We start from the raw sequence: 144,179 nt of genomic DNA on the forward strand, positions 1-144,179 counted from the left end.
CTACAGGCTGAACTCCCATGATGCATGGCTCTCTGGAAGCAAGTCATTGGCAGATTTATGAATGCAGCTTTGGATGTGAGTGGAGGGCTGGGGGCAAATTTAAGATCTTTTATTGCAAATATTTCTTTATATGTCAAAATATAGAAGGCAAAAATAAATAAATAAAAGTGATTATCGCGATTGTGGAAAGTTTCTGTCACCTGACCGAGTCTCTGGAACAATTCTCTCACTGTTTTCAGCTTTTGCTGAGAAAAAAAAACATGATAAGATCTGAACTGGGTCAAATCAGAAAAGCATGTGATCTAAAAGCATCTGAACGAGGTGGAAAAAAACCCAACCCCCCAATACTGGATCTACTGGTGACCTGGACAGATCTCCTCCACTGTGTGCCGCCGATGACAATGCCTGTACTCTGCTGCCACCTGCTGGACAAAACATAGAATACAACCTGCCCTTAAAATGGCCCTGTGACCTAAATAAACGGGGATTTTTTTTTTTATTGCAATAAAATTTTGGGGAGCTCCTCGGACTCCCTAATAATAATAATAATAATAATATTTTTTTTAGTAAATGCTTTCTTTGACACCTTGCACATTACTAGTGACAGCGCCACACAGAGGCGTGTGTTGATGCCTACAAATCAAGGCTCTGACCTGTCACATGCAGCCCTGTCCTCACTGCCATCAGGTTACTGCCTCCCATAGGATCAGCGCATCTCTCTCCTGAAATACTATGTGCTGCTGTGAAACAAGGTGCATGGTCTTTCCTTGCTGAAGAAAAGGATACAGACACGGGAAGGAGGAAGAACGAGACACGGGAATTTGTTTTTACGTACGCGCCATACACGCCAAATGATTCATGCCGTATTTTGTACACAGCTACCTGCCCTGTTTCAGCTGCGGAAACATAAACGTGAGATACCGACACGTCATACGCCCACGAGCATCTCCTATAATAGATCTCGTGCTGGAAATGCATATCAACAATCGTCTAAAGTCGTGTTACACGCAAAGTACAAGTGCGGCGTGTGGAAAATACGAGAAATAAACTTCACCACCTGGTGGCGAAATGTACAAAAGCATCTTATATACAGGTGTGGATGTGATCATGGATTGCATGAAAAGAGGGTGGAATGGCTGATAACAGGGAGCAATATACTGTTGTAGCAGCGGCTGCTGTGCGCCGCTGTTCTGCTTGCCGCCGCGGTTCCGGGCGCCGTGTTCAGCGGTGATCTGCAGCCAGTGCTTCCCATTTCACAAGTGCAAGTCTTAAGTGCACAGACTGAATTATACCAGAATTGGACCAGAAGGGGACCACAGGTGATTACAGACATAGTTAATGCAAACAATGTTTAAATTTTCCATCTTACTCTTCCCACTTGTCAACAACCTCCTGAAATACCCCCACGTTCATTCACCCAGCAAGGAACTATTCATCTCTCCCTCCATCTTACCTTCTCATCTGACAGCTTGCACAAACCTGCTTGGCAACATAAAACACTTCCTTCCCAAACACACACAGATACCTCCTGCCCTCTCCTGCCCTCTCCTATTAACACTTTCTCTGCTTCTCCTTACTGCTGGTGATATCTCTCCAAATCCAGGCCCCCCTCAGCAAATCCCCACTATCACCTCTACGTCCCAATACAAATCTCCTTCTACAAATTTCTGCAACCCATTAAACCTAATAACCATCCCTGTGACCCCTGCTCCTTTGGTTCCTCTTGCAGGAGCATTATGGAACGCGCGCTCTGTCTGTAACAAACTGTCCTACATTCATGAACTTTTCATCTCTCAAAACCTTTCCTTTCTGGGTCTCACAGAAACATGGCTGACATCCTCAGACACCTCCTCTCCTGCTGCACGCTCATATAGTGGATTTCAATTCACTCACACCCCCCGCCCCGGCTGCAAACATGGTGGAGGAGTTGGTCTTCTCCTATCAGACACCTGCTCCTACAGCCCAACTCCACTGCCACCCTCCATTACGCTCACCTCATTTGAAGTACACTCTGTGCGCATCTACTCTCCCTCCAACCTCCAAGTAGCCGTCATTTACCGCCCTCCGGGCCCAGCCACCATCTTTCTTGACCACTTTAACACCTGGCTACTACACTTTCTTTCTGCCGACATCCCCACTATCATCATGGGTGACTTCAACATCCCTATTGACACCTGCCACTCAGCCGCCTCTAAACTCCTGTCACTCTGTTCCTTCTTCGGCCTATCACGGTGGTCTTCAGCTCCCACCCACAGAGATGGTCCCACTCTGGATCTTATCTTTACCCGCCTCTGCTCCCTATCTAACCTTTCTAACTCTCCTCTCCCCCTATCCGACCACAACCTACTCACCTTCTCTTCATTGGTCTCTTCTGCTGCTCCCCCTGTCCACACACTAACACACCCCCGCAGGAACCTTAAACATCTAGACCAGTGGTGGCGAACCTATGGCACGTGTGCCAGAGGCGGCACTCAAAGCCCTCTCTGTGGGCACCCGCGGCCTGGAAAAAGTCTATGGTGTACCAATATGCCTTACACTTTTCCTGACATTCATCAGCGCAGGGTGCACTATGAACGACACAGGCAGCGCATTGAATGCAGGCAGGCTATTATAGCTAAATGATTAAGTACATGGAAGAAATACTATACTGGAATTCAGGGTAAATTGTCGTGTTGGCACTTTGCGATAAATAAGTGGGTTGTAGGGTTGCAGTTTGAGCACTTGGTCTCTAAAAGGTTCGCCACCACTTATCTAGACTTTCGCTTGCTCTCTGACTCTCTTCTCCCACTCTCTACCATCTGTTCCCTCCAAGACCCAGGTGCTGCCACCACCCTATATAACACCACAATAAGTATAGCTCTGGACACTGTTGCCCCCCTCCACATAACAAAACCAGAAAAATTAACAGACAACCCTGGCACACCATCCTGACCAAAAAACTCAGACAAGCTTCCAGGGCTGCTGAGCGGCGATGGAAGAAATCCCATTCAAAAGATCATTTCACCGCATACAAGCAATCCCTCCTCATATTCAAATCCTCACTCGCTGATGCAAAACAGGCGACTTCTCATCCCTCATATCTTCCCTGGCCCACAGCCCTAAACAACTTTTTAACACTTTTAACTCCCTTCTCCGTTCCCCAGCGCCCCCACCCTCTCCTCTCTTCTCAGCTGAGGACTTTGCCAAATATTTCAAACAAAAGATAGTCAACATCAGAGAAAGCTTCAGCGCACAGTCCCCACAGACCCTCTACACAACTGCCCGATCCTCTTCTCCCCCATTACAGAAGAAAAACTCTCCACTCTACTCTCCAGATCACATCTCACCACCTGTGCACTTGACCCAATCCCATCCCACACTTCACCACAGTGTTTATCCCAGCCCTAACTCATCTCTTCAACCTTCAACCATTACACCCATCCTCAAAAAGCCTTCACTTGACCCATCTTCTTTGTCCAGTTATCGCCCCATATCGCTTCTTCCGTGTGCCTCAAAGCTACTTAAACAACATGTTCATTCTGAACTGTCCTCTCACCTTTCCTCCTGCTCCCTCTTTGACCGCCTACAATCTGGCTTCCGACCCCACCATTCGACCGAGACTGCCCTCACCAAAGTCACCAATGGCCTACTGACAGCCAAAACCAAGAAACAATACTCTGTCCTCCTTCTCCTTGACCTGTCCTCTGCCTTCTCCATTACTCTGTCCTCCTTCTCCTTGACCTGTCCTCTGCCTTTGACACTATCGACCACTCCCTTCTGTTGCAAACTCTCTCATCTCTTGGCATCACTGACCTGGCCCTCTCCTGGATCACATCATACCTCACAGACCGGACGTTTAGCGTCTCCCACTCTCACACCACCTCCTCGTCTCATTCCCTCTCTGTTGGTGTCCCACAAGGCTCTGTCCTAGGACCTTTGCTCTTCTCTAGCTACACTTTTGGCCTGGGACAGCTCATAGAGTCCCATGGCTTTCAGTATCACTCCTACGCTGATGACACACAAATCTACCTCTCTGGTCCAGACATCACCACCCTACTATCCAGAATCCCACAATGTCTATCTTCTATATCATCCATCTTCTCCTCTCGCTTTCTAAAACTTAACATGGATAAAACAGAATTCATCCTCTTTCCCCCATCTTGCTCAACCCCCCCAACAGACCTATCTATCATGATCAATGGCTGCGCACTCTCCCCGATCAGCCAAGTCCGCTGCCTTGGAGTGACCTTGGATTCTGCCCTCTCCTTCCGACCGCACATCCAAGCCCTTTCCACCACCTGCCGCCTCCAACTCAAAAACATCTCCCGCATCCACGCTTTCCTTAACTTTGAATCTGCGAAAATGCTTGTACATGCCCTCATCATCTCCCACCTAGACTACTGCAACATCCTCCTCTGTGGCCTCCCATCTAGCACTCTCGCACCCCTCCAATCTATCCTCAACTCTGCTGCCCGACTGATCCACCTCTCACCCTATTACACCTCTGCCAATCCTTTCACTGGCTCCCCATTGCCCAACGAATTCACTTCAAAATACTAACAAACACATACAAGGCCGTCCACAACCTGTCCGCTCCTTACATCTCTGAGCTACTGTCCCGATACATTCCCACACGCACTCTCCGATCCTCACAAGACCTCCTTCTCTCCTCTCCTCTTATCACAATCACCTCCAGGATTTCTCCCGTGCATCCCCCATACTCTGGAACTCGCTGCCCCAACATATCAGACTCTCCCCTACAGTAGAATCCTTCAAAAGAAACCTGAAAACCACCTCTTCAGACAAGCCTACAACCAGTGACCCTGCTGCCTCAATACCGCCACGACCAGCTTCACCCGCACCTACTGTGTCCTTCTCCCATACCATGTAGATTGTGTAGACCTAGCCTTAAGGAAATGCTTACAATGAAATTTTTTCGCACCAATGTCGCGCAACAATTTTTAAAATGATAGTCTATGGTGTCGCACTGCGACGGGACGGTCGCAAAAACCATTCAAGATGGATTTTTCTGCGACTGTCGCGTTGCAGTCCCAGCATGTCGCATTGCGACACCATAGACTATCATTATAAAAATTGTTGCGCTACATTGGTTCGACAAATGTTGCAGTGTAGTTGTTCCCTATCTGCCGCGCAATACATGTCGTCGTGTAGACCTAGCCTAAGGGCCGGCAGTGTTACTCCCTGGGCTTTGTGGCTTAGGTCATGTGACCTCGCTGACCTATCCTAGCCCTCCTGTGCATATATAAGTGGCTCAGCCCCTTCCCAGATGCCTCAGTCTCAAGGTCCTCATGTCCTGCTAAGGTCCCTGATATCTGCTTCCCGTCTGCTTGCCTTGACTCTCCTGTTGCTGATCCGGATTGCCTGACCTGTACCTGTGCCGCCTATCCTGACCTATTACCAGTCTGACTTCGCTTCTGCCTCATCCTTCGCTCCTGCACTGTTGCTCCTGGTAACGACCCCGCCTGCTGACATTGCTTGTACTTCCGGTACCTCCTGATCCGCCTGGACCAGCTGCCTTGTGTGCCTACAGCTGCCTCGTGTGCCTATCCTCCTCAAGAGGTAGCGACCTAGTGTTCCCCTTGGTAAAGTCTATCCCCACCATAAGGGGTACTGTGAAGAATCGAGGGGTTCACTTAGACAACGCCCTTAGAGGAGGTGGGACTCGTGGCACAGTGGGTTCACACCCGCTGATTTGTGACAACTGTATTCTCCTGTCCTACAGTCATCCTCTCCCCTGAAATGGCTGATAACAGGGGCAATAGATTGTGTGCAACAGAATAACCAATAGAGGGAAGAAAGACTGAAGGATTAGTTTACATTTAAAATAATTGTACCTGATTTTCTCTTTCATCGCCGTCGTTCTCTTCGAGGGATCAGAGGTTTGTTTTTCTGATATATGGCCCCAAATCTAGAAATTTCCTTCCAGCAGCCAACAGTCATAGAATAAGATTTTGCCCCTCAGTCACCACTAGGGGGAGCTCACTGCATAGAGATTTATACAGCTCCTATTGAAGTCAATACCAGCTCAATCTTTGTGGCACTCCCTCTAGTGGTGGCTGCAGGCAGCCAGAATTTCATCAGTCTACTGTACGCGGGACGTTGTTGAAGTTGGCTTTTTTTAGGCTCTGTTCACATCTGCATTGGAGGCTCTGTCCCAGCCGGGACTAAAACAGAATGCAGGGCAGGGCATCCCACTCCGTGACCCAAATTAATTTAACCCTTTGTTACTTCAAATTGGCAAAACGTGTTCCTTTTGATGCCAGTTTTTATGCCCAGAACCACGTTGGTTTAAACTGTTTTCGCGTTCAGGGCGTGTCACGGAAATGTCATTTACTACTAACACAAGTTCTTCTCAAAAAATGATATATATATATAAAAAAAAAAAGAAGAAGATGCGACTAAAAAACTGCAACAGGTAACAATGCAAATGTGTAGTGCAATACACAATGTGGCCACAAGGTGTCAGAGCAACCGTAGAAGAATATGATTTACAGGAAGAGGCTAATTATACAGGGAGGAAGTTGGCCGCCGGAGGCTGGGATTTGGCGGGGTAATCACTTTTTTGAGCGTCCCAGATAATAAACGTGTCCACTGACGTCGCTTGACGTTGTAGCTACAGTCAGCCATTTGGGAGACTATGGAGAACTGCCTCTGGTCACCCAGCTGCTCCTCGTGGGCCGCCCCTTGAAATATGAGCCCCCTCATTGTCCCTCGGACTCCCCACCTTGCACCCTTCTCCGTTAGTACAATATATTTGGTGGGTTGTCAGTGACAAGTGGTGGGTGACTCCTGGGGCCCCTAAATTGCACTCATTTACCGGGGCCCCTGATAGCAGCACGTCACCCCTGGAATGAAGATTGGGGTGCGCCCTGCAATGTCTTTCTTTTAGGGTTGTCATGCTTTTCTATGAAGGACACGACCCGGGCGGAGTGTCATGGCGGTCAGGCGTGTGCATGCCGATCATCTTGACGGTATTTACAGCGACATTCCTGCTCAGATCTCGGTGATAATCTCTCCAGTGTTGAACGGCGTCCGGCTTTTTATCTCCCCAAGGACACTCTAGTCCTTTCCTAAAAATACCTGGCGGTCGCCTCGCCCTACACGTACTCCGACGTGCCCCATGCCCATCTGCCCCCACACACATAACGTGGCGAGGAGCTGTAATAAGCCTATAAATCCTGCAGCAGTGTTCATTATAACCTTATTACGGACTAATTATATCGGCGTCTGGGGCGGCCGCTAAATACAGCCATCAATAAGGGGGGGGGGGGCGTCACAGTATAAAGGGCGTGCCATTCAGGGGTCTGGGACAGCTGAGTGATGACCCCCTGAGGATGCCCCCCATCTCCGGAGACAATTTAAAGAGACACACGCCACAAAGGTCATCAGAGCAAAGCATTTTAATGTCGCAATGACAAACACATCCGGGAAATTCCTTCCATCTGGAACCTGGTGGTGTCCAACGCTGAGCGGTCCGAAGACTATAAGGTTTCATACACTGTCCAATAATCCAGTAATCCGCCCCCTCGATAAGTCCTGTGGGTGCCGGATTAAGAGGAATTTGACCAAATTTATAATTTGTCTGGAATTTATATATTTTTTTTAATATTTTGGTTTTTTAACATTTTTCTGAAATGTTTTCTGCCACAAAATCGACTGGTATACAGATGATAATATGCTTCAGGTAAATACTATTGTTTAATCAGGTAAATACTATTGTTTAATCGGGTAAGCCGCCCCGCATACGCCCGCGTTCCCACACTACAATGCCAACATACAAAAAATAATCTTATATTTAAAAAAATATATATAATTGTATAAAGCCTTAAAGTAATGTAAATCTCTGTTCATCGCCATGCCTTTGTGCTGTGATTAGGGCTAATATTTTGTGGGTTTCAGTGGGTTAAATCTGACTAACGTGCTTTTAAAGGGGTTGTCCAAGCTTAGGAAAGGTTGGCCGCTTTCACCCCGATACAGCGCCACTTGAGCCCGCAGGTGTTGTCTGGAATTGCAGTTTAGCGCCATTCACTGCAATACCACGCCCAACCTGAGGATAGGTGTGGCGCTGTTATTTGGAAGAAAGCAGCCATGTTTTTCTGACCCTGGACAACCCCCTTAAGTTTTAGGAAGCGCATAAATATTACATTTCTACATTTACTGTACCCACAAGCAAATGTATAAAGACAGCTCTGTGTACAGATGTAGCAGAGCTGAGTTTAGGACCTCTATAGTGTGTATGGTATAGTATGACTATGTGATCGTGTCATATACCAACATACAGGGGCAGGAAGAAGCCTGTCTTTGTTGCCCACAGCAGCCAATCACAGCACCGCTTTCATTTTCCAAGAGCAGAGTATGAAATGAAAGCTGCGCTGTGATTGGTTGCTATGGGGAACAAAGGCAGTTTTGTTTTCAGTTTCAAAAATCCCATATGTTCGTATCTGTGGGCCCTTAAGAGTCGGGGCCCAGCCTGGGACAACAACCTCTATTGTTCCAGTGATTTCTATGGTTCTGTGTGTCCACCTTCAGAAGGTTTAACAACAGATTCAGCTCTGCTACATCAGTGTACACACATGATCTTATTAGCGTCTGTCGTCTTCCCCGCCCTTAGACTAGGACGTCCATGTTCTTAGGTCTCTCTGTAATTCTGGAGTCTAGGCTTGGACCGTAAAGAAAACCATCCTGCAGGAATACGCCAAGTCCACGACATACGCCAAAAAGTTAATGCAGGTCAGGACCGTGATGCCAATTCCATTGTCCCGTGCAGGCCCGTTTAAAATCAACTTGAAATAATACAGCGGCCATATAACCACCACGGTGAGGTACATCGCCACCGCCAAAATGTTGAAACCAATGAGGACCTTCTCAATATTCACAGGCAACATTGCCAAGAGGCGACCAATGGTGAGCAAAATGATGAGCGCCGTGATGATGAAGCAGATGGAGTAGACCGCCACGGACCACTGGAGCCCAGGATACGGGTAAAATCCCGGAAGAAGGGAGAAGATGATGCAGGCCACGTAGGTCTCAAAGACCTTCAAGAGTCCCGGCACGGTGGACAGAAATCCACTTATCTCCCCAGGTTTCGCACGTGTGAGGCCCACCTCAATGGCATAAGCAAAGAAACACAGGATAGACATGGCAGTGGCGGCCCCGCGACAAGCGCAGATGTGTCCACTGCACCCGCCATGTAGGAAGACTGAAGGATACATGATGGAGGTGGTGAAGAGCATCAACGAGGCCAACATGGAGAAAGCAGAGGTGAAGTCCTCCCAAGATATGGGGATGGCGTTGTAGAATCCAGTCAACTCCAGAACAACTATTAAGATGGTCATGATGAAGGCCAAGATCCACGTGAACATACTCCAGACACCATATTGGGTATGGTATGAGTCTACACTGGCCACCAAACTGAATGCCGTGCAGGAAAGGAAGATCTGGAAGAAACGTATGATGATCAGTGGAGATATCAGGTTGCGGAAATTCATCCTGGAGACGGGTGGAGCAATCCGTGGAAATGGAGGATTGATTTGAAGGGATAGTTCTTGGAGGATGTGGTTCTAGGCACAGTCCTTAGAGATGGAGAGTGTGCTTCTAGAGATAGTTCTTGGAGATGGAGGATGTGGTTCTAGGCACAGTCCTTAGAGATGGAGAGTGTGCTTCTAGAGATAGTTCTTGGAGATGGAAGATGTGGTTCCGGGGACAGTCCTTGGAGATGGAGGATGTGGTTGTAGAGGCAGTGCTTGGAGATGCTAGATCTAGATTTAAGGAAAGTCCTGGAGGAGGTTGTGGTTGAAGGAACTATAGGTGGAGATGGAGAATGTGGTTCTAAAGATAGTCCTTGGAGATGGAGGTTGTGGCTGAAGGAACTATTGTAGAAGTTGATGTAGAGACAGTCGGTGAAGATGGAGGAGGCAGTTGATTCGGTCAGTAATCCTGCAGAAGCTTCTCCATCGACCGGTGGTACCTGAAGAAATCGTAGACATGTATCAACTATTCAAAACCAACACTGAATCCTTACGAGGGACACATCATCTACACACAGGACGGGGGAGGGCGCAGTACGTTTTGATCTCTCTTGTGCCGATAGGACGGTCGTGTATTTTGGTGGCATTGTGGGAGATGCCCTCAGACTGCAGAGGAGCACGCTCTGGACGGTCACAGCAGAGGGCACTAGTGAGATGCCAGGTACTGCAGGCCTATGCCAGAGCTGCCAGCTTGGCTTCCTGGTGCCCCACCCTTGCTGCGGTTGACTCACATTTCACACCCCCTCTCCCGGTCTGCATTTGGCCGGGACACTTTGCATTTTTTTGGGAGTCTTATTTGCCCAGGAGGCCACTTCACTGTAGGTACAGAGATAAGTCTGGTGCCCACTCTTCACCCTGACATTCTGTCCATTTATTTCTGCAGATATGACTATTGGCGCAATATCTGCTTGTTAACACTTTCTGAGTTTTTATTTTTATACTATGCAGCTCTTAAAGGGGAACTCCAACTTTTTAGGTGTTAGAGCCCCGAATATGCCCGGCTCTCCTCTTAGTAACAGCAGCCAATGGGTGACTACTTTGGTTCTCGCTTATTTATGGAGAATGGGGTATTCAGACATAAATAGCAGATTTCATTTCAGTTTTAATGATTTAAAGGGTAGGGGTCTATTGTTTCTAGACATTTGAATGGGTATAAAAGGTCTAAAACGTTATCATATCTGACCACCTGTGACCCCTCCAGCTATCCCGGCGGAGTCCCTCCCTCAGTCGAGAGACAGCAGCTAGGAGGCGTTTGAATGGAGTCGAATATGTGCCCTGCAACTCTAGTCAGCAAACTTACTTACAGGAGGCTAAAATGGAGGTGTTGCCCATAGTAACCAATCAGATTACAGCTTCCATTTTTGATAGATCGATTTGAAAATGAAAGCAGCAAGCTGATTGGTTGCTATGGGCAGCTCCCCTCCCCGATCACTGATCTCTAGGGGGATTGATTGGTCATGTCTGTTCTGTATGTATTGACGGGTGTCATGTACCTACTCTAGCAGAGCAGGCATGACCAATCGATCCAGCAGACAGACATCCCAACCTGCAAAAACTCATTTCAGGGAGGTTTTCTTTTTTTTTCTTTCACAAACTTTTTATTACATTTTCCAGACATCTGCAGTATCCGCACACTGTGCTCTATGGTGTGGAGGACGGGGCTCATTACCCTGCCCCAAATTATCCTATTTATGTATATGATTAAAGGGGTTCTGTCACCACCTATAAGTCCTGTGAGCTAAACATCTGCTCATGTCCAGGTGGCATTCTGATTTCTAAGGTGGCCTTATAAAAGCTATTTGTGGCTTTATTCTGCGGAAAATCAGGGTTTACTAACCTGTCAATCACTGAATTAAGGTGCCCAAGCAGGGGAGGTCTGTGGAGGCATGGTGCCCGGCCGCACGCATCGCCGTTCGTGCCCAGCGCCGCCTTCTACTCCTCAGTGTCGCCTCTCCCCCCCTCCTCCCGCTTTGAGATCCCGCGCGTGCGCACAGGCTCAGCCTGATGCGCCGTTGCGGACTGCTGGCATCGGCTTCTTCTCGCACTGTGCGCACGCGCCGAGAAGGGGACGGTGCTACAGGTCGCCGGAAAGGTTTACTGCGATTAAACTAGAGATGGGAAGTTCGGATCTTTCACATGAATCGGTTCATTCGCTGAGCTGACAAGAAGCAAGTGAACCGAAGCTTAGGTTGCGCAATGCGCATGCGCGGATGCTTCCATTCACTTGCTGACTCGCTGAGTCGGCTCTTGGTCTGAGTCAGGAAGTTTATTCTTTAAAACCCTGTGTGTAATTATCTACCCCACTGTAAGAAAAACACAAGCATCCGGGGGGGTGAATTTAACACTGGGGTAAATAATAGAATTAAAATGGAGGGTTAAATGTGTAAATGTATTTTAAAAAATCCATCTCTCTCAATAGTTCTATAGCTACTGAATGAGACAGAAGGAGAGATGCCTTTAACATATAGATCTCCTTGAGAAGCCAGTTTGATCCTAAAGGGTTAATTCAGCCTGTAATGTAAACTCTGTGTCTTCTCTTATCTCTCTGCTCTGCTATCAGTGAACCTTTCCGGAGCCGCTATCTAATAGCAGGAGACTCCCTGAACCTCCGGGAGAGTTGAGATCCAGCTGCAGATCACATGTGAACTTGACCCCTAGACCCTGAACTTTAACCTCATGTAACGAAACAAAATGACCACGGGCGGCCGCAGAATGCAGAGCAGGGCCTCGGGCTGCGGCGGCTCTCACCTGCGGCACTTGGTGGGTGGCCCCGCTGGTTGATCCTGGGCATTGCTCGCTGGACCTCGCCGCGTGGTTCTGAAGACCTTCCCCGGGCGGCGGCCGCTGCTGCTGTCTGTCTGTGCCCGCCCTCTAGGACTACAGGTGATACTTTGTATCCAGCATCATCACACCCGGCTCGCCCCGGACGCTCCCCTCCCCCACTGTACACCAAACCTGAAGAATTCCTCTGATCACATTCCTCCAGTAACACTCCAGTCAGAGAGCTGCAGCCTGTCTCCAGTCACATCCAGAGCTGCAGTCACAAATGGTCTACTACTCCAGTCACATCCAGAGCTGCAGACACAAATGGTCTACTACTCCAGTCACATCCAGAGCTGCAGTCACAAATGGTCTACTACTCCAGTCACATCCAGAGCTGCAGTCACAAATTGTCTGCTGCAGTCACAAATTGTCTACTACTCCAGTCACATCCAGAGCTGTATTCCTTCAACAATTGTCTAATACTCCAGTCACATCCGGAGCTGCAGCCACAGACTGTCAACTACTCCAGTCACATCCACAGCTGCAGCCACAAACTGTCTACTACTCCAGTCACATCCAGAGCTGCAGTCACAAATTGTCTATTACTCCAGTCACATCCACAGCTGCAGTCATAAATGGTCTACTACTCCAGTCACATCCAGAACTGCAGTCACAAATTGTCTACTACTCCAGTCACATCCATAGCTGCAGCCACAAATTGTCTACTACTCCAGTCACATCCATAGCTGCAGCCACAAATTGTCTACTACTCGTCACATCCAGAGCTGCAGTCACACATTGTCTAGTACTTCAGTCACATATTGTCTAATACTCCAGTCACATCCAGAGCTGCAGTCACAAATTGTCTACTACTCCAGTCGCCTCCAGAGCTGCAGCCACATATTGTCTACTACTCCCATCATATCCAGAGCTGCAGTCACAAATGGCCTACTAACACTCCAGTCACATCCACAGCTGCAGCAAAAATTGTCCCACTACTCCAGTCACATCCATAGCTACAGCCACAAATTGTCTACTACTCCAGTCACATCCAAAGCTGCAGTCACAAATAGTCTACTACTATTCCAGTCACATCCACAGCTGCAGCCACAAATTGTCTACTACTCCAGTCACATCCAAAGCTGCAGTCACAAATAGTCTACTACTATTCCAGTCACATCCACAGCTGCAGCCACAAATTGTCTAACACTCCAGTCACATCCACAAATTGTCCATTACTCCAGTCAGATCCAAAGCTGCAGCAACAAATTGTCTAATACTCCAGTCACATTCAGAGCTGCAGCCACATATTGTCTACTACTCCAGTCACATCCAGAGCTGCATTCATCATTTGTCTAATACTCCAGTCATAGTCAGAGCTATGTCAGCACAGGGGAGTCTAGATGAGGGTCTGGCGGACCCCCGGGCTCAGGCCGGCCTGCTCCTCGCCGTCAGTTTTCTGCTCCACCTGAGAGGCATTCAAGATAAATGATGAGCGAAACAAACACAACTCAACACCGCGGCCGAGGCGGAGCGTCCTGTAACAGGCGGAACTGGATGAACAGATGTTACCAGCAGAGACCAAATATAGACACATGACAGGATTAGATACACAGCGCTGCAGACAGTATCACACAGGATAGGATTAGATACACAGCTCAGCAGACAGTATCACACAGGATAGGATTAGATACACAGCTCAGCAGACAGTATCACACAGGAGAGGATTAGATACACAGCTCAGCAGACAGTATCACACAGGATAGGATTAGATACACAGCTCAGCAGACAGTATCACACAGGATAGGATTAGATACACAGCTCAGCAGACAGTATCACACAGGATAGGATTAGATACACAGCTCAGCAGACAGTATCGCACAGGATAGGATTAGATACACAGCTCAGCAGACAGTATCACACAGGATAGGATTAGATACACAGCTCAGCAGACAGTATCACACAGGATAGGATTAGATACACAGCTCAGCAAACAGTATCACACAGGATAGGATTAGATACACAGCTTAGCAGACAGTATCACACAGGAGAGGATTAGATACACAGCTCAGCAGGGAGTATCACACAGGATAGGATTAGATACACAGCTCAGCAGACAGTATCACACAGGATAGGATTAGATACACAGCTCAGCAGACAGTATCACACAGGATAGGATTAGATACACAGCTCAGCAGACAGAATTACACAGGATAGGATTCAGTGGTGTACACACAATCCATGGGGCCCTGGTGCGAAACTGATCCATGGGGCCCCCTCCCCGTCGACGCCCCCCCCTGCCGCCCGCGTGTGTATGTATGTGTGTGTGTGTATATATAATAATATACAGAACACACTAGTAACTCTTACCTGACCTGGCTCAGGCTGAACGCTGCTGAATCGACCCGCTGAAAGTCTGCAGCAACTGGCAAGGCTGAAGGCTGGAGGCTGGCTGGGCTCAGTGTTGGCTCTGGCTGAGCGCTGCTCCGGGGCCTGGCTCAGGCTGGCAGAGAGAGAGAGGACGAGGTGGGGTGAGTGACTGTAGTATAGAGTCAGACTACTGGGCAAGTGGGCAGTGGCAGACCAGCAGTGGCAGACTAGCAGTGGCTCCCGCAGCCCTGATAACATTGTGACGTCACGTAAGCGCGCGCAACTGCGACCCCTGTATGTACGCCCCAACTACAACTCCCAGCATCACCAGACAGCAGTATGCCTAAATTTGTATTTTCGCCAGGTCTAGAGAGCCACAGGCTGAAGACTAATGCAAGAACGAGAAGGTATTCCCCAATGTGCGCAGTCTGCTCATCCCTTTATAAGCAGATGTAGCAGAGTTAACAAATGGCCTCAACCAGAACTATGTACTTTTACCCAGAACTGCAGGTGTCAGCATCAGGTACCAGCAATGCATTTCCCACGTAAAACCAGCTCTGCTACATTATGTAGCAGAGCTGGTTTTGTCATGCATTTCTTTTGCCTTCATATGGTAAAATGCTTTATAACTAAGGCTACTTTCGCACTAGCGTTTTGAATTCCGTTTCAGGGATCTCACAAACGGTTCAAAACGGATCAGTTCAGCCCTAATGCATTCTGAATGGATAAGGATCCGCTCAGAACGCATCCGTTTGGTTCCGTTCTGCCTCCATTCCGCTCTGGATGCGGACACCAAACGGATCCGTCCTGACACACAATGTAAGTCAATGGGGACGGGTCAGTTATCACTGACACAGTATGGTGCAATTGAAAACTGATCCGTACCCCATTGATTTTCAATGTAAGTCAGGACGGATCCGTTTTGACTTAGAATTTTTTTAAAAAGAATAATGCAAACGGATCCTTTCTGAAAGGATACAAGCGTTTGCATTATCGGTGCGGATCCGTCTGTGCAGATACCAGACGGATCCGCACCGAACGCAGGTGTGAAAGTAGCCTAACTCTGCTACATTTCTGTAGCCTGCAACCTCTGACTGCCCAGTTGGGCTGAAACTACTACACCCAGCATGTTCTGGCAGTAATAGTAAATGGATATTGGTGCAATTCTGAGCTTCTAGTCTAGAATTTTAAAATGACAGTGAAGACTGACACACAGGCAGTAAACTAGACGCTGTGAGGCAGGAGGACTGAATCTCGGTCCGTGTACCGTCAGCATCACTAACGATCCTGAGCCCCCTCCCCCAATCGCACCTCCTCGGATGAAGGTGAATTTGGAGAGCTTGCGCAGGTGGAGCGTTCCTCTGAAGCACACGAGTCCTTATCTCATCAGCCACCTCCTTTATGGCAGCTGCAGGGCGGGGAATGGACCTTTGCACGATGTCGCCGGCATTTATGGAAGCTCCATCCTCACCGCTGGGGAGGTCACCTGACACGGTGCAGGGTGATCAGGCGGTGTGGTACTACAAGTCCCAGCATGTCTTGCTCTCCTTGTCGGAATGATGGGAGACCTATGTGTATATGGAGAGGGGAGGGAGGGGGCATTAGGTGGAAACGTAGGCCCCATTGATGGCGGCACATATGCCAGATCACTTGTATGGACTCTTTCTACAATTTTCCTGCACTGGTCCCAGAGCCCTGCTCCTTCCTGGATCATGAATAGAATTCCAGAATGACAGTGAAGACTGACACAGGGAAATGAAAAGGATCAGGTGTAATTCTGTAAGGTAATGGATCTCTACAGGTCGTCTCAGGAAGCCAGGAGCAGCGGCGTGGTGGCGGCACATCGGCAAGATGTTCCAGCGTCGGGATCGCCCCACCCTGAGCGCTTGCACAATGGCTCTGTGTAATCCTGTTAACTATTCCCCTGCCCGAGCACAGCACCAAAGTGGGATCTGGGAAAGCTGGCCACTGACGTCATGACCCAGCTTTCCCCTGGAGCAGATGACTTAATGCAGCGGCCTCGCTTCCCAGCTCTGTCACTTCTGCCCAAAACTTTCTCAACTTCTTCAATAGAGTCATCACAGGTGAGAATGGTGTGGTGGTCACCGCCATCTGGTGGGTGAAACCTGAACTGCACTGAAATAAAGCTCCAATTACCATGCCTCTGGAGGTAAACAAGAATGTATCTATTCACTGACCGCAAACAGAGATGGTGGGGAGAAAAAACAAATAAACATTTTTTTCCTCCTTTTTTTTACTACACTTTTTCCTTTAAAAAATGTCAGGACGTCGGGCAACGCGCTCAGCGTACACCAAAGTGCATGCTCCAAATACCTGTCCCATCAAGGAAGGAGGAGCGGAATCACATGTTCACATGAAGAAAGTGTAACACCCATCATAACTGCTCCAACTACAACCCTCATCATGATTCTGAGCACACAGGATACTGTTGTATGACCACACGATCAAGTGACAGGAGCGGCTGCACATACAGGGAACCAGGGAGGGAAGCCGATAAATCACTGCAGATATATATCCCTGTACATAGGGGGCAGAATTATAGTAGTTATATCCCTGTACATAGGAGCAGTATTATAGTAGTTATATCCCTGTACATAGGAGCAGTATTATAGTAGTTATATCCCTGTACATAGGAGCAGTATTATAGTAGTTATATTCTTGTACATAGGAGCGGTATTATAGTAGTTATATCCCTGTACATAGGAGGCAGTATTATAGTAGTTATATTATTGTATATAGGAGGCAGTATTATAGTAGTTATATTCTTGTACATAGGAGGCAGTATTATAGTAGTTATATTCTTGTACATAGGAGCAGTATTATAGTAGTTATATTCTTGTACATAGGGGCAGTATTATAGTAGTTATATTCTTGTACATAGGAGCAGTATTATAGTAGTTATATTCTTATACATAGGAGCAGTATTATAGTAGTTATATTCTTGTACATAGGAGCAGTATTATAGTAGTTATATTCCTGTACATAGGAGGCAGTATTATAGTAGTTATATTCTTGTACATAGGAGCAGTATTATAGTAGTTATATTCTTATACATAGGAGCAGTATTATAGTAGTTATATTCTTATACATAGGAGCAGTATTATAGTAGTTATATTCTTATACATAGGAGCAGTATTATAGTAGTTATATCCCTGTACATAGGAGCAGTATTATAGTAGTTATATTCTTGTACATAGGAGGCAGTATTATTGTAGTTATATTCTTGTACATAGGAGCAGTATTATAGTAGTTATATTCTTGTACATAGGAGAAGTATTATAGTAGTTATATTCTTGTACATAGGAGCAGTATTATAGTAGTTATATTCTTGTACATAGTGTGGCAGTATTATAGTAGTTATATTCCTGTACATAGGAGCAGTATTATAGTAGTTATATTCCTGTACATAGGAGGCAGTATTATAGTAGTTATATTCTTGTACATAGGAGCAGTATTATAGTAGTTATATTCTTATACATAGGAGCAGTATTATAGTAGTTATATTCTTGTACATAGGAGAAGTATTATAGTAGTTATATTCTTGTACATAGGAGCAGTATTATAGTAGTTATATTCTAGTACATAGGAGCAGTATTATAGTAGTTATATTCATGTACATAGGAGGCAGTATTATAGTAGTTATATTCTTGTACATAGGAGCAGTATTATAGTAGTTATATTCTTATACATAGGAGCAGTATTATAGTAGTTATATCCCTGTACATAGGAGCAGTATTATAGTAGTTATATTCCTGTACATAGGAGGCAGTATTATAGTAGTTATATTCTTGTACATAGGAGCAGTATTATAGTAGTTATATTCTTGTACATAGGAGCAGTATTATAGTAGTTATATTCTTGTACATAGGAGCAGTATTATAGTAGTTATATCCCTGTACATAGGAGCAGTATTATAGTAGTTATATTCTTATACATAGGAGCAGTATTATAGTAGTTATATCCCTGTACATAGGAGCAGTATTATAGTAGTTATATTCCTGTACATAGGAGGCAGTATTATAGTAGTTATATTCTTGTACATAGGAGGCAGTATTATAGTAGTTATATCCTTGTACATAGGAGCAGTATTATAGTAGTTATATTCTTATACATAGGAGCAGTATTATAGTAGTTATATTCTTGTACATAGGAGCAGTATTATAGTAGTTATATCCTTGTACATAGGAGCAGTATTATAGTAGTTATATTCTTGTACATAGGAGGCAGTATTATAGTAGTTATATTCTTGTACATAGGAGGCAGTATTATAGTAGTTATATTCTTGTACATAGGAGCAGTATTATAGTAGTTATATTCTTGTACATAGGAGGCAGTATTATAGTAGTTATATTCTTGTACATAGGAGCAGTATTATAGTAGTTATATTCTTGTACATAGGAGCAGTATTATAGTAGTTATATTCTTGTACATAGGAGCAGAATTATAGTAGTTATATTCTTGTACATAGGAGGCAGTATTATAGTAGTTATATTCTTGTACATAGGAGGCAGTATTATAGTAGTTCTATCCCTGTACATAGGGGGCAGTATTATAGTAGTTATATTCTTGTACATAGGAGCAGTATTATAGTAGTTCTATCCCTGTACATAGGGGGCAGTATTATAGTAGTTATATTCTTGTACATAGTAGGCAGTATTATAGTAGTTATATTCCTGTACATAGGAGGCAGTATTATAGTAGTTATATTCTTGTACATAGGAGGCAGTATTATAGTAGTTATATTCTTGTACATAGGAGCAGTATTATAGTAGTTATATTCTTGTACATATGAGCAGTATTATAGTAGTTATATTCTTGTACATAGGAGGCAGTATTATAGTAGTTATATTCTTGTACATAGGAGCAGTATTATAGTAGGTATATTCTTGTACATAGGAGCAGTATTATAGTAGTTATATTCTTGTACATAGGAGGCAGTATTATAGTAGTTACAGTGGGGGAAATAATTATTTGACCCCTCGCTGATTTTGTAAGTTTGTCCAATGACAAAGAAATGAAAAGTCTCAGAACAGTATCATTTCAATGGTAGGTTTATTGTAACAGTGGCAGATAGCACATCAAAAGGAAAATCGAAAAAATAACTTTAAATAAAAGATAGCAACTGATTTGCATTTCATTGAGTGAAATAAGTATTTGAACCCCTACCAACCATTAAGAGTTCTGGCTCCCACAGAGTGGTTAGACACTTCTACTCAATTAGTCACCCTCATTAAGGACACCTGTCTTAACTAGTCACCTGTATAAAAGACACCTGTCCACAGAATCAATCAATCAAGCAGACTCCAAACTCTCCAACATGGGAAAGACCAAAGAGCTGTCCAAGGATGTCAGAGACAAAATTGTAGACCTGCACAAGGCTGGAATGGGCTACAAAACCATTAGCAAGAAGCTGGGAGAGAAGGTGACAACTGTTGGTGCGATTGTTCGAAAATGGAAGGAGCACAAAATGACCATCAATCGACCTCGCTCTGGGGCTCCACGCAAGATCTCACCTCGTGGGGTGTCAATGGTTCTGAGAAAGGTGAAAAAGCATCCTAGAACTACACGGGAGGAGTTAGTTAATGACCTCAAATTAGCAGGGACCACAGTCACCAAGAAAACCATTGGAAACACATTACACCGCAATGGATTAAAATCCTGCAGGGCTCGCAAGGTCCCCCTGCTCAGGAAGGCACATGTGCAGGCCCGTCTGAAGTTTGCCAATGAACACCTGAATGATTCAGAGAGTGACTGGGAGAAGGTGCTGTGGTCTGATGAGACCAAAATAGAGCTCTTTGGCATTAACTCAACTCGCTGTGTTTGGAGGAAGAAAAATGCTGCCTATGACCCCCAAAACACCGTCCCCACCGTCAAGCATGGGGGTGGAAACATTTTGCTTTGGGGGTGTTTTTCTGCTAAGGGCACAGGACAACTTATTCGCATAAACGGGAAAATGGACGGAGCCATGTATCGTGAAATCCTGAGCGACAACCTCCTTCCCTCTGCCAGGAAACTGAAAATGGGTCGTGGATGGGTGTTCCAGCACGACAATGACCCAAAACATACAGCAAAGGCAACAAAGGAGTGGCTCAAGAAGAAGCACATTAAGGTCATGGAGTGGCCTAGTCAGTCTCCGGACCTTAATCCAATCGAAAACCTATGGAGGGAGCTCAAGCTCAGAGTTGCACAGAGACAGCCTCGAAACCTTAGGGATTTAGAGATGATCTGCAAAGAGGAGTGGACCAACATTCCTCCTAAAATGTGCGCAAACTTGGTCATCAATTACAAGAAACGTTTGACCTCTGTGCTTGCAAACAAGGGTTTTTCCACCAAGTATTAAGTCTTTTTTTGTTAGAGGGTTCAAATACTTATTTCACTCAATGAAATGCAAATCAGTTGCTATCTTTTATTTAAAGTTATTTTTTCGATTTTCCTTTTGATGTGCTATCTGCCACTGTTACAATAAACCTACCATTGAAATGATACTGTTCTGAGACTTTTCATTTCTTTGTCATTGGACAAACTTACAAAATCAGTGAGGGGTCAAATAATTATTTCCCCCACTGTATATTCTTGTACATAGGAGCAGTACTATAGTAGTTATACTCTTGTACAGAGTAGTAGTAGTAGTAGTAGTAGTATTATAGTAATTATAGTCTTGTATGTAGGGGTCAGCATATTTCCCAGTCATACATACATTATGGAGAGACGTAATTTCTGGTCTGAACTCATTTTTATTTATGGAGAATCTCAGACTCAGGGAACAGTTATAGAAAATAATAGCAGATAAGATATGGACCCGATTTTGTTTTACATAGAAAACAGACAAGATGAAAGATTCTTATATTGTAAATAAATTGTTAAAAAAAATCTGGAGAAAAAAAACTTCTGTGACATAACATTATATATAAATGTGTATTTCTCTTTCTTTCACTTTACATTCTGGTATCTCTATAGAAGAATCTCTCCACCGTCTCGTTGTCGCTCGGCCCGGGGGGCACCGTACAGACCTCGCCTCCTCCTGGTTGCTGACAGTCTTGGTCCTTTATATAGAAACATATACAAATCATCTTAGGAAAATAGAAATGTCGCAGGTCACGCGCCAGGCCGTCTCCTTTAACTGTATTTTTGGTCGATTCTTCAGTTGTATATTGCTGCTGTTGTCAAGGCTCATTCAATGGGCACAAACTGGTATAATTACGCGTGTACATTCCGCCCACAGGGGACAAATATGCTCGGGACATGGCGGGTTCAGTCAATTATACTCCACTGGTAATGAACTGGTGTACCTGTCATACAAACTGGATGTATTGAATGTTTGCCAGAGAGGTGGCGTACCTGGGCATGGGTAGCATTCCTAGACCTAATTTGGGGTGTTGCTTTGATACCCCAGAACCGATAGATTGATATGAAGACATTCAACTTGGCCTTGGTTCCATAAAATGGAGTTTAGAACAGAACTTCAAACACCATCGATGGTCCTCTACTTGGCAAAACAGCATTATGGTGTCCACCAGATCTAAAACTTCGATGTTATTTCAAGAATCTTGGGGTATCAGACATCGAGGCACTCATGTGGCAGTCAACCAGTTTGGGTTAGTGGACCTTTGCTTTTACTTGTACCCACTGGTTTGGACTGACATATGGTTGACAAGTGGCTTTACGAGTCATTGAAGTTGACCATCACCAAGGTGTGGTGTGGCACGGGCAGTGACTGGCATCTCCGGCACAGATGTCAATGAGTTGTGGTGTGCCTGGGAGACGTCCGGCACAGTGTACAAGTGGTTGTGACATAGGTCGGCAGTGTTGGCGTACATCGGAGGTTGACGTGGTGAGTCCACCATTTTATTGGCTGTCTCTGTGGTGAAGTGAGACCGGCGGTGAGCCGATATGTCCATTAGACAGGCACTATTTTGGAGGCGTTGCCCGTGACTCATAAGCCGGAAGGCTCCTTCAGCTGTGACGGAGTGCCGTTCATCTTCTCGTTCAGCCGGCTGACCCGATAGGACTCGTAGTGGATGTTGTGGGTTATGTCCTTCAGGTCCTGAAGGTTGGATCTATGGGAGAAGGTCAAAACATTACAGCACTCCATCTTATTAACAATCACCTACTTCTAGGTTAAGATGTGGGCCCAAAGCCCGAGGCTGCACTACTGATACGTATACTCATTCTGACATCAATTTTTACATATACTATATTCAGTCTACTTAGGATGTAGTTAGTGATTTTAATCCACTAAGCTCTACTAGGATGTTGGTCCGGGCTGAGTAGGTTAAAGGGGTTTTCCATTATAAGTCATCAGCATCTGATTGGTGGGGGTCCGACTCCCAGAACCCCCGACGATCAGCTGTTTGAAGAGGCTGCAATGCTGTGGTGAGTGCTGCAGCCTCCTCATAGCATACCAAGGTCAGTGCCATAGATTGTATAGTGGCGGTACTTGGTATTGCAGCCCAGGTCCATTCACTTGAATGGGACTGAGCTGCACACGGCGTAGAAAGAGGCTGTGGCACTTACGGGAGCACCGTGGCCTCTCCAAACAGGAATCAATTACCTGTCCTGAGGATAGGCCATCCATATCAAAATCCCTTTAACCCTTGACATACAACTCCTACACTATAGAGATGGTGGTGAATACTGTAGCCTCGCTGTCGGCCATGTTTTCTGCTCTTTACCTCTAGGACACTCGGCTCCTGTTCCGTCCACATCATTTTTTTATAAATTCAGAAAAAATAATTAAATTTTTTTTTCCTTTCTTTTTAGCTCACCTGATCAGCAAATCTCTCAGATCGGCGAATTCACAGTGCGATGTGTTCTCCACTGCAATGAAGAGACAGAAATGTTACCTGTAGGGTGCACAGGTCATGGGGTGCAGGACGCTCGGGGAGTCCGGCTAGGCATGTATTTACATTCCACTGCGATCTACAGGACTACAACTTCAAAGGGTCTCCCACCTTTACATGACAAATGACCCCCTCCCCCCCATAATAAAAGCCCTTTTGTGGGCGTCCCTCCTGACACAGCTGCTCTATGGGGCTCTTCTAAATCCTCCCGGCTGATTCTCCCCCCCCCCCCCCCCCCCTCAAGAACAATGGAGGGCGGTCGGGGTCCTGGCCGTAAATGAATGCCGCCCCTCCTCTCATTATTAGTAAGTAAGGAATTAATCTGGTAATGAGTTAAAGAAAAAGTTTTCGGGTTTTGACCTTCAGATGACTTTTGTGTTACTCATTCGCACATGTCAAATGGAACAGGGAAGAATTAAAATGTCACTGCACCAAATTTAAAGCGCCTCCCCTTATGAGTACCGGCCCTTTAAGATGGCTGTCGACATTCACATTAGGTCAGACTCCCGTGGGTGATGAATGCTTTTGGCTGGAATAACCCTTTAATTAGACGTGGTTCCCCTCCGTCTCTGGATTATGAGGATTTCCGGATTATAGGATGCCAGATTACAGGAACGTCACTATGTCGGCTGCTTATGAATGGTAATCTCTATAGGTTTTGGCTCTGGGGTTTTATTCAGGGAGATGTCTCCCCCCAGCACTGCGTGCTCATGTCAGGCGGCAGCTGGAAAGCCTCCATCATCGCTTGCTCTCTTCATGACCTGCCTGCACACATCCCCCTGTGATGGAGAACAGATGCAGCAGGCAGCCACCAGAGAGGGGGAGCGGGATGGACTATGGGGGGGGGGGGGGGATCAGGCATCCGCAGCCATTAATCCATAGGTGTGAGGAGGAAAGAAGCAGCTTCCATATTGAATGTGCGCTAAGCTACTATCATACTGGTCATACTGGTGCCTGGAGAACATGATTATTTAACATCAGATTAGCTGTGGAATGATCGAGGAGGAGGAAGATTGACGGGGTGTCTTAGGACGCCTCACCTTCTATGATGCCCCACTTGGTCTTTCGTCCTAGGATCCTCCTGCCGTTGACCTGATGTTCCTCGTCCGTCCCTACCACGGCAAAAGGTATCTTCTCCTGCCAGAGCGAAACGCAGATCCGATTATATTACATAGTAGGCTGGGGTTTTGTTACAGTGTATCAGTGCAGATAACCGCTATCAGCCCAGCAGAGAGATTTTCCTAGGACTGACTACACTGATACTTTGAAACAAACTCTGAACTATGTAAAAAAAAAATTTTTAAAGGATGTTTCTATTTACTGACAGCAAGCAGAGAGTGGCTATGAAGAGCTCTCTCCCTGTTCAGGCTCTGCTATAAGTCACTGTATAGGCATACGCGTGGGTGCACCACCAATGAGGCCAGGTGAGGCAGCACCAGGTTGGGGCAAGAGATGGGCAGCCGAAGGGCCATGGAAGGGGTTAGGTTTAGAAGTTTTCGCCTCAGGCAGCAGAAAGGCTAGGTGCACCCCTGGGCATAGGCTCCCTTGTATACCGATAAATGGTGTATCCATACCCGGATTTTGCTGTTTAGTAAAGCCTCTGTGGGGTCTTCGTCCAGCTCTGCTTGGGGGTACACACTGATTCCATGGGTCTGCAGGTCCTTCCTTATCTGTAGGAGACATGTAACAGTGTTAAGGGGGCCTCTTCTTCTCACTTATAAGCCGCAGGTCATTGCTGTACAGCCAGGGGGCAGCACAGTTCAATCCACCCTAATGGACCCATACCTCAGGAGATATCTTCTATCCATTAGGCTATATTAGTGGAGGAGAAGACATATAGACTGCAGGTTCCCCACACTGGGCGCATACGGTAAGTATCCGGGTCATTCTGCATCTGACACTTACCCTCTGTTTGAACTCTTCCCTCTCTTCCAATGTGAGTGTGTCCGCTTTCGCAATGATGGGAACTACATTCACAATACGGCCTAGGCGTTTCATGAATTCGAGGTCCAGCGGTCTCAGCCTGAAGATGGGAGCAATGTAATTGAAGGAATGTTCTTAAAGTGATAATATTACCAATCTCAGAAACCAGACTGACTGTACAGTTCTTGATACTGACTGAAACAGAGTACCTGCCATTTATGGGAAACTCTGCAGTCTATAGTTATTACATGTCAAAGGACAAAGTTTTGACTGCAATGGAACCCACACCTGGGGGCGCTGTTGCATTAATGTCTATGTAAAGTAGAGCTTTTTAATGCGCTGGTGAAAAGCGGTACTGCAGGTGAGAAAATCGAGATTATATTTCACAGTGGGATTGATGACATGGCTGACAATCAGGGATGTACCACGTCTCGTTCTGTGGCTTCATGAGGTTATAGGTACAGCCTGCCCTTCTTTTACTATATAATAATGCTCACCAGTGGCCTGTGGGGGGGATGAAGTAGATGCAGCTGTGAATACGTGAGTCTGGAATTCTGCGTTTCCGGTTGACCAGGATCTCCTCTCTCAAGTATTTCTCATATTGCTCATGGATGTATTTAATAATTGGTTCCCAGCTAGAACATTATAGGAAATAAAAATACAATGAGATAAATGCACATCTAATACCGGTTAAGATTGAGCAAAAATATAAACACAACACTTTCGGTTTTGCTCCCATTTTGCATGAGCTGAACTCAAAGATCTGAAACATTTTCTACAGACACAAAAGACCCATTACTCTCAAATATTGTTCACAAATCTGTCTAAATCTGTGTTAGTAAGCACTTCTCCTTTGCCGAGATAATCCATCCCACCTCACAGGTGTGGCATATCGAAGTGCTGATTAGACAGCATGAATATTGCACAGGTGCGCCTTAGACTGCCCACAATAAAAGGCCACTCTGAAATGTGCAGTTTGATCACACAGCACAATGCCACAGATGTCGCAACGTTTGAGGGAGCGTGCAATTGGCATGCTGACTGCAGGAATGTCTACCAGAGCTGTTGCCCGTGCAATGAATGTTCATTTCTCTACCATAAGCCGCCTCCAAAGGCGTTTCAGAGAATTTGGCAGTACATCCAACCGGCCTCACAACCGCAGACCACGTGTAACCACACCAGCCCAGGACCTCCACATCCAGCATGTCCACCTCCATGATCTTCTGAGACCAGCCATCCGGACAGCTGCAGCAACAATCGGTTTGCATAACCAAAGAATTTCTGCACAAACCGTCAGAAACCGTCTCAGGGAAGCTCATCTGCTCGTCGTCCTCATCGGGGTCTGGACCTGACTGCAGTTCGTCGTCGTAACCGACTTGAGTGGGAAATGCTCACATTCGATGGTGTCTGGCACGGTGGAGAGGCGTTCTGTTCACGGAGGAGCCCCGGTTTTTCACTGTTCAGGGCAGATGGCAGACAGCGTGTGTGGCGTCGTGTGGGTGAGCGGTTTGCTGACGTCAACGTTGTGGATTGAGTGGCCCAGGTGGCGGTGGGGTTATGGTATGGGCAGGCGTATGTTATGGACAACGAACACAGGTCCATTTTATTGATGGCATTTTGAATGCACAGAGATCCCGTGAGGAGATCCTGGGGCCCATTGTTGTGCCCTTCATCCACGACCATCTCCTCATGTTGCAGCATGATAATGCACAGCCCCATATTGCAGGGATCTGTACACAATTCCTGGAAGCTGAAAACATCCCAGTCCTTGCATGGCCAGCATACTCACCGGACATGTCGCCCATTGAGCATGTTTGGGATGCTCTGGATCGGCGTATACGACAGCGTGTTCCAGTTCCTGCCAATATTCTGCAACTTCGCAGCTATTGGAGAGGAGTGGACCAACAATCCACAGGCCACAATCAACAACCTGATCAACTCTATACCACGGAGGCAAATGGTGGCCACACCAGATACTGACTGGTTTTCTGACTCCCCCCAGTAAGGCAAAACTGTGCACATTTTAGAGTGGCCTTTTATTGTGGGCAGTCTAAGGCACACCTGTGCAATATTCATGCTGTCTAATCAGCACCTTGATATGATACACCTGTGAGGTGGGATGGATTATTTCGGCAAAGGAGAAGTGCTCACTAACACAGATTTAGACAGATTTGTGAACAAAATATTTGAGAGTAATGGGTCTTTTGTGTATGTAGAAAATGTTTCAGATCTTTGAGTTCAGCTCATGCAAACTGAGAGCAAAACCGAAAGTGTTGCGTTTATATTTTTGCTCAGTGTAGATGCATCTAGAACCATGTGTCTTAATACCTTATATCTAGAACATAGCTAACAAAGAACAAAAAAGTTCCAGACCTTTGTAGAGACCAGACCATAATAAAGTCCCTTGGTATAAATAGACTAGATCAAGATACAGGGTCAATAGCTTTTAGATAGATCTAGAACCCAAGCATCATCACTGTTACTCAAAGGTTACCCAAGACAGATCTGAGACACAGAATAACCCTTCTAGGTCAATTTACAAGCAATATAACAGCAATCCTAAAGTACAAGATTATCACGAAGAGTAGAGAACAGGTCCCATGTAGATTTGGAACCCAGACTAATTTGCTCTAGTGCCCTAACTGCCAATCCAGAACATGTGACCTATCTTTTAACATAGTGCTAGAGCAGGTTATAGGAATCTATGGGTAAACTGTCCTCCTGATGAAGGGGTTTAACAACAGGTTTTTTTTAGGTAGCTAAAGATTCAAGGATTGTTCTAGAGCTCTGAGTAGACTCAGACTAAAAAAGGTGATGTCTAGAACCCTTGTGATAGTAGTAGTCATGGATTACATAGTTTATGGTTTTGCACTAATCTCATATTGTATTTGACTAAAATATAGTAGATATAGAACCTATGGTTTGTGTGGGTCTTGATGGATCTAGAACAGAATGCCGTAATGTTAACCTTACAGTAGATGTCTAGAACACAGGCTTTAAGAGTCCTAGATGAATCTAGAACAGGCTCCAGTAACATCAGTCTCAGAGACTATTCTAAAGCTGTAGGTTGAACATTAATCCCAAAGTATATGAACATATTGTTCTAGAGTAGATGGAAAGTTCAGCATACAGTACAGTATGTTATCCATGACTAATCTAGAACCAGCTAGAATGACATCAGTCTCTCTGCAGCTGTAGGACCCAGGACATGCTGATTCCCGATGTGTTTAGAGTAGACCTATCTAGAACAGTCTACAGTATTGTGTTTACCAGTTTTGATTGTTGATCTGATCTCCAAATCCTGGCGTGTCGATCACCGTGAGCCTCATTTCCATCCCTCTCTCCTCGATCACTGCAGGTGGACAAAGTAAAGATGGTCAAAGGGATGTTTAATCTCTGAACGCGCAACCCTGTTATATCACATCTCCATGAGGTTCCAGATCTGTATGTCCAGCACCTGATTAAAGAAGACACCTCACCTTGACTGACGGCTTTCATTTCCAAAGTTTTAGGAATCCCGGCCCCGGGAGCTTTGCGGATCACTTTTGACTTGAACAAAGTATTCACAAGTGTGGATTTGCCCAAACCGCTCTGACCTACAAACAACATGGAGAACATAAAGAGCAGCTCCGCTGATATACGGGAGGAGAACATTCTCCAAAGTATGCCCTGAAAGTTTTGACCATGATGCTTCGTGATAAAGTTCTACAGGGGGTCTTGGGCTAGGAGAGCTTCTATCTCCTCCACTAGTGAATGAGGGAAAGGAAGGGAGTTACATGACAGATTCTTCTCCATTCACAGCCAAAGATGGTTTCAGAATTCCTAAGAGCAGAGCATTGTGGGAGCTTTGGGAGCAGTCACACAGACAGAGCTGAGCCCGGTCACAGGTCTGCCAGGGGTGGAGCCAACACCGCTGTCTGTTTCCAATAGTAACCAGCAGAATTGTGAAAGCAGCTTTGGATGTGAATGGAGAAAAAAAAAGCAATAGATGACTAAAATCTGTGGAGAATCAGTAAAGTATTTGAGAAGTTCAACTTTTTCTGTAGATTATAGCAAGTGAAGTCTTATGGTGGAGTTATCCGAAGACATGGACCGTTTTGTAGAGAATGTGGCCCTGCTTGTCAAGTACCACTACTTCCTTTTTTTCTAGTCATTTCAGACCATAAAATACCACCATATAGTGTCAAAATAAAGCTACGTATACAGCCAGTATAGTACCGCCATATAGCACCCAAATGATATGTAATATATGAAAAAACGAATATAAAGAGACCACATAATACCATCATATAATGCGAAGACAACATATATAATACTGCCATATAGTGGACAAATTATATGTGCAGAGGCTGTGGGCTGCTTGCTGGTTAGGCCTCTTGTCATTTGATCGTAGGGAACATGCACCCCTGTAGGAAGTTGCCTGAGCAACTGGTTCCTTAGCTTGCTAGTTCCTGCGAAAGTATGCTGTATTCATTTGTCTGCCTGTGTACCGACCACTGCCTGTTTACTTGACTCTGGCCCTCTACTGCCTTACCTGACCTGTGTCTGACCTCCGCATTGATCCGTTGCTGGCCGCTTTGACCTTGGATTGTTTACCTTGTACTCTGCGCCTTCCCTGACCTCTGGCCTGTCCCTGACTATGATTCTAAAACTGGTCCTGCCCATAGAGTTCCATCATGTTGTGTGAACTGGGGCCTGTCGCTCATTGCATGATGATGTGAAGCTAAGTGCTGATCACCATGATGAACACCACCATAGCATCCAATCCATTACACCTGTTGTCTTTCTAGTCAGTACACACTGGTAAAAAAAATGAAAGTTAGTGGATGCAGATGGCAGCGTCTCCACTTTCCCTGAGCTCTGCTCTACATAACTGTGTGGCGGTATGTTGTGTAGGCGGTATAGAGATGTGGATAATGATGACTCAAAGGAAAGGAGTTCACACCATCCAGTTTTTGGATTTGTAGTGAAAGGCTGCACTCAATTAAGGTTTGAGTTTATATAGCAGGTCAGTCTCTGGATGATGATGTCATAATGAGGGCAGCGAGGTCACACAGCCCATGTAGAAGGTAAGTCTGTGACTGGATAATGATGTCATAACGAGGGCAGCGAGGTCACACAGCCCATATAGCAGGTAAGTCTGTGATTGGATGGTGATGTCATAACAAGGGCAGCAAGGTCACACAGTCCATGTAGAAGGTAAATCTGTGATTGGATGGTGATGTCATAACGAGGGCAATGAGGTCACACAGCCCATGTAGCAGGTAAGTCTGTGACTGGATGATGATGTCATAACGAGAGCAGCAAGGTCACACAGTCCATGTAGCAGGTAAGTCTGTGACTGGATGATGATGTCATAACGAGGGCAGTGAGGTTACACAGCCCATGTAGCAGGTAAATCTGTGACTGGATGATGATGTCATAACGAGGGCAGTGAGGTCACACAGCCCATGTAGCAGGTATGTCTGTGATTGGATGGTGATGTCATAATGAGGGCAGTGAGGTCACACAGCCCATGTAGCAGGTAAGTCTGTGATTGGATGGTGATGTCATAATGAGGGCAGTGAGGTCACACAGCCCATGTAGCAGGTAAGTCTGTGATTGGATGGTGATGTCATAATGAGGGCAGTGAGGTCACACAGCCCATGTAGCAGGTATGTCTGTGATTGGATGGTGATGTCATAATGAGGGCAGTGAGGTCACACAGCCCATGTAGCAGGTAAGTCTGTGATTGGATGGTGATGTCATAATGAGGGCAGTGAGGTCACACAGCCCATGTAGCAGGTAAGTCTGTGATTGGATGGTGATGTCATAATGAGGGCAGTGAGGTCACACAGCCCATGTAGCAGGTAAGTCTGTGATTGGATGGTGATGTCATAATGAGGGCAGTGAGGTCACACAGCCCATGTAGCAGGTAAGTCTGTGATTGGATGGTGATGTCATAATGAGGGCAGTGAGGTCACACAATCCACATTACAGGTCAGAAGAAGTGAAATAAAAAGGGATTCGTGAGGCGCTGCACTGGATACTGAATAATGTATTAAAAATAATAAATAAATAAAAATATATAAAAAAGATCCAAAGATAAAAACAGACAACACAAACCGCCGCATTTGTCAGGTATAACATTCTCAGTTATAAATACTGGTAATCCGGAAATGCGGTCCCAAGTTTTCCATGCTATACCTAGTCACCGGTATTCATGCCACCGAAATAGTATATATATTATTTGTAATATAAATTATTTAGTATCCAGAGCAACTTCCCACGAATCCCTTTTATTTCATTCTTCACATTTAAAGTCTACCACTCCTTTGGATGATCTGGCGGGAGGGAGCAGCAGCCTGGTCCCCTCTGGTGGTTTTGTCTTCTTCCGGTGTTGTGCCAGGCTTTGCACAACTATCTCTAGTAAGGAACTGAGTATATGGGTGTGAGCTATTATACATCTGAGGTGTTACACTACGGGGTGCCCCATATCGTATTTTCACAGATATGTAGCAGGTCAGTGTGTGAATGGATGATGATGTCATAATGAGGGCAGTGAGGTCACAGAGTCTATGTAGCAGGTCAGCCTATGAATGGATGATGATGTCATAATGAGGGCAGTGACATCACAGAGTCTATGTAGCAGGTCAGTGTGTGAATGGATGATGATGTCATAATGAGGGCAGTGAGGTCACAGAGTCTATGTAGCAGGTCAGCCTATGAATGGATGATGATGTCATAATGAGGGCAGTGACATCACACCATTTATCCATTTATGTAGCAGGTCAGTGTGTGAATGGATGATGATATCATAATGAGGGAAGTTAGGTCACAGGGTCTATGTAGTAGAATAGTCTGTGATTGGATGGCAGTCAGCGCAGTGACGTCACACAGATGATGCGGCAGGTTAGTCTGTGACTGGATAAGGATCTTATAAGAGCAGTGATGTCATACAGTCTCTGTAACAGCTTAGTCTTTAGATGATGATGTCATCATTAGATCAGTGAGGTGACACAGTGTATGCAGCAGGTTAATCAATGGATGATGATGTCATCATTAGAGCAGTGAGGTCACACAGTCTATATTAGCAGTTTAGTCTGTGATTAAATGATGATGTCATCATTAGAAGAGTGATACCATTCTAGAACAATCAAATATGCCGTCACCCTAATCTTCACTGATAGTAACATAATGCTCAATGGTAAAATCGCTTCAATTTTGGAATAAAAAAAATGGTGTCTCTAAGAGAGAAGCAGAACATGAGAAGAGGCAGTGAGCGCTCGCCTGTCCTCATGTCTCTACTCACCCACCACCATGATGTTAAACTCAAAGCCGTATTTCATGGCCTTGCGCTTCATCTGGTCCAGCACGGAGTCGATGCCTACGTAGCCGAAGGGCTCCCGGCCCAGATCCTCGCACATCTTAGCGTCTTCTGCTGGTCTGGCCAGGCTCGGCTCCTCCATCCTGCTGCTGCCGCTGCTCGCTCGCTCTGATTTGGGGCTGTAATCTGAACGTATAGCAAAGAGGAAGACGCCGTTAGGAGAAAACCATCAGCAGGAAAAGGAGAAATGGTGAAGACGTCTTGCTGTGATTTAACCCCTTACTTATTGCAGCCAAACCAACAGCACAAATGAAAATCAGAACAGAAATCAAAGAACTGAAGGCAGACCCAAACCATTAACCCATCCAGTGCCATGGAGGCCAGATCAATTTTTGGATATTAAGAGGAATTTATTTATTTTTTTTAAATGAAGAGCTTGACTTTCTTTACATATTGTTAGTGATTGAAGAAGCACAAAGGACAATGAGAACAGTTGCACATGATAACACCCATCATCCAAAAATGAATTATCCTGTACTGATCCTGAGTTACATCCTGTATTTTACTCCACAGCTGCACTCACTATTCTGCTGGTGCAGTCACTGTGTACATACATTACTTATCCTGCACTGATCCTGAGTTACATCCTGTATTTTACTCCAGAGCTGCACTCACTATTCTGCTGGTGCAGTCACTGTGTACATACATTATTTATCCTGTACTGATCCTGAGTTACATCCTGTATTATACTCCAGAGCTGCACTTACTATTCTGCTGGTGCAGTCACTGTGTACATACATTACTGATCCTGTACTGATCCTGAGTTACATCCTGTATTATACTCCAGAGCTGCACTTACTATTCTGCTGGTGCAGTCACTGAGTACATACATTACTTATCCTATACTGATCCTGAGTTACATCCTGTATTATACTCCAGAGCTGCACTCACTATTCTGCTGGTGCAGTCACTGTGTACATACATTACTTATCCTGTACTGATCCTGAGTTACATCCTGTATTATACTCCAGAGCTGCACTCACTATTCTGCAGGTGCAGTCACTGTGTACATACATTACATTACTTATCCTGTACTTATCCTGAGTTACATCCTGTGTTATACTCCAGAGCTGCACTCACTATTCTGCTTGTGGAGTCACTGTGTACATACATTACTTATCCTGTACTGATCCTGAGTTACATCCTGTATTATACTCCAGAGCTGCACTCACTATTCTGCTGGTGCAGTCACTGTGTACATACATTACTTATCCTGTACTGATCCTGAGTTACATCCTGTATTATACTCCAGAGCTGCACTCACTATTCTGCTGGTGCAGTCACTGTGTACATACATTACCTATCCTGTACTGATCCTGAGTTACATCCTGTATTATACTCCAGAGCTGCACTCACTATTCTGCTGGTGCAGTCACTGTGTACATACATTACTTATCCTGTACTGATCCTGAGTTACATCCTGTATTATACTCCAGAGCTGCACTCACTATTCTGCAGGTGCAGTCACTGTGTACATACATTACATTACTTATCCTGTACTTATCCTGAGTTACATCCTGTGTTATACTCCAGAGCTGCACTCACTATTCTGCTTGTGGAGTCACTGTGTACATACATTACATTACCTATCCTGTACTGATCCTGAGTTACATCCTGTATTATACTCCAGAGCTGCACTCACTATTCTGCAGGTGCAGTCACTGTGTACATACATTACATTACTTATCCTGTACTGATCCTGAGTTACATCCTGTATTATACTCCAGAGCTGCACTCACTATTCTGCATATGCATTACATTAAATATCCTGGACTATATAATGAAGAAGACAGTTTATAATCCAGTAAACATGGGGTCTTGCTGAGGTTTCTGTCCCTCTTATGTCTGGAGGTACTGAGGGAGTGACAGATAACATCCTGCTGAGTATCAATTCTTCATACCTGTTGCTAATGTCTCAGTCATGAATTTTACATAACACTGTGACACGGCTGGAAGACGTCTCGGCTTATAGGGAAAGGTCGCTGTGGAACACAGTCCAACTACTGTCCCTAGAGTCACCCCATAGATCAACATGGCTGGGGCTCTATGTGGGTTCTACCTGAGCCTCTGAATACAAATGGTCCTGCTGCTGTTCTACGGAGCTGAACATCCTATATGGCGATACATTATTATTCACGCCTCGGAGCCCCATCTAGAAATCAAAGGGTTAAGGAGCTAGGAGATACATTAGAGAAGAAGTAAGTGACTGCTCCTCGGACGCCTGCCCCAGATCAATACAACAAAACTCAACACACAAACCAGCAAGGCCACACAGTCTGATCAGGAGCAAGTAGCTGCGCTGCAGGCACTGGCTCCAGATGGAGAAAACTTCACAAACCAATGGATGCCGTTACCTTAAATGACCCCACCATTCCTCAAATTCACCAGTTTGGTGGCCCAGTCCACCCTTTGCAATCTGGACTGTTCTATACTCTGTCTATGGAGTGCACATGGTGGACAATGATGGAAATGTAGTACCAGTGGGCGGATCTTTAGACTTGACTGGTTAAGATGCTGGTCAGTGAGGTAACCAGCTCCCTCTCCTGCGCGTTTCGTCCCCTGCCATGTAAGCCTGCTTCTCTACAGCATGGTCTGGATGTGGTGCACCGCCTCCAGCGCGCAGCACATTGCACAGTGGTGGATATTATGCGAGCTGACGATTTACCGTGCTCAATTAACCCCTTCTGTCCCCCAGTGGATGCTACTGGTGTCCCCCAGAATGCATCCCGTACCAAACACACACACCTACCTCTTTTCTAATCGCACTGAGAAATAGGGGAGCCCGCCAGACTCCTCTTCAGCCGCATGAAGACCCCAGAATCTCCCGCAGCCGTCTCCCAGGAATTGGAAATATCCAGGATTTTTTTTACGTTTTGTGGAAGGGGATGCGGGGTGGCTGTACCTTATGGAAGGCAAACCGGTCTCTCTCTGCCTCTCATCCCCTCTCTATAGAAGCCCCCCCACTGGGATGAGACAACAAAGACCCTGCGTTATAGGCACACGTGACTGGAATGGCAAATAATAACCCTTTAAGAGCCAATGGGGTTTGTGAGGCTCAGCAGCAGGTGCCCTCCCCTCGCAGGGACCCCACTCGCTGCCACAACTTCCCAATTAACGGCCGGAGAATCAGCTCCAATTATATAAATGGGAAGTAATGGCCTGAGAGCTGCAGACGGTGACGCCACTTCAGACTGGTGTATCTGGATAAAATCTGCAGATATCTACAATGCTACACATATTAACATTGTATCCGTATTATATCTGTATTGTATCCGTATTGTATCTGTATTGTATCTGTATTATATCTGTATTGTATCCGTATTGTATCTGTATTATATCTGTATTATATCTGTATTATATCTGTATTGTATCTGTATTGTATCTGTATTATATCTGTATTGTATCCGTATTGTATCTGTATTGTATCTGTATTATATCTGTATTGTATCCGTATTGTATCCGTATTATATCTGTATTGTATCCGTATTGTATCTGTATTGTATCTGTGCTGTATCTGTATTGTATCCGTATTGTATCCGTATTATATCTGTATTATATCTGTATTGTATCTGTATTATATCTGTATTGTATCTGTATTATATCTGTATTGTATCCGTATTGTATCTGTATTGTATCTGTATTATATCTGTATTGTATCCGTATTGTATCTGTATTATATCTGTATTGTATCCGTATTGTATCCGTATTGTATCCGTATTATATCTGTATTGTATCCGTATTGTATCTGTATTGTATCTGTATTATATCTGTATTGTATCCGTATTGTATCCGTATTATATCTGTATTATATCTGTATTGTATCTGTATTGTATCCGTATTGTATCCGTATTGTATCCGTATTGTATCTGTATTGTATCTGTATTGACTCCTAGTGTTTCAGTTGCATATTAGCCAGTTACTTTTCTTTTGTACATGAACCCTATGGATTTGTAAAGCGCTGCGGAATATGGTGGCGCTATATACATTTTATTATTATTTATTATTATTATTTTTGTATCTGTATTATATCTGCATTGTATTTGTATTGTATCCGCGTTCTATCCAGGGCTGTGCAGTAATCTACATACAGGGACAAGTGTAAGGAAATTCTTCTGTAAATTTCTAAGTCTTTGTGTTTCACTTCCTAATTGTTTTCAAGATCTCTGCTTGCCTTCAGAGAATGGGAACATTTTTGTTTGTAAGACCTTAGGCCCCTTTCACACGGGCGAGTATTCCGCACGCATGCGATGCGTGAGGTGAACGCATTGCACCCGCACTGAATCCGGACCCATTCATTTCTATGGGGCTGTTCACATGAGCGGTGATTTTCACGCATCACTTGTGTGTTGCGTGAAAATCGCAGCATGCTCCTCTTTGTGCGTTTTTCACGTAACGCAGGCCCCATAGAAATGAATGGGGTTGCGTGAAAATCGCAAGCATCCGCAAGCAAGTGCGGATGCGGTGCGATTTTCACGCACGGTTGCTAGAAGACGATCGGGATGGGGACCCGATCATTATTATTTTCCCTTATAACATGGTTATAAGGGAAAATAATAGCATTCTGAATACAGAATGCATAGTACAATAGGGCTGGAGGGGTTAAAAAAAATAAAAAATATTTAAACTCACCTTAATCCACTTGCTCGCGCAGCCGGCATCTCCTTCTGTCTTTTTTGCTGTGTGCAGGAAAAGGACCTGTGGTGACGTCACTCCGGTCATCACATGGTCCGTCACATGATCTTTTACCATGGTGATGGATCATGTGATGACCGGAGTGACGTCACCACAGGTCCTTTTCCTGCACACAGCAAAAAAGAAGACAGAAGAGATGCCGGCTGTGCGAGCAAGTGGATTAAGGTGGGTTTAATTATTTATTTATTTTTTTAACCCCTCCAGCCCTATTGTACTATGCATTCTGTATTCAAAATGCTATTATTTTCCCTTATAACCATGTTATAAGGGAAAATAATACAATCTACCCAGCACCTAACCCAAACCCGAACTTCTGTGAAGAAGTTCGGGTCTGGGTACCAAACATGCCGATTTTTCTCACGCGCGTGCAAAACGCATTACAATGTTTTGCACTCGCGCGGAAAAATCTCGCATGTTCCCGCAACGCACCTGCACCTTTTCCCGCAACGCCCGTGTGAAAGATGCCCAAGTCTTTTTTTTTTTACGCATTTTTTTTGATCCTGTCTATTTCACTAGGGAGTATGGATGTGAGTTTGACGCGGAGTCAGCACGGTGAATGAATACGCCACTTCTTAGTTCAATGCCGTGGCTTTTAAAACAGCAAGCCGGGAAAAAAAAAAAAGTTTTTCCGTTTAATTCACGCAGAGTGTTGCAAGTGTTTTTGGTGCGGTTTTCGGGTGTGAAATCCAAGATGAAAGATCTCTGTGGGAACACACTTTTTTAGCTTGTAAATCCGCGGCAGAAATCAGCTGTCTGAACGCGCCCTAAGAGAGAACATCTCTCTCCCGTCCTGATAGTTTGTTGCAATGTATCAGTGCAGGTAAAATGTCTAAGATAGAGGCTTGTCTGGATACAACTGTAACAAACCCTCAGCTGTGAGCACAGTGATACCACCCATACATGACCACCCAGCTTTCCCAGATACAGATATCCGGGCTGAATGGACAGAAAAGGACGACCTATTGTTACTGGGGGATCCGTTATAGAGGCAATATCCTAAGTGCATGGCAGGGACTGGGCAGTAAGTGACCCCCCACTGTGCCCACTTACCTAGCAGCCCTCGTGGAGGAGCAGGGAAGACAATGAACTTCGCACCCTCTTTATGTCACATGACAGTTATTACCTATATGATATTAGGCGTTAACCCTTGAGCTCCCCCAGTGCTGCTCAGGCCTCCTTGCAGGGCGCGGGCAGGGGGCTCTGTGTGTCTGATCCCTGCCAGCTGTGATTGAAGACGCATTTAAACACACAGTGACGTCCTATCCCGGCAACCCCTGATCATGGAGAATGGAGGCTATTCAGAGACAGCAAGACAAAGGAGCGAGCGGGGTCTGAAGCCGGGGGCCCAAATCCCAGGACAATGGGGGGAATCCTAACAGAAGGCAAACTGGGAAACAGAAGAAAGGGGGCAGCGGTGGAGACTGGGAGATTACAGGGCTGCTGAGCGGATGTATCTAAGCCTATAGTGTGTGATACCACTCATCATGTAGTGTTCATTATAAAATAATCTCCACTGCTGTATCTAAGCCTATCATGGATGATACTGTCTACTGAGCCATGTATCTAAGCCTATCCTACATAACACTGTCTATTAGGTCATGTATCTAAGCCTGTTAGTGTGATACTGTCTGTTGATCCATGTATCTATCCTTATCATGTGTGATACTGTCTCTTGAACTGCTCCTAAGCCTATCGTGTGATACTATCTGCTGAGCTGTGTATCTAAGCTTATCAAGTGTGATACTGTCTGTTGAGCTGTGTATCTAAATCTATCATTTTCAGAAACTACTGTGTGGTAGTCCAAGATAATACCATGATACACGATAGGTTTAGATACATGGTTCAGCAGGCAGTATCACACATGATAGGTTTAGATACACTGGCTCAGCAGGCAGTATGAAACACGACAGGCTTAGATACATTTGCTCAGCAGACAGTATCATACATGACAGGCTTAGATACACAGTTCATCAGAAAATATTACACATGATGGGCTTAGATACACAGCTCAGTAGATAGTATCACACAAAATAGGCTTAGATACTTGGTTCAGCAGACAGTATTACACATGACGGGCTTAGATACATTGGTTCAGCCTGATAGGCTTAGATACCTGCTCTGGCTGTTGGATGTCTGTTCTCGCTTCCTCCTTCTTCGCCGCTCTCTCTCTTTATCTGACCTGTAGCTTTCTGTTTTCCCACTCGCTGCCGTCGTATCTCCAGAACCGCAAATTTCCCAGAAAAACAGAAATAGTCGCAGTTTCATCTGCAACCAAGAGGCTCTGCCATGTTCCTGACACCTAGAGCTGCTGTGAGGTTGTCAGTGACACTTCGTGCGGCGCGGCTGACACCTCCGCTCATCAGCTGCACAAAGGAACATCTCCCTAAAATCAGTCCCGGGGTCCCTCCCAGGTTACTGTACATCAGTCATAAAAGTAAAGAGAAAAGCTGGGTGACAACCACCATGACCACCATTACAGCACCCACAAGGGTTGTCACCCAGCATTCCCTGTCTCTACAGTGACTCAGGAGTCTGGAAAATCTGGGTGCCGGCATGTGTGGGAGGTAGTGGCTGATAACAGGGGGCAATAGACTGCAATCCCCCTGCCCCGGCCTATGCAGATGATAACAGGGGGCAATAGACTGCAATCCCCCTGCCCCGGCCTATCCGGATGATAACAGGGGGCAATAGACTGCAATCCCCTGCCCCAGCCTATCCGGATGATAACAGGGGGTAATAGACTGCAATCCCCTGCCCCAGCCTATCCGGATGATAACAGGGGGCAATAGACTGCAATCCCCTGCCCCAGCCTATCCGGATGATAACAGGGGGTAATAGACTGCAATCCCCTGCCCCAGCCTATCCGGATGATAACAGGGGGTAATAGACTGCAATCCCCTGCCCCAGCCTATCCGGATGATAACAGGGGGTAATAGACTGCAATCCCCTGCCCCAGCCTATCTGGATGATAACAGGGGGCAATAGACTGCAATCCCCTGCCCCAGCCTATCCGGATGATAACAGGGGGCAATAGACTGCAATCCCCTGCCCCAGCCTATCCGGATGATAACAGGGGGCAATAGACTGCAATCCCCTGCCCCAGCCTATTCGGATGATAACAGGGGGCAATAGACTGCAATCCCCTGCCCCGGCCTATCCGGATGATAACAGGGGGCAATAGACTGCAATCCCCTGCCCCAGCCTATCCGGATGATAACAGGGGGTAATAGACTGCAATCCCCTGCCCCAGCCTATCCGGATGATAACAGGGGCAATAGACTGCAATCCCCTGCCCCAGCCTATGCAGATGATAACAGGGGGCAATAGACTGCAATCCCCTGCCCCAGCCTATGCAGATGATAACAGGGGGTAATAGACTGCAATCCCCTGCCCCGGCCTATCCGGATGATAACAGGGGGCAATAGACTGCAATCCCCTGCCCCAGCCTATGCAGATGATAACAGGGGGCAATAGACTGCAATCCCCTGCCCCGGCCTATCCAGATGATAACAGGGGGCAATAGACTGCAATCCCCTGCCCCAGCCTATCCGGATGATAACAGGGGGCAATAGATGAGGTCCCTACTCAGAATATGCTCAGCCCTGCATCTGCCACCTCTACGGGTGGGCGAGGCATGAGGTGTGAGGCTCATCGTCACCTCTCCTAGGAGCAGATGTCTGCTCTATTTTTGTGTCTTGTGGTCATGTAGAACATCACCGGATCCCATCAACATTCAGACAGCCCCCCAACACCTGCAGGGGGCGACACAAGGACCTCACAGGGGGATTACTGGAGATACGGTCTGCCGATCCGTGTATCTAATCCTATCATGTGTGATACTGTCTGCTGAGCTGTTTATCTAATCCTATCATGTGTGATACTGTCTGCTGAGCTGTCTATCTAATCCTATCATATGTGACACTGTCTGCTGAGCTGTGTATCTAATCCTATCATGTGTGATACTGTCTGCTGAGCTGTGTATCTAATCCTATCATGTGTGATACTGTCTGCTGAGCTGTGTATCTAATCCTATCATGTGTGATACTGTCTGCTGAGCTGTGTATCTAATCCTATCATGTGTGATACTGTCTGCTGAGCTGTGTATCTAATCCCATCATGTGTAATACTGTCTGCTGAGCGATGTATCTAATCCTATCCTGTTTGATAGTCTGCTGAGCTGTGTATCCATTCCTATTATGTGTGATACTGTCTGCTGATCTGTGTATCTAATCCTATCATATGTGATACTGTCTGCTGATCTGTGTATCTAATCCTATCATGTGTGATACTGTCTGCTGAGCGATGTATCTAATCCTATCATGTTTGATACTGTCTGCTGAGCGATGTATCTAATCCTATCATGTTTGATACTGTCTGCTGAGCTGTGTATCCAATCCTATTATGTGTGATACTGTCTGCTGATCTGTGCATCTAATCCTATCATATGTGATACTGTCTGCTGAGCTGTGTATCTAATCCTATCATATGTGATACTGTCTGCTGAGCTGTGTATCTAATCCTATCATGTGTGATACTGTCTGCTGATCTGTGCATCTAATCCTATCATATGTGATACTGTCTGCTGAGCTGTGTATCTAATCCTATCATATGTGATACTGTCTGCTGAGCCTCTATCCAATCCTATCATGTGAGATTCTGTCTGCTGATCTGTGTATCTAATCCTATCATGTGTGATACAGTCTACGGAGCTGTGTATCTAATCCCATCACGCTCTTGATTACGCTGCAGGTACTGTCATGTCCAGCAGAGGGAGCTGTTTCCCATGTTCTGCTCATATACTTCAATGTGTCAGCTAGAAAGAGATACTTAAAGGAGACACACCCAAATGAAGTGGCTTCTAGTAGTGGGGGCTTCCACTGGGGGGGAGGGGAGGGGGGGCAAATTTCTAACAAACTTTATGTTCTCATTCTTCACCATTTTAAACATCTCTGCTTACTGTCAGTGAACAGGGACATCCTTGTTTATAGCCAGAAGCTGCACAAACCTAATACTTCTCATAGCTGAGGGTTTGCTACAAATGTATAGTTTCTAGACAGTTCTCTGTGAGCTACACAAGTCAGCAGAACCAATCTCTCCCCTGTCCTGATAGTTTGTTACAATGTATCAGCGCTGGTAACATGTGTCATGTACTTACCTCTTTGCACAGGCTTAATAAAATTCTTATAGAAGTATTAGACCAGGAAGAATGTTCCCATTCACTGAAAGCAAGCAGGAGTTTTGTCTATGGTAAGGAACTGATGCACAAGGCATATTAAACGGGGCAGTGTATCCCCCGCTGGAGTGTGCAGTGGTCCCATAAAGAGATGGGGATACAGCGCCACCTGCTGGAAATGCCAGGTAATGCAGCTTTAGATAAAATCATTTGTGCTGTTGCCCGTAGCAACCAACGCGACGATTTTAAAATGTCAGTGGGCCTATGATGGACGTATAGAGGTAAGGCCTAAGGGCAGGGATGGCCAACCTGCGGCCCTCCAGCTGTTTTAAAACTACAACTCCCACCATGCCCTGCTGTAGACTGATATCTATAGGCATGATGGGAGTTGTAGTTTTGCAACAGCTGGGGAGCCGCATGTTGGCCATCCCTGCCTAAGGCCATGCTGCCAAGATGGAGGTGGATACTGGCAACATTGGCGCAGTCTTTAAATTGGATTTTTAATGCCCCAGAACTACACGGCCATTAGCAATCAATAAGAAAACCGCACCAATTCGCATTAAAATCACACGTCGGCTCGCTTTCTGGACGCAATGCACTCTGTAAGGTTCTGCGGTGGTGCTGTCCTTGGTATGGTCGGCTGGCATCGAGGTCATGCGATCTCCAGCGGCCGCCATGTGTTTAGCTGGGCCCGGCAGCCATGACGCTCAGTGATGAGGACCAGGGCTCCATACATTAAACACTGCGCAGCATTGTTATTTTACTACAATACTCCCTGCGATGCCAGATGGCGGCCATGTTTAAAAGTGTCTGACAGGAAAATATACAGCGAGGGCGCGGGCAGGAGGGGCGAGGGGAGACAAGGCCTCTTTATATCAGACTCTTCTCAGCCTCCGTTCCCACAGGCGTGAGCAAACACAGCTCCTCCATGACAAAGGCCCCGTCCTGTCTGCTGCCGCACTATCCAGACACCTCACCGCCATCGCTGGATAATGCCTCGTCCACAATGTCCTGTGTGAATGGGTGACGCTGAGGTAAACATGGCTGCCCTGAGGTGACCTACATCATGTGTGGACGCAGTGGTGTCAGAAAATGGCGCACACAGGGTTAATAAAATTTGTAAAAATAACATGTTAGGAACATAATATGTACCCCTATAAGTGCCTCAATCATAGGTACCCCAATAATTGCCTCAGCTATGTGTACCCCCATAAGTGCCTCATCCGCATGTACCCCTATAAGTGCCTCAACCATAGGTACCCCCATAAGTGCCTCAGCTATGTGTACCCCATAAGTGCATCATCCATCTGTACCCCCATAGGTGCCTCAGCCACATGTACCCCCATAAGTGCCTCAGCTATAGGTACCCCGTAAGTGCCTCAGCTGTGTGTACCCCTATAAGTGCATTATCCGTATGTACCCAATAAGTGCTTCAGCCATATGTACTCCTATAAATGCCTCAGCTGTGTGTACCCCCATAAATGCCTCAAACGTGTGTACCCCCATAAGTTCCTCAGCTGCATGTACCCCCATAAGTGCCTCAGCCATAGGTTCCCCCATAAGTGCCTAAGCTGTCTGTACCCCCATAAATGCCTCACCCATATGTACCCCTATAACTGTATCAGCCGTAGGTCCCCCTATAAATGTCTCAGCTGTGTGTACTCCAATAAGTGCCTCAGCCATAGGTGCCCCATAAATGTCTCATCTGTAGGTACCCCCATAAGTGCCTCAGCCGCATGTGCCCGCATGAGTGCCTCAGCTGTAGGTACCCCCATAAATGCCTCAGAGCCTCGTGTACCCCCATAAGTGCCTCTTCCATAGTTACGCCCATTACTCAGCTATAAGGACCCCATCAGCCACATCACTGTATAACCAGGCTGACGGGAAAGCTGGGTGACCCTGTTGGAGCTGTAATGCCGGCTGTATGTGTTGTCACCCACCGGGAGTAATGACCGCCACTTCGGCTTAGTCACACGGTCACCCCCCCTCCCCACGGAAATGCCGCACAGATCTCGACATTGGAAGATTTTCCATTCAGGAGTCTGGGAAAGCTGGGTGAGTCTCGCATGGAAGGCCAAATGGCAGCCATATTGATTGTGCAGAGAGAAGAGACAAGGATAATTTCAAGCTGTGAACCCCGCAGGCGCGGACAAATCCTTGTAAGGTCTCTTTAAGAAGCGCAGCTCCGGAGGCACGGAGACGTGGTGTAGACGACCTGCTCAGACAATCCGCGCCTTCCGCAGGGAATCCTCGCCTTACAGCCATGACATAAGCCAGAAGCTTAGTGACACTTCAGACACCGGGACGAGGGCGTCAGAAGAAGGGGAAATGCTCCCATTAACCCCGAATTGTCTGGGCCAGGCCCTGCAGAGATTTTATACAGAGACCCACAGTCTGCTCTCCATACAGCGTCCGCCATGATGACGGCAGAATATCTATGTGCCAGTTTTGAAAAATCAGACGGTCTCAGCAGATGTTGGGGATTTGCATCCTGGTGCACGCATACAACCGCCTGAACGCCAACAATATATGTTAAAATAAATGGTAATATGTAGAAAAATGGCGCAAACTTTGTAAATGTGAGGAGAAAAACTGCCAAAAATGGCGACCAGAGCTTTATCAAGATGGCACCGGTGGACAATGATGAGTCCTCTTCCTCCTCACCTTTCGGTATGATCACCTTTGTACGTCTTCTTATGGCGGATGTTGAGGAGACCAGACTAAGATGGCCGCCACGTCACAGAGCTGAGGGGAATGGAGCAGTTGCCATAGCAACCAATCAGATTCCAGCTCTCATATTTCAAAGGTGCTGTGGGAAATGAAAGCAGCGACCTGATTGGTTTCCCTCAGATCTCCTTGGGCGCCATCCATGGCAGGTTTAGTAGGATCCCGCCTGATGTGGGGTCCGGCGACCATGATGTCAGGTTCTCAGGTGCAGAAGGACCTGTCCACATGTCCACATTTCCTCACAACCTGATGACGCCATTACCCTGACCTGACAATTATCAGTTATTACAGGCGGGCAGCTGCCTCCTTGGAGTGATCACCCAGATGTCGCCCATCTGTTCTGGCGGCCCATGACCTTGACCCTTGTCTTGTCCCGTCGTGGTCTCTAGAGTTTGGGGTCACTTTAATGTCCGCCCTGAACAGCGTCTGGTGCCTCCGATGGGAGTGGACGGGAAAGTCTCCTGGGATGACGCCATTTACAGACGGGGTGATAACGGGCTTAGTCCAGGCCGCAGTCACACACGTGATGTCTACACGTCAGGAGGCCGTGTAGACCCACAATATCGGACGTCCAACCGCCATGGGAGAGGCTTCTGCCGCATGTGGATACAGAGGGACGTCTTCATACCGACTGTCCCGTCCACCATCATCTCATCTCCTACAAATCATATCCATTAGGCCTCATGCACACGACCGTTGTGTGCATCTGCGGCCGTGTTCCGTTTTCCGTTTTTTTTCGCGGACCCATTGACTTTCAATGGGTCCGTGGAAAAATTCGGAAAATGCACCGTTTGGCTTCCGTGTCCGTGATCCGTTTTTCCAGTCCGTGAAAAAAATAGGACCTGTCCTATTTTTTTCACGGACAACGGTTCACGGACCCATTCAAGTAAATGGGTCCGTGAAAAATCACGGATGCACACAACATAGTCATCCGTGTCCGTGATCCGTGTCCGTGATCCGTGTCCGTTTTTTCTATCATTTTCAATGCAAACTTGACTTAGTTTTTTCTTTCACTTTTCATGTCCGTGGATCCTCCAAAAATCAAGGAAGACCCACGGATGAAAAAACGGACACGGATCACGGAAAAACAGAACCCGTTTTTGAAGACAGCAAAAAAATACGGTCGTGTGCATGAGGCCTTAGGCCTCATGCACATAGACGGGTTTTTTTTGCGGTCCGCAAAAACGGTTTCCGTTGTTTTGTGATCCGTGTCCGTTTTTTCATCCGTGGGTCTTCCTATCATTTTCAAGTTTGCATTGAAAATGATAGGAAAAACGGACACGGATCACGGATCGCGGACGACTATCTTGTGTGCATCCGTGATTTTTCACGGACCCATTTACTTGAATGGGTCCGTGAACTGTTGTCCGTGAAAAAAATAGGACAGGTCATATTTCTTTCACAGACTGGAAAAACTGATCCTGGACGCGAAAACCAAACGGTGCATTTTCCGATTTTTCCACGGACCCATTGAAAGTCAATGGGTCCGCGGTAAAAAACAGAAAACGGAACAACGGCCGCGGATGCACACAACGGTCGTGTGCATGAGGCCTAAGGCTTCTTGCCCTCTTGCACACGTTTTTTGCGTTCCCTATATGGAACCATTCATTTCAATGGATCTGCAAAAAAAACGGGAGGTACTCCGTATGCCTCCCGTTTCCGTATTCATGTCCTATTATTGTCCGCATAACGGACAAGGATAGTACTGTTCTATCAGGGCGCAGCTGTTCCATTCTGCAAAAAACTGAATGCAAACAGATCCGTTTTTTGCGGACCGCAAAATTCTGAAAAAGCCATACAGTCGTGTGCAAGAGGCCTTACACAACACGGCCAGCCTGATGGACGCGTATATCGAAGGCTACTTTCACACTTGCGGCAGAGTGATCCGGCAAGCAGTTCTGTCGCCAGAACTGCCTGCCAGATCCGGCAATCTGCATGCAAACGGACAGCATTTGTAGACGGATCGGTTTCTATTTGTTTTCACATTTTTACCGGTCTGCGAAGGACGGATCCGGCATTGTGGTATTGTGGCACTAATACATTCCAATGTAAATGGAATTTTGGACGGAGATAATACCGTAGCATGCTGCGGTACCTCCTCCATCCAAAACGCCGTTCAGTGACTGGACTGATGACATCCTGATGCATCCTGAACGGATATCTCTCCTTTCAGAATGCATAGGGATGAAACTGATCAGTTATTTTCCGGTATTGAGACGCTAGGACGGAACTCAGCGTCGGAAAAGAATAACACTAGTGTGAAAGTACCCTAATCCTATCATGTGTGATACTGTCTGCAGAGCGATGTATCTAATCCTATCATGTGTGATACTGTCTGCAGAGCGATGTATCTAATCCTATCATGTGTGATACTGTCTGCAGAGCGATGTATCTAATCCTATCATGTGTGATACTGTCTGCAGAGCGATGTATCTAATCCTATCATGTGTGATACTGTCTGCAGAGCGATGTATCTAATCCTATCATGTGTGATACTGTCTGCAGAGCGATGTATCTAATCCTATCATGTGTGATACTGTCTGCAGAGCTGTGTATCTAATCCTATCATGTGTGATACTGTCTGCAGAGCTGTGTATCTAATCTTATCCTGTGTGATATAGTCTACTGAGCTGTGTATCTAATCCTATCCTGTGTGATACTGTCTACTGAGCTGTGTATCTAATCCTATCATGTGTGATACTGTCTGCAGAGCGATGTATCTAATCCTATCATGTGTGATACTGTCTGCAGAGCGATGTATCTAATCCTATCATGTGTGATACTGTCTGCAGAGCGATGTATCTAATCCTATCCTGTGTGATACTGTCTGCAGAGCGATGTATCTAATCCTATCATGTGTGATACTGTCTGCAGAGCGATGTATCTAATCCTACCCTGTGTGATACTGTCTGCAGAGCGATGTATCTAATCCTATCATGTGTGATACTGTCTGCAGAGCGATGTATCTAATCCTATCATGTGTGATACTGTCTGCTGAGCTGTGTATCTAATCCTAGCCTGTGTGATACTGTCTGCTGAGCTGTGTATCTAATCCTATAAAGTGTGATACTGTCTGCAGAGCTGTGTATCTAATCCTAGCCTGTGTGATACTGTCTGCTGAGCTGTGTATCTAATCCTATCATGTGTGATACTGTCTGCTGAGCTGTGTATCTAATCCTATCCTGTGTGATACTGCCTGCTGAGCTGTGTATCTAATCCTATCCTGTGTGATACTGTCTGTTGAGCTGTGTATCTAATCCTATCCTGTGTGATACTGTCTGCAGAGCGATGTATCTAATCCTATCATGTGTGATACTGTCTGCTGAGCTGTGTATCTAATCCTATCCTGTGTGATACTGTCTGCTGAGCTGTGTATCTAATCCTATCCTGTGTGATACTGTCTGCTGAGCTGTGTATCTAATCCTATCCTGTGTGATACTGTCTGCTGAGCTGTGTATCTAATCCTATCCTGTGTGATACTGTCTACTGAGCTGTGTATCTAATCCTATCCTGTGTGATACTGTCTGCTGAGCTGTGTATCTAATCCTATCCTGTGTGATACGGTCTGCTGAGCTGTGTATCTAATCCTATCCAGTGTGATACTGTCTGCTGAGCTGTTTATCTAATCCTATCATGTGCGATACTGTCTGCTGAGCTGTGTATCTAATCCTATCATGTGTGATACTGTCTGCTGAGCTGTGTATCTAATCCTATCCTGTGTGATACTGTCTGCTGAGCTGTGTATCTAATCCTATCATGTGTGATACTGTCTGCTGAGCTGTGTATCTAATCCTATCCTGTGTGATACTGTCTGCTGAGCTGTGTATCTAATCCTATCCTGTGTGATACAGTCTGCTGAGCTGTGTATCTAATCCTATCATGTGTGATACAGTCTGCTGAGCTGTGTATCTAATCCTATCCTGTGTGATACAGTCTGCTGAGCTGTGTATCTAATCCTATCCTGTGTGATACTGTCTGCTGAGCTGTGTATCTAATCCTATCCTGTGTGATACTGTCTGCTGAGCTGTGTATCTAATCCTCTCCTGTGTGATACTGTCTGCTGAGCTGTGTATCTAATCCTATCCTGTGTGATACTGTCTGCTGATCTGTGTATCTAATCCTATCATGAGCTGTGTATCTAATCCTATCCTGTGTGATACTGTCTGCTAAGCTGTGTATCTAATCCTATCCTGTGTGATACTGTCTGCTGCGCTGTGTATCTAATCCTATCCTGTGTGATACTGTCTGCTGAGCTGTGTATCTAATCCTATGGTGTGATACTGTCTGCTGAGATGTGTATCTAATCCTATCCTGTGTGATACTGTCTGCTGAGCTGTGTATCTAATCCTATCCTGTGTGATAGTCTGCTGAGCTGTGTATCTAATCCTATCATGTGTGATACAGTCTGCTGAGCTGTGTATCTAATCCTATCCTGTGTGATACTGTCTGCTGAGCTGTGTATCTAATCCTATCATGTGTGATACTGTCTGCTGAGCTGTGTATCTAATCCTATCCTGTGTGATACTGTCTGCTGAGCTGTGTATCTAATCCTATCCTGTGTGATACTGTCTGCTGAGCTGTGTATCTAATCCTATCCTGTGTGATACTGTCTGCTGATCTGTGTATCTAATCCTATCATGAGCTGTGTATCTAATCCTATCCTGTGTGATACTGTCTGCTAAGCTGTGTATCTAATCCTCTCCTGTGTGATACTGTCTGCTGAGCTGTGTATCTAATCCTATCCTGTGTGATACTGTCTGCTGATCTGTGTATCTAATCCTATCATGAGCTGTGTATCTAATCCTATCCTGTCTGATACTGTCTGCTGCGCTGTGTATCTAATCCTACAGTGTGATACTGTCTGCTGCGCTGTGTATCTAATCCTATGGTGTGATACTGTCTGCTGAGCTGTGTATCTAATCCTATGGTGTGATACTGTCTGCTGAGCTGTGTATCTAATCCTATGGTGTGATACTGTCTGCTGAGCTGTGTATCTAATCCTATGGTGTGATACTATCTGATGATTTTACAAGTTTTGGGGATTTTTCTTGAAAAGGGTTAATGAGCAGCGGGGAGGACGTTCCATTCTCCACATGGGGGGGGGGTCTGATGTCATCGGAGCGTTCCACTTTGCCTATCATCTGATTTCTGATGGCTCTCTCACCACTTCCAGATGTTCTCCTGACTCACTCTCTTGGCCCTTCTCCCAAAAGCAGTTAAATACGTGAGGGGCTGGAGCCTCCTCCTAATCCCGAATACAGCCCATGGAGCGCACACGATGGTCCACATTATGTCACCTTCCAGGCTCGGGTGCAGGTCCCATTTCCAGCACCAGGTGGCAGCATGTCCTCAGGATCTCAGCACACAATGGTTGTCGGGGGTGTCAGGTATTGTGAAAGGAGATGCTATATGAGGGGTCCACCGTGCACCAAGTGGTTAATGGATCCCTCCGTAGATTACGTTTAGCAGTCAGCCGCTTCTTCTGGATATGGCAGTTTTTTGGAGGAGCCATCCATCCTATGCAGGACCTACCCTATACATCTGCGCAGCACTACTGCTCCCATCATTTCTGGCTTCGGAAAAATTCTCTTAGTCCAAATTTGGATTGCCTGTAACATATGCGCTATAGATATAATCCAGGATCATCCGCCATGTCTGCAGCTTCCTCACAATTTGCAGCGAATACACTTTCTGACCAAAGCCTGTTTTACAATTTTTGCTTGCTGTCAGTGAATTGAAACCTGTGGGCTTTCAGCTTTGCCCTGCTTACACAGCTGCAGTTTGTTTCAATGTATCTGTGCACGTAAGAGGGCGCAATTTCTACCGCTGCAGGGGGTCAGCGACCTCCGGAGCTCCTGCTGTTGGTGAACTACAACTCCCAGCATGCTCCATTCCTTTCTGTGAGGGTTCTAAGAACAGCTGGAGTGCCGGAGGTTGCTGACCCAGGCGTTTTTAAAGCCATAGCTCGCGGTTTTCACCGCGCCATTGACAGATGTAATACAATACTCGCAGCTTCGATCGTTCCCACGGCGGGTGACAGCCCCAGGTGAACGCGCTCGCCTCCGATAGATTTTGTGTCACTCATTAGTTGAGTCGCTGAGGTTTTCCCAGTGAGCGGCTTACTCTTCTATAGATCACGGGTGTGAACGCCCCGTCCGAGCTCCCCAGGGTGCGGGTCTCAGCGAGGCCATGCCCCCACCTCCAGGGGTAATGGGCTCCTTTAGGTGGATGTGACGGCGCTAAGTGACAAATAAAGCCGGGAGATTGGTTTGTAAGACCTGTAAAATCTATTTACTTTAGGACGGTGAATGATAGGAGTGTTTACTTACAGCAGAACGAGGGGATGATGGGAGTGCTAACTCTGAGGAGCAGCACAGACGTCCCTGGGGACGAGAACCAGCGAAAGAGTGTGAATGCGACGGAAAATACGTAGATGTACGGATGTGTATATACTGCATACTGGGCCTGGAGGCTGTATCTGCACCGGATGTATCTAAGCCTGTCATCATGTGTGATACTGTCTGCTGAGCTGTGTATCTAATCATATCATGTGTGATACTGTCTGCTGAGCTGTGTATCTAATCATATCATGTGTGATACTGTCTGCTGAGCTGTGTATCTAATCCTCTCCTGTGTGATACTGTCTGCTGAGCTGTGTATCTAATCCTATCATGTGTGATACTGTCTGCAGAGCGATGTATCTAATCCTATCCTGTGTGATACTGTCTGCTGAGCTGTGTATCTAATCCGCGTTTCCCGTCCGCAAAAAAAGTATTGCATGTCCTATTCTTGTCCGCAATAAACGTTTTGCGGACCCATTGAAGTCAATGGATCCGCAAAAAAATGCGGATGACCAACGGAAGCCATCTGTATGTCATCCGCTTCCGTTCTTTTTTGCGGATGGTTGCTGGGAAACCTGCATATATAAAATTTAAAGAATTACAGCCTTCGGGGTTTTTTTGGCGCTGTGAAGACACACGGAAACACAACCCACAGAATTTGCGGACTAACAGAACAGATGTGGATGTAAAAAAAAAACCAGGAACACGGATTTGCTATTTGCGGACCGTAAAAAACAACTGTCGTGTGCATGTAGCCTTAGGCCTCATGCACACGAATGTATTTTGTTTCCGTGTCCGTTCCGTTTTTTTTGCGGATAGGATGCAGACCCATTCATTTCAATAGCACACCGTGTGCTGTCCGCATCCGTATGTCCATTCCGTAGCCCCGCAAAAAAAATATAACATTAGTCCGTTTTAGGCATTGTTACAATGGATCCGCAAAAAAATACAAAAACGGATGGCATACGGATGGCATACGGATGGCATCCGTTTCTTTTTGCGGACCGCAAAACACATACGGTCGTGTGCATGAGGCCTTAGTGTAAAAGATGGTGAAAATCGACTCCACTTCACTTGGCTGATCTTTGTGAATGACCCCCACTATGAGATACTGTCGGCTGAGCCTCTGTATCTAATCCTCTCACGTGTGATACAGTCTGTGAAACCCAACACTACATTCCCCATCATCTGCTACTGATCCATCCATTTACGCGGTGGCAGACGGCGCTCTGTATATAAATCTGCGGCTTTGTTACTGTATAAAATATCGCCCTGCGCTGTCAGCGTAAATCTTCCTCCTCTAGGGAGAGGACATGATGGATGGCGGTGGAAGCTGCCGCCATGATCCCTGCAGCCAGCTGCTGACGTCTAAACGAGCATCAATCTCAATAAATCGCCCCCGAACATCTCCCATCATTTTCTGCGGCCGCCATACGGCCATCTTTATTTCTAATCTTGGGATCGTCCCATACGTAGCATTCCTCCGGGAGGCCGCTCGCATCCCACCGCACGCCGTCTCCTCATTATCTGACCTCATCGTTCGGCGCCCGTCTTTCGCCACGTGACGTGATCGGCTGTCACTCTCGCTCTTCCACCAAGTCGTGCGCTCTCTCACTTTCCTCTGGCTGTCTCTCATCTGTCTGACCCTGCTTGTACCGCTGTCATCCCCGCAAATGGTCTCTTATCCCCCGGGGTGCGAGGGTTAGCGCTCATGGCGGCTGTCAGCGCAGACTTCTAGGTATTTTCAAATTAACAAGTCATTGACTGACATGCTTCTGTCAGCGAGCTCCGCAGAGGAAAATGGATGGACATGTAAAGTGCCTGGAATCCGGCCCGCCATCGCCCTCCGTACTGTAATCATGGAGCCTGCACCTGTTTCTACATGTACGGCTGGAAATACCTAGAGCCGCCAAGCCGCATTCTTCCAAGACCGTGTGCGAGGAGCAGATGAAGTCTGACGGGGTAGAAGTTGGGGACCGGTACCGGGGACTTACATGGACACCTAAGAAAAAGGGAATAACTTCTGACGTGCCTCCTTATAAACATCGCTTAAATCCAAAGTCGCACAATGAAGGACTCGAGGTTTATAGTGTTATAATCCACGACTTCTACTAGGCCCTCACTAGCCAGAACATTGTGATGATGCCTGCGCAGGCTAAGACTGGCCCACAGGGGCACAGGGGAATCCCCCGGTGGGCCCCTGAGCAAGATGGGCACTACTCTCCCACCCCCTGCACAAGTGGCACATAACACATTTGATTTACTGCACTACATACATATATTCAATGTACAGCACCTCAACCAGCCTATGTTCATATAAAAAACTTGTTAGATTATTTATTATATTTGAATGTATCTGTACGGTGGGCCCCCAAAATAAATTTTACTGGTGGGCCCTAGGTACCCCAGTCCGATACTGTGCCTGCGCCTCACCATCTGTGGTCAAAGACCATGCCAGGGTAGAAAAAAGCATAAAAGGAATAAATTAAATCATTGCTAAATGAGAGAGGATAGAATATCTCACCATCAAACAGCCTCCTGGGCTCAGCCTCACCCGCCACTAGGGGGCGCCTCATAGAAAGACAACCACTAGTTATAATGCTCACCATCCTGCTTAATAAAGATGAAATTTACATCATTATAGCAGGAATCAGCTGCTCGCAGGACATTCCTCCTGCACAAAGTGGGGTTTATGTTTAGAAATTGCCCTGAAAAACCAATTATAAAAATAATACCATGTATATTCCATGTATACAAGAGTATAATTACTATAATACTGCTCCTATGTACAAAAATATAACTACCATAATATTTCTCCTATATACAAGAATATAACTACTATAATACTGCTCCTATGTACAAGAATATAACTACTATAATACTGCCTCCTATGTACAAGAATATAACTACTATAATACTGCTCCTATGTACAAGAATATAACTACTATAATACTACTCCTATGTACAAGAATATAACTACTATAATACTGCCTCCTATGTACAAGAATATAACTACTATAATACTTCTCCTATGTACAAGAATATAACTACTATAATACTGCTCCTATGTACAAGAATATAACTACTATAATACTGCTCCTATGTACAAGAATATAACTACTATAATACTGCCTCCTATGTACAAGAATATAACTACTATAATACTGCCTATGTACAAGAATATAACTACTATAATACTGCTCCTATGTACAAGAATATAACTACTATAATACTGCCTCCTATGTACAAGAATATAACTACTATAATACTGCTCCTATGTACAAGAATATAACTACTATAATACTGCCTATGTACAAGAATATAACTACTATATAACTGCTCCTATGTACAAGAATATAACTACTATAATACTGCCTCCTATGTACAAGAATATAACTACTATAATACTGCTCCTATGTACAAGAATATAACTACTATAATACTGCTCCTATGTACAAGAATATAACTACTATAATACTGCCTCCTATGTACAAGAATATAACTACTATAATACTGCTCCTATGTACAAGAATATAACTACTATAATACTACTCCTATGTACAAGAATATAACTACTATAATACTGCCTCCTATGTACAAGAATATAACTACTATAATACTTCTCCTATGTACAAGAATATAACTACTATAATACTGCTCCTATGTACAAGAATATAACTACTATAATACTGCTCCTATGTACAAGAATATGACTACTATAATACTGCCTCCTATGTACAAGAATATAACTACTATAATACTGCCTATGTACAAGAATATAACTACTATAATACTGCTCCTATGTACAAGAATATAACTACTATAATACTGCCTATGTACAAGAATATAACTACTATATAACTGCTCCTATGTACAAGAATATAACTACTATAATACTGCCTCCTATGTACAAGAATATAACTACTATAATACTGCCTCCTATGTACAAGAATATAAGAACTATAATACTGCCTCCTATGTACAAGAATATAACTACTATAATACTGCCTCCTATGTACAAGAATATAACTACTATAATACTGCTCCTATGTACAAGAATATAACTACTATAATACTGCCTCCTATGTACAAGAATATAACTACTATAATACTGCCTCCTATGTACAAGAATATAACTACTATAATACTGCCTCCTATGTACAAGAATATAACTACTATAATACTGCCTCCTATGTACAAGAATATAACTACTATAATACTGCTCCTATGTACAGGAATATAACTACTATAATACTGCTCCTATGTACAATAATATAACTACTATAATACTGCCTCCTATGTACAGAATTATAACTACTATAATACTGCTCCTATGTACAAGAATATAACTACTATAATACTGCCCCCTATGTACAAGAATATAACTACTATAATACTGCTCCTATGTACAAGAATATAACTACTATAATACTGCCTCCTATGTACAGGAATATAACTACTATAATACTGCTCCTATGTACAAGAATATAACTACTATAATACTACCTCCTATGTATAAGAATATAACTGCTATAATACTGCCTCCTATGTAAAAGAATATAACTACTATAATACTGCTCCTATGTACAAGAATATAACTACTATAATACTGCCTCCTGTGTACAAGAATATAACTACTATAATACTGCCTCCTATGTACAGGAATATAACTACTATAATACTGCTCCTATGTACAAGAATATAACTCCTTTAATACTGCTCTTATGTACAAGAATATAACTACTATAATACTGCTCCTATGTACAAGAATATAACTACTATAATACTGCCTCCTATGTACAAGAATATAACTACTATAATACTGCTCCTATGTACAAGGATATAACTACTATAATACTGCCTCCTATGTACAAGAATATAACTACTATAATACTGCTCCTATGTATAAGAATATAACTACTATAATACTGCTCCTATGTACAAGGATATAACTACTATAATACTGCTCCCTATGTACAAGAATATAACTACTATAATACTGCTCCAATGTACAGGAATATAACTACTATAATACTGCTACTATGTACAAGAATATAACTACTATAATACTGCTCCTATGTACAATAATATAACTACTATAATACTGCCTCCTATGTACAAGAATATAACTCCTTTAATACTGCTCTTATGTACAAGAATATAACTACTATAATACTGCTCCTATGTACAAGAATATAACTACTATAATACTGCCTCCTATGTACAAGAATATAACTACTATAATACTGCTCCTATGTACAAGGATATAACTACTATAATACTGCCTCCTATGTACAAGAATATAACTACTATAATACTGCTCCTATGTATAAGAATATAACTACTATAATACTGCTCCTATGTACAAGGATATAACTACTATAATACTGCTCCCTATGTACAAGAATATAACTACTATAATACTGCTCCAATGTACAGGAATATAACTACTATAATACTGCTACTATGTACAAGAATATAACTACTATAATACTGCTCCTATGTACAATAATATAACTACTATAATACTGCCTCCTATGTACAAGAATATAACTACTATAATACTGCCCCTATGTACAAGAATATAACTACTATAATACTGCTCCTATGTACAATAATATAACTACTATAATACTGCCTCCTATGTACAAGAATATAACTACTATAATACTGCTCCTATGTACAGGAATATAACTACTATAATACTGCTCCTATGTACAAGAATATAACTACTATAATACTGCTCCTATGTACAAGAATATAACTACTATGAAGATCCAAGAGCACTCATATAAGGTCCTCACACAGTGGTACCTCACCCCTAAACAACTATTTCTTAGTGGTCTGAGTGATCATGACAGGTGTTGGAGGTGTGGGGAAGAGAGTGGCACTCTTCTACACATTTTTTGGTCCTGTTCTAAAATAAGAGGATACTGGGATGACGTCTCTCGGACCATTAATGAAATTCTAAACACTAACCTGACATTAACCCCAGAGTTGGTTCTTTTATGGCTTCCAACAAAAGAACTATCGCCATCAAGGAACAAACTTGTTATACACTTGATTCAAGCTGCCCGTCTACTTATCCCCCAAAAGTGGCTGAGTAAAGAACCCCCCACCACCTCTCAGTGGTTAAGCAAACTAGATCACGTTCATCGTATGGAAGAGCTAGCGGGCTGGGAACTTAGGGCACATGAGAAGCACAAAAAGCTATGGGCCCCATGGATTACATATAGATATGCGAATGGTACACCAACATCTTAAACAATTTTCAACAGACAAACAACTTTGAAAATGTCCCCCCAGACAGGAACGACACATTAGTGAGAATGGAGGGTGCTAAACCTTCTTCCTCCCTTTGGAATCATCAAAGGTTATCTTAACAGCCTCAGACCGTATCTGTCCAGTTCTAAGGACACCCCCCCCCCATCCCCCATCCTCCCCCCCCTTTTTTATATGTTTGTTTGACCTACCTACATCAGGTCACACACCAAATGTCAATTAGTTGGTTCTAGATGACCTTGCTCTGAAGACATGCACTTTATATATGTCATATGTATACTATGCACTATACTGTCAAAGTACGCTTTAGACTTGTCTGTAATAACTCTGATTTGTGCATCAATGTATGTAAACATCTCTTTTGATATGCTTTTCAATAAAAAGACAATTGACAAAGAATATAACTACTATAATACTGCCTCCTATGTACAAGAATATAACTACTATAATACTGCTCCTATGTACAAGAATATAACTACTATAATACTGCTCCTATGTACAAGAATATAACTACTATAATACTGCCTCCTATGTACAAGAATATAACTACTATAATACTGCACCTATGTACAAGAATATAACTACTATAATACTGCTCCTATGTACAAGAATATAACTACTATAATACTGCTCCTATGTACAAGAATATAACTACTATAATACTGCTCCTATGTACAGGAATATAACTACTATAATTCTTCCTTCTTTTTTCAAATTTTTTTGCTCCTTTTTATGTATTGATCGCCTTTAACTTTTTACTTGCTGGTACCATTTGATATATTTTATTTTGGGGAGGAGCAGGAATGACTGGAATGAATCGGTCAGGGGTGACGTTTGCAGATGTCGTTTTTCTAGCGTGCAGTAGATGTCCCAGAATGCTCTGCAGCAGGGACAATACCTGGGTGCTGTAATTGTGTGTCATACAATAAGTGGGGGTTGTTTGTACAGCTGCAGTAGGTGTCAGGTCTTTCTCACTCACAGATAAGTCCTCTGTAATAATAAACATGGGGCTTTGTATAATGACCGCTACGCTCTCACTGATGTATGGGGCCGTCACCAATATATTGATCACCTATTGACACATAAACGGGGACAAGCTTCAAGGTGATCCTAAGATCCTAAGATACTATACATGCACCCAGAGAAGGACTGACACTACTTAAAGGGTTTGATCATTTTGATTTGCTACTACCCAAAGGTCACATAAGTGGTTAGACTCCACTCCTGGGACCATCCCATCAGCAAGACAGTACACTGATACTAACTGGTGTCTATGGGGGGCCTCATGAGGGCACTGCCACTGGGTCAGCCAGAGAGATGGGAGCCTGAGGGGTCCAAGGTAGACAACCTCTCTAGTGTCATGGAGATGGAGAATGGGTGGGTTAATACGACAATGGTCCTTAGCTGGTGTGGAGCTGGATTCTTTAGACCTGGCATCTGTGATGCCTACAGGTCTATCCCACCCATTGCATCTGAAAGAACCCAACTACCATGATGCCCTTTGGTGGACATCCCCTTCAACTAGTTCATAGGTTTTGATTCCCAGCTAGATTAGCTGAGTGTTTATTTTTGATGGCCCTCTGCCCATGCCCCTGCTTTTAGTTATATTCAGGTACTATAGGCCTCATGAGTCAACCTAGAAATGCAAAAGAGTCAGTGCCCTACATGGACTGGTCATCTTCCTATGGAGACCCTGATGTCCTCACTCCAGCTTCCATAGAACATTTGTCAGCTAGGTGAAGTTTGGAGCACGTAGCTGCCCCCTCTTCTTCTGCTCACTTTTCCCCTTTCCCCTCATAGGCCCAGGAGACAATCTGAAGCAAGAGATGCCGTCCTGTGCCAAGCCAGAAGAGGAGGGGGGCTAGATAGATGAGCAGGAGTAATACCTCACCCTCCCTTCCCCAAAACTGGGAGAGTCGCCAGCAGTTGTTCTCTAAATAAGCAGGTCTGGGCTTGCCCCCCTTTGACTCACCACGACCCCCCCCCCCCCCCCCCCTCGTTCCTTTCCTTCTTGTCAATTTTTAAAGGAACCTTCCAAGCTCATTTTAAGCACACTTTGGAGGGGTCACTCGAGTTTATTCCTACAGCCAAGATTTTTAGAGGGTACTTGGAACATTTCTGTTGCCCAACAGATACTATAATGTCCCTGGGGTCTACATTCATTGGTTGGTCGGTCATAATTTGAGGTGTTGATGGGCGATGAGGTCACCTCTGAGTGCCGTGACTCACTCCTGTAATTATTTTCTGCTTAACAGTGAAAACCATGTTGTGTGTTATACAATACAAGAGCCAGATACAAGTCTGTATACATCGCCACATGACATTATTACTATTCATCGAGAATGTTGGAGATCTCAAGACCACCCCGAGCTGCACCATTACCATACTATACATAGGTTTCTTACCTTCCAATATGGAATCTGTGACCTGTAATTTTTCTTCCACCAAGTTCTGTGAAACATCTTCTTCCTTACACGACACCATCAAGGGGACTTCTGGCGGTACCTTCAGCTTGGGTTCACTGCGAAGGCAATGATTGAGTGAGGGAACACTATTCCCAGATCCTTCCAATAGCTTCTGCTTTTGCTGGTCATCATGTACATTAGATATGGAGGTCATATGTCCATTTCCTTGTAATCTGCTTGAGGAGGAGGACTTTTCATTGGTGGCCGTTTCTTGTACACTCTTTATAAGATCAGCTACACGACCTGCTGACTTTTCAATGACTGTGTCTTCTCGAACAGACTGACCTTGTAAAATATCATTATCGGCTTTATTAAAGGAGTTGGCCCTCTGCATCATGGAACGGAGCTTCTCTGTTGATGAATTTATTTCTGAAGGCTTCACATTATTGACATGGTTTGATTCTTGCCCAAATTCTTCATGTTGGTGTGCTTGCATCAAAATGCCTGAAAAGGGTGGAACTTGGTTGATAAAGTTATTGGCACTTGATGTCCTCCCTCCTGATATGATATGAGGTTGACTTTTGAAGGACACTTCTGTCTTCTCCTTGGCTGAATGAGAAGATACAGTAGGTATGGAGTGGAGGTTGACTCTTAGTTGTGTCCGTGGCAATGGTCTGTTAAGCTGCTCTGGACCAGAACCATTAGATCTTCCAACAGAGCTTTGCAGAGACACTGGGAACTTCTGAAGAGTGGCTGGTTGGACAGGTCCAAAAACTGGAGAAGGAGAAGGTGAGGAAGTCAAGCTGCAGTTGAGAGGTGTACATTCAGTAGGTGGTGACGAAGATGAAGAAGAGGAAAATGAAGGCTCGCGACTAATCGATGTGGTGTTCCTAGACAGAGGACGTTTGTAATCTGGTGATGGCGAACTCCATCCCTCTGATGGTGGATATCCAGCATCTGGAGAAGGAACCAGGTCAGGAATCTGGTCTTCAGCAATATGTAGATCTAAAGATGGCAAAGAACCATGGTTATTGGAAGGCATTGGCACCAGACGGACTCCGGGGCGCTCAATCTCAGAATGAAATACACTTCCATGGGAGGAAAATTTTTTCAGGACTGGGCTGGGTACATTTGGGACTGTGATACCAGAGCCAACAGATGTCTGAGTAGGACGGAGTGATTGGAAAGGTTTCGTTGGAAGAGTACACTCTAGGCTGGATGAGGAGCTGTGGAGACTTTCACTGTCACTGCCTTGTGCAGAAGACGAAAAGCCACTGGGGTGAAGTCGAGTTTGGAATGAAGAAACACGGGTGAGGCCTGCTGTTCCATTGGCTTTAGCCATTTGCATGGTCCCACGGTTAAAGGACAAGCTGCTGGTGATCCTGGATTTTAGAACAGGACTCTGGGATGGACTACAGCTGGAACTAATGCGGATACGGGACTGATAGAGTGGCTGGTGGGATCCTGTGGATATCTGGCTGTCCCCATTGCTTGTTCGTGTCACAGAAGGTTGACTTGGACTGAAGGGAGACGTAAGCGGAGAAGTTGAGGAAAACACAGGGGTGTCATCAATGTCCTCCATGTCAAAAGATCTTTTCAAAGCTGTAGAGAAAATAAAAGATTGGTTAAAGTACCATCAAAATAATTATATGTGGAGCTGTACATATTATATTGAAATTTACGCCTGTTTTTGGTGTAGAAAATGACTTAAATCTACGCCAGCAAGGGAGCTGGCGTAGATTTAATCTTCTTGAGAAGCAGCCAGATAATGCGCTTAGGTTATGTAGAGGCCCGAGCCTCAACATAACATAGGCGTATCAAACTGCAGTGTTTATAACAGGGACCCTCATGGAGAACCATACTAAGACTATGGGTGTACATGTCTACAGATTACACATGGCAACCAGCAGCATTGTGAATTCAGCTGTAGATATGAAGTAAAAGCTGATAGAAAGTTATTGAACATTTTAGGTTCAGATTTAGGAGGGACAAACCCCAGATACAAGGTTGACTTATCCAGATCATCATAGTTGGGTATCTCATATGGTCCCCATCTTATTCCATTTCTAGTTGACTTCACATTAGACATCCTCTAGTGTCCATCACATGGACTTATATTTATTTTTGATACTTTAGACTAACATCAGCAGAACCTGGATTGGGCATGTTGAATTCACCATGCCCAAGTCTTTGTTCTTATTGGATTTCTAAGGTTTCTTCTTAGATTTTAGATCAAGATGATGGTCCTACATATACTTTCTATTCTCCTGCTTTTCGATACATTGGCCATTCTTAGTGGCTCGTTTTGGTCAATTGAAGCAATTGATTTGCCTATTGTATTCCAATTCCGAATCAGTTTGTCTTTGTGACCTTCCTCGTGACCTTATTTGGAGAACACCAATGTAGAAACTTCCGGATACAGTACAACACGAACACCTTCGTAGACCACGTCTATGACACTTACAAGATTTATTATCATCAGACAGAAGACTCAAAGAACAGAACTGCAATTATGAAGACAGGAAAAGAAGCACTTCAACTTGGAGAAGAACATCAGGCTCTACATGGACCATACCAAGTCACTCCATATACGGACTTATCATAAATGGGGACAGCAGCCAAAAACCTGACTTAATAACATTGTAACTCTGAACTCCCAGAAAACCCACAATATCCTTTATCCATTAAAGGTAGGAACAATGAGGGTCTGTGTCGGAGGAATGTAGGAAGCCGCCGCACAGCTGTACTGCACACGTCTGTCAGCTCCCTAGTCACAGCCCCTTCACTGAGATGTTGGGTCCTCTGTATAAATTTGTGTTCAGGGCTTGTAATGCATCCAGAAAGAAGGGGGGGGGGGGGTTTAGTTTACTTTAGGACATAGCTCCTGGGTAAAACAAATATGATTAAGGCCTCCTGCACACGACCATAAGTGTCCTGTTGCCGCATTTGCGGATCCGCAATACACGGGCACCGTTCATCATGGATGCGGACCCATTCACTTTAATGGGTCAGCAAATCCGGAGATGCGGAATGGTGTGGTATGGAAGAACGGAACCCTACGGAAGCACTACGGAGTGCTTCCATGGGGTTTCGTCCCGTATTTCTGTTCCGCACAAAGATAGAACATGTCCTATCTTTTTGCGGAATGGCCGGATCGCGGACCCATTAAAGTGAATGGGTCCGCGATCCGCTGCGGGGATCGCGGCTGCCTCACGGTCGGTGTTCGTTGCATTGCGGGCCGCAGCACAGCCCACGGGGCGCACACGTTTGAGTGCAGGAGACCTAAGAGAGAGATAGATAGATAAACTTTCTTATATACTTTGGTCTCCAATTCCTCTGAATCTTCAAGATTTCTGCTTGCTGTAATTGAATGAGAAGACCGATTATACTGTATTTAGAGAATGAAAACTCTTTATGACTTAATCCTTCTCAGAGCTGAGGGTTTGTTACAATGCATCTGGGCATTGAGTATAATGCACACTGTGTATCTCAGGGTGGTGAGGGTGGATTGATGGCCGTATGAAGGATTCGTGATGGGAGGCGACAGCGAGCGCCTCCTGGTGCTGCCTCTCCGTGGGTCACTATCTGATGCCATATATTTTACTAAACATTGCCCCCCCTCCCAGCAGATGATGGAAAAGGTCACGTACAAACACGTGAGCACGCGGAGCCCCATCATCTTCACTGCTCTCATCCATAGGATGTACAGTCTCTGCCATCTCACCTGACTCCTCTGTGCTGCTGTGGGACTCTGTGATCTCCCACTTATCCCCATTCTTTTCCTCACTTCATGACATGGTCCCTGGCCTCCCACAGGATTAGCACACCTCTCCTGACATACTCTGCGCTGCTGAGGACTCAGTTTCGTCCACTATGTAACCCCCAACTCCAACATGACACCCCCCCCCCCCCCAAAAAAAATAAAGAAAATCAATATACCGCTCTCCTGAAATACTCTGTGCTGCTGTCAATGCAATATACAGCAATAATGTACAAGCAACAAACTTACCCTAAAAAGATGCTGAAAGTTAAATATCTGTAGACCAGGCATGCTTAACCTGCGGCTCTCCAGCTGTTGCAAAACTACAACTCCCATCATTCCCTGACAGCCTACAGCTATCATCCTATAGAAGGGCATCGTGGAAGTTGTAGTTTTACAACAGCTGGAAGGCCGCAGGTTGAGCATGCCTGCTGTAGACGACACAAGGATATGTGATATACACAGATACCTTATTGCAGCTTATATGGGGGGCACTGTTGCATTGTGGTCTATGGAAAGTACTGGTGTGGCAGTGGTGACAGGTGGTACTGCAAGAAAAGTTTCATGCCAGTTAGAAACTTAAAAAACTTGAGGTAGCACATGAAGCCAGCAGGATCAAATCCCATAACTACTACAGCTACCTGAGAAGTGAGCATTCAGCTTCGGCAGATTAATACCCCGATTAAAAAAAAAAGGTGCCCTGGACACCCAATAACTCGCCCTCCATGGCCATTATAGATGCATATTTGTGGGTATGAATGTCAAGGGTTAAAGGAAATCTCTCTAACTCTAGATGGCGGAACAGATGCCCAGAAGAAAATAAACTTTATCACAGACTTCCATTTGCCTCCAGACATAAAAGGAACAAAAAAGAAAAGAGGAACTAAACAATTACAACAATTGTGCCCAAAACTGTCTACCCCTGGGGCACTCAGACATATGGCTGCCAGGTCCCACCACCTCCAAATTTAGACCGCCATCCTATGGAGTGAACATTAGGAATGTGCGTGGAATTAACCCCTTCATCTCTCAGTAGTTGGGAAGAAGAGAAGAAAAAAAAAAGTCGCCAATATACCGAACTCAACTCCCATACACCACATTGTTTCCTTATGTATCAATGTTATCTAGACTCTTCACCCACCAAAAGGTTCACCAAGTAGGACCTCAGAGGGGATCTCAAAAAGTATTTTTGAAATCTCTCTGAATGATAGTTGTATCACAAGGTTTTGGGTATCTTATGGGTTGCCAATGGTGATGCCATCTCGCCCTGACAGGGTCAGTGTGGTGGAACGCTCAACATGGGTTTATCTGAGGTGCTCAAAATTCCCATTAAAGTCCTAAAACAAAGAAGCTTCCTATGAATCTGACCTAAAGGCTGGCCATGGACTGTAATAAATATATATTATGATGGCCTCCTCCTCCACGAACATTGTCCCCCAATAAATTCGACCCATTCGGGCTTAGGCCGTACATGGCCCCAGGAGCAGGACATATGGTCTTCTCCTCATCCACCATGGTTAATGACACAAGAGAGGAGCAGAGGTCCCAGGATGACCCTTTTAGCCCCACTTATGGCTTGTGAGGAAGTGAATTAAGGCCGTCTGGGCAGGATCACTTTCTAGCAAGGAGAAACTCCAGAGCTGACATTCGACTTATCCTCTACTTCCTGAGAGGAGATGGTGGTGGAGGCTCCAGACGAGACCTCCTGTCAGTGGGGAGCCATGCTTTACATTACACTCAGCGGGCGAGGATGATGGGTGATCATCCCTGATCATCTCTCGAATTTCAAATAACAGGAAGTGGAGCTGCTGGAATTCAGGAAAAAAAGGAAGAGGACCCGACGCGTTTTGGTTCCATTATGAACTGACAGGAAACGGATCAGACAGATGGAAAATGGACACGGCTCACATTGGTTATAGAGCACAATGTAGGAGAACTGTATAGGGTTGCCTTGGACGCTCAGCTCGTCTCAATCACTAGGCCCACATTCTACGAAGCGATCTTCCAGGTAGATGAAGGTGAACCCTGGGATAATCATTAGGATCCCGTTACTTTAAATGGCCCTGGTTGTCATATGGGATCTCAGAGAAGTTCATGGTCACATCAAAGGTCCTGAGATGATTCCTATCACTTGTAGTAATGATGATAAGCGGCGCGACGTTCTTCTGATGTGGAGCGGCTTTAATATGAGGTTGATAATTTGTCATTACGTAGTAAAACAAGCAGACGTTACATTCCCACAGCTGCCGGGGGATGTGTGTGGTTCTTTAAGAATGTATCGCACAGGAAAATCTTAGATACACGGGCTCCTCAGACAGTATCACACATCATAGGTTTAGATACAGCATCTCAACAGACATGATCACTCAGGATAGTCTTAGATACACTGGCTCAGAAGATAGTAAGTTTAGATATACAGATTCCACAGTACAGTACCATACAGATATTGCTGCTTAGTAGACAGTATTACACATCAAGGGCTTAGATACACTAGATGCTTGGCAGACAGGGCAGTATAACACATGATAGGCTTAGACACACAGTCTCTGCAGCATAGTATCACACATCTAAACTAAGATACATTGGCTCATCAGACAGAATCACACATGACAGGCTTAGATACACAGCTCAGTAAACAGTATCACACATGACAGGTTTAGATACATGGCTCAGCAGACAGTATCACACATGACAGGTTTAGATACATGGCTCAGCAGACAGTATCATACATGATAGGATTAGATGCAGGGGCTAAGCAGACACAGGATAGGCTTAGATACACTGGCTCAGCAGGCAGTATCAAACAACATAGACTTAGATACAGGGACTCTGTGGTACAGCGCTGTGTTATCTTAGCCTTTCTGTATCTATAGCTCCACTTTGATGTCTGGAGGATCACAGGCCAGGCTGGTGGGATGGTTGGAGTTTTCTGTCCTTTTGCTGGCTGTGACCTCCTCCTCCTCCTCTTCACCATCTGTTCCCTGCCTTCAATCAGATCTTATCAGAGGTTTCTCAGAAGGGGTTTATTTCCCAGCTAATTGTTTATCTGGCGGCTTTGCCCCTGAGACCCCCAGAGAAGAGGAGGAACAGCATTGTTACATTGTAGCAGAAGCTGGATACATATGGTCGATAGAAACATTTAAAGGGGACCAGCCGCTCAGACAAGATCTTCATCGGAGAATCAAATCCCATGGCTGAAGGGTCCGCCGCTGGGAATCCCCTTAATTTACTAATAGTTACACCGCATATACTCAGATGAGGAAGTCCGAAGACCTTTTATCACAGTGCTGTACATGTCCAACACCATGAATTCGGGTACAGAGCTTCATATACATAGAGTCTGTCTGTCTGCAGCCTGCTGCCACCACTAGGGGGAGCTCATTACATAATGTTTTATTATTCAGTTTAAAGAAGCACTCCAGCATTTTTTTTTTTATTATTCTTTTTTCTCCTCTGATATGATTCCCCTAATGCAAATTACATTTCCCATAATACACACAACCCATCCAGACAGTATAGAGAGATGGTTTGAGTCAGGGGAGATCAGGGTGAGGCTGCATAAACAGGCAGCTTGAGTAGGGGGAGGGCAATGTGAAGCCACATCTCATGGGAATACATTGGACATTCTGCACACAGCACTCACTCACATATAGTAGAGACAGATACTGTGAGCCAGGGGAGAGCAGTGTAAAATGGCATGTCATGGAAATACACTGGACATTCTGCACACAGCACTCACATATAGTAGAAACAGGCAGTGTAAGCCAGGGGACAGCAGCAGGGGCGTAACTACCATAACGGCAGACTATGCGACTGCTATGGGGCCCAGTATTAGTTGGAATTATCTCCTCTTATACTAGAGGTAAAAACTTGGTCAGGACTCTACACTTTAAAGAAACAACTTTTAGCAAATGAGGCAGTGGAAAAATGGCCCAAGGGTCATTGAAAAGGATTTAGGCAGAAACCCTTCTATCCTGTGTGGGCGGCATGGTTTGATGCCTGCTATGGGGCCCTTACTTCACTATGTACGCCAGTGGACAGCAGTATGAAATTGCATCTCTTGGAATTACACTGAACATTCTGCACACAGCACTCACATATAATAGAGACAGGCAGTATGAGTCAGGGGATAGACGTGTGAAGCGGCATACACAGAACATTCTGCACACAGCACTCACATATAATAGAGACAGGCAGTATGAGTCAGGGGATAGACGTGTGAAGCGGCATACACAGAACATTCTGCACACAGCACTCACATATAGTATAACAAGTAGTAGTACTCTATTCACGGAGGGACATATATAGGAACAAGGAGGGTGAAGATTAGTGGGGAAGGGAAAAATATGAGAGCTCCCAGGAGAGATTTAATAGGTTATGATGTAATCCTGTAATACCCAGGAAATCAGCTACACAGGAGAGACTGACAACCTTTGTACATAGGAGAGCAAGATCTGAGCTGGTAGTCAGAGATCACATGACACAGCTGCTCATAAATTAGGAGTTCGGAAATGTAAAGATGCAGCTGAGCTGGAATTATGATTAATTAGTATTATATGTTATAAATAAAATCAGACAGTTTTTTTAATGTATACAACATATGGTAAGCGCCTGAGCTCCCTCTAGTGGTGGCTAGTGGTGGTTAATTCTTTAATTAGCAGGTTATTGTCCAAATGAATACAGCTACATCTACAAAATCTATTTAGCGAAGCATTATCCAGGCAATATTAGTCCATAGAACTTCTATTCATAGCACCCCACAACACAGACAGAAGTTTGTGCTCCAGAGCTGCTCTCCCTACAGGAAGTTGTAATCACAGTTAACTATTTGAGACTACGGAGAACTGTCTTTTGTCACCCAATCACCCATAAATGTGTAAATATAGTAAGGGTGGGAAGACAGTATAGGGCCCCAATGTATAAACTGTATACAGGCCCCTTACTCTCCACCATAGTGCCCCCTCCCACTTTAGGTCTCTAAATCTACCAGTAATTGTTGAGCCATGATATTCATGGTATGCTCAGCCCCTGACACGCAAACAGACAGTAGGTCTAATTGAAGGTCCCTGTCTCACCGTACGTTACAAAGATGATATGTCCGCCCCCACACTTCTCTGCTGTCTTCGCCCTTCCAGTGTAATGTACGTTACCTCCACGGCCATGGCCTTGTGCTTCCTATGTCTACTCAGACACAAGAGGCAGCCAGTCCTGTACTGAGGTATTGACACCCACATGCCCTAATGACAGATAATGTCTATGATTTTATAAAAATACCTTCTTGAGTAACAAGATCTCCATCTCCTAGTATTATTTATTGCTCCCACCTGTGGTTTCTGCTGCGGCGCATTTTCCTTGAGTCTAAAAATAAGACCTTTATTATTCATGAAAGAAAATGTTCTTAAAAAAAGGAGCGTTAACAAGTTTGGGGCTTCTGAGGACATCTGGGTGGCCTGAAATATCCGTGCCGGGGGCTCAGCGCTGCAGCATAAAATATAAATGAAACTTTCTGCATTCTCCAGCCCAGGCCGAATTCCCTGCCCCCAAAATGCCAACACCTTTGGGGGTGGAGTGGCCACTAACTAATAATTTCCAGGTCTTAAAGTTACAAATCTGATTAATATAGCAGTGTGAGACTTATTAATCAGATTTTTGGGAAAAATACATTAGTATAGGGACAAGTCCTCACCCCTTCACTTGACCCGAGTCATCCGAGACAGGCTGGTTGTGCTGTCAGAGAGGTGACTCGGCAGTAGACATACCATGCTGTCCCTCATCTTACTCTGCAGTATTAATCAGATTTTTTTTTAGGAGAAATGGAAGAAATGATCATGAGTACTCATACAGTTATGTCCATATATATTAGGACACTGACACAATGTTTTTTTTTTTTACCTGTTTATTAAAACATATTCAAGTTATAGTTATATAATGGACATGGACTTTTAGCTTCCATTTGAGGGTATCCACATTAAAAATGGATGAAGGGTTTAGGAGTTTCAGCTCCTTAACATGTGGCACCCTGTTTTTAAAGGGACGAAAGTAATCAGACAATTGACTCGAAGGCTGTGTTCATGGGCAGGTGCGGGCAATTCCTTCATCATTTCATTCCCAATTAAGCACATAAAAGGCCTGGAGTTGATTTAAGATGTGGTGCTTGCATTTTGAAGATTTTGCTGAGAAGTAAACATTCGGTCAAAGGAGCTCTCCATGCAGGTGAAACAAGCCGTCCTTCATCTGCGAAAACCCATCCGAGATATTGCTACACTATTAGGAGTGGAAAAATCTACAGTTTGGTACATCCTGAGAAAGAAAGAAAGCCCTGGTGACCTCAACAGTGCAAAAAGACCTGGACGCCCCCGGAAGACAACAGTGGAGGATGATCTCAGAATAATTACCATGGTGAAGACAAGCCCCTTCACAACAGCCGACCAAGTGGACAACGCTCTCCAGGGTATAGGCGTATCAATATCCAAATCTACCATAGAGAGAAGACTGTATGAAAGTAATTACAGAGGGTTCACTGCACGGTGCAGCCACTCATCAGCTTCAAGAATAAGAAGGCTAGATAGATTGGACTTTGCTAAAAACATCTTAAAAAACCAGCAGACTTCTGGAAGAACATTCTTTGAAAGCAAGCTCAACCTCTACCAGAATGATGGAAAGAAAAGAAGTATGGCGAAGGCTCGGTACAGCTCATGATCCAAAGCATACCACACCATCTGTAGAACACGGCGGAGGTAGTGTGATGCTTGGGCATGCATGGCTGCCAGTGGCCCCGGGGCCCTAGTGTTTATTGATGATGTGACACAGGACAGAAGCAGCCGGATGAATCCTGGGGTTTTCAGAGACAGACTGTGCGCTCAAATCCAGCCAAACTTATTGGTCGGGGTTCCAAAATACAGATGGACAATGACCCAAAACATGAAGCCAAAGCGATCCAGGAGTCTATTGAAGCAAAGAAGTGGAATGTTCTAGAATGGCCGAGTCTCCGGATCTGAACCCAATAGAGCATTTCACTTGGTAAAGACTAAACTTCAGACAGAAAGGCCACAAACAAACACCAACTGAAAACCGCGGCAGTGAAGGCCGAGCATTAAAAGGAGGAAGCGCAGAGTCTGGTGATGTCCATGAGGTCAAGACTTCAGGCCGTCATTGCCAACAAAGGGTTTTCAACCAAATATTAGAAATTAACATTTTATTTACAATGATTTAATTTGTCCAATTACTTTTGAGACCCTGAAGTGAAGGGATTGAGTTTAAAAAATGCTTTGGTTTTGTTCAACCGACTGAATTAAAGCTGAAAGTCTGAACTTTAACTATTGTTCAAAATCCATTGTGGTAATGTACAGAACAAAGATTGGAAAAAGGTCGTCTCTGTCCAAATATATATGGACCTAACTGTATAATCACTGATATGGATAGTTCTGAGATGCCGGCTCAGGGTCCAGGGTTGAGGCCGGGCGACATGTGCACACAAGCCCACTCACACCAGGTTCTTAGGAAACAAAATGATCACCTGGAATTCCAGAGAGCAGCTCCTTATAATCACCTCGGAAGGTGTGGGAGGAGAAAAGGGTCAGAGGTGATATGAACTCGGATGAGGCGAAAGGTGCTGTGAAGATATGGGTGACAGGAGGCAACAACTAATGGGTGCACTGGCTGGATTTAGTCATAGTTTAGCAGGAAGTATCACACGATATATTAGATACAGAGACTCAGGTGGCTCAGCAGTCAGTATCACCCGTAATAGAATTAGATACAGCGGGCCAGCGGATCGTATTGGTCATGACAGGCTTAGACACTCCGTTCACGGACATCACACATGAGAGAATGAGGTACACTAGTTCAGCAGAATGTATCACACATGACAGGGTTAGATACACAGCATCACACATGACTAGGTAAGATAAAGAGGTTCAGAAGACTGTATCACACGTAATAAGCTTAGATAAACTGTTCAACAGACAATATTACACATGACAGGCTTAGATACAGCAGATCAGCAGACAGCATCACCCACGATAGGCTCAGATATAGTAGCTTATTAGACAGTATCACACATAACAGGTTGGATACAGCAGCTCAGCAGACAGTATGCCACATGATAGGCTTAGATACAGCAGACAGTATGCCACATGATAGGCTTAGATACAGCATCTCAGCAGACAGTATGCCACATGATAGGCTTAGATACAGCAGCTCAGCAGACAGTATGATGCATGATAGGCTTAGATACAGCAGCTCAGCAGACAGTATGATGCATGATAGGCTTAGATACAGCAGCTCAGCAGACAGTATGCCACATGATAGGCTTAGATACAGCAGCTCAGCAGACAGTATCACACATGAAAGGATTAGATACACAGCTCAGCAGACAGTATGATAGGCTTAGATACAGCAGATCAGCAGACAGTATGATGCATGATAGGCTTAGATACAGCAGATCAGCAGACAGTATGATGCATGATAGGCTTAGATACAGCAGCTCAGCAGACAGTATGATAGGCTTAGATACAGCAGCTCAGCAGACAGTATGATGCATGATAGGCTTAGATACAGCAGATCAGCAGACAGTATGCATGATAGGCTTAGATACAGCAGCTCAGCAGACAGTAGCACACATTACAGGCTTAGATACAGCAGCTCAGCAGATGGTATCACACTCTGGTCAGTGCTGTGGCTATAAATATGACGGAGGGACAGATGACAACCCAGCAGTGATTGACGAGCGACGAGGAGACGCTTATCTCTAGTAGGAGGCATGTTATCCACATTCATCACTGGCCCATACCTACATGGACACACAAGCTCTGACAGGTTTCAAGAAAATTAGGTTTTGTAGAACCACAAGTCTCAGCATGCCGAGCCGTATGTCGCAGCACTGAAGCCAAGCTCCTGGGGAAGATAAATGATCAAAATGGCTCCATTTCATAATAATGGATTGGGGAAGGTCTGGGACTATGAGGACCACAGCTGCAGGACTCTGACCCGTATAACCTCCCAGCCACTTCATAAATAACTGCTGGTCATCTCTGACAAGCCGCTGCAAATGAATTGGGGACGTCAGCCGTAAAGGGAAAATGCGAAAAGTTATTGCATTTCAATTATGACTTCTCACCGCCGTTAATTATAGCTCAGAGGTGGAAGGTCAAACATGAAAGTAGCCACAAGAGGGGGGGAGGCGAGAGATGGTGGACACTGTCCAGGAAGTGAGGCCAACAGGATGCTATGAAAACCTTCCTAGATACCACAGGCTGTTGTCAGTGGTACAGTCCAACTTTAGTGTGTGTAGGGGGGTCCATTAACAGTCTAAGGCCCTTTTCACACAAGCGGGTAATCCGTGCGGATGCAATGCGTGAGGTGAACGCACTGCACCCGCACTGAATCCGGACCCATTCATTTCTATGGGGCTGTGCACATGGGCGGTGATATTCATGCATCACTTGTGCGTTTTCCACGCAACGCAGGCCCCATAGAAGTGAATGGGGCTGCGTGAAAATTGCAAGCATCCGCAAACAAGTGCGGATGCGGTGCGATTTTCACGCACGGTTGCTAGGAGACGATTGCGATGGAGACCCGATCATCATTATTTTCCCTTATAACATGGTTATAAGGGAAAATAATAGAATTCTTGATACAGAATGCTTAGTACAATAGGGTTGGAGGGGTTAAAAAAAAAATAAAAAAAATTTAACTCACCTTAATCCACTTGTTCGCGCAGCCCTGCTTCTCTTCTGTCTTCTTCTTTGCTGTGCACAGGAAAAGGACCTGTGGTGACGTCACTACCCTTATCACATGGTCCGTCACATGATCCATGGTAAAAGATCATGTGATGGACCATGTGATGAGCGCAGTGACGTCCTCAAAAGGTTCTATTCCTCAAAAAAGAAGACAGAAGAGAAGCTGGGCTGCGCGAGCAAGTGGATTAAGGGGAGTTAAATTTTTATTAAATTTTTTTAACCGCTCCAGCCCTATTGTACTATGCATTCTGTATTAAGAATGCTATTATTTTCCCTTATAACCATGTTATAAGGGGAAATAATACAATCTACACAACACCGAACTCAAACCTGAACGCACCCATATCTTATCCGGGACAAAAACATGACGCCCGTGTGAAAGAGGCCTAATACCTATGGGACCAGGTAGACCGAAAAGTGCATTATTGTTGACATTTAATGTCTATGGGCCCTTTAAAATTACAACAATTCCCAACTTTTTTTTAAAAGTAATATCACATGACAGCATAATAGCCCCACCCTCTTTTAGATCACTGCTAAAACTACCTTGAGCCGAAGACCGGAATATGCTAAAACAGACTCGTTGCTAGGGACACAATGCCAGATGTGGTTGTAGTAATCAGATTTCTCTAAAATGCTTTGAGATGGAGACCCAGCTTTATAAATGACTAAAAACAGGATCAGTGGCGAAAACATCAGTCGTGTTCTAGGCATGGGTGACATATATCATCTCACTCGACACTAGTAATCAGATTTTTCTAAAAATACATTGACATGGAGAACACCTATAAGCTTTCAAATAAATAACCAACAGATTGTTTCTAAAAAAAACCTCAGTTATTTTCCAGTCAGGGGTAACATATATCATCTCAGGTGGCAATAGTAATCAGATTTTTTTTTTTAAATACAGTGAGATGTTGGACTTGAGCAGGATCAATGCTGAAAACCTCAATTACTTCAAAGGTGTGGGTGACATCTCAGGTGGTATTAGTGATCAGATTTTTCTGGAAAAAATATGGAGAACCCCAAACTTTATAATTACTTAAAACAGGCAAATTTCTGAAAATCTCAGTTGCACAGGTGACATTTTTAATCCCAAGGGGCACTAGTAATCAGATTTTTCTAAAAAAAAATAAAAATTAAAAATAGATGTATATGGAAAACTCTTAAAGCTTTTTTTTAAGAACAGAGTCATTACTAAAAACCTCACTAATTTTCCTGACGAAGATGACATATCTCATCTCAGAATGCACTAGTAATCAGATTTTTATGAAAATACAGTGAGATGGAGAACCCCGTAAAACTTTCAAATGACTAAAAACAGGATAATTTCTCTCTCTCCTTTGACAGGCGTGGATGACGTTTTTTCCAAGGATAAAAATGTTAAGATATCTCATTTCAAAGGCATCTGTTTCTTAGAGGCCATCCCTATGGCAGCAAGACAGTTTAGCAGAATTATGGCTGAGGATTTCCGAGGTTCTGCATGTTCCCTGTCTTTATATTGTCTATACTTGCATAACTGTTAATCCAATACATACCTTTAAGCGACTTCAAAAGAGATACTCAATGTGCACATGGCTGAGCGCACACCTTGTGTTGACAGGAGGTGAAGGGTACTCTGTAGATGAGTCCAGTGTTTACCAATTACATTGTCATAAAGTTTATATAAATCATGGAAATAAGGCATTGTTCTCCTTTGATGAGGCCATTGTGAGGGGGGGTAAATGTGATAGCGGTGGGGGGGCAGATTAGATAGTGGAGGTTATGCACTTCAGGGAAAGAGATGGAGGCTATGAGATAAGGATAAGATTGTAAGATAGAGACTGTCAGTCAGCTGCTCTGCCCTAGAGTGGTACAAAAACCCACCAGATATGGTCCAAACATGGACATTCTTTAAGTGTCCTCTTCAATATGGTAGCACTCCTGAAAAGTATCTGGAAATACAAATTATATTGTCTGAAACCTCAGTTTTCAGTGGAATCAGCTTACCATCTAATGCGCATGGCCTCCCAACTGCCCCAATGGCGCATGTTGAGATGGGGCAGTTGAATTTCAACATGCCCGATCCTTTTGTTCTTGAAGTGATAAGCTGCCACCACAGATGTCTGGCATCAGCTATCTTGCCACTTCCGGAGAGATAGCCGTTGGATAAATGAGCATTCAGCCAACAGGGATCTCATGTGTATGTCCAACCTAAGGCTTGGTACAAGTCCTGCCAAGCCACCTTGCCCATTTCTTTACCCTCAGTTCAATAGGAGATGAGCAAAGTAATCAGACTAGTTGCTAGAGACTTGCAGTCTGACAAGGACTGTGGTTGTAAGGCTATGTACCTATAGCAACCAGACCATCATATATAATTACGGATTCTGTCTGTTCTGCAAGCAAAGATTTGGGAAAAGCCTGGCAACAATTACCATGTCATTCTTCATTTCAACTTGCATTATTAATCAGATTTTTCTAGAAAATTGTAAAATTGGTTTACTTCTAGGGAAACTACAACACAAGTCTCCATCAACACATTGTTCCCTATGGCCATCCTCGAGAGGTGTAACTCTGCAGAAATTGGCAGTTGCACCCAAGACTTGGTGCCTTATGGGGCCCAGTGGCCTAATTAGTCATGACCTCTCTGCCCCAGCAGAAAATATGGCTCAACACCTCAGAAAGATGTCAGCTGAATGCTTGTTCTGCTGGCAGCTATTCCTCTGGATTCCACCCTCTCATACACATGTTCAGCCAAGTCGAGTATGCATGTGTTCTCAATCTTGATGGCTACACAGTCTTATTGTTGAAATTCGAAGTTCTTCCTGTAATTGTTCATGTAATGTGTATGGAGCCTCACAAGGTTTGTTGTTGCAGTGTAATATGCAGAATCTGATGGGAACAAGAATCCTACAGGTTGATTAACAGTAGCTTTGTCTGTCCTCCAGCTCTATAAAAATTAAATTTGGAGGTTATGAGTTCTCTGATGACTATGTCTAGTCTAAGGCTAACCACATGCAAGTTGAATTTACACTCCAGTCCACTGAGAAATGGACCAAGCACCTACAAGATAAGGGAAGCACTAGACACTTTCTACCATGCCGAAAAATCTCCATAAGATGCTACATAGACAGTGGACCATCAATGACTTTTCGAGGACTTTGACCAACAACTTTCAAGTCCATTTTCTCAAAGGTACATCTCTTAGGGTCTACTGGTTATCCTTGCAGAGATCCAGCTGGTGTAGAGAAAGCTCATATGTCCCATGTCACCCTAAGATCTTCCTTATGACAGTGGCCAAACTTAGCTTAGAGCAGCTATTGTGGGGTTAACACTAAGAAGAACGTGAAGTTTAACATGGAACATCAGAGATCAGAGAACGCAGATTACAGAACAGATGATAAACTCAAAAGAAAACCAATTATAGCTGCAGCTGAGATATAGGCTTCATCCCATGACTTCTCTGAGACTGCTTCATGAAAAGCCTGAGAGACGCGCCTTTAGTCCCGGAGAGACAGCCAGAAGATGTTATCGGACAGTCATTCCAGTTTTGCAGTGGGGTAGAGAGAAGAGTCAGGAGGAATACAATCCCTCTGTTTAACATGGGAAGCCAGCCATGGAGAGTCCGCAGCTAAAGTCTCTCGATAACATCTTCTTCCCATTCTGTCCCAACAATGGTTACCAGGGACCTTCATGAGAGGAACCTGGAGGCGAGTGGAATAATGAAAAGACAGAAGGGAAAGTGGGTCAATGAGAGGACAAGAAGTAAAAGTCACTCTGGAGGTAGCTTTGTTTTATACATCTGCCTGGAAATTTGAGGTCACTCGAGCCGGTGTCAAGTCCTCCAAGCAGCCAAAGTGTCACAAGCCTCTAACCCTACACCACAATCCTACACCGTGATCAAGAAGAACACACACATTCCATACCTGCCAAATTATGAATCCTCATGTGTGGGACATATTAAATTTCAACTGCAGATCCACCCAGAGACCTCCTAAAATTTCCACTTTGGGGCACACTTTCATAAACAACACCCCTTTTAGAAAGTGGTGACATTATCTCAATATGAGGCACCCAATCAAGCCTGTATACCAAAGTAAATATATCTAAATGGAAGTTACTAAGGTCATACATACACAAGGAGAAAGAGCACCCAGCATTGGTTGGTCCTTTTACCATTACTTCTTGTTGGTGAGAACATACGCAGGACTACCTACTAGAGAAGGACTATGTATTTGGCAAAGAGGTACGAAATTGGCCAAAGTGTCATGGTAAAGGAGAAGTACAAGTTACAATAGTAGAGGACTCATTTGCTATGGAGTTAATCACTTCTATCTAGTCCACCGGTAGTCACTCCAAGAGTCATGCAGTCGATAGGCAGCCATAAGAAGTACAGTCTATAACAGGGATGCTCAACCTGTGGCCCTCCAGCTGTTGTAAAACTACAACTACCACCATGCCCTTCTGTAGGCTGATAGCTGTAGGCTGTCTGGGAATTGTGGGAGTTGTAGTTTTCCAACAGCTGGAGGGCCGCAGGTTGAGCATGCCTGGTCTATAAAGTATACTAAAGAAGGAAACCAGACTAGTTGAGTTGTCCAGAAAGATTCTGGTTCTGGACTATGTGAGATGACACCTTGGATGATAAGCACAGTCTAGGAAGAACTGCTGTCCAAATATATTCAGTCATTGTCAAAATATAATTCACTTCACATCTTCTCATTTGCTTATTTGACACAAGAACTTGGCTTTTCTCAGCATCTGATCAAGATTTGGGCAGAGGAACCTAAAATTTCTGGAACAAATAAGTGATTTCTCGCACATTAAACATCTGAGGGTCTAAAGCCTGAGGCTTGTCTCCTGGGGGATTCTGATGACAACATGGTTTTCGCCAGGTACTGTGATGTCATGGAGACTTTGCATGGATTCAGATCACTATACATGTCAATATCAAGAATATGTGTGAACATTGATGTGGATGGGGATTTGAATCATGACAGAACTTTAGACTATCTTACTGTAGGTAGGTGACTCTGAGGTAATAAAAATTTATTGCTGGCTTATTAATTGAAGGGTGGGACATGGAAAGGGACTGCTGCACGTTCTACTGACCCCAACGCTGTCAGTGACATCCCTCAAATCTGATTCCTTCTCTGGTTCGAATGTCAACAGGTCAAGTCAATGGCACCAGTCCCAAATCCCTCTTAATCCTGCCCCAGAGCGTTAGCTTTCACAAGTCAGCGACCCCATCGGAGAAGAGCTCAGTCCTGGCCTGCAACTCCCATGATCCTCAGCGAAAGACACCACTTCAAATATACTAAGCAATATACTAAGCATGCCTACTCAGGAGGGCGTCCCCCATTCTTTTAGGTGTGGATAATCTGCAACTGACAGCAAGATAAAGGCCAGGATATGAGTGGCACGCGCCAATCTGAGCCATCTCGGCTTAATGTTTGGAGAGGAATTTCTGGAGATCTTTGAGATATCCCAACCAAGCTGATCCAAGATGGGCAACCAGCTAGCTAAATAAGCATTGAATTGGGGCACTACGAGGAGACTTATATGTTGCTGATGGACCCAATTGCTGTATGGGATTCTTCACCCTGGATGTGAACCTCAAGGGAACCACCGTCCCATTCAACATTTCTGACCATCCAAGCATTGAGTGACCCATGAGCCCGGCCATATTTAAAGTTGTTGGTTTTGTAATGGGACCCCATAGATACTAGTAAAGCCACACACTTACCATATGTTGTATGCAGGCTACACTCATTCATAACAATCAGTGCCATTTGTGTGCACTGCGCCAAATGTATCTCATGTAGACACTGAGATTTCGGCACTTTCTAGAAGACTCTTGGGCTTAGTTCCAGCAGTGAAGGGGTTACAGTAGAAAGTAATTATGAAGGAAGCTGAACATTCTTCTCTGCAGTTTTCCCCTGTCCAGCATCAGATTACACCTGGATATTTACCTGTATCTCCCCCTCCCTTCCCCCAACCTCCCTCTGCCACACTCTCTGAGCAGGCACTATTGCTGCAGACTGAAAACTATGAAATGTGGGTTGGGGCCCAATTTGTTCGATCCCCGGTCCCAGGGTCAAATTAAGGTGCCTACATTCAACCACGCCATAAAGCTGTAGCAAAAACACCCACATGCCCCGAAGGCCTCAGCCCTGTTTTCAGCAACACAGGAGATGTCAGGGACAGAAGGGCTGTGGGTTCCATCAGAATCGATCGAAAGGTCTCATTTCGGTGGCCAGCTGTTTCTCCTAAGGGCCCTTTGAGCAAGTGAAAGTCTTGGGTGACTTTTTTGCTGTTTTTGAGTTGCACTAGACTTTTTACCTTTAAGATAAAAGGTCAGTTACGTAAATGTTGTGCTGTTGACGGATCTAGCAGTGTCCCACCTTTATGGATGCTGTGGCACCTTCCATCCCGAAACGTGTTGTAAATAAGTGATGTCACTGAAGGCGATGGCACCAATCTCCTGGAAAGCTATGTAATGCGCATGTCAATGTTCTAGTACACTTTGTATATTCATCACCATGATCAAGATCTCTGCTTGCTGTCAGTGACTAAAGCATTCCTGTTTACATCAAAAAGCTTGCTTTGATTACACCTCTGCATGGTTCATGAAAGGGATCAACAAGAGACTTCTTTACAGTCACTGAAAACAAATCCAAATAGTTTAGAAAGTTGCATCAATTTTTGTTATGCGATAATCAAGCTTTATTGAGATAAATCTGGTCACCTGAGATGAAGCGTGATGTGGTCTCACATCTATAAATGATGGGAGAGGGGGTTAGGAGATTTGTCATCACACTATTAATGGTCCTCCTAATCTCCTCATACATTAAAAGTCTTGTAAAGTCACCGAATTACAAGAGATTAGCAGCAGCTTCAATGCACATTGCAATTGTACGCATCGGATGACCCTAATTACAATGTAACGCACGACCTGTCTCCGGAACGGATCACACACATGAGAGCCATGTTTAGATCATGTTCTTTCATATGTGATGTTGTCTTCACGGTGGTGGAAGAGTCTGAGGTTTCTCTATAATCCTGTAAAGTGTTTTGTCTCCACATTCTTATCTCTAGTCTAATACAACCCACTCCTCACGTGTTCACCAAGAAGTGCGATGGTTTATATTGTCCATGTTATTACAGAGTCAGCCTTCACAGGCTAACACGTACATAATAGTGCTCATACGGGACGGTGGCAACATAGGTAATATCACCGTATGGTCATCTTCGTGGTTTACATGGACGCTCTTATGCCTATCCTTGTGTAACTAATTGTGAACCTGAAATCTAAAAATCTGATTACTAATGCCATCTGGAAGAGATGGAATAACTGCTGTCAAACTGCTTCTACTCTTCACTCCAGACTCTGAGCTGATCCGCTGGGTTGTTAGGCAGCGTTTTCCCAACAACCAGTCTAAAGACAGCAGACAGATCCCACCAAACAAAACTGGAGGGATCTCCCCCTAGAAAAATCTAATGTCTATTGGACATACTCCTTAGCATGGCTGTCATTGGTGACTATAGAATTGTTTTCCATAGTGGTCACCAGCTGATGTAGCGACTCAAAGTGCAGCTGCCATTTTCAGCAGATGTCCAGACATGTTGGGCTGATGACATCACTGGAGAGATCTTGTGATGTTCTCTTTTATTTTTAGAACTTGTTTAAGTACACGATTTATTACCTAAAAGTCCCATGGAAGGATTTATGAGATAATAAACCTCCCTGCATAAACAGATCATCAGTCACTTACAAAATCTGATTAATAAAGCTGAGTGAGAAAGATAAAAGTCTGGTTTGTTTACCCAAGCCACCCTGATTTAGGCCCTTAGTGCCAATTTCACCTTGAACTGGCTGGTTGCCAGGAATATGCTGAGATGCTACCTGACAACGCTATTGGAAAGGCTGTTATTGCTAGGCAGAGCAACTAAACGGTGAAGGAACTGTTCACCTTGAAGATGTTTAATCAAGAAGGGGAAGAGCAGCTGGTGGGGGTCACATCATGCCGTTGCTCATCTTAGCCTGCAGTATTAATCAGATTTTTCTAAAAAATAACATTGATAACCATTTAAAGTCATTTTATCTCACCTTGATCAAGGCTAGATTGTGGCCCAGGAAAGGTAACAATTCTAGGGCCCTTCTCGATGGGTATGATGGGTCATCTCTTGTCTGGCACACACAACTATAGACAGTATGCTTCCCCTTGTTCCGCTGGCCCTGACATTTTGAACTATCGTGGAAGCTCAGGATGTCAACAGTCTTTGATCTATTTGTAGATGCTCCTTGTACGGTCTTGTGACTAATTTTTTCCCTCCAAGATCAACAAAAAGAAGGAAAATCACAGACTCCATCTTGTCAACAAACCCGAGATGGCGTGCTGAAGTGTTGTATTCTGGGTAAGGGGCTCCAGCAGGAATCCATGTACTGAAAATGGTACATCCCACCATCAATAAAAGACGTAAAACAAAATTCATATTCATTACTTTATGTCATCTATTTATCTGCCAGGGAATGACCGGGGACCAAAACGTTCCATCCATGTCACAGGCAGTATGAGGACAGCACTGTATATCTCAGCTTCCAGGACTCGTGTGAGAGTGACATGCGTGGAATGAAATATTGGGGAACGGAGATATTGGGAAGTGGAGTAGCTCTTTAAATGTAGTAATACCATTAAATTAAAAGGTATACGATAATCTACATGACCATAAGAAATGCTTGGCTAATAGATGGCACACCAATAGATCATATCTAATAGATCATTGTTAATTACAGTATAATTAGTGTCTAAATGTCTTGTCAAACCTTCCAATGGCTCATATGGCTATAGATGAATATAAGGAAAAAGCAGTGTACACTGCCACACATGGTAGAAAGACACCTAGATGACAGAACTAGCACAACTAAACCTTGAATATCAATGCTTGGCCTTATGAAGTGTGGAGGGCAGGCCATAGATCCACCCCTGGGGTGGGCTTCTAATTAAGGCAATTCTAATAATCCCCAATTCATTATCCACTTGAAACCGCGTCACTTAGTTTACAGAAGTCATTACAGGTTCTGAATAAAACATTGTACTTTTTTATTGAGGGGGGAGGGACAACGAATTACAAGAGATTGCTCTCGCTTCTCTGGCCAATGCCTGGAGGCCATCTTTCCTGACTGGCCCTTCACGACCCTGGCTTATCATCAGTGAATTGTATGGAGATAGAGGACGCCTCACATTTCTACAGGACAGTAGCTACCAACCTGTAACTCTCTAGCAGCTGCAAAACTCCCAGCATGCCCTCACAGTCTCAGGCCAACAACTGAGGCTTAGGGTTGCCCAAAGGGTCTTCAAACCCGCCTATAGACATCTATAGTACAAGGATTAGGTCTGGACCATCTATAGGATCTATACACATGTTGCGTAGAAGCGAGGCTCTACCCAGACAGCAAGTCTCTCTGTTTTAGCTGGATCTCCACAAGAAGAACCATTACCCTCCAATAGAAGAATGAAGACTCACACAGAACTCACAATGGTCCAGAATTTTATACTAACAAGATAATTGGAAAGTTCTCCCTCAAGTTGTATCGTAATCCCTTCATATTATTGGTCTTAATGGGAGTATCTGATAACTGGTCAAACTGAACCGATATGGAGCGAGGAGAATGTCAGTGACTGAGGAAGATTCTTTCAATTCATATAGGATCGGTACCGTAGAGGATTTTGGTAGCAAGAAGAGAGTTGTGTAAAGAAGTTTGGATATGTGGACTACTAGAAGACCTTACACCTATTTATACTTATACTGTGTCAGAGGTCTTAGAGGAGCCCTGTAGGAAAAGCCAAAATTGGGCACTGTTTGTAGTCGATCCAAGCCTTCACAAAGCAGAACTTTTAACCAGGCCTCCATAATTTTGCTCCCTCCTTCCCATTTGCTGTTATTTTGGTGCACCCGCTCCAGGTTCCTTCTGTTCCCCACATTGGCTATCAGGGGAGATTTGGGACACTTCCATACTCATTAGGTCCTGGTGGTTTGGCCCGCTTTCATCTAATGTCTATCAAGTGGCTGGCTAAAAGTGGGCAACCATAAGGTAGCTACTACCGTGTGAACCTGTGTGACCCCGTTACTATAAAGTTAGAGGTAATTACTGGTTTGGGATATGGGAAAATCACTTGGAAGATCGCCTTTTGTTAACGGCACAATGTTGGGAATGAAGTTGTTAAATCATGTTGCTTTTGCCAACATTCCTCATATGAATTGAGCATGAAAAAGTAGGGAGGGAAAAGTCCCATCCTCCACCCTAATCAATTCAGTATTATCACTGCCATAAAACAGGTCCTAATAGGTAGGAAGCAAGTAAGATCTTGTGCTGGAGGGAACGTGTGCCCAACGATTCCCCTCACTCAGCAGCATGTCACCTCCAAGGAATGTTCACCCCCTTGTAGACAGATCCACGTCCTCTCAGGAGGATGAGGGTTTTCTTCTTCTCCTTATTTGGGTTGTTTCTTTTTAGGGTGCACTCTAGGGTAAAATGTTGGATAAGAGGAAGACTTGGGTCATCAGAAGGTTCTCCAGCTCATCTCTGGTCTCTGAACATACCCTGCATGTGTTGGACTATTAGATTTCCGCTTAATTTGGCACTTGGACTAAATATTCTGATGCTAGATTATCAGGAATTCTTAAATAATGTAGAATGCGTTCAGCATGGTGGTATTAAAGCCCAGGAAGGCCTGGTTGTGGACATCATCTCCTGGAGTAGGGATCCTGAATAGTGTTCCGAAGAGATAAGAGCCGGAGATCTGGACTTGAGACAGGGAATGGCAGTGGCCCAGATGAAATGGAAGATAATAGAGAAGAGGGTAGAATTCCTGGGCAGAACATATAGGAAGAGAAGGGTAGGGAAACTGGACAGTCAAAGAAAGATGGGAACCTAAACAGGCAAGAAGAGAAAAGCAGGGATCTGAGCCATGTAGGAAAAGAAGGACAGGGATAGGGGGCATGTAGGAAGAGGATAGGTATTCAGGACAGTTAGAAAGTGGACAGGGATCTTGCACAGGTAGACAGAGAAGGATAATGATTCTAGGCCAACACCGGGGACCTAGGACAGGTAGTATTAAGAAAAGGGCAGGAATCCCGGACAGGTAAGAAAACAAGGACGGGGATTCTAGACTGATAGAGAAGAGCAGGGATCGTGGACAGGTAGGAAGAGCAGGGCAGGGAACCGGGACAGGGAGGAAGAGAAGAACAGATTTTCTAGACCGATAGAGAAGGGAAGGGTTCCTGGACAGTTGGGAAGAGAAGTACAGACAGAGAAGGACAGAGAATATAGGTCAATAGAGAAGGGCAGGAATTTGAGGACTGGTAGGAAGAGAAGGGCAGGGATTCTAGACAGATTGGGAAGGGCAGGGATCCCGGACAGGTAAGAAAACAAGGACAGGGATTCTGGACTGATAGAAAAGGGCATGGTTTTAGGACAGTTAGAAGAGAAGGGCAGGGATCGGGGACAGGGAGGAAGAGAAGGGCAGGGATCTGGGATAGGTAGGAAGAGAAGGGCAGGGATCTGGGATAGGTAGGAAGGGAAAAAGCAGGATTCTAGACAGATAGAGAAGGGCAGAGATCCTAGGCAGGCAAACAGAGAAGGTGAGGGGTCCAGGACATGTAGGCAGAGAAGGTTATGGACCCTGAAGATTTGCGGATGAAGGCAGGGGCAGACCAGTATATAATATATATGTTTATAGAGTGACAGGTGCAGGGGCGCAGGCTTAACCGCTTGTTGCCTGCAGCGCTCCCCTGTTTCAGTCTGTCCCTTGGCTCTCCGCACTGACAGGTTTTGCCTGCAGCCAGTAAGACGAGAGCGACTTCGCAAAACTGTTAAGGAAATTGAACAATGTAAAAAAAAAATTACAATGTAACTGTTTTAGTAACTGACAATCAGAGGAGCCTCGAAAAAAAAAAAAAAATCTGACGATTTCTTTTTAAACTGTTTCCCTTAGGGAATGACATCACCCCGTATAGAGAATCCTAGATGACGGATGACCCCAAATATGACAAGACCCGGCATGGGGAAGGCATTGTACTGCGCGCACCAGACTTCCTGTCCTGCAATCCCACTCAAAAATACAGGAGCCTGTCACTTTAAGGCCTCATGCACACGACCGTTGTTGTGTTCCGTTCCGCAAAATGGGGTTCCGTTGTTCCGTTATCCGTTTCCGTTTTTGTCTCCGTGTGTCTTCCTTTATTTTTGGAGGACCACCAGACATAAAGGAATGTAAAAAAAAGTCTAAGACAGGTTTGCCATGCAAATATTAGGAAAAAAACGGACGCGGACAACAATCTTGTGTGCCTCCACGTTTTTTTAGCAGTCCCATTGACTTGAATGTGTCCGCGAACCATTTTCCGCGGAAATAATAGGACAGGTTATATTTTTTTGACGGACTGGAACCACGGATCACGGACGTGGATGGCAAACGGTGCACTATCCGCATTTTCAACGGCTCTATAGAAATGAATGGGTCTGCACCTGAAACTGTAAAATCGTCAGAACGGACGCGGAAGCAAACAACGGTCGTGTGCATGAGGCCTAAGACGGGGATCTCCAACCTGTGGCTCGCAGCAATGGAAAACTACAACTCTCGACATGCATACAACTAAAGCATTGTAGGTCCACATTTACTTTCCAAAAAAGGAAACAATGACGAAAGGTGATAAATTTGCACTAAAACTCGTGCTCGCCAAATTTGAAAAGTGATTAAAAGAAGAGGGACTTTGTATTCAAGGAGACAATTTTTTGTCAAATTTATTAAGATAATCATAGATTTGATTTTCTGACAGTCCCAAATGTATTAATGGGGGTGCTATTGCATTGGTGTCTATGGGATTATTTGCCATGACAATGGTGAAAAGTGGTACTGCACGTCACCAAATAAAATTCACGTTTCCAATGGATTTAATGGATATACCCCTAAAATATCTACACCACCTCTATGGTGAGATGGACAAAATACAATACATTACAATAATTTACATCTTTCATGAAAAAGTCTACCCGCCCTTTAAGTATCGTATTTCAACCATTATTTACGATGATCATTTTTTTTTTGTCCCCCCCCTCCAAACGAATCAGTCACCGGTGGATCTACGCAAAAGGTGGAAATATAAAGTTCTGTAAACAGCGACGAGAAAGAAAAGATATTTGATGTATGAAAGTGCTGAGGGACATTATAAACCCTCGCTACATCAAACACAAGCCACGTATTGTCCGGCTGGGATGAAAAGGCTCCCACGCTTTTGTCCGAACCGCGCCCCTGGCAAAGATCGCCACCTTTCATCTTTGCCCTCTGTTAAAATGAATAATTAGAAATCCTGTCCCTACAGGGAAAACGCGTCAGCTCATTATCCTCACGTATAGGAGGACGCAGAGAGGCTGAAGCAACAAAACAAGGCTCAGGATTATCCCCTGTACGGGCGAGGAGATTATAGATATTATACGTGATGGCTATAGGCCGCCATAGGAGAAAATACAGGCCGAGTTATGACTGCTGCTCACAGCAACCAATCACAGTGCTGCTTTCAACCATAAAGAGCTGAAAACTAAATGATAGCTGTGTTGTGATTGGTTGCTATGGGCAGCACAGTTTTAGACAGTTTCATAAATCTGCTCTTTCTTGCTTGCTCATAGCAACCAATGACAGCACAGCTTTCATTTTCTAAGACCTGAATACGAAATGGAATCTGTGTCGTGATTGGATTTCAGTTTAGACAGTTTCCAGTAGCAACTAATCACATCACAGCTTTCATTTTCTAAAAGCTGAACACAGAATGAAAACTGTGTTGTGGTTGGTTTTCTTTAATGAGTTTCATAAGTCTGCCCATGTCTTGGTTGCTAGTAGCAACCATTCACAGTACAGCTTTCATTTTCTCATGATTGGTTGCTATGCGGAACACAGCTTACCTTTGAGACAGCTTCATAAGTCTGCCCATGTCTTTTCTGCCCAGAGCAGCCAATCACAACCGAGCTTTCTATTCTTATAGGGCTCTTGAAAAATCAAAGGTGTGCTATGATTGGCTACAAGTAAAGGGGCAGATTCATGAAACTGCCTAAAGGAAAATCTCTTTGTTGCCCACATCAACCAATCACAGCACAGCTTTCATTTTTCAAGAGAAGAATAAGAAATAAAAGCTGCACTGTGATTGGTAGCTATGGGCAGTTTTTCTTTTAAAATTTGCTCTGCCATATTGTACCCTACACTTCCCATACAAGTAAGCCGCCATCTTGAATATAGAATAAACATTTCATATGTACATTTTGTCAGCAATGAGAGAGAAATAAAAGTTTGGGGTCCCCCACAGTCAAACAAGGGCCCCTCTCCTGGTCTATTAGGTTGTACCTTTTCTGCCTCTTCCTTCGATCCCTTCGAGAAGAATAAGCATTGACCATTTCCCTTTCTGTTTTTGGCATACTCTTGAATTTTCAGAGAAAATCCTGTCAAATTAGGAATTTTTTTTAAAACCCGCCCATACACGGGAGTTCCTGGGCAGGGCTGGGGTATGAATTTATGTTTTAGGAGTCCTGGCATAATGGGGCCCCAGTCCAAGTTATGCAACAGGGCCCAGAAGTGTAGCTAGGCTCTCAATCACCTTTGCCGTAGATTCCGTTTATTTCCCACCTCTAAATTTGGAAACAACCCCAAAATGGTCACTCTTGGACATCGTTTGCATAAGCCCTGTCTCTTTTTATGTATGGAGGACTGTCCCTCTAAAATTGGTCCAGGCCAGAGTTATAAGGGGTGCAGGGGTAGCAGTTGCACCCAGGCCCGGTGTTTTAGGGGCCATAGGATCCGCTGACACAGGGCTCGGTGTTTTCAGGGCTCCCTTCCACCAGGCCCTCAGCTATACACCTCATGGGGCCCCATGGTTCCATTATTGGGAAGATCATTGATACTATTCCTTCTGATCCCTGCCGGCTCTGCTACATTGCAGGGGGCCCCTGATGTTACGTAATTGTGTTGTCAAAACATTTCTGGAGTGTTTGCAGTAAAAATGGAAGATACATTCTCCGGGGTAAGAGAGACTGATGAGAGTGTTTACTGCAGGAATGGACGTGTGCGCAGCCGGATGACAGACAGGCGGTATTATTAGTATTGGGGGGAGGGGGGGGGGGGATACATCTGGAATCTAATCTGATCCTGATCATGCGCTGGTCTAGAGTAACTCCCCCAATAACATTCCCATAAATCTCCGGTGTACGTATGGGGCACTGTGTCATATAGCAGTATGTGGGCACTGTGATGTGCGCATCCTGGCGGGTACAGTTATGGAGCTACTCTGGATGCCATTTTATGGGTACCATAGCCGGTATTACGGGCACTATGGCAGGCACTTTTATAGAGTTACTGATATATTTGCCATTAATATATAGGCACAGATGTCGCTCTTGGTATGGTCACTGCTATATCTGGCGCTATTATTTTGGCGCCATGTCTGGTACTATTAAAAGGCAGCGTAATCTGAGCATTAGGTGGAAACATTCAGGACGGTATTATTTGGGCACTTGATGGCAATATTACTGAGGGTACAATATAGAAATATTATTAGTGCACTGTGGGAGGCATTATATTTTTCCAGTTACCATCATATAGCAATGTAGGGTACTACGTATATGAAGTTATTATTTGAGCACTTTATGGCAGTGTTATTGGGGCACTGTATAGAACTATTATTATTAGTGTTGGACGAGCATGCTCTGCCGAACACTAATTTCACCCTTGCGGGTAGGTGTTCCGCAATCTGGCACTTTATTGAGGAAAGTGCGGACGATAAAAGAATTGTCATTTGCAACCTGTGCCGTATAAAAATGAGCCGGGGCGTGAACACTAGCAACCTCACCACCACCAGCATGATCCGCCACATGGCATCAAAGCACCCTAATAGGTGGGCCGAACACCTGGGTGCACAATCAGTGTCTGCGGGTCACACCACTGCCTCCTCAATCCCATGTCCAAGACGCAAGCTCGGAAGCCTCCCGCCGTGCACCTGGACCTTCGCAAGCACCATCAGCGACCACATCCACTTCTGTGTCCCAGTGCAGCGTACAGATGTCCATACCCCAGGCCTTTAAACGAAAGCGCAAATACCCAGCCACCCACCCACCCACAGGTCATAGCACTAAATGCGCACCTTTCCAAATTGCTGTCCCTGGAAATGCCATTTAGGCTTGTGGACACTGAGGCTTTCCGCAGCCTGATGGCGGTGGTCGTTCCGCGTTACTCTGTCCCCAGCCGTCAATATTTTTCACGGTGTACAGTCCCCGCCTTGCACCAGCATGTGTCCCATAACATCACCCGTGCCCTGACCAACGCAGTTATTGGGAAGATCCACTTAACGACTGACACATGGACAAGTGCTTTTGGCCAGGGACGCTACATTTCCCTGACGGCACACTGGGTGAACGTTGTGGAGGCTGGGAGCGAGTCGTACCCTGGGATGGCACAGGTGCTACCGACGCCAAGGATTGCGGGACCTACTTCCATCAGGGTCTCCGCCAGCAGCTATATTACTGGCTCCAACCCCCCCACCCCCTTCTCCGCCTCCATTTCCACCTCTGAATTATCATCTTGCAGCACCAGTCAGCCATCAGTCAGTAGCTGGAAGCAGTGTAGCACTGCAGTGGGGAAGCGGCAACAGGCCGTGCTGAAGCTGATCTGCTTAGGTGACAAACAGCACACCGCCGCAGAGCTGTGGCAGGGGATGAGGGACCAGACTGAGCTGTGGCTCTCGCCACTCAACCTACAACCAGGCATGGTTGTGTCTGATAATGGCCGTAACTTGGTGGCGGCTTTGGAGCTCGGCAAGCTCACACACATCCCATGCCTAGCCCACGTCAAACTTAGTGGTTCAGCGGTTTCTCAAAACCTACCCCAATTTGCCTGAGCTACTGGTGAAGGTGTGCAGCGGGTGTGCCCAATTCCGCAAGTCATCGACAGCTTCCGCTGGTCTGGCAATGCTGCAGCAGCGCTTGCAATTGCCAGCTCACCGACTGTTGTGCGGTGGAACTCCACGTTCCACATGTTGGCCAGGCTTCGTGAGAAGCAGAGGGCAGTAGTGGAGTACTAGCTGCAACATGGTCATCACCTTTCCAGTCAGCTTCCGCTATTCACAAACGAAAAGTGGGCATGGATGTCTGTGAGGTTTTACGCAACTTTGAGGAATCAACACAGATGGTGAGCGGCGATAACGCCATTATCAGCGTAACCATCCCACTTCTGTGTCTACTGAAAAACTCTCTGCTCACAATTAAGGCGGACACTTTGCATGTGGAAGAGGTGGAAATGGGGGAAGACATTGGGGGATAGCCAGACCACCCTCAGTTCGCCTTCTCAGTGCAAATTGGATGATGAGGAGGAGGAGGAGCAGGAGACGGTTGCCTCCGCTACAGAGGGTAGTACCCATGGAAGTTTTATTCCATCTGTTCAGTGTGGATGGGTAGACGAGGAGGAAGAGGAGATTGAGAGTCATCCTCCTGATGAGGACAGCCTCCTGATGAGGAAGTCTTGTCTGTTGGGACTCTGGCACACATGGCTGACTTTATGTTAGGCTGCCCTTCCCGTGACCATCGCGTTGTACGCATTTTGGCCAATACCGATTACTGGTTGTTCACCCTTCTCGACCCCCGCTACAAAGAGAACTTCTCATCGCTCATTCCTGTGGTGGAGAGGACGAGCAAAATGGTGCAATACCAGAAGGTCCTTGTGGAAAAATTGCTCCAAAAATCTCCAGCTGACAACGCTGGCGGCAGAGTCCGTAGTTCCTTGGGCAACTGAGAAGGGGAGACGAGGGGAACACACAGCAGTTCTAACAGAGGCAGGGCAACACTCTCCAAGGCGTGGGACAGTTTCATGACACCCCGCCAGCACCCTCACCCTGATGTGCAGCCTAGTGTCACAAGGAGGGGATAATTTTGGAAGATGGTGAAGGAGTACATAGCAGACCGTGTCAGCGTCCTCAGTGATCCCTCAGTGCCTTACAACTATTGGGTGTCCAAGCTGGACACGTGGCACGAACTGGCGCTCTACGCCTTGGAGGTGCTGGCCTGCCCCGCCGCCGGCGTTTTGTCAGAGCGTGTATTTAGTGCGGCTGGGGGCATAATAACTGATAAACGCATTCGCCTGTCAACTGAAAATGCTGACTCTTATAAAAATAAACAAGGCCTGGATTGACCATGACTTCTCGACATAAAGACACTCTAAATGTGGCTTTTATGGTGTATTGAATACACTGAGGGTCCCCAGCAGGCCCTCGCCCATAATGTTTTAGAGGGTCAGCAGCAGGCCCTCGCCCCTAATGTTTTAGAGAGTCAGCAGCAGGCCCTCGCCCCTAATGTTTTAGAGAGTCAGCAGCAGGCCCTCGCCCCTAATGTTTTAGAGAGTCAGCAGCAGGCCCTCGCCCCTAATGTTTTAGATGGTCAGCTCAGCAGCAGACCCTCACCCCTAATGTTTTAGATGGTCAGCTCAGCAGCAGACCCTCACCCCTAATGTTTTAGATGGTCAGATCGGCAGCAGACCCTCACCCCTAATGTTTTAGATGGTCAGCTCAGCAGCAGACCCTCACCCCTAATGTTTTAGATGGTCAGATCGGCAGCAGACCCTCGCCCCTAATGTTTTAGATGGTCAGATCGGCAGCAGGCCCTCGCCCCTAATGTTTTAGGGGGTCAGATCAGCAGCAGGCCCTCGCCCCTAATGTTTTAGAGGGTCAGATCAGCAGCAGGCCCTCGCCCCTAATGTTTTAGAGGGTCAGATCAGCAGCAGGCCCTCGCCCCTAATGTTTTAGAGGGTCAGATCAGCAGGCCTTTGTATCCTACTGTTTTTGAGGGTCACCAGCAGGCCATCAATCATAATTTTTCAAGGCTGTCTATGATGCCCTCCTTTATGTGTAATAAAGGGTGTTTTGGAGTTCCGGTTCCTTGTAATTTTTGGCAGCCCTTTCCCTTAGTGCATAGGCTTTATGAGTGTCGGAGTCCCACTACCTGAACTATTGTACCACAATGTGAATGAGGCCCTCCTTTATGTGATATACTGTACAGGTTGTATCGGAGTGCCTCTTCCTTGTAATTTTTGGCAGCCCTTTCACTTAGTGCATAGGCTTTATGAGTGTAGGAGTCCAACTACCTGAACAATTGTACCACAATGTGAATGAGACCCTCCTTTATGTGATATACAGGTTGTATCGGAGTGCCTCTTCCTTGTAATTTTTGGCAGCACTTGCACTTTATATACAAGTAAATATACAGGAAAGAATGTGTCCGAACGATTTTATCTTCGGTTTTGTGCGTATTATTGTCAGTCTGTAAAAGTGGCGTACTACTCGGACAACATTGTTCCCAGCAGCGACCTGGGAGTCCAAGATGCATCCAGACATCCTCCCCATGCTGTTCCCGAACCATTTCATGGTGTTTCCATCAATTTCTGACCTTTTCCTAAGAACCAGACGCCCTCCCCTCTTCAGAGCAGTGGGTGCCTGGTTTAATGCTCGGGTTCTCCCATTGATTTCCATTGTGCTCGGGCGCTCGGTACAGCACCCGAGCATCCCGAGGTGTTCGACCCGAGCACTTTGGTGCTCGACCAACACTAATTATTATATGTTCACTTTGGCAGACATTTTATAGGCACTATTGTACTATTATATCCTATTTTGGCTGGCACTGTTATCCAGCAATGTATGGCGCTATTAGTTGTTATTCGTTGCTATTATTATGGTCTTATTATTTGAGCACTGTATGGCAGTATTATTTTAGCCATTATACAGCGCAGCTGCACGCTCATCTTGCAGAAGACAGGTATACTAGGAGTTCATTGCTATGGACACGACAATTGACTCCAGATGTCTCACATCATTATTTGGGACCCTTCCCCAGGCCCACGGCTCAGACAATTCCTAAACTGCAACATCCCTCATCCTGTATCCATGACATTCCCCAGAAAACCAGACACCATGAGGATGACCCCCATACGTCCAGGAAACAACTGTGTCACCCTGTCACCGCCTGCTTGACAACTTGCAGAGTGGTAACCAGGGCAGGGGCACGGTTTGGCGGCTTTCATGTTTGTGTTTGCAAATGGTGTTTCAAGTGGAGAAACCTTCAAGCAGTTGTCGCCTTCTGCCATTAAAATCTTCCAACCCTTGTGCTTATCAAAGAGATGACGCGGGGGAGGGGAGGGTGTGCAAACTTTAGACAAACAGTGACAACAGACAAAAGAGGCAGACGGTGAAATCTCCTCATTTCTGTACGCACGGCGTGTTAGGACACAGCGGAGCACATGCATGTGGTGGGGGGTCCTTCATGTCAAACAGCCCCCTGAGGGGTAGGAGGCCACTTTCAATTTTTTTTTGCATCCGTTCTTTGCGGTTTTCCATTTAGACCCCCCCCACCCCCGCAAAAAGGAAATGTAACAATTTCAATGTAAACATTGCTACAATGAAACGAAATGGCAGCGTTCTAAATTCCACTGACGCGTTTCAGTCACAAAATGATATTCCGCTTGTCACACTATGGCACCGACCGTTCCGATATGGCAAATCCATGGCCGTCCTCTAGGTGGCGTCACGTGCAGGCGGTCAGTGGTCATCTCTGTGGGCATTGGTACTATGGTATAGGCCTTGTAATGCCACCCGATCGCGGACGCTACATTCTTGTGCGGGCAGCCATTTACGACAGTCTGTTTGCTTACACAAATTAGATCAAAGGCGATAATGAGCACAAGATTACGGACGGAGACGATTATCGCGCCAGACGTTTGCGTAAACCGGAACACGATTCCTTGATGAAAGGAGCGGTGATTGCCTTCATTGACATATAGATTATGTTAAATGGTGTTTTTCTGAAATTTTGACATTGATGATTTTTCCTCAGGATAGGTAATCAATATCAGATCGGCGGGGGTCCGACACCCGGGGACCGTTTGAGGAGGCCACGGCAGTGGGCGCTTATCAAGCACAGCGCCGTCCATTGCATAGTGGCTGTGCTTGGCATTGCAGTCGAGCCCCATTCACATGAACGCGACCGATGACGTCACTGACCAAGGAAGAGGCTGCGGCGCTAAACAGTGCCTTCAAACAGCTGGTCGGCGGGGTGCGCGGTGAGTCCGACCCCCGCTGATCGGATACCGATGACCTATCCTGAGGACAGGTAATCAGTTTTAAGCCGTCGGACAGCCCCTTTAAATAGAATCCCCTCTCCTAGCTCTAGATTTAATTTTCAAGTTCTCTGCTTGCTGTCAGTGAATGGAAACCCGCAGCGGCTCGGCTTGCTGCAGCTCGTCAGCGTAGGGCCCGGTGAGGCGTTTGTGCAGCTGCCCGGTGTGCGAGCAGGGCTAGGTCTTTATTGTTTGACTGTTTCAATTCACATACAGCAAACAGAGATCTTGCTGTGTTGCCACGCTATCAGCACGGCACTGGCCCCGTGATGCTGATATGATCGATCAGGAACCGGAGGGGCGCTCAGAGGGAACCCCGGCCACGGATCAGCACGTGAGAGGATAAACGCTATCAAGTCCCAAATCGCAGCCCATCAGGTATGAGCAGGTTTTATGCGAATACGAATACGAATATTCACGAATATGTGACCAATATTCTACCACATATTTGTGAAATATCGCTAATTCGAATATAGGACCTGCCGCTTATCACTACCAGGGTCAAGCTGTCAATGGGGTAGACAGGGGGCGCACTGTGGCCCTGCTGTCCAATGGCCCATATACACACTGCAGTCAGAGCATGCTGGGAGTTGTAGTTTCAACCTCGCTGGAGTATCACTGGCATAGGCTATCAGTCAGGATCAGGACCAACATATTTTTTTTTGTTTCTGTGAGGATTATCACTCTCATCATTTCTATTATCATCCCATAGTTGAATATTGGTGGAAAGTAAAGTAGGACAGTGCAGCGGACAAGGGGTTAATAACAGAGCGGTGCGGAGAGATTAAAGGGGTTTCCTCTGAGACACTTTTATGTGGGGGCCACCACAGATCGCCAGGGGCCCGAAAGCTCTCCGAGTGGAAAACTCCTTTAACTATTTAAGATAACGGTAGGCGGAAATTCGGGCAGACATGAGAGATCTACCGGTGGAACTACAAGTCTCATCATGCCCTGTCACCTGTGTAGGGCGAGACGGCAGCGACATGAATTCACAGTAATAGAAGTGCGGAGCCCCCGGGGAAACCCTATTTGTAGGGTCATTCTGACAATACTGTAAGCTGGTGTAGCAGAGCTGAGTTTGTCAGATACCGGAGAGATCAGCTTTGTCACATGCAAAGAGCTCAATATTTCAGATGCAGCAGAGCTACGTTGGTCAGATACAAAAAAAAAAGGTTTACAGGACTCAACTGAGCAAAGAATCCATCAAACCCATACAGCAGAGCTGAGTTTGTCAGATAGAGCAGAGCCAAACATATTCCTTTGATGCCACAAAGCCTGAGTTTGTCAGATGCTGCAGAGCCATGTCTGTTATTTGCTACAACTCACGCTGCTACCGCGATATGCGATTTTCCATAGGACGGCAGGTCACGCGTCTACGTTGTGTCAGCCTCACGACAAATTTAGCTCTGCTACATCTGCACAGAGACATATAGGTTCAGAGTTAGAGTATGTTCACATGGAGGATCGTTGGTGTGGATTCCTGCAGAATGGGGAATCCGCATGTTAAACTAGCACAGTGTTTTAAAAAAATCAAACGCCAAATCGGCGTAAAAAACGCGTCAGAAAAAAAAAAAGCGCAGAATAGAAAAAATAGTCCATGTGAACATTAACCCTTACAGTCGCCCAGTTAATCCTTACCTTCAAAGTCGGAGAGGATCCCCTCCAAGTGGTCGTTGACCGATAGGTGAGACATCCTGTGGGTAGGAATAAGCCCCCTTTACAGTGAGACTCAAACGCTGGGGCCAAATGAGGCGACGTCCCACATGTGCCGGGTCCAGATGTGAGGGTGGTGGGGGGAGCTGATGGGACCCCCCTGTATAACGCTGCTCCCCTACTACTGCCGAGCGCTGCACTGAGCCCTCTGCTCTGGAGGCTCTGGAGGTAGAGCCAGCAATCCCCTCCTACAGATGATGAGGATCAGTTACACCCCCCCCCCCCCCCCTCACATACCTTGTAGGAATCCCCATTCTCTCTCTGCAGCTTATTTGATCAGCACATCTGGAAGTTGGGAGGGGGGAAAGAGAGAGGGGGGTCCGGCCAAATCCTGGGTCTCCTTGTTTAACTCTTCTCCTGCTGAGTGACAAAAATGCTAAATCTTGACCACTGCGGATTGTAAGCTCCTGGGATCAACCTAAACCAAGTCCCAAGTCTTACAGAAACGTCCCACCAGAATACCCCAAGGGATGAAAAGTTCTGCAACTTTTTAAACAAACCCTGCGTTTCAATTCTTCACCATTTTGAAGATCTCTGCTTGCTGCCTGCGAATGGGAACAGCCTTCTTGATATTCGGAGGTTAAAGGGGTATTCTGGGATTTTTATACTGATAGATCATCAAGATTGGAGATTGGCGGGGGGGGGGTCCAACACCCAGCACCTCCGCCGACCGGCTGTTCGAAGAAAGCCTTGGCGCAGGTGACCGAGCACAGCGCCACCCATTTGATGTGGCCCTGCTTGGTATTGCAGCTCAGCCCATTCACTTGAATGGGACGGATGAACGTGACATTGCAGGCAGCTGATTGGTTGGGGGTCCCGGGAGTCAGACCCTAGCATATCCGATATTGATGACGAATCCCAGAAAACCCCCTTTAAATACCATGACGGACCTAATACTTCTCACAGCTGTAGATACAATTGTATCCGGTCTAGACAATCCTCTGGATACATTTTATGATACATTGTATCAAGAAGGAGAGAGAGATTTGTGCAGCTGATGCGTTTAGCTCCCAGATTGGATACAATTGTACGCGGCCCCCAATGCACGGGCAACATCCATGCGGCGGCCCAGGACGGACCGAGACCCATTCAGCTTGAAAGGGTCCGTGATCCGTCCGCACTGTAAAAAAAATAGAACAGATTGCGGACCTATTCAAGTGGCAATACGGCCACAGCCGTGTGCATGAGACCTAAGGGATATAAACAAGCCCCATATCTTCTCTGTCATCATGGGGAGAGGACGGCTGTAGGACAGGAGAATACACGGTATTGCGCCCTGTTATGGCGAGGAGAGGACGACCGTAGTGTTCTTCAATGGGGCGAGTTATAGGGTGTCCCGAGGAATTGGTCACTACTTTATACCAATACCAGTCCCTCTCCCCTATATATACTCCGGGCCTGTAATAATCCGTATAATGCTCCACTGTACATAATATCATAAGCTCCTACAATGCTCTAAAGGTCAGGTAACGGTGAGCGGCGCGGCGCGGCGAGGGTGGGCCGTGGCGGCGGGCGCTCACCCTTGTTCCCACGTAGGGTATATTTAAGGATAATTTCAGGTTCTGCTCTTGGCTCAGATGAGAAAAGTTATAAAGTAAAGATCAAAGGAAATTTACGAGAAGATCGCTGTCTGTGTCTGCACCGCGTCAGCGACATGGGGGCGAACGGGGCGAAGAGAACAGACGCGGCGAGAAGAAAACGGCGGTTGCTGGGAATATATTGATTGATACAAGAGATGTCACCACATGGGCGGAGACCTGACAACCCCGGGATGACATCACATGTTTGACAGTGAATCCTGCCCCGCATGACATCACAACTAATGACCTCTAGCCAAGAGAGTAGCCAATCAGGTTACGTATCGTAAACATGCCCTGACCTAATACTCCTCGCAGCTGAGGGTTTGTTGCAACGTACCCTTTCCAAACACTCCTCTGAACTATACAGCCTGCAGTCCAGACTGACACCTTTTACCTGCGCCGATACACTGTAACAAACCATCAGGACACGGTTGCGTCGCCGATGTGTGTATCTCACTGCATAGATTGCGTACAATTGTATCGGGTCGGTGAAGGTTTTAGGGAATTTTCTCATTCACTAACAGCAAGCAGGGATCTTGACACACAAAGTATATTAGAGAGTTGTACTATGATTAAGCTTCATTTACATAAAACTGGATGAACTCTTTAATAATACCGCCAAACAATACCCATATAATACCGTCATACCGTGTCATACAAAGCGAAGACCTGCAGGCTGGAGTATTACAGCAACCAGTTTTGTGGACTGGGGAAAGACCCCAATCTACCCCTCCTAATCCATCCCTGCCCCCAGTGCAGATCTGATCTCTGATGGCACGGCCTGCTGGGCGATAAGGATCTGGCCCATTTGCTGCCAGGGGAGGCAGCCATGATATAACCCAGGGTTATGACATATGATATGAGGCGCCTTCCCCCCAGCTGTGTCCTGTATGTCCCGGGGAGGGGGCAGGGGAGGACAGACATTGGCACAGAGGTGTGAATGAGGCATGGGGAGGACAGGGAGGGGGCGCTACATCTGTTAGCACCACCATGCTAATGCTGAGGAGGGAGGGGGTCTGCGGTGTATCTATAACTGCAGGGCTGAGATACACCGGCAGAGTCACACACAAGGGAATGCATGATGAGAAGAGTAGTGCTCCGACTGTATCACGCAGGATGAGCTTAGATACACTGCCAGAGGTTAGAGGACGGTATAACACACATAAGGCTTAGGCTACATGCACACGACTGTATGGGTTTTGCAGTCCGCAAATTGCGGATCTGCAAAAAAAGACGGATGACATCTGCATGCCATCCATTGTAACTGCCTAAAACGGACAAGAATAGGACATGTTCCTACGGAGCGGACACACGGTGTGCTGTCTGCATGTTTTGCAGACCCATTGAAATGATTGGGTCTGCATTCTATCCACACAAAAAAAACGGAACGGACGAGGAAATAAACAACGTTCGTGTGCATGTAGCCTTACATACAATAGCTCAGTAGGCAGTATCACAGATGATAGGCTTAGATACATTGGCTCCATGGCCGGTATCACGCATGATAGGCTTAGCAGACAGCACCCAACATATTAGGCTACTTTCACACCAGCGTTTTTACCGGATCCGGCAGGGTTAATCAAAAACGCTTCCGTTACTGATAATACAACCATCTGCATCTGTTATGAACGGATCCGGTTGTATTATCTTTAGCATACCCAAGACGGATCCGCCATGAACTCCGTCAATGGGGGACGGATCCGTTTTCTATTGTGTCAGATTGTGTCAGAGAAAACGGATCCGTCCCCATTGACTTGCATTGGGGGTCATGCCGGATCCGTCTTGCTCCGCATCCCAGGACGGAAAGCAAACTACAACATGTTGCGGTTTGCTCTCCGGTCTGGAAACGCAACTCAATGGAGCAGAATGCGTTCTGGCGACTCCGTTCTGTTCAGTTCAGTTTTGTCCCTTTTGACAATAAATGGGGACAAAACGGAAGCGGTTTTTTTCCGGTATTGAGCCGCTATGACGGATCTCAATACCGGAAAACTAAAACGCTAGTGTGAAAGTAGCCTTAGATACAACAGCTCAGTAGTCAGTATCACACAGGATAGGATTTGCTTAGATACACAGCTCAGCGGATAGTATCACACAGGAGAGGATTAGATACACAGCTCAGCAGACAGTATCACACAGGATAGGATTAGATACACAGCTCAGCAGACAGTATCACACAGGATAGGATTAGATACACAGCTCAGCAGACAGTATCACACAGGATAGGATTAGATACACAGCTCAGCAGACAGTATCACACAGGATAGGATTAGACACACAGCTCAGCAGACAGTATCACACAGGATAGGATTAGATACACAGCTCAGCAGACAGTATCACACAGGATAGGATTAGATACACAGCTCAGCAGACAGTATCACACAGGATAGGATTAGATACACAGCTCAGCAGACAGTATCACACATGATAGGATTAGATACACAGCTCAGCAGACAGTATCACACAGGATAGGATTAGATACACAGCTCAGCAGACAGTATCACACAGGATAGGATTAGATACACAGCTCAGCGGATGGTATCACACATGATAGCAGATATAGATACACAGCTCAGCAGACAGTATCACACATGATAGGATTAGATACATAGCTCAGCAGACAGTGTCACACATGATAGGATTAGATACATCGCTCAGCAAACAGTATCACACAGGATAGGATTAGATACACAGCTCAGCAGACTGTATTACACAGATCAGCAAACAGTATCACACAGGATAGGATTAGATACACAGCTCAGCAGACAGTATCACACAGGATAGGATTAGATACACAGATCAGCAGACAGTATCACACATGATAGGATTAGATACATAGCTCAGCAGACAGTATCACATATGATAGGATTGGATACACAGCTCAGCAAACAGTATCACACATGATAGGATTAGATACACAGCTCAGCAGACCGTATCACACATGATAGGATTAGATACACAGCTCAGCAGACAGTATCACACAGGATAGGATTAGATACACAGCTCAGCAGACAGTATCACACAGGATAGGCTTAGATACACAGCTCAGCAGACAGTATCACACAGGATAGGCTTAGATACACAGCTCAGCAGTCAGTATCACACAGGATAGGCTTAGATACACATGCTCAGCGGATGGTATCACACATGATAGCAGATATAGATACACAGCTCAACAGACAGTATCACACATGATAGGATTAGATACACAGCTCAGCAGACAGTATCACATATGATAGGATTAGATACACAGCTCAGCAGACAGTATCACACAGGGGAGGATTAGATACACAGCTCAGCAGACAGTATCACACAGGAGAGGATTAGATACGCAGCTCAGCAGACAGTATCACACATAATAAGCTTAGATACACAGCTCAGCAGACAGTATCACGTATAATAGGCTGAGATAAATGGCTCAGCAGATATCACACATGATAAGCTTAGATACACCAGCTTAACAGATGATATCACTGATAAATGGCTCAGCAGACAGTATCACACATAATAAGCTTAGATACACAGCTCAGCAGACAGTACCACACATGGTAAGCTTAGATACACAGCTCAGCAGACAGTACCACACATGATAGGATTAGATACACAGCTCAGTAGACAGTATCACACATGGTAAGATTAGATACACAGCTCAGCAGACAGTACCACACATAGTAAGATTAGATACACAGCTCAGCAGACAGTATCACACATGGTAAGCTTAGATACACTGGCTCAGCAGACAGTATCACACATGGTAGGATTAGATACACTGGCTGAGCAGACAGTACCACACATGATAGGATTAGATACACTGGCTGAGCAGACAGTACCACACATGATAGGATTAGATACACTGGCTGAGCAGACAGTACCACACATGGTAGGATTAGATACACAGCTCAGCAGACAGTATCACACATGGTAGGATTAGATACACTGGCTGAGCAGACAGTACCGCACATTATAAGATTAGATACACTGGCTGAGCAGACAGTACCGCACATTATAAGATTAGATACACAGCTCAGCAGACAGTACCACACATGGTAAGCTTAGATACACAGCTCAGCAGACAGTATCACACATGGTAAGCTTAGATACACTGGCTGAGCAGACAGTACCACACATGATAGGATTAGATACACTGGCTGAGCAGACAGTATCACACATGATAGGATTAGATACACAGCTCAACAGACAGTATCACACAGGATAGGATTAGATACACAGCTCAACAGACAGTATCACACAGGATAGGATTAGATACACAGCTCAGCAGACAGTATCACACAGGATAGGATTAGATACACAGCTCAGCAGACAGTATCACACATGATAGGATTAGATACACTGGCTGAGCAGACAGTATCACACATGATAGGATTAGATACACAGCTCAACAGACAGTATCACACAGGATAGGATTAGATACACAGCTCAGCAGACAGTATCACACAGGATAGGATTAGATACACAGCTCAGCAGACAGTATCACACATGATAGGATTAGATACACTGGCTGAGCAGACAGTATCACACATGATAGGATTAGATACACAGCTCAACAGATAGTATCACACATGATAGGATTAGATACACAGCTCAACAGACAGTATCACACAGGATAGGATTAGATACACAGCTCAACAGACAGTATCACACAGGATAGGATTAGATACACAGCTCAGCAGACAGTATCACACATGGTAGGCTTAGATACACAGACTCAACAGAAGACATCACTTATAATAGGCTGAGCTAAATGGATCAGCAGAAATCACACATTATAAGCTTAGATACACTGGCTCAGTAGACAGTACCACACATGACAGGCTTAGATACACCAGCTTAACAGATGATATCACGGATAAATGGCTCAGCAGACAGTATCACACATAATAAGCTTAGATAAACTGGCTGAGCAGACAGTACCACACATGATAGGATTAGATACACTGGCTCAGCAGCACCCGCCCCCTCACTGTATCCGCCACAGATATTTGTGGCTATGATTGTGGATTTGCGGTATCGGGAACAGGTGCTCAGTACAATCGCGGCTTTGTCTGCATGGTCCGGGATTCAGATATAATTCTAGGCAGGAGGGCGGCTGTGTAATAAAACTATATCAGGCTAATTCTCTGCCCAGGACACCCTGAGACATTGAATCGTTAAAGGGCCACTAACCCATTAACAGCCGTACATTTCACATGACATGAATCTTACAGATATCTCTGCATACCCTCAGATATTCTACTTCCAGTATGTCAGCGCTGTGTATGGCACTACATGATGGAATTATGAAAATAAAGCTTGATATAATATTTTTTTGTCTCCTGGAATATGAAATAAAATCAATGATCAAATGATTTCATTTATACAAAGAATAAAATGATTGTAACTGAAATCTGAAAAATATACTTTATATAGTGGAAACCATACAGTTACACAGTGCCATCTAGTGGTGAATATCTAGTACTGAAAGAGAAAAAGTTCATGCTTTTGACATTGTGCGATATCACATAATCTAAAGCATCATGCACATGGCCATATTACATATTCATGCTGTATGGACCTGTGAGAGAGACAGTATGTATCACAAACTGTATCACTATATATATGTATATACACTTCTATATACAAGAATATAACTACTATAATGATCTTTTTATTTAAAATCAGGCAACAAAATATTACAATACATTTACAATAAAATCATAGAAAAGAATAAATAATATAAAGTTATATCACTTTGATAATAAACATCACAACGCATTATACAAAAGCTTCTTCACACTGTTCACGTTTATAGAGCTGATTCTCAGCCTCATCCGGATCACTTAGTTTTTCTTACTCTTTTTCCTCCTTCCACTGCTGTGACCTGTATTGCCCCATCTTTTGGTGGACACTGGAGGGTCAGGTTCATCTTCCTGAGGGTCACCTTCAGGGTTATGTGAAGCAACATAGTCCATTTCTACCTTTCCTTCGGACTCTTCTTCCCCTAGCGCCCCATACTGCCCGGAGGTTATGGCCAGCACTGGCGGATCCGGGGTTCTCTTTGCTGTAGTGCTGTTCTTTCTTTTTACAGTCTGGAACCCGTCTTCATCCACAGAGGACCTCCTGAGCTTCCTGAGCCCTGCAGCTGGACCATCAGGCTTTGTAGAGGGCAGTTCTTTAGGTGGTTTGGCAACTGGTTTACTGGTCACTTTACTCTGCAGATGAGAATCCTCTTCAGTGGCTGGTACTTGTAGTGCTACAGATGGTACTTTAGTTTCCACAGCAGGATTTCTGGATTTTGGAGCCTTTTCAATGGCTGGTACTTGTGGTTCAGCAGATGTTGGTACTTGTAATGGAGTAGTTGGGCTATCATTATCAAACTCTGCTGGTACTTGTAGTGCATCAGGAGGGTCATCACTCTCTACAGCAGGGTCAGTAGTACTTTGCATTGCTTCAGTAGGAGGACTGTCAGTTTTTTGGGTTGTATCCGCTCTTGCAGTGACATCCTCCTGACCTTCCTCCATGGCCTCTGAGAAGATCTCATCACTGCCTTTATTATGATCTGCATGCGGACATTCCCGGAACGTATGACCAGATCCTAAACACAGGTTACAGATGACCGGACCTGTACAGTCGTCCTTTGAATGTCCAAACTGTCCACAAAATGAGCACTTAATACGGGAGCAGTTGATGGCGAGATGCCTGCCCCCACATCTGTGACATAGCCGTGGCTGACCGGGGTAGTAGCATATCCCTCTCTCTGAGCCCAGGTAGAAGGAGTGCGGCAGATGTCTGGTCACACCATTGTTCTGTGGTAGTTGTATCATCACGGCATCTGACACCTGTGTACTGACCTCCATGTCTGCTCCAGTCTGTGTAGTTGTCTCCTCTGAGAGCTGACTTTCATCCACAGCACTGAGCGGGGTCTCATCCACAGCACTGAGCGGGGTCTCATCCACAGCACTGAGCGGGGTCTCAATCACAGCACTGAGCGGGGTCTCGTCCACAGCACTGAGCGGGGTCTCGTCCACAGCACTGAGTGGGGTCTCGTCCACAGCACTGAGCGGGGTCTCGTCCACAGCACTGAGAGGGGTCTCGTCCACAGCACTGAGCGGGGTCTCGTCCACAGCGCAGAGCGGGGTCTCGTCCACAGCACTGAGCGGGGTCTCGTCCACAGCGCAGAGCGGGGTCTCGTCCACAGCGCAGAGCGGGGTCTCGTCCACAGCGCAGAGCGGGGTCTCATTCACAATGTCCATACATGAAGCAGTCTCCTGCTCACACACAGGATTGCTGTTCGCATTCACTTCACCAGAGTTACAAGCTGAGTCCACTGCAATTAACCCCTTGTTGGATGACTCACTTTGCTCCATAGTATTCCCAGCATTTTCAGAGACTGACTGCTCAGACCCCATACATAGTGACCCTGAAAGCAATGTCGCTCCAGGCGCTGCACCCACACATCTCTGAGGGGCTCCTTGCTTCACCATATTATGCACATCGCCGTAATTTTTATTTTTTATTTCTATAATTTCTTTTATCTTCACATTCTGGGCTCTGGCCCCCCTCTTTTTCTTCATTGCCCAGCTTTCCACTTTATGTATTGTATTTTTACCTTTATCTAGTTTATCTTTTAATATATCAAGTTCACGTGTGCAGTCATCCAGGCATTCATACTTTATCAGCTTTTTCTTGGGATCAGCTTCTGTCTTTATCTCGTCTCTTAACTTAGAAATGCGCCTTTCCAGTTTAAATAAACTTTTCTTTGTCACAGTTGTACTTAATCCAGAAGCACTACAAGTTTCAGTTGACTCACCAGCCACCATTTCCAGATTAATGCTTCCAGGATCTCCATGCTGCAGGCCACACTCCAAGCTCTGGGCTTTCCCAGGATCATCAGCCCAGCTCCCCTCCCCTCCACCTGGGTCAGAAGCCATACCCCCTCCCTGCAGGGAGCTCAACAGCACACGTCTATCCTCTCCTATGTACAAGAATATAACTACTATAATACTGCTCCTATGGACAAGAATAGAACTACTATAATACTGCCTCCTATGTACAAGAATATAACTACTATAATACTGCTCCTATGTACAAGAATATAACTACTATAATACTGCTCCTATGTACAAGAATATAACTACTATAATACTGCTCCTATGTACAAGAATATAACTACTATAATACTGCTCCTATGTACAAGAATAGAACTACTATAATACTGCTCCTATGTACAAGAATATAACTACTATAATACTGCTCCTATGGACAAGAATAGAACTACTATAATACTGCTCCTATGTACAAGAAAATAACTACTATAATACTGCTCCTATGTACAAGAATATAACTACTATAATACTGCTCCTATGTACAGGAATGTAACTACTATAATACTGCTCCTATGTACAAGAATATAACTACTATAATACTGCTCCTATGTACAAGGATATAACTACTATAAAACTGCTCCTATGTACAAGAATATAACTACTATAATACTGCTCCTATGTACAAGAATATAACTACTATAATACTGCCTCCCATGTACAAGAATATAACTACTATAATACTGCCTCCTATGTACAAGAATATAACTACTATAATACTGCTCCTATGTACAAGAATATAACTACTATAATACTGCTCCTATGTACAAGAATATAACTACTATAATACTGCTCCTATGTACAAGAATATAACTACTATAATACTGCCTCCTATGTACAGGAATATAACTACTATAATACTGCTCCTATGTACAAGAATATAACTACTATAATACTGCCTCCTATGTACAGGAATATAACTACTATAATACTGCCTCCTATGTACAAGAATATAACTATTATAATACTGCCTCCTATGTACAGGAATATAACTACTATAATACTGCTCCTATGTACAAGAATATAACTACTATAATACTGCCTCCTATGTACAGGAATATAACTACTATAATACTGCCTCCTATGTACGAGAATATAACTACTATAATACTGCTCCTATGTACAAGAATATAACTACTATAATACTGCCTCCTATGTACAAGAATATAACTACTATAATACTGCTCCTATGTACAAGAATATAACTACTATAATACTGCTCCTATGTACAAGAATATAACTACTATAATACTGCTCCTATGTACAAGAATATAACTACTATAATACTGCTCCTATGTACAAGAATATAACTACTATAATACTGCCTCCTATGTACAAGAATATAACTACTATAATACTGCTCCTATGTACAAGAATATAACTACTATAATACTGCCTCCTATGTACAAGAATATAACCACTATAATACTGCCTCCTATGTACAGGAATATAACTACTATAATACTGCCCCCTATGTACAGGAATATAACTACTATAATACTGCCTCCTATGTACAAGAATATAACTACTATAATACTTCTCCTATGTACAAGAATATAACTACTATAATACTGCTCCTATGTACAGGAATATAACTACTATAATACTGCTCCTATGTACAGGAATATAACTACTATAATACTGCTCCTATGTACAAGAATATAACTACTATAATACTGCCTCCTATGTACAAGAATATAACTACTATAATACTGCTCCTATGTACAAGAATATAACTACTATAATACTGCTCCTATGTACAAGAATATAACTACTATAATACTGCCTCCTATGTACAAGAATATATCTGCTATAATACTGCTCCTATGTAGAAGAGTATAACTACTATAATACTGCTCCTATGTAGAAGAATATAACTACTATAATACTGCTCCTATGTACAAGGATATAACTACTATAATACTGCTCCTATGTACAAGACTATAATACTGCTCCTATGTACAAGAATATAACTACTATAATACTGCTCCTATGTAGAAGAGTATAACTACTATAATACTGCTCCTATGTTGAAGAATATAACTACTATAATACTGCTCCTATGTACAAGAATATAACTACTATAATACTGCTCCTATGTACAAGAATATAACTACTATAATACTGCTCCTATGTACAAGAATATCACTACTATAATACTGCTCCTATGTACAATAATATAACTACTATAATACTGCCTCCTATGTACAAGAATATAACTACTATAATACTGCTCCTATGTACAAGAATATAACTACTATAATACTGCTTCTATGTACAAGAATATAACTACTATAATACTGCCTCCTATGTACAAGAATATAACTACTATAATACTGCTCCTATGTACAACAATATAACTACTATAATACTGCTCCTATGTACAAGAATATAACTACTATAATACTGCCTCCTATGTACAAGAATATAACTACTATAATACTGCTCCTATGTACAAGAATATAACTACTATAATACTGCCTCCTATGTACAAGAATATAACTAATATAATACTGCTCCTATGTACAAGAATATAACTACTATAATACTGCTCCTATGTACAAGAATATAACTACTATAATACTGCTCCTATGTACAAGAATATAACTACTATAATACTGCTCCTATGTACAAGAATATAACTACTATAATACTGCCTCCTATGTACAAGAATATAACTACTATAATACTGCCTCCTATGTACAAGAATATAACTACTATAATACTGCTCCTATGTACAAGAATATAACTACTATAATACTGCTCCTATGTACAAGGATATAACTACTATAATACTGCTCCTATGTACAAGAATATAACTACTATAATACTGCTCCTATGTACAAGGATATAACTACTATAATACTGCTCCTATGTGCAGGAATATAACGACATACCGTACATGGCTTCCCTCCTGTTCCTGTGTTTCTAACATTCCAGGATCCAGTTACTAGAAGTTCACTTCTGATATAATATATTCTGGTGGTTACAGCAGAGTTCATGTGAGAACACTCACCCCCATCATCCTCTGTGGTGGGGAGCTTACGGTGATAATTTAGTCGTCTCTCTGGTGATGGCGGTAATGATAGGTTTTATGTAAAGTGATTTATTCTTGTATTTTGCTGTAGATGATAACCAGGTCGACATCGCGGTGTGTCTACAGGCCGGATGCTGAGCCATGCAGGGTCCCGGACCCTCTACATACATGGAAGCTGTGCGGCGGGGTGTGTCCGGACATTAATCACAAGCCGCAGGTTATTATTTCCTGGTAGGTGATACATGTCTATATTGCAGCAGGGGTTGATTTGGGGCCACGGCGGTTTTATGTGGAGCCTCATCTTCTGCCAAATGTACAGAAGCTACAACCAGATTAATATCTGCCAGGAACTCCCTGCCCTGCCTCACAGACATGGCAGCCAAGAGCCCGATCCACACATCAATCATCCTCCTGGCACAGGAAGCCTGGGGTTACACTGAAACGAACACCGCAGCGAGGTTCAAATACCACAAGTCACCATATTCGGGACATTCGGCGGTCATAAGGAACCACTGCATTCACTTGGAGAAGAGATGATACAAAGCCTTAGGATCGAGCACAGATTCCATTTCCTTTGCTCACTGTCACCCCCTGCTGAGCAATGTACTGCATGACCTGCCAAGGAGGATTGGGGGAGGGGACGCGACAACCACTTGAAGTACATTTCTGGCTTAGAAATGTGGTCATTGTATTGAATTCTGTAACTATATTAGCAATGACAAATGTGATACTGCCCCCTGGTGGACAAGAATGTAATATCTATCTATCTATCTATCTATGGCTTCAATCTGTTACATGTGGGAGAGGCATAAAAGAAAGATTGAAAGTAACGTTTTTTAGCCACAATTCCTGAAGAATCAGATAAAGTTGTGTGGGATGATTGTGCGATGTCTCCTGTTCACCGCCACTTGTCACAGACTGAGAGGGACAGAGAACCCAACCGTAGGACGGCAAACAGGGTCTACACAAGCCATCAGAAGGATGGACTACGAGCTAGACATCCAGCTACAGATGTTCCATTGACCTTCCACCACCACTCTCAAAGGCTATTGCAATATGACTGGGTTTGGTGGCTCCATCGAGGTGTCACCACGTGTTGCTGCTCTCCGGAAGGGATGGTTAAGTGAGTGGCACCCCAACGGGAAATAAGTCCAGGGAGTCAGGGTCTGCAGTAAACCAGTGCAAAATAATATAGGTAGTGCACTGAACTGGCTTCTCCAGTCTCCTCCCAGGCAGAAGAAGGGTTCATGCTAAGGAAGGGCCTGAGCTAGCTGTCCTTCTCTCTCAAGGCTGGTACCCTGGCCAAAGTCCTGGTGGCCCAGAGTCTGTGGCTCGGTCGTCAGGCTGGCTCTCTGATCAAAGGGCTGAGGACCCAGGGTCTTCATCTGGTCACTCGTGCAGTCTGGCAGAGTCTCCTACTTAACACTGGTCTCTATCTGCAGAAGGGTCGCCAGAGGTTCAGTTTTAGGTCGGACAGTCTGGCTCTCTGACCCCCTGTCCTCCGTCAGACACAGGGCCTGGACGGACGCAGGAACGTCCTTTTTAACAGCTCACACTCAGACAGCAGCACTGTGCTGTTTGAGCGTGAGATGCATGGAAGAAAGTCACCCTCCCACTCCCCGCAGCTGACTCGAAGTTCTGCATCAAATTTTTTCAATCTTCGTCAGCGGTGGGGGGGGGGGGGGGGGGGGGTATTGTCTGAGAGGCCCTCAACTAGGGGATCTGTCTCCTCTTATTACATACAGTTTTTAATTGAACTAGAACTTTCTAGTGGGAGAGGTGGAGTGGAGAAGCACAGCCTAACAGAAACAACCATTTCCTGTTTCATAGAGCTTCAGTGCAAGTCTATGGGAATGACTCAGGAGTTTTTCCAAACATAAACAAGTCTTCAGATGTAAACAGCAGAGATAAACCAGACAGTCAGAAGATCAGTGTGTCTGTTTTTTCCCTATAAAACTATGCATAGTGACTTAAAGTAACCGTTGAGGATTTCTAATTCTAAGTGCATAGATAGAAAGTCCCAAAGTCTCTCAGTATTAGGGTACTTTCGCACTTGCGTTAAACATTTCCGGTATTGAGTTCCGTCCTAGGGGCTCAATACCGGGAAAAAAAACGATCAGTTTTATCCTAATGTATTCTGAAGGGCGAGCAATCCGTTCAGTATGCATCAGGATGTCTTCAGTTCAGCCACTGTACAGGTTTTTGGACGGAGAAAATACTGCAGCATGCGACAGAACTGCCTTCCGGAATCCAACAACGCACGTGTGAAAGTACCCTTAGCTGACTATGAAGAAGACTTCACAAGGAAAAGTCACACTGATCCTACTCCCGGGTTATGGTGTGAGGTGGCATAATGGACAAAACCTGGACCCCTCTAGTCCTCATTTCAGGTACTAACAGCTCGGGGTTACATTGATTTGGTCGAGGAACCAGTGGTATGGCCATTTCTCCAAAGTGTTCCAGAAGCTGTTTATCAACAGGACACCGCCAGGTCACATGTTGCTCGTGGTACTGTAAGCAACCTGTATGGCCTAAACATGTTACCATGGCCTCCAGCCTCTCCGGACTTGATCATTGGTCAGCAATTGCAAAGGGAGCTACCAGCAGCAGATCTTGATGATTTGCGTGCCCAAGTGCAATCAGTGCAGCAGAACATTCCTCGGACAACACTTAAGAACCTCACTGATAGCAGCCAAGGCCTGGATGTGATGGCCTTTCTGTGTGTGTGTGTGTGTGTGTGTGACGCTCATACTTCAGTGCCCCCTAAAGGACAGGGGTAGTAGTGATTATATCTTTCCTGTATACCCCCATTTTGTTACCCCTTTATATTTATGAAGGTTGTCTCACATATACTGATATAATGGTGGACAGAAATGTCTATGGACATTAGATTGTGAGCTCTTGTGGTTACGGAGTATATATTTATATATATGAATATAACATTTCCAAATTATAATAGAAATTATAACCAGCCCCCTCTTATGAACTCCTGTAGCACAATGCACAGAAAAACAACAGGTTACCAAATGGAAACAGTCAGTAAGCTGACCTTGACTGATCATATTCTTATTAAATGTCGCTATGTAAGCACTTACCTCATTACCACCATATTGATCCCTTTTAAACCAGCTCATTTAAGGTTGTCCCATTTAGAAGATCCATCAACAGCAGGCGTTTTATGGTCTTTAAATGACAACAGCTTGGAAAACAACATATTGGCCAATAAGTGGTTCTTAAAGGGGTTCTACACCATAAGAAAAAACCTTGCGCCTAGCGTCTGTGAAGTGCATGGGGTGCAACTTTTTATATTCACTTCTGATTCTGGGGATCTGTGATGAAAAATATAGAAATACTGACACCTAGTGGTAAAACAGGGATCAGCTCCTCAATACATTATAGATTGAAACTGACTCTTTTGGCCACTGGGTGGCAGTGTTTAATTTTCTTCGATTATCATTGAAGAGATCCAGCAGGTATTTGGAAACTCATTTTTCAGGCGATGCTCCATGGGAAAAAGTATGCATATGATCTCATATTTCCAGTATAAACCACAGACAGCACTTCTACCAGAGTCTCCTCTTTCTGCTCCACTTCTTAGTGTCATGGGCTGTTTACTCCTCTGCTGCCTTCTTGATGTTCCTTTCTTTTGCCTCCTGTAGAAGCAGATGCTGCTGCAGCAGGACCTGTCTAGTGCTCACCCCCTGTGGAGGGAAGGGGACTACACACCATGCAGGCTATACTGCTAGCATTGTCCAGTGCTTTTATAAGATAAGCCCCTCCACATGTCACCCCAGGTGCGTAATATATAACATAATATTAAGTAATAATTCATTTGGCCACTAGGTGGCAGATAAGCATGGAAATTACATAAAACTGCTGATACATTCTACCCGCACTGATACATTGTATCAAACTATCAGGACAGGAGAGATGTGTGCTAGATACAACTGCACCAAACCCTCAGTCCCACTTATTAGTAAGGACAGTTTTATTTTATTTTTTTTGTAAAGAGGAATGCTGCTATTCACTGACAGTAAGCAAAGGTCTTGGAATTTGTGAAGAATACAGGGAGTGCAGAATTATTAGGCAAGTTGTATTTTTGAGGATTAATTTTATTATTGAACAACAACCATGTTCTCAATGAACCCAAAAAACTCATTAATATCAAAGCTGAATATTTTTGGAAGTAGTTTTTAGTTTGTTTTTAGTTTTAGCTATTTTAGGGGGATATCTGTGTGTGCAGGTGACTATTACTGTGCATAATTATTAGGCAACTTAACAAAAAACAAATATATACCCATTTCAATTATTTATTTTTACCAGTGAAACCAATATAACATCTCAACATTCACAAATATACATTTCTGACATTCAAAAACAAAACAAAAACAAATCAGTGACCAATATAGCCACCTTTCTTTGCAAGGACACTCAAAAGCCTGCCATCCATGGATTCTGTCAGTGTTTTGATCTGTTCACCATCAACATTGCGTGCAGCAGCAACCACAGCCTCCCAGACACTGTTCAGAGAGGTGTACTGTTTTCCCTCCTTGTAAATCTCACATTTGATGATGGACCACAGGTTCTCAATGGGGTTCAGATCAGGTGAACAAGGAGGCCATGTCATTAGATTTTCTTCTTTTATACCCTTTCTTGCCAGCCACGCTGTGGAGTACTTGGACGCGTGTGATGGAGCATTGTCCTGCATGAAAATCATGTTTTTCTTGAAGGATGCAGACTTCTTCCTGTACCACTGCTTGAAGAAGGTGTCTTCCAGAAACTGGCAGTAGGACTGGGAGTTGAGCTTGACTCCACCCTTAACCCGAAAAGGCCCCACAAGCTCATCTTTGATGATACCAGCCCAAACCAGTACTCCACCTCCACCTTGCTGGCGTCTGAGTCGGACTGGAGCTCTCTGCCCTTTACCAATCCAGCCACGGGCCCATCCATCTGGCCCATCAAGACTCACTCTCATTTCATCAGTCCATAAAACCTTAGAAAAATCAGTCTTGAGATATTTCTTGGCCCAGTCTTGACGTTTCAGCTTGTGTGTCTTGTTCAGTGGTGGTCGTCTTTCAGCCTTTCTTACCTTGGCCATGTCTCTGAGTATTGCACACCTTGTGCTTTTGGGCACTCCAGTGATGTTGCAGCTCTGAAATATGGCCAAACTGGTGGCAAGTGGCATCTTGGCAGCTGCACGCTTGACTTTTCTCAGTTCATGGGCAGTTATTTTGCGCCTTGGTTTTTCCACACGCTTCTTGCGACCCTGTTGACTATTTTGAATGAAACGCTTGATTGTTCGATGATCACGCTTCAGAAGCTTTGCAATTTTAAGAGTGCTGCATCCCTCTGCAAGATATCTCACTATTTTTGACTTTTCTGAGCCTGTCAAGTCCTTCTTTTGACCCATTTTGCCAAAGGAAAGGAAGTTGCCTAATAATTATGCACACCTAATATAGGGTGTTGATGTCATTAGACCACACCCCTTCTCATTACAGAGATGTACATCACCTAATATGCTTAATTGGTAGTAGGCTTTCGAGCCTATACAGCTTGGAGTAAGACAACATGCATAAAGAGGATGATGTGGTCAAAATACTCATTTGCCTAATAATTCTGCACGCAGTGTAGAAGCGAGAAGTGTATTAGAAAGTTACCAAATTCTTTTCTTCTACAATGATCTGTATAGGCGTCAAACTGGACTGGCCCTTTAAGATGACTTTTGTGTCTGCACACCAGGGGTTTGTCACCCTGCCTCCTTTATGTACTAGCTCTGCTACATTTCTGGATGTCAGTGAGTTGCTCTCATCTCTGATACCCCTGACAGTTCTTGTCTCAGCTGGTGTCATGCCCCCACTGACAGCTCTTCTGTAGACTGGAGCTGAGAGTCACAGTTCAGTGTGTGGAGCGCTGACAGTCACAGGGACATGAGCGAGATATACAAGACACAGTGTGTAAGAGCTCCATGATACAGGACACAGTGTGTAAGAGCTCCATGATACAGGACACAGTGTGTAAGAGCTCCATGATACAGGACACAGTGTGTAAGAGCTCCATGTTACAAGACACAGTGTGTAAGAGCTCCATGATACAGGACACAGTGTGTAAGAGCTCCATGATACAGGACACAGTGTGTAAGAGCTCCATGATACAGGACACAGTATGTAAGAGATCCATGATACAGGACACAGTGTGTAAGAGATCCACGATACAGGACACAGTATGTAAGAGATCCACTACAGGACACATTATGTAAGAGATCCACGATACAGGACACAGTGTGTAAGAGATCCATGATACAGGACACAGTGTGTAAGAGCTCCATGATACAGGACACAGTATGTAAGAGCACCATGATACAGGACACAGTATGTAAGAGCACCATGATACAGGACACAGTATGTAACAGATCCACGATACAGGACACAGTGTGTAAGAGCTCCACTATATACGACACAGTATGTAAGAGCTCCACGATACAGGACACAGTGTGTAAGAGCTCCATGATACAGGACACAGTGTGTAAGAGCTCCACTATATACGACACAGTATGTAAGAGCTCCACGATACAGGACACAGTATGTAAGACAGGTTGTTTTTTTTTGTAAAGAGGAATGCTGCTATTCACTGACAGTAAGCAAAGGTCTTGGAATTTGTAAAGAATAGAAGCGAGAAGTGTATTAGAAAGTTACCAACGGCTTTATTATACAATGATCTGTAAAGGGGGCAAACTGGCCTGGCCCTTTAAGATGACTTGTGTGTCTGCACACCAGGGGTTTGTCACCCTGCCTCCTTTATGTACTAGCTCTGCTACATTTCTGGATGTCAGTGAGTTGCTCTCATCTCCGATACCCCTGACAGTTCTTGTCTCAGCTGGTGTCATGCCCCCACTGACAGCTCTTCTGTAGACTGGAGCTGAGAGTCACAGTTCAGTGTGTGGAGCGCTGACAGTCACAGGGACATGAGCGAGATATACAAGACACAGTGTGTAAGAGCTCCACGATACAGGACACAGTATGTAAGAGCTCCATGATACAGGACACAGTGTGTAAGAGCTCCATGATACAGGACACAGTGTGTAAGAGCTCCATGATACAGGACACAGTGTGTAAGAGCTCCATGATACAGGACACAGTATGTAAGAGATCCACGATACAGGACACAGTGTGTAAGAGATCCAAGATACAGGACACAGTATGTAAGAGATCCACGATACAGGACACAGTATGTAAGAGATCCACGATACATGACACATTGTGTAAGAGCTCCACGATACAGGACACAGTGTGTAAGAGATCCACGATACAGGACACAGTGTGTAAGAGATCCACGATACAGGACACAGTATGTAAGAGCTCCATGATACAGGACACAGTGTCTAAGAGCTCCACTATATAGGACACAGTATGTAAGAGCTCCACGATACAGGACACAGTGTGTAAGAGATCCACGATACAGGACACAGTGTGTAAGAGATCCACGATACAGGACACAGTATGTAAGAGATCCACGATACAGGACACAGTATGTAAGAGATCCACTATATAGGACATAAAGAGCTCCATGATACAGGACACAGTGTGTAAAAGCTCCATGATACAGGACACAGTGTGTAAGAGATCCACGATACAGGACACAGTATGTAAGAGATCCACGATACAGGACACAGTGTGTAAGAGATCCACGATACAGGACACAGTATGTAAGAGATCCACGATACAGGACACAGTGTGTAAGAGATCCACGATACAGGACACAGTGTGTAAGAGCTCCATGATACAGGACACAGTGTGTAAGAGATCCACGATACAGGACACAGTGTGTAAGAGATCCACGATACAGGACACAGTATGTAAGAGATCCACGATACAGGACACAGTGTGTAAGAGATCCACGATACAGGACACAGTGTGTAAGAGATCCACGATACAGGACACAGTATGTAAGAGATCCACGATACATGACACAGTGTGTAAGAGATCCACGATACAGGACACAGTATGTAAGAGATCCACGATACAGGACACAGTGTGTAAGAGATCCACGATACAGGACACAGTGTGTAAGAGCTCCATGATACAGGACACAGTGTGTAAGAGCTCCATGATACAGGACACAGTATGTAAGAGATCCACGATACAGGACACAGTGTGTAAGAGATCCAAGATACAGGACACAGTATGTAAGAGATCCACGATACAGGACACAGTATGTAAGAGATCCACGATACATGACACATTGTGTAAGAGATCCACGATACAGGACACAGTATGTAAGAGATCCACGATACAGGACACAGTGTGTAAGAGATCCACGATACAGGACACAGTATGTAAGAGCTCCACGATACAGGACACAGTGTGTAAGAGATCCACGATACAGGACACAGTGTGTAAGAGATCCACGATACAGGACACAGTATGTAAGAGCTCCATGATACAGGACACAGTGTCTAAGAGCTCCACTATATAGGACACAGTATGTAAGAGCTCCACGATACAGGACACAGTGTGTAAGAGATCCACGATACAGGACACAGTGTGTAAGAGATCCACGATACAGGACACAGTATGTAAGAGATCCACGATACAGGACACAGTATGTAAGAGATCCACTATATAGGACATAAAGAGCTCCATGATACAGGACACAGTGTGTAAAAGCTCCATGATACAGGACACAGTGTGTAAGAGATCCACGATACAGGACACAGTATGTAAGAGATCCACGATACAGGACACAGTGTGTAAGAGATCCACGATACAGGACACAGTATGTAAGAGATCCACGATACAGGACACAGTGTGTAAGAGATCCACGATACAGGACACAGTGTGTAAGAGCTCCATGATACAGGACACAGTGTGTAAGAGATCCACGATACAGGACACAGTGTGTAAGAGATCCACGATACAGGACACAGTATGTAAGAGATCCACGATACAGGACACAGTGTGTAAGAGATCCACGATACAGGACACAGTGTGTAAGAGATCCACAATACAGGACACAGTATGTAAGAGATCCACGATACATGACACAGTGTGTAAGAGATCCACGATACAGGACACAGTATGTAAGAGATCCACGATACAGGACACAGTGTGTAAGAGATCCACGATACAGGACACAGTATGTAAGAGCTCCATGATACAGGACACAGTGTCTAAGAGCTCCACTATATAGGACACAGTATGTAAGAGCTCCACGATACAGGACACAGTGTGTAAGAGATCCACGATACAGGACACAGTGTGTAAGAGATCCACGATACAGGACACAGTGTGTAAGAGATCCACGATACAGGACACAGTATGTAAGAGATCCACTATATAGGACATAAAGAGCTCCATGATACAGGACACAGTGTGTAAAAGCTCCATGATACAGGACACAGTATGTAAGAGCTCCATGATACAGGACACAGTGTGTAAAAGATCCATGATACAGGACACAGTATGTAAGAGCTCCATGAGACAGGACACAGTGTGTGAGAGCTCCATGAGACAGGACACTGTGTGAGAGCTCCATGATACAGGACACAGTATGTAAGAGCTCCATGATACAGGACACAGTGTGTAAGAGCTCCACGATACAGGACACAGTATGTAAGAGCTCCATGATACAGGACACAGTGTGTAAGAGATCCATGATACAGGACACAGTATGTAAGAGATCCATGATACAGGACACAGTATGTAAGAGCTCCATGAGACAGGACACAGTGTGTGAGAGCTCCATGAGACAGGACACTGTGTGAGAGCTCCATGATACAGGACACAGTATGTAAGAGCTCCATGATACAGGACACAGTGTGTAAGAGATCCACGATACAGGACACAGTGTGTAAGAGATCCACGATACAGGACACAGTGTGTAAGAGATCCACAATACAGGACACAGTGTGTAAGAGATCCACAATACAGGACATACTATGCAAGAGCTCCATGATACAAGACGAAGTAAGCGCTCCACGATACAAGACACAGTATTTAAGAGATCCACCATACAAGATACAGTATGTAAGAGCTCCACGATATAGGACTCAGTATATAAGAGTTCCACCATACAGATCCATGATACAGGACTCACTATATTCACTAGTAATAGAACATAAATTCCCAGGTTTAGTTTTGTTGACTGCTGCAGCTTCATCTGGCAGCCAGCAGGTGGCAGTGCAGTAACACTTTTCTGCTATATGATCTCCATGTGCCATAATTTACACCTTTCTGCTTCTATTTACAGAATCTCATTGTCTGTGCAGATGACAATAGGAAGGGGCGTTTCTAGTGGAACAGGACGGGGCTTAAAATGTCATGTGACTTTTGATTTGTACTTTGGGAGGTATGCGTTACCGATATACTGCTTTCATTAACCAAGGAAGGATTCATATTATTTGGCCCCTCCCCTTATTAAAGCCCCTCCCCTTTTTGATGCTTCTCCCTCAGTCTATGTGCTGCATTTTCGTGATCATCTTGTTGTACCTGGAGGTTTAGTTTATTGCTTCTAATCATTCTGTAGTGTAATCAGATCTGGGTGGGCAGACTTCTTGCTGGGCTCGTGCTCATATGCCATAGCCAATCTGAACAAGCAGAGCTGCAGTGTAAAGCATAGAGGAGAATGATGAGGCAGGAGACTCCAGGCTTTCGTAGACTCCAAACAGACAGTGCAGCTAAGGCCTTGTTCACACGTCAGTTATTTGATCAGTGATTTCCATCAGAGATTGTGAGCCAAAACCAGGAGTGGAGACTACACAGACATAAGGTATAATGAAAGATCTGCACCTGTTCTGTGTTTTTGACCCGCACCTGATATTGTCTCACAATAACTGATGGAAATAACTGACCAAATAACTGAGGTGTGAACAAGGCCTAAGCTGGTGTCACTGATCATAGTAGTGTCCTGATGGAGCAGAGCTGCAGTGTAAAGTATGGAGACGGAGCAGCAGTCTGAGTCTGTGATGAGACAGGAGGTGGATTTCATGCTACCTCAGTCTCAGTTCGTGTCACTGATCATAGTTTTGCCCTAATGGAGCTGACCGGCAGTGTAAAGCATGGAGCAGAGCAGCAGTCTGAGCTTCTGACGGATTTCAGACCACCTCTGATCCAGCTACAGTCTAATCACAGTTTTACGCTAATGGTGCAGAGCTGCACTGTAAAGCATGATGAGACAGGAGGTGGATCTCAGATTCTCTTAGATTCAGCTAGAGTTACTGATCATAGTTTTGCCCTAATGGAGCAGAGCTGCAGTGTAAATCATGGGTACAGAGTCACTGATCAAAGTTTCTGGTAATGGTTTGTTTCTGTAACTCCTTTTTCTAGACCCCTCCATGGCTCCTTCTTCTTTTCTAGCAGGCAGGTATTCCTAACACCATCACTTATCGTATCGAGCGAGTACTAGGCACGCGGAGCAGAGGGGCTGATAAATAACATTTTGCTTCAAGTTCAAAAATCATTTATTTCTGCCGTCGATTCTCCAATAGATGCTAAATAGACATCTGAGGTGGGAGGTTCACAGGTTCAGCATTGATTCCCTGGCTGATCTGTTAAATTAAATGAAATTAAGATCTCCTGGTAGAAAAAGCAATTAGCTGTTATCTAGAACCTCCTCCCATGGAGGGGGGGAGCGCTCCACTACGGATTGTAGCCTGGAGTCTGGTCTGCTTTCATGATTTAATTGGAACCCTTCATAATGAAGAGTGGCGAAATGCAGCAGGTAATGTTCTAGATATGTCTACGAGTTACATCATCACCATCATTGAGTTCTTCTAAGGCCATATAACATGTTCTTGATTACAAATAAGAAATGTACTTCCCAAGAACTGAGGTTCTGGGTCATCTGATTTTCATCAGCGGTCAATGAGATTCTGGGTCTACGAGCTCAAATGATGATCTCCCGATTATCGTCAGCAGTGATTGATGCTCACAACTTCCAAGGTTGGCAGAACTTGAGGTTATGGATCTAGATGTCTTGTTTAGCAGTTATTAAGTCTTTGTGTCTATCGACATGTCTTGATTGGTAGGCAATAAGGTTCTGGGTGTAGAAGTTGAGATTCTTGATGTCCATGTCCAGATTACCTAGATCACTGCTGAACAAGACCTAGAGACCTAGATTGCTGCTGAGTGTAGAGGTTGAGATTCTTGATGTCGATGTGCAGGTTACCGGTGAATAAGATTTTAATTTCCAGAATCTGGTCAGCAGTAGTTGAAAGTTTGGATCCCTGTATTCTAGATCAGCAGTGATTAAGGTTCTGGAATGTGTATCCTGATTTGAAACTATTTGGATTCTCGATGTCCTGTTCCTGACCAATCAGGCAGTGATGAGGTTCTATTTGACCAGATCTGGATCAGCAGTAATTGAGATTGTAGGCTTTCAAATCCTAGACAGGAGGAACTGAGGTTGTACGTGTCCTGATCCATGTTGGGAGTAATTATATTCATGTTCAGGTCAGTGATTTTTGAAGTTCTGCCTCTCCAGTTGGTAGATTAAAATGGTTAATTATCTAAGGCTACTTTCACACTAGCGGCAGCCTTCTCTGGCAGGCTGTTCCTACATGTCGTAGTTTTATTCCGGCTGCCTCTCAGCATGTTTGGACCTCCGGCCCACCCCCATTATAGTGAATGGGGCCAGAGAGGACTTCTGGGGGCACGGTGCACTAGCGGCAGCACGGATCCGGCAGACTGTTCAGCCGCTGGAACAGCCTGCCACTAGTGTGAAAGTAGCCCACGTTTTATTAAAATATTAAAACATTAAAACATTGGTCCTAATCAGAAGTTATATGGGTTTCTAGGTCTTGTACAGCAAGGATCTAGGTCTCTTGATCTTGTTCGGCAGGGATCTAGAGCGCTATGTCTTGATCAGCAGGCACCTTGATATCTAGATCTTGATCAGCAGGGATCTAAGTCTTTAGGTCTTGTTCAGCAGTGATCTAGGTCTCTAAGCCTTGTTCAGCAGTGATCTAAGTCTCTAAGTCTTGTTCAGCAGTGATCTAAGTCTCTAAGCCTTGTTCAGCAGTGATCTAGGTCTCTAAGTCTTGTTCAGCAGTGATCTAAGTCTCTAAGCCTTGTTCAGCAGTGATCTAGGTCTCTAAGTCTTGTTCAGCAGTCATCTAGGTCTCTAAGTCTTGTTCAGCAGTGATCTAAGTCTCTAAGTCTTGTTCAGCAGTCATCTAGGTCTCTAAGTCTTGTTCAGCAGTCATCTAGGTCTCTAAGTCTTGTTCAGCAGTGATCTAGGTCTCTAAGTCTTGTTCAGCAGTGATCTAGGTCTCTAAGTCTTGTTCAGCAGTGATCTAGGTCTCTAAGTCTTGTTCAGCAGTGATCTAGGTCTCTAAGTCTTGTTCAGCAGTGATCTAGGTCTCTAAGTCTTGTTCAGCAGTGATCTAGGTCTCTAAGTCTTGTTCAGCAGTGATCTAAGTCTCTAAGTCTTGTTCAGCATTGATCTAAGTCTCTAAGTCTTGTTCAGCAATGACCCAGATCTCTATGAACCTGTAAGGTTCTACATCTCCAGGTTCATGTGAGGTTGTTAATCTTCGTGTTCTGTTTAGTGCTCATGGATTCTTTCTGTTTTTAGTAACTGATTAGAAGTTCTAGATCCTTGTATCTTCCAGTCCACCACCAGCAGGTTCTAAAAGTCTCCTGTTCCTTCTTAGGATATCTTTCATGCCTCCAGGTCCTGTGTTTGCTAACAGCTTTGTCTAACGCTTTCACACTCTGTTCCCATCGTTTCCTACCCACCGGTGCCCCTCTCTTCTGCATTCTGTGCCATCTCATGGAGGAAGTAATGCCATGTTTAGTAATTTCTCATATCTATGCTAATTACACCTCTCTCTCATCAGCCCATCAATATCTGTATCACCCGTGTACGCAGCATCACATGAAGATCCATGGCAACCAGTGCCCACAGGTGGCACATATCACCAGCCTATGCATAGGTAAGTGGTCGTGAGCAGCACTTCTTCTCCATAGCAGACACTATGGAGAACCAGTTAAAGGAACACCAACCCTACAGTCTCTCCTCATATACATACAAAATCTATTGCTCCCTGTTATCAGCCATTTCAGGGGAGAGGATGACTGTAGGACAGGAGAATACAATAGAACCTTCCTTGTCCCCACTACTATATACTGTATTTCCAGTGGTGAGACCTCTCCATATGTGACTGATATCAGCCGCTCTTCATATAACCTCCAGAGATATGAATAAATTCCACAAATCATTTTGTGTATATAACTGCTGTGCGTAACAATGTGTCCCCATGGTTACAGACTACAAACAAGCCCTGCGTGGTCTGATCCAGTAGTCGTGTTTTACACCACTCATTCTGCCCTATCTTCTACATTATAAAGCAGAGGGGGTGGAGGGAGTAAAGCAGAACACAGCTACAGGATCCGACTACACAGGGAATGCTTGTAGTCTGTAACCATGGAGACACAGCTCTGCATAGGAACTGTATACACAAAACAATAGTTGTATCATAGTTCTTATTTTGAATGCCACAGAGCCATAAAAACATGGTTGTAAAAGTATGCACACCCTCCAGAGAGAAGTGTTAGGGGTTAGTGATGAGCAGCAGGGGTCATATTCGAATTTGCAATATTTTGCGAATATTCGTGAATTCGAATATTCGTTATATTCTATATTATTTTATTTTTTTTTACTCGAAAAATCGCCATGGTAATGATTGCGTAATATGCAAATATTACGTGATCAATACAGGTGTGGGTCAAAAACAAATATATAGCACTATAGAATATAGTGCTATATATTCGTTTTTTAGAATATTCGTAATTTTTTTTCCATCTGAAGTCATTATGATTCCTCCCTGCTTAAGTTGCTTGTGGGTTAATGACTCATTGCCCCACAAGCAAGAAGCAGGGAGGAATCATGACTTCAGATGGAAAAAAAATTACGAATATTCGAAAAACTAATATATAGAACCATATTAGAAATATTCGCGAATTCTCGAAGGCGCGATGTTCGAGATAAAAAATATCGCTTTTCGAATATTCACATTCAACACTATTAGGGGTCAGATTTACTAGGACATTATAGAAGTATAGAAATTAAATATATATATATATATGGAGGTGAGTCAGGTAACCAGAAGCATCAGTAAAGCTCCGATGTCTTGCTTGTCCTCATAGTTTGTTACAATGTATCAGTGCAGGTATAATGTATCCAGATTGCTTAGCTCCTAGAGGTTTGTATACAGTTGTAACAAGCCCTTGGCTGTGAGAAGTATTAGGTCTGCACCAAATCTAGTCACTGGACTATTCTCATTTACTGACAGCAAGCAAAGATCTTGACCATGGTACAAGAAGGGGGCAGAGTTCCTCAGTATACACTGATTGACATCAGACTGGACCTTTAACTTCCTGACGTTTACTTTATAGATGTGGTTAATGGGATAATCAGTTATCATCATACCCATCGCCGTGTCTTCTCCTTGTGTCAGTGTGACGGTGCACCCCCCCCCAATACTCGCACTATGAGGGGCTGTGCTTGCATGCCTGGCAGGCAGAGGAGGAGCAGTCACATCTATTACAAGGTAATCCAGGCTGGCAGCGAGACATATACAATACACTGGATCCTGGAGAGAGCAGACCTGATACCGACCTCTATAGAATGTGCATAACCCCGGGCACATCCAGCATCAGTGGATGGGTAAGTGCACACAACTGCTAACCTCTATGTACAATGCAAGGTCACCTACAGCAAGGCTCTACCTGGGGAGCAGGGGGTCATAGACTTTTTATTGGTCGCTAAGCTCAAAGTCACCTCCATGACAGAGCTGCCACCACCTCGCTGCTCCCATGTTCTCCTCTGCCTCCCAAGGATCCTCTCAACTTTCTTGAGGTCGGCTAATCTTGGAATCTGGTAAGAGGGATAAAGGGTGTGAAGAGATGAAATATCTATAGGACTAGGTAAGAGGAGACTGGAGGCTCCAAACATAAAACTGCAGCATATACATTAACCTGTTAGCTCTGCAGGACAGGGACTTGTCATTTGCATTGCACTGATACCCAGTATAAGATTGTAATGTCTGTATTTTCTACATGATTGTAATTATATGTGGGGCAGCAGTGGAAGGAAATGAGCCAGACAAAAGTATGACTACCATAATACTGCCTCCTATGTACAGGAATATAACTACTATAATACTGCTCCTATGTATAAGAATATAACTACTATAATACTGCCTCCTATGTACAAGAATATAACTACTATAATACTGCTCCTATGTACAAGAATATAACTACTATAATACTGCTTTATGTACAAGAATATAACTACCATAATACTGCTCCTATGTACAAGAATATTACTACTATAATACTGCCTCCTATGTACAAGAATATAACTACTATAATACTGCTCCTATGTACAAGAATATAACTACTATAATACTGCCTCCTATGTACAAGAATATAACTACTATAATACTGCTCCTATGTACAGGAATATAACTACTATAATACTGCCTCCTATGTACAAGAATATAACTACTATAATACTGCTCCTATGTACAAGAATATAACTACTATAATACTGCCTCCTATGTACAAGAATATAACTACTATAATACTGCTCCTATGTACAAGAATATAACTACTATAATACTGCTCCTATGTACAAGAATATAACTACTATAATACTGCTCCTATGTACAAGAATATAACTACTATAATACTGCTCCTATGTACAAGAATATATCTACTATAATACTGCCTCCTATGTACAAGAATATAACTACTATAATACTGCTCCTATGTACAAGAATATAACTACTATAATACTGCTCCTATGTACAAGGATATAACTACTATAATACTGCTCCTATGTACAAGAATATAACTACTATAATACTGCTCCTATGTACAAGAATATAACTACTATAATACTGCTCCTGTGTATAAGAATATTACTACTATAATACTGCCTCCTATGTACAAGAATATTACTACTATAATACTGCCTCCTATGTACAAGAATATAACTACTATAATACTGCCTCCTATGTACAAGAATATAACTACTATAATACTGCTCCTATGTACAGGAATATAACTACTATAATACTGCTCCTATGTACAAGAATATAACTACTATAATACTGCTCCTATGTACAAGGATATAACTACTATAATACTGCTCCTATGTACAAGAATATAACTACTATAATACTGCTCCTATGTACAAGAATATAACTAATATAATACTGCTCCTATGTACAGGAATATAACTACTATAATACTGCTCCCATGTAAAAGAATATAACTACTATAATACTGCCTCCTATGTACAAGAATATAACTACTATAATACTGCTCCTATGTACAAGGATATAACTACTATAATACTGCTCCTATGTACAAGAATATAACTACTATAATACTGCTCCTATGTACAAGAATATAACTACTATAATACTGCTCCTGTGTATAAGAATATTACTACTATAATACTGCCTACTATGTACAAGAATATTACTACTATAATACTGCCTCCTATGTACAAGAATATAACTACTATAATTCTGCTCCTATGTACAAGAATAGAACTACTATAATACTGCCTCCTATGTACAAGACTATAACTACTATAATACTGCTCCTATGTACAGGAATATAACTACTATAATACTGCTCCTATGTACAAGGATATAACTACTATAATACTGCTCCTATGTACAAGAATATAACTGCTATAATACTGCCTCCAATGTACAAGAATATAACTACTATAATACTGCTCCTATGTACAAGAATATAACTACTATAATACTGCTCTTATGTACAAGAATATAACTACTATAATACTGCTCCTATGTACAAGAATATAACGACTATAATACTGCTCCTATGTACAAGAATATAACTACTATAATACTGCTCCTATGTACAAGAATATAACTACTATTAAACTGAAAGACATCATAACTGTATCAGGTGCCTTAAATTGGAGTAAAATATATGAAATCCCGAGGGTTCAAGGAGCCTCTTTCTTGGCGCTTATGGCCTTTAAGAAAGATTTGGCGCTTTTGGAATCTTTTCCCAGGCCTACGGTAGATCCCTCTTGGATGGAGGGGAAAATCTCTAACGCCCTTCGCCCCAAGAAACCTCTCTCCACATTCTACAGGGAGCTACTCTCCTCCGCACCTCCAGATCTGTGGTTCCTTGCAGCCTGGGAAAAGGAGCTGTCCCTGTCCCTGTCAGAACCTGAAAAAGCGTTCATCCTCACACACTCACATGGTTTCAACCGTTGTATTAGAATACAGGCAAACTCTTATAAATTACTTACAAGATGGTACAAGACACCGGAGTTCCTTCACAAGCTCAATCCCGCTATCCCAAACAGTTGCTGGAGGTGTGGAGGAGACATTGGTTCTTTATCTCATATCTGGTGGAGCTGCGAGAAAATAAAACCGTTTTGGGTTGAAGTAGAAGCAGCTATCAACAAGATATGTAATAGCCAGATTACCTTAGATGCAAAACTCCTGCTGCTCTGGTGTCCAAATGGCACGCTAACCCCCTCAAAGTATAATCTACAAACCATGCTTATTACAGCAGCTCGATTGCTGATCCCTCTATTGTGGAAAAATGAATCAGCTCCCTCGTTCTTGATGTGGACCGAAAAAATTGACCAACTATATCGGTTTGAAGAATTAGCCCATTGGGAAAATCACTCTAGAGCAGTTTTTGTAAAAGTATGGTCACCTTGGAAGCTATACCGCAAATTCTAGGCTTAGATATGTCTTGACTTAAGACTTTGATTGACATCCAACTCTCCCCCTCCCCTCTCTATCCCCCAACCCACCTTCCTTTGTCTTGTTATAGCCCCCCCCTCGTCAGATATTTGTTTACGTATTTCACTCCATTATCTGAAGTCGTGTATGCAATCATCTTGAATATATTGTGTTTGCTGACTGTGCACTTATCCAGCTGCGTCTGGACACACGATGTATGTCTCTCTACATGACTATGTATTTTTCTCAAATAAAAAGAAATTTGATAAAGAATATAACTACTATAATACTGCTCCTATGTACAAGAATATTACTGCTATAATACTGCCTCCTATGTACAAGAATATAACTACTATAATACTGCTCCTATGTACAAGAATATAACTACTATAATACTGCTCCTATGTACAAGAATATAACTACTATAATACTGCTCCTATGTACAAGAATATAACTACTATAATACTGCTCCTATGTACAAGAATATAACTACTATAATACTGCTCCTATGTACAAGAATATAACTACTATAATACTGCCTCCTATGTACAAGAATATAACTACTATAATACTGCCTCCTATGTACAGGAATATAACTACTATAATACTGCTCCTATGTACAAGAATATAACTACTATAATACTGCTCCTATGTACAATAATATAACTACTATAATACTGCCTCCTATGTACAAGAATATAACTACTATAATACTGCTCCTATGTACAAGAATATAACTACTATAATACTGCTCCAATGTACAGTAATGTTACTACTATAATACTGCTCCTATGTACAAGAATATAACTAATATAATACTGCTCCTATGTACAGGAATATAACTACTATAATACTGCTCCCATGTAAAAGAATATAACTACTATAATACTGCCTCCTATGTACAAGAATAGAACTATTATAATACTGCCTCCTATGTACAAGAATATAACTACTATAATACTGCTCCTATGTACAAGAATATAACTACTATAATACTGCTCCTATGTACAAGAATATAACTACTATAATACTGCTCCTGTGTACAAGAATATAACTACTATAATACTGCTCCTATGTACAAGAATATAACTACTATAATACTGCCTCCTATGTACAAGAATATAACTACTATAATACTGCTCCTGTGTACAAGAATATAACTACTATAATACTGCTCCTATGTATAAGAATATAACTACTATAATACTGCTCCTATGTACAAGAATATAACTACTATAATACTGCCTCCTATGTACAAGAATATAACTACTATAATACTGCTCCTATGTACAAGAATATAACTACTATAATACTGCTCCTATGTACAAGAATATAACTACTATAATACTGCTCCTGTGTACAAGAATATAACTACTATAATACTGCTCCTATGTACAAGAATATAACTACTATAATACTGCCTCCTATGTACAAGAATATAACTACTATAATACTGCTCCTGTGTACAAGAATATAACTACTATAATACTGCCTCCTATGTACAAGAATATAACTACTATAATACTGCCTCCTATGTACAAGAATATAACTACTATAATACTGCTCCTATGTACAAGAATATAACTACTATAATACTGCTCCTGTGTACAAGAATATAACTACTATAATACTGCTCCTATGTACAAGAATATAACTACTATAATACTGCCTCCTATGTACAAGAATATAACTACTATAATACTGCTCCTATGTACAAGAATATAACTACTATAATACTGCTCCTATGTACAAGAATATAACTACTATAATACTGCCTCCTATGTACAAGAATATAACTACTATAATACTGCTCCTGTGTACAAGAATATAACTACTATAATACTGCTCCTATGTATAAGAATATAACTACTATAATACTGCTCCTATGTACAAGAATATAACTACTATAATACTGCCTCCTATGTACAAGAATATAACTACTATAATACTGCTCCTATGTACAAGAATATAACTACTATAATACTGCTCCTATGTACAAGAATATAACTACTATAATACTGCTCCTGTGTACAAGAATATAACTACTATAATACTGCTCCTATGTACAAGAATATAACTACTATAATACTGCCTCCTATGTACAAGAATATAACTACTATAATACTGCTCCTGTGTACAAGAATATAACTACTATAATACTGCCTCCTATGTACAAGAATATAACTACTATAATACTGCCTCCTATGTACAAGAATATAACTACTATAATACTGCCTCCTATGTACAAGACTATAACTACTATAATACTGTCTCCTATGTACAGGAATATAACTACTATAATACTGCACCTATGTACAAGAATATAACTACTATAATACTGCCTCCTATGTACAGGAATATAACTACTATAATACTGCTCCTATGTACAAGAATATAACTACTATAATACTGCTCCTACGTACAAGAATATAACTACTATAATACTACCTCCTATGTACAAGAATATAACTACTATAATACTGCCTCCTATGTAGAAGAATATAACTACTATAATACTGCTCCTATGTACAGGAATATAATTACTATAATACTGCTCCTATGTACAAGAATATAACTACTATAATACTGTCTCCTATGTACAGGAATATAACTACTATAATACTGCTCCTATGTACAAGAATATAACTACTATAATGCTGCTCCTATGTACAGGAATGGTATAGTAGGTAGCGGAGTCTGGATTCGCTGTGTATTATTTGCAGGAACAGTTGGTGTTTTTAATGATCTGTCGGTTCACACATTATAAAGGTAGCGCGGCGCAGTCATGTAGATCAGCTCTGCATCTCCTGAGATCACTTGTGGGTCAGTGTGTCTGTACGTCGCCCTCTCTCACCCTTTGTGCTATAATGAATATAATTGATGAGTTGGCAGAGGAGGCAGGCGCCAGGCGCCGGCACATTTGTACGTGTGAAGTTCAGGCTGTAGTTTACATGGTGAGGATTTGGCGCAGTCTTTGGTTGGCGTTGAGTTCTGCTAATTGATTTGCACAGGAGGCAGTTTGGTGACTCTGCTGCTCATTTTCGCCGCCCCAGGGGCTGGAAAATTTAGGAATAGGTGATGTGCTGGAGAGCATCATCTCTGACCACTGCATAGATTTAAAAAAGGACACCTCTCCATGTCTCACATACGGGGAATGATCTAGCCTTGCATCATGAAAGCTCCTGCACTTTCTAATATACTTTGTGTATCTCTGCTTGCTGCCAGAGAATGAAAATATCTTATTACCCTCCAAAGGCTGAAAATCTAAACAAACCTTGTTCTTTTTCACAGCTGGGGGTTTGTTACAGTTGCATCCAGTCTAGATAATCCTTTGTGGGCTAAACAGACTGGATACATGTTACCTGCACTGATACATTGTAACAAACCATTAGAGCAGGAGAGAGATGTGTGCCACGGATGTGTTTAGCTCGCACAGGATTGTCTACACTGGATACAATTGTAACAAACCCTCAGCTGTGAGAATGATTAGGGCTGGTCAGGTTTTCTGCCTCTGGATCTAAACAATGAATGTTTCCATTCACTGACAACAAGCAGTGATCTAGCAACAATAAAGAATTCAGACACAAAGCAGCAAATTACAGCTCCTAACTGAACAAGCTGCATTGTTGTGCTGTGATACTTATAAATCTGAACCTGTACTCTAGTTACCTCCAGAGCTGCATTCACAATTCTATTGGCTTTTTGTAACCACAGAGCAATGCATTGTGGGGCACAGATGAGGACAACATTTAGATCCAAGCTGTCAGGTCACAACAACTGGCTACATAGTGTGGTTAAATGTTGGTCTACCTGCAAGCCCAAGTGTAAATACAGCTTTGGATGTGAGCGGAGTAGAAGACAGAATAGAATTCAAGCTCAGGACCATAAAATAAATTCAAGGAAGATATTTACTGAGCGTTTTAAGCCTCGTAATTTGTGATAAGTGAATACATTTATAGATAATTGGTGCTTAACAGCTGTCAACAACTTCATGGCAGCCGTCAGCTCACGGGGACGTCCGCTTCTTCCTTCCAGGAAAGAAAAAAAAAACACAAACACAATAGAGAAAACAGGAAACTAACATTTGAATTGCAAATCTGGCAGAAACTATTAGAGCGAATGTAAAATCTTCTGAACATCAAGCTCTAAAAAAAATAATATAGTACTGTCTGCAGCCACCACTAGGGGGAGCTATACTGCAGCTGTGAATCTGTCTGTGCTGAGCTCCCCCTAGTGGTGATTTCAGTCACATATAACACCGGTCTCTGATCTCACAGGCTTCTACTGTTTTGAAAGAATTTTAATATTAATGATGTCATTTCCAGATCAGTGACGTCATTGGTTTGTGGTGGGGTTGAATTCCCAGTTATGTCACTGGTTCTTGTAAAGCGACAGACGTTACTGGCTCTTGTGACCTGATGGGCTGCATTTGCTGTGATGTCACTGGCTTCTGTGAATTAATAGGGTGCAATCACAGTGATCTTGTATGTTAATAGGCTGTGCCCTGAGTGATGTTGTTGGCTTTTCTAAATTGATTGGCTCCATTCTCTGTGATGTCACTAGCTCCTGCTCCTTAATTGGGTGCATTCTCTGTGATGTCACTGGCTCTTGTTAATTTATGGGGCTGCATTCTCTGTGATGTCACTGGCTCCTGTGACTTAATTGGCGGCATCCTCTGTGATGTCACTGGTTCCTGTGACTTAATTGGCTGCATTTTCTGTGATGTCACTGGTTCCTGTGACTTAATTGGCTGCATTTTCTGTGATGTCACTGGTTCCTGTGACTTAATTGGCTGCATTTTCTGTGATGTCACTGAGTCCTGTGACTTAATTGGCTGCATTTTCTGTGATGTCACTCGGTCCTGTGACTTAATTGGCTGCATTTTCTGTGATGTCACTCGGTCCTGTGACTAAATTAGCTGTGTTCTCTGTTCTACTGAGATTTCATTGGCTGCATTCTCTGTGATGTCACTAGCTCCTGCTTCTTAATTGGCTGTATTCTCTATGATGTCACTGGCTGCCGTCATTTATTTGTATTCGCTGTGATGTCACCGACTCCAGTGACTTCATTGGCGGCATCCTCTGTTATGTCACTGGTTCCTGTGACCTATTGGGCTGCATTCTCTGTGATGTCACTAGCTCCTGCTTCTTCATTGGCTGCATCCTCAGTGATGTCACCGCCTGCCATCATTTATTTGCTTGTATTTTCTGTGATGTCACCGACTCCCGTCACTTAATTGGCTGTGATGTTTACAGTTCTCTATTTTGCACTGATAGGTTGTAGTCTTTGTGATGTCACTGATTCCTGTCACTTAATTAGCAGAGTCTGTGATGTCACTACTCCCTGCTTCTTAATTCCTTGCATTCTCGGTGATGTTATTTATTTTATACAGTCTTAAAGAGGAATTACCCATTTCTTGTATTCTTCTATTTTATAAATCTGTGTCACCGTGGGTGCCAACCTCAGTTAACCCTGTTCTCCTTTACCCAAGCCCTCTCCCCTCCCGGGAAAGCTTGCTGACAACTCCTGTAGGAGCTGTCATGGCGGTCATATTGGTTGTCACCCAACTTTTCCAGAAAACCAAGAAATGTGCTGAATCCTAATGATTTCCTTATCTCCGCTCCACTCCACAGCTGGAGACCAGATTGACGGAGTAAATGTGTCAGTGTTCCTGCGGCAGCGCGTGCGGCGTGCGATAAAGATGATACAATAAGCGTGAGATCCTGAATAGAAATGAAGGTATTTCTCAATCCCGGCGGTCGCCCTCCGGCTGCGACGCTTATTCTCTTCTCCATAATATCTATGATGGCCTCAAGTCAGGAGCGTAGAAGGAGCGGGAGAGACACTAGGCTTATATAAAGATCTCCTGCAGAATTGGTTGTCCAGAATTGGGAGGCCATAGAGAGTCATGTAAATCCGGATTATTGCAGCCCGTAGGGGGCGCCTTACACTTTATAGCTAGAACATGACACCATCTATTATCACTAACTCAAAGCTGTACAAGGAAACACATGATTGAGGGACGCCAGGGCTTCCAGCTCTGCTCCACCCTATGGAGAGGCTTAAAGGGATACTAGTCGCATACATTTTCTTTGCTCGCTTATATTCAACATTGAGAAATCTGTGCAATCTTCATCATTTTTTCTCATCCTGCGGCACAATTTATGAAAAAAACCTGCGTTTTATATAGACTTATACATACTGATGCTTCAGTCCACGCTCACATCATAGACAATAGTGACGATGCGCTGTTGCACTCTGACTAATCTATTGCAAATCTATTTGATTGACAAGCAGGGTCCTGAAAGGGATTTAAAGGAACACTCCGGATAAAGCTCATATACTGGGTTATGCCTAGTGCAGGGCCTGAGAGGCGAAACCTCATGCAGAGATTCTCTCTTTTTAGTGTTCTTTAAGCCCCTTTTTTTTGCTCTTCCCTGTCATGCCCTGTGGTATGGGTAACATAGTGAATTAGTTTTTTTTTTTTTACCAGAGTGTTCCTTTAAGAAACAAGAGGATAGTATGATATATTTTTATTGGGGGTCAGAGCTGTATTTGTGCCATAAAGAGCCCCAGTGCATAGGCATAGAGTTACACAATAAACTTAATTCTGCCTGGAGCCACCACTAGGGGGAGTTCACAAATGTATTATGCAGTTCCATAAGCTGTATACATCTATATGCAGTGTGCTCCCCCTAGTGGTGGCTGCTGGAAGGCAGAATAACTTTATGGCAGTGTTATACCGCTTGGGAAGAAGGAGAATCTCTGCAATCATTTTCTGACTTGCACTTAAACCAAAACATGTGAATCAAGTCCGACAGCTGATGCCGAAATTCGGGTCTGTTTTTTTTTTTTTTACTTTATTGATTAAATAATCACAATCTCCTCTCTACTCTATTAAGCCACTAAAATCTCCGAGCTGCAGTATATTGATCTTACAGCGGCATATCCTATAATAAAGCGATCGAATGCAGCAATCACAATCCCCGGCGCTAATTACGAGGCAGCTATGAAAAAGTATAATTCCCTGCATTACAGAAAGCTAAGGGTGGAAGTTACATCACTGTGCAGGCTAATTTAAAAAAAAAATGTCTTACTAAAATCCAATGCAGTGCTGCAAATACCAATTTTTCAGTGACCGAACAGAATGCCAGAATGGCAGTGAATGCTGACACACAGGCAGAACATTAAGAAAGAGAGAAGACAGGAAGAGAATGTAACTGTATACCACTATACCATTCACAGTCCATAGAAAGAAGGGTGACAACCACTATGGGAATTGTCATGGCTGTATAGAATACCAGAAGTTGTCATACAAGAGCTTATATTATATTTCAATTCCATCTGTATTTATTTGCAGCTCCTCCAGTAGGGTCCATGTCCGACCACGAGGACTTTGCGGCCCTAGTCGGCAACTGGAATTCATCTGACTTCAGCCTTTTTAACCCAGCCAGCGTGGTGGTCCCAGTAATCTTCTCACTCATCTTCCTGCTGGGCACGGTGGGCAACAGTCTCGTCCTTGCTGTTCTTTTAAGAAGTGGACAGAGGACGCACAACACCACCAACCTCTTCATCCTCAACCTCAGCGTGGCAGATGTCTCCTTCATCATCTTCTGCGTGCCCTTCCAGGCCACCATCTACACCCTGGAAGACTGGGTCTTCGGAGCTTTCATGTGCAAAGTGGTCCACTTCTTCATCTACCTAACCATGTATGCCAGCAGCTTCACCCTGGCAGCGGTCTCCGTTGACAGGTATGTCCATGGGTCCATTAGAGGGGCGCCAGTTTGTGGAGTTTTTACTGAAATCCAAGAAGCCTGGAAGTTGTCTTGAAAAATCTGAATGTCTTAGTGGCAGGAATCTGACTTTGTGAATAGATCAGCATGTATCATGATATGCAAAAATAACTGTACAATGTAATCAATGTATTAGGCTAGTCACGATGTCCTGCCGAGCACGCCAAGTAGTCAAGAAGAGCCTTAGAAGGATCCTTAAGAAATCAGTGTAGCTAGGATCTGTGCATGGGGGTAGCTTGAATGTCCTGTCAGGGGGAAGAGGAATCAAACATGTTGAATTCAATCATCATCGACCCTTTGTTCTTCCAGAAGATATCACCACATGAGGCTTCGTGTGACAGCTTTTCTCATAATAACTGTCTTGTGTATCATGCATAAAGCCAAGAATGCTAACTTATCTTATTCATTCCTCCACAGATACTTAGCCATTCGTTATCCTCTACGCTCCAGAGAACTGAGGACTCCATGCAATGCAGTTGCAACCCTGGCTGTTATATGGGGTCTCTCGGTGGTCTTTGCCGGACCGTATCTGAGCTATTATGACCTAATGGATTTTGAGACCAGCCACATTTGCATGCCAGGGTGGAAGGAAAGGACTAGGAAAATTATGGATACTGGCACCTTCATAGTAGGATACGTCATCCCTGTGCTCATAGTCAGTCTATCTTACACCAGGACCATTAAATATCTGTGGACTGCAGTTGATCCTCTGGAAGACATGTCGGAGTCTAAGAAAGCTAAAAGAAAAGTGACTAAGATGATCATCATTGTCACCGTCCTCTTCTGCCTGTGCTGGCTCCCTCACCATGTGGTGGTCATGTGTTATCTCTACGGTGATTTTCCATTTAATCAAGCCACCTATGCCTTCCGACTGCTATCTCATTGCATGGCCTATGCCAACTCTTGCCTCAACCCCATTGTCTATGCTTTAGTATCGAAACACTTCCGTAAAGGTTTCCAGAAGGTCTTCAGCTGCCTCTTGAGGAAGAAGGGTCGGAATAAAGTTCATGTGGTGAACGCGGCGCATGCCGAGCCTGGTTTTGACGTAGCATCGGCGGAAGTGTCGCACGTAAATGAAGACCATGGAAAGAGGAACGTGAGACAGGCAGGTGGAAACCACTCTGATTCCTCCAGACCACTGGGCACACCGTGAAGGGTATTTAAAGAACAAAGTCAAAAAGAAGAAAAATTAACAAACGCGGCCCACCATATTCTGGAAGGGGGCAAAAAAGACCAACTTTGGGATACGATTGGTGGAAATGAAGGAACATCTTCATTGTTGAATTCAGACTTAATGCTGCTCGAAAATGATGTAAAGTTTCTGGGACATTAGAAGCCATTGGTGGCACCAGCCTCACTGATAATCAAATGGCCACCATATTTTGGAAGTAGACTAGTATAAGTTTTGGAGTTTGGTTCCTTGGATCCACCAGAGGAGATGCTAAGGGCCCATAATTCAAAGCTACAAAACAAGTACTGTGCACATCCTTGTGACTCAAAGCATACTGGGAAGTGATTGTGGATGTCTTCTCAAACTTTTTGGGCCCACAGATGGATCCTTTAGTACTCTTGTAGGTCAGTTTGAGGCTATAGATGTTCTTGAACTACTCTTGTAGCTTTTATGAAGTTTGTAGACTTTATGGACATCATGGACCTCGGCCTAAAGATTGAAGTGAGATCCTCATAGCAGTGAGAATTAGAGAGGAACCCATTAGATCATGTTCTACAAGATCTTCAATAACTGATTTGTAAGATCTTTTGATGGCCCAAAATAGGGTTTTATGAAGACATTGGGGGTTGCAGTGTTTCCTTAATCAGGTTATGTACTAATCTCTACGAATCTCTGTAAAAAAACTGTAGGAGGTGACAATGAGTTTTTAGGCAAACTACTCCAAGTGACTGTGTAGGCCAAAAGTTCATAGAAGATGTGATCACAGGTGACCTCTACACAAAAAAAACTTTATTGTACAAAGTAATGTTTTTGCATTGCATCTGAGGAACCTGTTGCTATGGCAATGTCCGTCTCTTTAATATCTCAGGGAGGAGGTGGATGTTTTAACCTTCCCTGGGGGGCAATTTTATGGATGTGACTGTAATACATGTACAGTCCAGTCCTTGAAAAGGGCAAAGGCTGGAAACATGGGGGCCGAGCAGAGAGTGGACACTGAGATCTGAGTACAAGAGACTGCGGATCTATGCCGTAGAGAATTACACTGACAGAAACCTTAAATGTCAGTGTCAGTGTGTACTGTACAATGCCTCATGTATCCAAAGAGGAGAGTCTGAGGATGGTCACCCCGAATCTCCAGCCTGTACTTATATATAGTGACTGCATATATGTAACATGTCCATGTAATGTGCAAAATAAATATACAGAATTATTAGGACGTAATGTGTGGGCTATTTATATGGGAAATGTTCACTACACAAATGCAAAGTCATGAGAGCGGTGTAATATTAGTATTAGGCAGCATAGGGAAGTATTATAGTACTTATATTCTTGTACATAGGGAGCAGTATTATAGTAGTTACATTCCTGTACATAGGAGCAGTATTATAGTAGTTATATTCTTGTACATAGGAGAAGTATTATAGTAGTTATATTCTTGTACATAGGAGCAGTATTATAGTAGTTATATTCCTGTACATAGGAGCAGTATTATAGTAGTTATATTCTTGTACATAGGGGGCAGTATTATAGTAGTTATATACTTGTACATAGGAGCAGTATTATAGTAGTTATATTCTTGTACATAGGAGGCAGTACTATAGTAGTTATATTCTTGTACATAGGAGGCAGTATTATAGTAGTTATATTCTTGTACATAGGAGCAGTATTATAGTAGTTATATTCTTGTACATAGAAGCAGTATTATAGTAGTTATATTCTTGTACATAGGAGGCAGTATTATAGTAGTTATATTCTTGTACATAGGAGCAGTATTATAGTAGTTATATTCTTGTACATAGGAGGCAGTATTATAGTAGTTATATTCTTGTACATAGGAGAAGTATTATAGTAGTTATATTCTTGTACATAGGAGCAGTATTATAGTAGTTATATTCTTGTATATAGGAGGCAGTATTATAGTAGTTATATTCTTGTACTTAGGAGGCAGTATTATAGTAGTTATATTCTTGTACTTAGGAGGCAGTATTATAGTAGTTATATTCTTGTACATAGGAGGCAGTATTATAGTAGTTATATTCTTGTACATAGGGGCAGTATTATAGTAGTTATATTCTTGTACATAGGAGGCAGTATTATAGTAGTTATATTCTTGTACATAGGAGCAGTATTATAGTAGTTATATTCTTGTACATAGGAGCAGTATTATAGTAGTTATATTCTTGTACATAGGAGGCAGTATTATAGTAGTTATATTCTTGTACATAGGAGCAGTATTATAGTAGTTATATTCTTGTGCATAGGAGGCAGTATTATAGTAGTTATTTTCTTGTACATAGGAGGCAGTATTATAGTAGTTATATTCTTGTACATAGGAGGCAGTATTATAGTAGTTATATTCTTGTACATAGGAGCAGTATTATAGTAGTTATATTCTTGTACATAGGAGCAGTATTATAGTAGTTATATGCTTGTACATAGGAGGCAGTATTATAGTAGTTATATTCTTGTACATAGGAGCAGTATTATAGTAGTTATATTCTTGTACATAGGAGCAGTATTATAGTAGTTATATTCTTGTACATAGGAGCAGTATTATAGTAGTTATATTCTTGTACATAGGAGCAGTATTATAGTAGTTATATTCTTGTACATAGGAGCAGTATTATAGTAGTTATATTCTTGTACATAGGAGGCAGTATTATAGTAGTTATATTCTTGTACATAGGAGCAGTATTATAGTAGTTATATTCTAGTACATAGGAGGCAGTATTATAGTAGTTATATTCTTGTACATAGAAGCAGTATTATAGTAGTTATATTCTTGTACATAGGAGCAGTATTATAGTAGTTATATTCTTGTACATAGGAGCAGTATTATAGTAGTTATATTCTTGTACATAGGAGGCAGTATTATAGTAGTTATATTCTTGTACATAGGAGCAGTATTATAGTAGTTATATTCTTGTACATAGGAGCAGTATTATAGTAGTTATATTCTTGTACATAGGAGGCAGTATTATAGTAGTTATATTCATATTCTTGTACATAGGAGCAGTATTATATTAGCTAGATTGTTGTAAATATAAGCAGTATTATAGTAGTAGTACTTCGGTCATCTGACTTGCAAAGTAACAATCACTTTTATAAGGCGGGAATGTTCTCTGAGCCGTTGTCTTTTGAGGCCTGCTCCTCTTGGCAGTGTCCTATGGCACAACTAATGCTTTGACTACAGTTTCTCTTTTATGACCTTCAATTTATTTTGTGAGCTGTTTAATGCATGAATTTGTGCAATTTGGTTTCTATATCTGACTCTTTACAGAACCCAACATTTTTCCAAGAATCGTTATCAATATAAAGGCATTCGTTTCGTTACATACATTTGATTGCATTCAGTGCATGCATATAACATAGAGGCAGATATTTTGCAGGCTCGCCCATTATTCCATCATTGCCCCAGCAGTTTTCTGTACAAAGAACTCTCCCGAGGGAGAATTCTGAACTTTAATTACTTTGCGACAAAGCCTTAGTTACATGTAGCTGATTTACTCGTCAGCTGCTGGATGCTTCTGGGACTTCCTGCTGGGAGAGATGGAAAGGGATCTACCGTACTTTCTTCACATTCATAGAGACCACTTACAAGGGGTTAAACTGAAAAGTACTGACTGTTCTGCCAGGGACTGTCAGTGTTTCCCATACACATTAGGTAGTGTTTTTATTTTTTGTATCTTCACATTCTCCGCATCTGGAGGGTTCTTGCCTCATCTACTAAGTGTCAAGAATTATAGAAATCAATCCAGAACAGGTTTGCATAATGGTGTTTACAGAGCTACAAATTAACCTAAGCAAAAAGGGGGAACTCTCATTAGTCACCTGGCAGGACACGGTATACACGGGTAATGTAATTACATATGTAACCTGTAATAGTAATTATGCTACTTAACAACTGTCTAATTAATCAGTTAACCATGTAAGGGAGAGAGGAAGCAGCTGTGGAGGCGTCATGAAACTCATCAGGACCTCGGCATATCCGGAGTGATCGGTCACAGGAGCCTCCGGCTGCTCTCCAGGACCGTTAGCAGGTTGGCAGCATTCAGATAAATATTAGGGCTCATGAACACGACCGTAGATTCTGCCTGTATCCGATCCGCATTTCGGATCGGATGTGGACCCATTCATTTAAATGACAGCACACAACCTTTCCGCGGCTTGTCTGAGGACAATTGTACATAAGTTAAAAACATAAATGATGGTTGGCCGGATCACTGTTTTGCGGATCCACAATTTGCGGACCACCAAACACTTATGGCTGTGAGCATGTCCAACCCCCAGTGCAGTGGTGTATACAGAGGTGAGTATACAGTGTAGTGACTGATCCCTGGTGTGCAGTGGTGTATACAGCGGTGAGTATACAGTGTAATGACTGATCCCTGGTGTGCAGTGGTGTATACAGAGGTGAGTATACAGTGTAATGACTGATCCCTGGTGTGCAGTGGTGTATACAGCGGTGAGTATACAGTGTAATGACTGATCCCTGGTGTGCAGTGGTGTATACAGCGGTGAGTATATACAGTGTAATGACTGATCCCTGGTGTACAGTGGTGTATACAGAGGTGAGTATACAGTGTAATGACTGATCCCTGGTGTGCAGTGGTGTATACAGCGGTGAGTATACAGTGTAATGACTGATCCCTGGTGTGCAGTGGTGTATACAGAGGTGAGTATACAGTGTAATGACTGATCCCTGGTGTGCAGTGGTGTATACAGCGGTGAGTATACAGTGTAATGACTGATCCCTGGTGTGCAGTGGTGTATACAGCGGTGAGTATACAGTGTAATGACTGATCCCTGGTGTGCAGTGGTGTATACAGAGGTGAGTATACAGTGTAATGACTGATCCCTGGTGTGCAGTGGTGTATACAGAGGTGAGTATACAGTGTAGTGACTGATCCCTGGTGTACAGTGGTGTATACAGAGGTGAGTATACAGTGTAATGACTGATCCCTGGTGTGCAGTGGTGTATACAGAGGTGAGTATACAGTGTAATGACTGATCCCTGGTGTACAGTGGTGTATACAGAGGTGAGTATACAGTGTAATGACTGATCCCTGGTGTGCAGTGGTGTATACAGAGGTGAGTATACAGTGTAATGACTGATCCCTGGTGTGCAGTGGTGTATACAGAGGTGAGTATACAGTGTAATGACTGATCCCTGGTGTGCAGTGGTGTATACAGCGGTGAGTATATACAGTGTAATGACTGATCCCTGGTGTGCAGTGGTGTATACAGCGGTGAGTATATACAGTGTAATGACTGATCCCTGGTGTACAGTGGTGTATACAGAGGTGAGTATACAGTGTAATGACTGATCCCTGGTGTGCAGTGGTGTATACAGAGGTGAGTATACAGTGTAATGACTGATCCCTGGTGTGCAGTGGTGTATACAGAGGTGAGTATACAGTGTAATGACTGATCCCTGGTGTGCAGTGGTGTATACAGCGGTGAGTATACAGTGTAATGACTGATCCCTGGTGTGCAGTGGTGTATACAGCGGTGAGTATATACAGTGTAATGACTGATCCCTGGTGTGCAGTGGTGTATACAGAGGTGAGTATACAGTGTAATGACTGATCCCTGGTGTGCAGTGGTGTATACAGCGGTGAGTATACAGTGTAATGACTGATCCCTGGTGTGCAGTGGTGTATACAGAGGTGAGTATACAGTGTAATGACTGATCCCTGGTGTGCAGTGGTGTATACAGAGGTGAGTATACAGTGTAATGACTGATCCCTGGTGTGCAGTGGTGTATACAGAGGTGAGTATACAGTGTAATGACTGATCCCTGGTGTGCAGTGGTGTATACAGAGGTGAGTATACAGTGTAATGACTGATCCCTGGTGTGCAGTGGTGTATACAGAGGTGAGTATACAGTGTAATGACTGATCCCTGGTGTGCAGTGGTGTATACAGAGGTGAGTATACAGTGTAATGACTGATCCCTGGTGTGCAGTGGTGTATACAGAGGTGAGTATACAGTGTAATGACTGATCCCTGGTGTACAGTGGTGTATACAGAGGTGAGTATACAGTGTAATGACTGATCCCTGGTGTGCAGTGGTGTATACAGAGGTGAGTATACAGTGTAATGACTGATCCCTGGTGTGCAGTGGTGTATACAGAGGTGAGTATACAGTGTAATGACTGATCCCTGGTGTGCAGTGGTGTATACAGCGGTGAGTATATACAGTGTAATGACTGATCCCTGGTGTGCAGTGGTGTATACAGAGGTGAGTATACAGTGTAATGACTGATCCCTGGTGTGCAGTGGTGTATACAGAGGTGAGTATACAGTGTAATGACTGATCCCTGGTGTGCAGTGGTGTATACAGAGGTGAGTATACAGTGTAATGACTGATCCCTGGTGTGCAGTGGTGTATACAGCGGTGAGTATACAGTGTAATGACTGATCCCTGGTGTGCAGTGGTGTATACAGCGGTGAGTATATACAGTGTAATGACTGATCCCTGGTGTGCAGTGGTGTATACAGAGGTGAGTATACAGTGTAATGACTGATCCCTGGTGTACAGTGGTGTATACAGAGGTGAGTATACAGTGTAATGACTGATCCCTGGTGTGCAGTGGTGTATACAGAGGTGAGTATACAGTGTAATGACTGATCCCTGGTGTGCAGTGGTGTATACAGAGGTGAGTATACAGTGTAATGACTGATCCCTGGTGTGCAGTGGTGTATACAGAGGTGAGTATACAGTGTAATGACTGATCCCTGGTGTACAGTGGTGTATACAGCGGTGAGTATACAGTGTAATGACTGATCCCTGGTGTGCAGTGGTGTATACAGCGGTGAGTATACAGTGTAATGACTGATCCCTGGTGTGCAGTGGTGTATACAGAGGTGAGTATACAGTGTAATGACTGATCCCTGGTGTGCAGTGGTGAATACAGAGGTGAGTATACAGTGTAATGACTGATCCCTGGTGTGCAGTGGTGTATACAGAGGTGAGTATACAGTGTAGTGATTGATCCATGGTGTGCAGTGGTGTATACAGAGGTGAGTATACAGTGTAGTGACTGATCCCTGGTGTACAGTGGTGTATACAGAGGTGAGTATACAGTGTAATGACTGATCCCTGGTGTGCAGTGGTGTATACAGAGGTGAGTATACAGTGTAATGACTGATCCCTGGTGT

At 44.0% G+C, this 144,179-nt stretch overlaps 3 protein-coding genes across 3 annotated transcripts; 1 reads left to right on the plus strand and 2 right to left on the minus strand.

Moving 5' to 3' along the window:
- Nucleotides 1-7,391: 7,391 nt before the first annotated feature.
- On the minus strand, nucleotides 7,392-12,591 carry LOC121008358 (myeloid-associated differentiation marker-like). Its single transcript, XM_040440835.1, has 2 exons — nucleotides 12,276-12,591; nucleotides 7,392-9,967 (listed from the first exon to the last, which is right to left on the minus strand). The coding sequence occupies exon 2, from the start codon at nucleotides 9,486-9,488 to the stop codon at nucleotides 8,655-8,657; it is 834 nt and encodes a 277-aa protein (XP_040296769.1). The 5' UTR covers nucleotides 9,489-9,967; nucleotides 12,276-12,591; the 3' UTR covers nucleotides 7,392-8,654.
- Nucleotides 12,592-21,401: 8,810 nt separating this feature from the next.
- Nucleotides 21,402-96,958, minus strand: SEPTIN12 (septin 12). The gene is made up of 11 exons (XM_040440300.1): nucleotides 96,739-96,958; nucleotides 60,431-62,032; nucleotides 32,736-32,936; nucleotides 28,924-29,040; nucleotides 28,715-28,796; nucleotides 25,942-26,079; nucleotides 25,427-25,544; nucleotides 25,096-25,191; nucleotides 24,562-24,658; nucleotides 23,447-23,498; nucleotides 21,402-22,738 (listed from the first exon to the last, which is right to left on the minus strand). Exons 1-11 carry the CDS (start codon nucleotides 96,791-96,793, stop codon nucleotides 22,615-22,617), a joined length of 2,682 nt encoding a protein of 893 aa, XP_040296234.1. The 5' UTR covers nucleotides 96,794-96,958; the 3' UTR covers nucleotides 21,402-22,614.
- A 27,924-nt stretch (nucleotides 96,959-124,882) lies between these two features.
- Nucleotides 124,883-136,998, plus strand: LOC121008600 (galanin receptor 2b-like). The gene is made up of 3 exons (XM_040441250.1): nucleotides 124,883-124,970; nucleotides 135,413-135,803; nucleotides 136,263-136,998. Exons 1-3 carry the CDS (start codon nucleotides 124,967-124,969, stop codon nucleotides 136,996-136,998), a joined length of 1,131 nt encoding a protein of 376 aa, XP_040297184.1. The 5' UTR covers nucleotides 124,883-124,966.
- The last annotated feature ends 7,181 nt before the right edge of the window (nucleotides 136,999-144,179 follow it).

This window comes from Bufo bufo, chromosome 7 (assembly GCF_905171765.1).
Source record: "Bufo bufo chromosome 7, aBufBuf1.1, whole genome shotgun sequence".
Taxonomy (NCBI): domain Eukaryota; kingdom Metazoa; phylum Chordata; class Amphibia; order Anura; family Bufonidae; genus Bufo; species Bufo bufo.

Bases quoted from the DNA above. Each gene is read 5' to 3' on its own strand.
- LOC121008358 (XM_040440835.1), bottom strand. From the start codon at position 9,488: ATGAATTTCCGCAACCTGATATCTCCACTGATCATCATACGTTTCTTC.
- SEPTIN12 (XM_040440300.1), bottom strand. From the start codon at position 96,793: ATGTCTCACCTATCGGTCAACGACCACTTGGAGGGGATCCTCTCCGAC. The intron at 62,033-96,738 runs GTAAGGATTAAC...TTTTCTCTACAG, and splicing joins GATCCTCTCCGACTTTGAAG to CTTTGAAAAGATCTTTTGAC. The intron at 26,080-28,714 runs GTAAACACAATA...ATAATGTTCTAG, and splicing joins CAGATCAACAATCAAAACTG to CTGGGAACCAATTATTAAAT.
- LOC121008600 (XM_040441250.1), top strand. The intron at 135,804-136,262 runs GTATGTCCATGG...ATTCCTCCACAG, and splicing joins GCAGCGGTCTCCGTTGACAG to ATACTTAGCCATTCGTTATC.